This window comes from Balaenoptera physalus (genome assembly GCF_965194825.1).
Source record: "Balaenoptera physalus genome assembly, chromosome: 7".
NCBI lineage: Eukaryota > Metazoa > Chordata > Mammalia > Artiodactyla > Balaenopteridae > Balaenoptera > Balaenoptera physalus.
The window spans coordinates 47,840,285-47,984,463 of NC_138886.1; the positions used below are offsets into that span (position 1 = coordinate 47,840,285).

The following is a 144,179-nucleotide window of genomic DNA, read 5'->3' on the forward strand; positions in this document are numbered from 1 at the left end:
TCTTGATTACTGTAGCTTTGTAGTATAGTCTGAAGTCAGGGAGCCTGATTCCTCCAGTTCTGTTTTTCTTTCTCAAGATTGCTTTGGCTATTCAGGGTCTTTTGTGTTTCCATACAAATTGTGAAATTTTTTGTTCTAGTTCTGTGAAAAATGGCATTTGTAGTTTGATAGGGATTGCATTGAATCTGTAGATTGCTTTGGGTAGTATAGTCATTTTCACAACGTTGATTCTTCCCATCCAAGAACATGGTATATCTCTTCATCTGTTTGTATCATCTTTAATTTCTTTCATCAGTGTCTTATAGTTTTCTGCATACAGGTCTTTTGTCTCCTTAGGTAGGTTTATTCCTAGGTATTTTATTCTTTTTGTTGCAATGGTAAATGGGAGTGTTTCCTTAATTTCTCTTTCAGATTTTTCATCAGTAGTGTATAGGAATGCAAGAGATTTCTGTGTGTTAATTTTGTGTCCTGTGACTTTACCAAATTCATTAATTAGCTCTAGTAGTTTTCTGGTAGCATCTTTAGGATTCTCTATGTATAGTATCATGTCATCTGCAAACAGTGATAGTTTTACTTCTTCTTTTCTGATTTGGATTCCTTTTATTTCTTTTTCTTCTCTGATTACTGAGGCTAAAAATTCCAAAACTATGTTGAATAATAGTGGTGAGAGTGGGCAACCTTGTCTTGTTCCTGATCTTAGAGGAAATGCTTTCAGTTTTTCACCATTGAGAACGATGTTGGCTGTAGGTGTGTCATATATGGCCTTTATTATGTTGAGGTAGATTCCCTCTATGCCTACTTTCTGGAGAGTTTTTATCATAAATGGGTGTTGAATTTTGTCAAAAGCTTTTTCTGCATCGATTGAGATGATCATATGGTTTTTATCCTTCAACTTGTTAATATGGTGTATCACATTGATTGATTTGCGTATATTGAAGAATCCTTGCATTCCTGGGGTAAACCCCACTTGATCATGGTGTATGATCCTTTTAATGTGTGTTGGATTCTGTTTGCTAGTATTTTGTTGAGGATTTTTGTATCTATGTTCATCAGTGATATTGGCCTGTAGTTTTCTTTCTTTGTGACATCTTTGTCTGGTTTTGGTATCAGGATGATGGTGGCCTCGTAGAATGAGTTTGGGAGTGTTCCTCCCTCTGCTATATTTTGGAAGAGTTTGAGAAAGGTAGGTGTTAGCTCTTCTCTAAATGTTTGATAGAATTCCCCTGTGAAACCATCTGGTCCTGGGCTTTTGTTTGTTGGAAGATTTTTAATCACAGTTTCAATTTCATTACTTGTGATTGGTTCATATTTTCTATTTCTTCCTGGTTCAGTCTTGGAAGGTTGTACATTTCTAAGAATTTGTCCATTTCTTCCAGGCTGTCCATTTTATTGGCATATAGTTGCTTATAGTAATCTCTCATGATCCTTTGTATTTCTGCAGTGTCCGTTGTTACTCTTCCTTTTTCATTTCTAATTCTGTTGATTTGAGTCTTCTCCCTTTTTTTTTTTTTTTTTTGATGAGTCTGGCTAATGGTTTATCCATTTTGTTTATCTTCCAGAAACCAGCTTTTAGTTTTATTGATCTTTGCTATCATTTCCTTCATATCTTTTTCACTTATTTCTGATCTGATCTTTATGATTTCTTTCCTTCTGCTAACTTTGGGGTTTTTTCGTTCTTCTTTCTCTAATTGCTTTAGGTGTGAGGTGAGGTTGTTTATTTGAGATTTTTCTTGTTTCTTGAGGTAGGATTGTATTGCTATAAACTTCTCTCTTAGAACTGCTTTTGCTGCATCCCGTAGGTTTTGGGCCATCATGTTTTTATTGTCATTTGTTTCTAGGTATTTTTTGATTTCCTCTTTGGTTCCTTCAGGGATCTCTTGGTTATTTAGTAGCGTATTGTTTAGCTTCCATGTGTTTGTATATTTTACAGCTTTTTTCCTGTAATTGATATCTAGTCTCATAGCATTGTGGTCAGAAAAGATACTTGATACGATTTCAATTTTCTTAAATTTACCAAGGCTTGATTTGTGACCCACATTATGATCTATTCTGGAGAATGTTCCATGAGCACTTGAGAAGAAAGTGTATTCTCTTGTTTTTGGATGGAATGTCCTTTAAATGTCAAATAAGTCCATCTTGTTTAATGTATCATTTAAAGCTTGTGTTTCCTTATTTATTTTCATTTTGGATGACCTGTCCATTGGTGAAAATGGGGTGTTAAAGTCCCGTACTATGATTATGGTACCGTCAATTTCCACTTTGATGGCTGTTAGCATTTGCCTTATGTACTGAGGTGCTCCTATGTTGGGTGCATAAATATTTACAATTGTTATACCTTCTTTTTTTTTAATTAATTAATTAATTAATTTTTAGCTACACTGGGTCTTCATTGCTCTGCATGGGCTTTCTCTAGTTGAGGCGAGTGGGGGCCACTCCTTATTTCAGTGCACGGGCCTCTCCATGTGGTGGCTTCTCTTGTTGCAGAGCACGGGCTCTAGGGCTCACGGGCTTCAGCAGTTGCAGTGCAAGAGCTCAGTAGTTGTGGCTCGTGGGCTCGAGAGCGCAGGCTCAGTAGTTGTGGTGCACAGGCCCAGTTGCTCCGTGGCATGTGGGATCTTCCTGGACCAGGGCTCAAACCCGTGTTCCCTGCATTGGCAGGCAGATTCTTAACCGCTGCGCCACCAGGGAAGCCCTGTTATATCTTCTTCTTGGACTGATCGCTTGATCATTATGTAGTGTCCTTCTTTGTCTCTTGTAATAGTCTTTGTTTTAAAGTCTCTTTTGTCTGATATGAATATTGCTACTCCAGCTTTCTTTTGATTTCCATTTGCATGGAATATCTTTTTCCATCCCCTCACTTTCAGTCTGTATATGTCCCTAGGTCTGACGTGGGTCTCTTGTAGGCAGCATATATACAGGTCTTGTTTTTGTATCTGTTCAGCCATTCTGTGTGTTTTGGCTGGAGCATTTAATCCATTTACGTTTAAGGTAATTATCGATATGTATGTTCCTATTACCATTTTCTTAATTGTTTTGTGTTTGTTTTTGTAGATCTTTTCCTTCTCTTGTGTTTCCTGCCTAGAAAAGTTCCTTTAGCATTTGTTGTAAAGCTGGTTTGGTGGTGCTGGATTCTCTTAACTTTTGCTTATCTGTAAAGTTTTTAATTTCTTCATCGAATCTGAATGAGATCCTTGCTGTGTAGAGTAATCTTGGTTGTAGGTTTTTCCCTTTCATCACTTTAAATATGCCCTGCCACTGCCTTCTGGCCTGCAGAGTTTCTGCTGACAGATTACCTGTTAACCTTATGGGGATTCTGGTGTGTGTTATTTGTTGCTCTTCCCTTGCTCCTTTTAATATTTTTTCTTTCTATTTAATTTTTGATGGTTTGATTAATATGTGTCTTGGCATGTTTCTCCTTGGATTTATCCTATATGGGACTCTCTGGGCTTCCTGGACTTGATTGACTTTTCTTTCCCATGTTAGGGAAGTTTTCAACTATAATCTCTTCAAATATTTTCTCAAACCCTTTCTTTTTCTCTTCTTCTTCTGGGACCCCTATAATTTTAATGTTGGTTTGTTTAGTGTTTTCCCAGAGGTCTCTGAGACTGTCCTCAATTCTTTTCATTCTTTTTTCTTTATTCCGCTCTGCCGCAGTTATTTCCACTATTATATGTTTCAGGTCATTTATCCGTTCTTCTGCCTCAGTTATTCTGCTATTGATTCCTTCTAGAGAATTTTTAATTTCATTTATTGTGTTGCTCATCATTGTTTGTTTGCTCTTCAGTTCTTCTAGGTCCTTGTTAAACATTTCTTGTATTTTCTCCATTCTATTTCCAAGATTTTGGATCATCTTTACTTTCATTACTCTGAATTCTTTTTCAGGGAGATGCCCTATTTCCTATTCATTTGTTTGGTCTGGTGAGTTTTTACCTTGGTCCTTCATCTGCTGCATATTTCTCTGTGTTCTCATTTTGTTTAATTTACTGTGTTTGGGGTCTCCTTTTCACAGGCTGCAGGTTCATAGTTTCTGTTGTTTTTGGTGTCTTCCCCCAGTAGGTGAGGTTGGTTCAGTGGCTTGTGTAGGCTTCCTGGTGGAGGGGACTGGTGCCTGTGTTCTGGTGGGTGGAGCTGGGTCTTGTCCTTCTGGTGGGCAGGGCTGCATCCGGTGGTATGTTTTGAGGTGTCTGTGAACTTAGTATGGCTTTAGGCAGCCTCTCTGCTAATGGGTGGGGTTGTGTTCCTGTCTTGCTAGTTGTTTGGCATGGGGCGTCCAGCATTGGAGCTTACTGGCCGTGGGGTGGAGCTGGGTCTTAGTGTTGAGAAGCAGATCTCTGGGAGAGCTCTTGCCTATTGATATTACGTGGGGCCAGGAGTTGTCTGGTGGACCAATGTCCTGGACTTGGTTCTCCCACATAAGAGGCTCAGGCCTGACACCCGGCTGGAGCACAGAGTCCCTGCCAGCCACATGGCTCGGAAGAAAAGGAAGAAAAAAAAAAAAGAACGGATAGAACCCCAAACCAAATGGTAAAAGCAAAACTAAACAGACAAAGTCACACAAAGAAACATACACACACACACTCATAAAAAGAAAACAAACAAACAAAAAACCAAACAGAACCCTTGGACAAATGGTAAAAGCAAACCTAAACAGACAAAATCACACAAAGAAAGATACACATACACACTCACAAAAAGAGAAAAAAGGAAAAAAATTTTAAATTAAAAATAAATAAATAAATAATAAAAAGGAAGAGAGCAACCAAACCAATAAACAAATCCACCAATGATAACAAGCACTAAAAACTAAACTAAGATAAACATAAAAATCAGAAACAAATCAGATGCAGAATGCAAACCCCAAATCTACAGTTGCTCCCAAAGTCCACTGCCTCAATTTTGGGAGCATTTGTTGTCGAGTCAGGTATTCCACAGATGCAGGGTACATCAAGCTCCTGAGGCTGCACAGAGAAATTTCCCTTTCTCTTCTTTGTTCACACAGCTCCTGGGGTTCAGCTTTGGTTTTGGCCCCACCTCTGCGTGTAGGTCGCCCTCAGGTGTCTGTTCCCCGCCTAGACAGGAGGGGGTTAAAGCAGCGGCTGATTTGGGCTCTCTTGCTCATTCAGGCTGGGGAGAGGGAGGGGTATGGTAGTCATAATTGGAATGTGGGGTGAGCCTGGGGTGGCAGAGGCTGATGTGACATTGCAGCAGCCTGAGGCACACTGTGTGTTCTCCTGGGGAAGTTGTCCCTGGATCTCCAGACCCTGGCAGTGGCAGGCTGCACAGGCTCCTGGAGGGTGTGTGTGTGTGTGTGTGTGTGTGGATAGTGACCTGTGCTTGCACACAGGATTCTTGGTGGCAGCGGCAGCAGCGTTAACGTTTCATGCCCGTCCCTGGGGTCCAAGCTGATAGGCACGGCTTGCGCCCGTCTCTGAAGCTTGCTTAGGCGATGCTCTGCCTTATGTGGGCACACGGGGAAGGAATCCCCTCTCCTCACGCACCCCAAAACAGTGGTCTCTTGCCTCTTAGGCAGGTCCAGACTTTTTCCCTGACTCCCTACCGGCTAGCTGTGGCACACTAGCCCCCTTCAGGCTGTGTTCACACAAGTAACCCCAGTCCTCTTCCTGGGGTCTGACCTCCAAAGCCTGAGTCTCAGCTCCCAGTCCCCACCTGCCCCGGTGGGTGAGCAGACAAGCCTCTCGGGCTGGTGAGTTCTGGTCGGCACCAATCCTCTGTGCGGGAATCTCTCCGCTTTGCCCTCTGCACCCCTGTTGCTGCGCTCTCCTCCGTGGCTGTAAAGCTTCCGCCCCACCCACCCCCTGTCCCCAGCAGTGAAGGGGCTTCCTAGTGTGTGGAAACCTTTCCTCCTTCACAGCTCCCTCCCAGAGTTGCAGGTCCTATTCCTATTCTTTTGTCTCTGTTTTTTCTTTTTTCTTTTGCCCTACCCAGGTACGTGGGGATATTCTTGCCTTTTGGGAAGTCTGCGGTCTTCTGCCTACGTTCAGTAGGTGTTCTGTAAGAGTTGTTCCACATGTAGATGTATTTCTGATATATTTGTGGGGAGGAAGAGGAGGTCTTACTCCTCCTCCATCTTGAAGGTCTCCCTTATTTTCAAATGATTCAGAGAAAATACATTTAACTGTGTAGATAGAGAGATGAGCAAATGTGGGAAAGTGTTAACAATTGATGAACGTAAGTGAGGAATACACAGGAGTTCCTAATATTCTTGCAGCTCCTGTAAGTTTGAAATGATTTCAAAATGAAAAGCAAAAAGCAAAAACAAAAAACAAAAAACTTTAGAGCATCTTTTTTTTTTTTTCTTTTCTGAGAATCTTTTTCACAGTCTTTGTATTGGGCTCCCATTTGTAATCTGGAGTGATGCACGGTGGAATGTGACCAAAGACAGTTATAGCTGTAAAACTGCAGTTAAATGTGAGGTCAGGCCTTTTCCTCCATTTATGTGTCACAAAATTTTTTATACACTGAAAGGGAGCCAAGGAAAAGGTAAAAATACAAAACAATTTTTAAAAAGACAAAGATGTTTACATGTAAAACGAAGAATGAGTCACTGTTTTCCTCAACAGTTTTTCTTTAACTTACTGTGAAAATTTAAGTCCATAGAAAAATAGAATTAGTGAAATAAACACCTATAAATCCATAACCTAGAGTGAACAACTGTCAGTATACTGTCACATATGCTTCATTATTATTTTTTGTTAACTTTTTGAAAGATGTCATGACATTTCATGCCTAATCCTTCAGTGGGAAGCTCTAAAGATAAGAAAAATGTTCTTTATAACTACACCATTAACACGCCTAAGAAAATTAGCAATAAATGTCACCTAATTTCTAGTCCATATTCAAATTTTCCCATTTACTCCCAAATGTGTCTTTCACTGATTCGTTCAAATCAGAATCCAATCAAGGACCACACATTACACTTGCTTATTGTGTATTTTAAGTCTCTTTTAATCTATAACTGTTTCCCTCCTTGCTCTGGGTTGTAACTTTTTTCCTCTTCTGTCCAGCAAATATAATCTTGGTGGGGGGGGTGTTAAATAAGGAGTTTGAATAAGGCTGAGTCTTTGTATACAATCTGGGCTAGTCATACCAAAGTATTGAATTTTAAAAAATATTTATTTATTTTATTATTTATTTAATTAATTTATTTAGGTTGCGCCGGGTCTTAGTTGCGGCATGCGGACTCTCAGTTGCAGCATGCATGCGGGATCTAGTTCCCCCACCAGGGATCAAACCCAGGCCCCCTCCACTGGGAGCATGGAGTCTTACCCACTGGACCACCAGGGAAGTCCCCAGAAGTATTTAATTAAAAAAAAATAGGTGATGTTTTTATTTCTTAGAGACAAACTGAATACTGTTTTGAATAGTATTTACAGGCTCCTTGAACCCCACTTTTCTCATCTATATAATGGGTATGATAATCCTTGTCATGTCTATTCCATAGGTGTGTCATGAGGATCAAACAAGACTGAGTTTGTGAAAGCATTCTTTTCACTAGCATGCACATGTAAGTCAGCATTATTATTATCATTTTCTCCAGCAGAATGGCTTTTTAACTTGAGAGTTAGCATGAGACATAAGTCTAAATGCTGCCACAGGCAGAGGGGAACAAAGGGAGAAAAGTTCTGTTATGACCAATTAATCCTCCTGTTCCCTTATCCCTTCAGAATCCAAACCCCAAACCTAAGTCCATGCAAATAACTTTTCAAACCATAGTTTCAAATATGCCCCCCTCCAAACAGCCTGAGCCTTGTATAAGCAGCCGGCAGACGAGGCCTGGGGCCGGAAGAAAGGCCCGAGGCCCGGGGCAGGCAGAGCTCCATGACCAGCTGAAACGTGTGGGCACAAACCACCTGCCCTCTCACCTACTCTCTTTCCGCCCTGCGTGCGTCATTGCCCCTCAGCACAAGCCGGAACCACAGCGCTGCTGACAGTGTTATTTCCTGTGTGAATGAAAGTGCAAAAGGATGCAAGGATGACTGGTCGTCCTGTCACACGGGTAGCATCTAGGGTCTGGCTTTAGGAAACATCCTTGGTTCACTGTCCTGCCTCGTAAAGCCAAGTGTTTTTTAGGCTTGAGCCAGAGTGATTGAAGTGCTCTTCCGAGCTTGGGAGATAGAGGCTGCCTTTGGCCGCACCACGTGTGGGCGTATACTGCTTCCCGTTTTAAATTTGTCTCTTCTGTCTATCCAGGTTGAATCCCTTTAGCTGTTCACACCGTACTAAGATTAGGAGCTCTTGGGATCTCTGTGCTGGAAGGAACGTCAAGGTCATTGATGCCAGCACCCACTCAGTTAATAGTCAAATGTCCTTCATACTCTTGCTTATGTACACTCAGTGAAGTGGTTAAGAGCAAGACTCCCTGGGTTCAAACTCCTGGCACCTACTAGTTGTATAATCTCACACAAATTACTTAGCTGCTCTGTCTTAGTTCCCTTACCTATAAAGTGTGGATAATAATAGTATTTACCCAGGGTTCTTGTATGAAGATCAGCAGAATGTATCTATATCTATATATCTCTGTCTTCGTATCTATCTATATCTATATCTATATCTATATCTATATCTATATCTATATCTATATCTATATCTATATCTATATCTATATCTATATCTATCCGTAAAACACACACAGCAGTTCCTGGCTCATAGGAAGCATTATATGTGTTGCAATTTTCATGTACCTGTCCAGCCTCTGCATAAACAGCTCCACGGATGGAGAACTCTCTAGCTCATGAAGCAAGCCATTTAATCGTTGGTCTATTCCAACTATCATGTACAAGCTCCTTATATTGTGGGAGGAGGAAGAGAAAGGAAGTGCCAAAAATATACTGGGTCCTATGGTAGATTTTTTGCATATATTGTGTTGTTACCCTGTGGAATTATTTATTCTCATTTTATTGATTAACGTGTGACAAAACTGAAGCACAGAGGATTTGAGAAATTTGCCCAGAGTCAAACAATGATTAAATGATCCTGTCAGAATTTGAACTTGGGCCTCTTAGGCTCCAGTATCTTTAATTATTGGAAGGTAACTGCCCTTTTCCCATTGAGACTTTGGTTTTTCACAGTGGTTGGCACATAGTAAGTTCTCAAATGATAGGGATTATTATTGTTAATTTCTATTAATGCTTTATACGTTTGAACCATTCTTTCCCTCTTTTTTTTTTTTTTTTTTCCTTGCTGAGGTAGGCTGCTTACAACATTCTTCTTCACTAGGTTTTACCTGTATAAAATATCAGTAGCACAGTCTTGCCCCTGGTCACCTGCGTTCACAAAGACAATGACTCACCAGGTAGAGAAATACTTGACAAGAATCCCTTTTCAAGTTACTTTCTCCTGTAGTACAGAAAGTTTTAAGGTCAGAAGTCAGTCCCCTAGTAGTTCTGAGAAGAACTTCTCTTTCTGCATTTTCACTAGGGTCATTTTTCTTCCTGAAGACTCAGCTAGAATAATTAGGTACCAATAGGCATTTATTCTAACTCTCCATCAGCTGCTTAGCTGTAGCCTCTTCTTACACATGGCCAGGATGGAGTGCTCCTGAGGCAGCCTGTTTCATTTTGGATAACTCTTATTATTTAATTCATTTATTTATTCAACAAATATTTATTGAGAGCTGAGAGCTGTTGGCAACCACTGAGCTAGGGACTAGGGATACAATGGAAAGTAAAAACAGCGATTTCTTCATAAGACTGGACTATATTCTGCATCCCTTGACTTTCTACCTATTGATATATCACTTCTGCCCTCTGGAGTAACAGAACAAGGTTAATTTCTGGTCCTCACAATAATCCTTCACATACTTGAAGATGGTTTTCCAGTTGCCTGTGTAACTAAGATTTTTTTCTCCAAGCTTTCTTTGTAAAGATACTACTTTCTTTAATATTGGCAGATGACCTAAAGGTGATGAAAAAAAGTGGGTCTTATTTACTTTCTCCTAGCCTCAGTTTCCTTATTTGTGAAATGAAGATAATATATCCACAACAGGTGACTGAAATTTTTTTTAGTCTTTATTTATTTATTTATTTTTAACATCTTTATTGGAGTATAATTGCTTTACAATGGTGTGTTAGTTTCTGCTGTATAACAAAGTGGATCAGCTATACATATATATACATCCCCATATCTCCTCCCTCTTGCGTCTCCCTCCCACCCTCCCTATCCCACCCTCTAGGTGGTCACAAAACACCGAGCTGATCTCCCTGTGCTATGTGGCTGCTTCCCACTAGCTATCTATTTTACATTTGGTAGTGTATATATGTCCATGCCACTCTCTCACTTCATCCCCGCTTACCCTTCCCCGTCCCCATGTCCTCAAGTCCATTCTCTATGTCTGTGTCTTTATTCCTTTCTTGCCCCTAGGTTCTTCAGAACCATTTTTTTTTTTTAGATTCCATATATACGTGTTAACATACTGTATTTGTTTTTCTCTTTCTGACTTACTACACTCTGTATGACAGCCTCCAGGTCCATCCACCTCATTACAAATAACTCAATTTCGTTTCTTTTTATGGCTGAGTAATAATCCATTGTATATATGTGCCACATCTTCTTTATCCATTCATCTTTCGATGGACACTTAGGTTGTTCCATGTCCTGGATATTGTGAATAGAGCTGCAATGAACATTGTGGTACATGACTCTTTTTGTTTTTTTTTTTAAGTTTTATTTATTTATTTATTTTTGGCTGCATTGGGTCTTTGTTGGTGCATGTGGGCTTTCTCTCTAGTTGTGGCGAGCGGGGGCTACTCTTTGTTGAAGTGCATGGGCTTCTCATTGCGGTGGCTTCTCTTGTTGCGGAGCACAGGCCCTAGGTGCACGGGCTTAAGTAGTTGTGGCACATGGGCTCAGTAGTTGTGGCTCGCGGGCTCTAGAGTGCAGGCTCAGTAGTTGTGGCGCACGGGCTTAGTTGCTCCGTGGCATGTGGGATCTTCCTGGACCAGGGCTCAGATCCGTGTCTCCTGCACTGGCAGGCAGATTCTTAAGCACTGCGCTACCAGAGAAGCCCACGTGACTCTTTTTGAATTATGGTTTTCTCAGGATATATGCCCAGTAGTGGGATTGCTGGATCATATGGTAGCTCTATTTTTAATTTTTTAAGGAACCTCCATACTGTTCTCCATAGTGGCTGTATCAATTTACATTCCTACCAACAGTGCAAGAGGGTTCCCTTTTCTCCACACCCTCTCCAGCATTTATTGTTTGTAGATTTTTTGATGATGGCCATTCTGACTGGTGTGAGGTGATACCTCATTGTAGTTTTGATTTGCATTTCTCTAATGATTAGTGATGTTGAGCATCCTTTCATGCGTTTGTTGGCAATCTGTATGTCTTCTCTGGAGAAATGCAGGTGACTGAAATTTTGAGATATTGTGTTACTTATCTGAAATAGAGTAAGTATGTGTGTGTATTAGTCCATAATAATAGCATTAAATAACTTTAACTGTATGCCTATATGTACCAGGTACTCTTCTAAATGCCTCACATTTATTATCTCATTTACTGTCATAACAGCTCTGTGAGGGGGGGGGTAGGTGATTATTCCTATTTTACAGATAAGGAAACAGGCACAGAGAGCTTAAGTAACTTGTCCAAAGTCAAACAGCAAGTAAGTGATATTGCTAAGGATCTGAAACAGTGTGACTCCAGACCCTTGTTTAAGGGTCCCTGGTTGGTAGCCGTTTTTATATCAGGAGGGACTGAGAGAGGGACAGGAGTTGAATGGTCCAGAAGGTGAAGTGGAGCTGAGACTGAACTTGGAACCTGATTTTTGACCTGTGGTATCATCTGGTATTTTAAATAATTGCCTACAGTTTGAAATTCAGTCTCTCGGGTTCACAGTCTAGCCTCAAAGGAGGCTCCCTTCTTCCCTGATTGCAGCAATCCATCCATTCAGCCCCCTTCTCACGTGTGCTGGTTCCCTCTGTACCCCATTGTGTGGTTCTTGGCAGCAAATGGTACTTTTCTTTCCTCAGCACATCATTTGTTAGTTTCTTGCACTGGTTCAAATTGAAGCTTACAAACGTATTTTTTCACTTAAGTGTGCTTTTTTGGTATAGCTTGGTTTTTAGCTATTTTACCATTCCTAAATCAGTCTGCTAAACTGGGAACCCATAGTTTCAACTAAAAATCACAAACAAAAGGATAATTTCCTTAATACTTATAGAGCTTTTACAAATTAATGAGAATAAGGAAAACAGCCCAGGAGAAAAATGAGCAAAGGATGTGAACAGACAAGTTGCAGAAAAGGAACTACAAATAGCTCTTGTATGTGTGTACTAATCCTTGGTTATTATTAATCCTTGGTTAACATTAAATATATGTTAAAGTTATGACATTTTTCCTATGGTAAAGATGGTACATATTTCTATCTATGTCTATATTTATATCTACATATATCTGGTAATATATATTGCTGGTGAGGTAATAGGAAAATAGGTATTCTCATACATTGCTCTTGGAAAAATACATTGGCATAGCTTCTATGAAAAACTGTTTGACAATTACCTATCAAAATCATAAATGCATGTACCCTTGTTTAGGTCACAGTTTCTCAACTTGGGCATTATTGACATGTTGGGCCAGATAATTCTTACTCTGTGCATTTCAGGATGTTTAGCAGCAGGCCTGGCCTCTACCCACTGGATGCCCTGTAGTACCTCTCCCTCCAGTGTGGCAACCAAAATTGCTTCCAGATGTTGCCAAATATCTATAGGGGACAAAATTCCCCTTAGTCAAGAACCACTGGTTGAGGTTTTTATTTTATTACCGCATAACAACAAACTTAATGGCTTAAAATAACAACTGTTTGATTTGCTCATGATTCTGAAATCTGGATTGGGCTCAGCTGGGCAGTTCCTCTGCTGTTCTTGCCAGTGGTCACTCATATGGCTGCATGTATTTGGTGTGGCAGGTGGGGCTGACCTCAGCTGGGATACTGAGATGGCTGGCTCTTCTCTCTCTAAGATCACCTCTGGTCCTCTTTCCCTACACATGGTCTCTCGGTATAAAGAGAAGGTGAAGGTTCAACACTCTCTCTATGTGGTTTCTCCAGCAGGATAGACAGATTTTTACTTGGCAGCTCAGGGATACCAAGGACACAAAAGTGAAAGCTGCCAGGCCTTCTTAAAACTGTTGCTTATGTTCAGCTAAGCAGTTTTCTACATTTCTATATAAAGTGAAGAATCTGTCCAGAAAATTCTTGGACCTTAATGACTACTTTTGATTTATTTTGTATCTGGATAAGGCCAGTCCAAGGAGAAATTATGCAAAAAGTTTGCCATTGGCCTCTCCTGAGTCCATAATATTCCAAGCCTAGATTCTCTGCTCCGTAAGGTCCTTCCTTTTTCACCATTATAACTCATCTTCCTTCTGAAATGTCTGTTCTTAGGGTTAACATCCTGTAGACCTCAGTTTAACTATCACTTCCTGTGTTCAGTTGACCCTGAACAACTTGGAGGTTACAGGTGCTCACCCTACATGCAGTTGAAAATTCTGGTATAACTTTGCAGTTGACCCTCAGTATGCCAAGGTTCCACATCCGTAGATTCAACCAATCTTGGATCATGTAGTACTGCAGTATGTATTTATTGAAAAAAAAAAATCCACCTATAACTGGATCCACGCAGTTTAAACCTGTGTCGTTCCAAGGTTCATTGTATTCTGTGACCGTATTATCTTAAATACCTCCTCCCCTACCCGACCTCCAACAACTTGTGAAGCGCTTTTGAAGCCTCTTCTAACATCACTTTTCCATTGTTGCGTTGGCCAAAGCAAGTCACATGGCCAAGTTCAGAGTCATCATGCGAGGGGACCTCCAAGGACAAGAATACTGGGAGGTGTGGTTCATTGAGGACTTTCGATGTAACTTCTATACCACTCATTATTCATAATTTTGTTTATCTCCTTTAGAGAGTTTATCATAACCTATATTATCATTTGCTTATTGATTTACTTGTCTGTTTCCTTCTATTAGTGAGAGGAATATGTACTGAAGTGCATTGGTGTCTGATACCTTGTTCACTTCCAGAATCTGTCAGTGTTTGGCACATAGGCCAATAATAAGTATTTGTTGAATAAATAACTGAGCTCTGAGTTTTCTAAGCTATGTTCAGCTCATTTTACAAAAGACCCTGTGGTGATGTGACCAGGGAGTGGGTTGAAATTCCTTCTTCCATTTTTAAGCACCTTGTACATTTTAACAGTGGTTTTCTGAAGACAATTCCTCAGTTTAAAGGTGTGGTAAATTCTTACATCTGAATGGAACATAAAATCAGATTTTTCTACTTCTGTCATTTTCGTCATTCTTCCATTGTACTCTTAGAAACTTGGGGTATATTTGATGACTTTTGTTAGTTTATACTATTTCAAGTAATCTTTTTAAATTAATTAATTAATTTATTTTTGGCTGCATTAGGTCTTCGTTTCTGCATGCAGGCTTTTCTTTAGTTGCGTCATGCGGGGACTACTCTTCCTTGCGGTGGCTTCTCTTGTTGTGGAGCATGGGCTCTAGGTGCGCGGGGTTCAGTAGTTGTGGCACGTGGGCTCAGTAGTTGTGGCTTGTGGGCTCTAGAGTGCAGGCTCAGTAGTTGTGGCGCACGGGCTTAGTTGCTCCTCAGCATGTGGGATCTTCCCGGACCAGGGCTTAAACCCGTGTCCCCTGCATTGGCAGGCGGATTCTTAACCACTGCGCCACCAGGGAAGCCCTCAAGTAATCTTGATTATTTCGAAATAGTCTCATTCATTTCTTTAGCGAGGAATGTAGAAATGTTACAAAAGGGATTTGTGGAATTGAGCTGGACTGATGGTAACTTCTGGCAAGTTGTTAACTGTGAATTTTCAAATCACTGGTGATTTCAAGTTTCCTGAAGAGGTCTTTTGTCCTCCAGGTGGCCCTGAGACTACAGGGATTTTTTTTTTTCTTGTAGTTTACTTAGTCTTTTTTTTTCTTTTTTTTAAAATTAATTTATTTATTTATGGCTGTGTTGGGTCTTCATTTCTGTGCGAGGGCTTTCTCTAGTTGCGGCGAGCGGGGGCCACTCTTCATCGCGGCGCACGGGCCTCTCACTATTGCGGCCTCTCTTGTTGCGGAGAACAGGCTCCAGACGCGCAGGCTCAGCAATTGTGGCTCACGGGCCCAGTTGCTCCGCGGCATGTGGGATCTTCCCAGACCAGGGCTCGAACACGTGTCCCCTGCATTGGCAGGCAGATTCTCAACCACTGCGCCACCAGGGAAGCCCTACTTAGTCTTTAATAATAACTATGGAAAATGCAGAGAGCTTTTATGCAATATACTTTGGGGAATTTGACAGCTATAAATTTATGCAGATAAGGTGCTCCTAATCTTGCTTTTTCTTTCTAATTATGCTCCTTTGAAGAGTTCACAGGATTCTTAATCTTTCAAAATAGAGTGGGTTTATGCTTCTTTGCTGGTTGCCTGGGAGGAAGGAACAGGAAAGAAGGGATAAAACCCAGGAGATAATGCATGATTTCAGGATACTGGCATTATTTCAAATTAAAATCTATGTACATAACCAGCTTTCTCAATTCTTATACAAATTCACTCTTTAAAATCTATCAGTACACATCTATGTGTGAATATAATTAAAAGATGCTACATTTCTCATATGTGTTTTTTCAGTTTACATATATCTTGCAATCCCCATACAGCAAACATAAGATAGTGGTGGCAATATTGTATATATCTTAGGCATCATAGAAGAAAATCTTAATCAAAACCAACAGTGGCAACTCTTGCAGTAGCAACTTCTTTCTAGCTGAGTGACCTCAGGCTGCTCATTTCTCTTCTTAGGAACATTAGGAAGTGTCCTCAATTGTGAAATAAGACGACTGGGGAAATGTCCCTTCTAGTTCTTGGGTTTGGGTGCCAGCAGCAGGCAATATCACTTATATAAAGATGCCTGGGGCTTCCCTGGTGGCGCAGTGGTTGAGAATCTGCCTGCCAATGCAGGGGACACGGGTTCGAGCCCTGGTCTGGGAAGATCCCACATGCCGTGGAACGACTAGGCCCGTGAGCCACAATTGCTGAGCCTGCGCGTCTGGAGCCTGTGCTCCCCAACAAGAGAGGCTGCGATAGTGAGAGGCCCGCGCACCGCGATGAAGAGTGGACCCCACTTGCCACAACTAGAGGAAGCCCTCGCACAGAAACGAAGACCCAACACAACCATAAATTAATTAATTAATTAATTAAAAAAAAAAAAAGAATAAAGAGACTTTATTTAAAAAAAATACTAGCTCCCTCCTTCTAAAAAAAAAAAAAAAAAGATGCCTGTAAAGGTCCTTAAAACAGAAAAATACTAAGGGTATGTAACTTAAGAGGGTTTTGTACAAAATTTGAAGGTAGAAATCAGGATGGGATATCACTTTTTTCAGAGTAAAATGTCAAGTTATTTAACAGGAAAAAGAAAAGACAGTGAATTCCTACTTAATTAACAGAATTTAGAGGCTTAAAATAAAATAAATAATTTTTTTCCTTTCTCTGAAATGACTGTGTCAGAATTTTAGCTATATCAGAATTGCTTACATCATACTTTAAAGCAAGTATCCAGAGAGTTGAACTGGAAATATGTACAGTCCTCATAACAAGCTGATGAAGTGTGAGAATGAGGTTAGCTGGATGGAAGGACACAAAGAAAGAAAAGATGGTTTTGTAGACACTCAGCTGTACCACAGCAGAGAAAGTTCACACTAACATTCTGTAATGTTATTGCACTGGGTCACTGGGGGGAAAGTTCCTCTAAGACTTTTAATTAATGTGAGGATGGCAAACAGCATATCAACACCTTCCTAGTGAAGCATTAATCACCTGGAGAATCATTTCCACACCCTCCACCAAATGTAACCGGGAGCAAGTATGAATAGAAAAACATGATTTAAAAACGATCTGTTCAGGGCTTCCTTGGTGGCGCAGTTGTTGAGAATCTGCCTGCCAATGCAGGGGACACGGGTTCGAGCCCTGGTCTGGGAGGATTCCCACATGCTGTGGAGCGACTTGGCACGTGAGCCACAATTGCTGAGCCTGCGCGTCTGGAGCCTGTGCTCCGCAACAAGAGAGGCCGCGATAGTGAGAGGCCCGCGCACCGCGATGAAGAGTGGCCCCCACTTGCCGCAAACAGAGAAAGCCCTCGCACAGAAACGAAGACTCAACACAGCCATAAATAAATAATAAATAAATAAATAAATAAAAATTTAAAAAAAAGAGCCTCCTGAATCATAAAGGAAAATTTCAGGTGAAACAAATTTAAAAAAATAAAAAATAAAAACGATCTGTTCAGACCCTCATAGAATGAAACACCATAGGAATTACTTTCTACAGCCTGGGGGAAAACAGAAGGGAAAGAGTCAAGTGAGGTTCTGTCTTAAAAGGGGGAGCTGGAAAACGCAAAGCAAGCAGAGGCACTAAAATGCTGAGCACGGAGGTGCACAAACTCTTTCCAAATCATGGTATTTTGTCCTCTGCCCTCTCTCGAAGGGCTCTGTGAACTCCTTTGTCATCCAGTCAGTAAGCAGTGTCACTTGACAACAGTGCTAGGCCCTGAGGATTTAAAAATGAATGAAGTTCACTTTTAATGAATGAATCTCTGAATCTTCAGGTCCCCAATTCACCAGCTGTGAGGGAGTGGGCAGGATGGAAATAGCTGGGTGTAAGACCTGTTTAATAATCACAGTGCAGTGTGGTAATGGTTGTAGTAGATGTGTGTGCAGAGCCATTGAAGCTGAGGAGAAGCCCCAAATGGTGACCCTAGAACGTTCACAGAGAGGGTGACATTTGATACAGCTCAGGGGATGAAAAGGACAGTGGCAAGTGTGGTAAAGGGTTGGGCCAGCCAAGGTACAGAATGGGAGAACTGGCATTTCAGAGAGATGGGGAAAGGGAAGCACATACAGAGCCAGAGAGGTTTGCAAGAATAAGACATGTTTGGAGTCTGGCTGTTGTTTCTCACCATTAAAAAGAAAATTTTAGTTTCCTTTAGGTAATGCTCATTGTATGTATCTCATGGCCTTCACCTCCAGCCTGGATCCAAAGAGCATTCAGTTTCCTATCCCCAGGTTGTGAGTGTAACCTGATATATTTTCCAATTTAGCGAATTACGGAGGGCTAAAGAAGAGATGACCTGAGGCACCCATAACGCAACTTGCTGAACATTTATGAGGTGTGCAGCTAAGGCCTTTAGAGCAGCGGTCCCCAACGTTTTTGGCATCAGGGACCGGTTTCATGGAAGATGATTTTTCCAGGGGAGGGGGGTGGAGTGGAGTGGGGTGGGGGGTGGTGGTGGGGATGATTCAGGCGGTAAGGCGAGGGATCGGGAGCGATGAAGCTTCGCTCGCTAGCCCGCCGCTCACCTCCTGCTATGCGGCCCGGTTCCTACCAGGCCGTGGACGTGGGGTTGGGGACCCCTACCTTACAGCATTACCGTATTTAATTCTTATAGTGACTCTGTGGGCTAAGTACTATTATTTTTCCCATTTTTAAATAAAGCAGCTGAGGCTTAGAGGCATCTTGTTCAAAGTTATATGGCAAGTGAGCTATGCACCCTGCTTCTAACCCAGGCAATCTGACAGAAGGGACTCAGGTCTTAGTCAGTGTGCTATCCTGCCTCAAAAATGTGAGCACTGCCACCACCAGGAATCAAAAAATATCCTATGAGCATCCCACCCAGCCTGGGGCTTTCCCTCCTCATATGGAAAAGACAGCACAATGGTGAGGGTGAGGGTGTCACCTACCGTGTGAGTGGGTGACGTGGAGTTCGCCAGCCAGATCTGCCTTCAAGGGAGGACATGCTGCTCAGCTCTGAGTGCTGTCGACAGCTGGCCCTCTCAGGGACTGCCTCAGTTGCTGAGTCACCTTCCCAAGGTCGTACTACTTCCCAGGATGTACCACATCCAATGACTAATTCAGGAAGCGATATAAAGGTCCAGCCACGTAGGCCCAAAACTCTGATGGGTCAGGCTAGCTGCAGGGCCTCTAGGGGAGGTCTGCGGAGCCTGTTGTTGGGTTTACACTGAAGCTCCACTTCTCCTTCTGTCCCATCCTACTTCCTGTCCCTCCCTCCACAGGTGTCAACCCCATGGGCATTCCTTAATGACCATCCCACCACTCTGTCTCAGAGCCTGCTTCCCTGGGGACCCAATTGGTGACAACATCAATTCCATTCTGTGACCTCTCACTTTGTCTCCTTTGTAACTTCCTTTCATGTTAGTTTCAAAACCATGCGCCTTTTTTTTTTTTTAAAGGACCTTTGATTTTCCATGTTCCAGACAAATATCTAAGAACAAAAGTTTTAAAATTCTCAAAGGTAGCTTACACAAAGATTCAGTCTCCCCCCCCCACTTTTTTGTTGTTATTGTTGTTGTTGTTAATAGAATTTATTTAGAGCTGTGTTAGGTTCACAACAAAAAGCAGAAGGTGCAGAGAGTTCCCCTATATCCCCTGCCCTTCTCCCACATGCACAGTCTCCCCTACTAGCAACATCCATTTGCTTTGGTTTTGGCAATAGATATAGGTTATGGAAGGAAGACCTCTTTCAAACCACAACTTTCATTAAAATAGTTTATGTGAACTTTTCATTGTTATTTTTGATGTTTGAGTTGTTGGCTGACTTTATTCCAATAGGCTCTTGCTGTGTGAACTTGGCAGGCTCCTTAAACTTTGAGTCCCAGTATCCTCATCTCTAAAATTGGAATAGTAATTATTGGGAGGATTAAATGAGATGTCCCAACTCTAATCAAAGTGCCTGGCACATAAAAAAGCTTCAGAAAATGGGCATTTTAACATAAAGTTGGCACTGCACAGGTCACAGGGTATATTTGTTTCCTCTGGCTGTTCTAACACATTACCACAGACTTGGTGGCTTAAGACAGGAGAAATTTATTCTCTGAGGCTCCTGGAGGCCAGAAGTCTGAAATCAAGGTGTGAGCAGGACTGCTGTCTCTCTGGAGGCTCTAGGGGAGAATCCTTTCTTGCCTCTTCCAGCTTCTGGTGGCTGCTGGCATTCCTTGACTGCATCACTCCAATCCCTGCCTTCCTGGACACATTGCCTTTTCCTCTCTGCCTTCCTTTTATAAGGGTACATGTGATTGCAGCTAGGGCCACCCTGAAAACCCAGGAAAATCTCCTCAACTCAAGATCCTTAATTTAATCTGCATAGGCCCTGTTTCTCTGTAAGGGGACATTTCCAGGTTCTAGTGATTAAGATCTGATATCTTAGGGGGACTATTTTTTAGCCTACCACACAGGGTCACACAGTTCCTGTCCTGTCCTTACAAGGCATGGTCCTGGACATCTCACCTTTAGATTACTAAAATAGTCCTTTGTTCCCCCCAGTTTGTGGTTCAAAACCATCTGCCTTATTTTAAGAACCTTCCTCCCTCTCCCAGAGGGGACAGTGGCTCCCAGAGTTGGGTGGTTTCTTTAAGGTCTCAGCACTAGACCGTGTTGCTATTTTAGAGGCATCTTTCCAAGGTTCTATTTAATTCCGGGATGCACTCTAGCACTGTTTCTCAAACTTGCATATTCCCAGCACCTCTAATTCCGTAGGTGGTGCGAGGTTTGGGAATCTAAAATTTTCAAAGTGCCCCAGAGGAATTTTATCAGCCAAGATTTAGAAACACTGACTCCAGCAAAGTCCTGAACCAAAACCCTCGAAACAGAGAATTCCCCTTCCCGCCTGCTGGGTGTGTCATGGTTACAGGACTGAGTTTTTATGAAAAGGGTGGAGAAAAAAGAAAAGAGCAACCCTGAAAACTGAACAATCTGTACAGTATTCCCTGAAAGAGCTCTCTAGCGGGAAAACTTCCAATTCCGGATTAAGTGGCGGATGGCGACAGCCTGGATTTGGCAGTCCTGCTGCTGTCACTAGCCCGGGACCTCGTAGGCCTGAGTGATAAAACCCCGGCCGCGCCCTCAGCGGGAGCCAAGCTTTGCCTCGGTGAGAGCAGCTCCAGCTGTGGTGGCGGCCAGGCTATTCCAGCCCTAGTGTGGGTGTCCATGGAGAGGTACAACGGAGTTGGGGTGGGCGGGGGAGTGGCCTGCAGCGCCACTCCTGCAAGTGGCAGCCACTCCAGAGTGGCGCGGGCAGGGGGCGTGGGGAGACGTAGGTATATTTATTCTGGCTTGAGAGCAGGATGCTGGGACCGCTCTACGCTGCCGGAGGAGCTGTCCTGAGTCGAGAGCAGGCTGTTCTCCCGGAAAGGCTAAGAAACCAGCGCCGGTGATTGGCCAGGTGGGGGCAGCCGTGATGCGGTGGCCGAACGCACAGGAAAATTTCGGGAGTTGTGGAAGTCCCTTTGGGGATGCTGGGGCACAGTTTGGCTCAGCCAGGAGCGATGAAGGGGCATGTCCAGCTCAGCCGTGAGATGTTGGGGCGCAAAGTCAGGCTCCCCCGGGAGGTGATAGGGGTATAATGTCCAGGTCAGCCTTGGAGTGATGGGGGGCGCAGTGTCAGGCTCAGCCGGGAAGTGATGAAGGTACAGAGTCAAGCTCAGCTGGGAGGTTATGGGGGCTCAGGGTTAGGCTCAACCTGGAGTTGATGGGTGCCGCAGCGTGGGGCGCTGCTTGGGGGGCCTGCTCCGGCAACCGGGCAGTCAGGTGCTGTTCCTGGGCGCCGCAGCGAGAGGCGCTGAGCGCCGGCGTTCGCAGCTCGCACTGAGCTGGGGCAGCGGGAGGAGCCCTGCGCGGTCACCGCCTCCTCCGGCCGCAGGCTCCTCCTCTCCCCCCGCCTTCTTCGTCTCGCCTGCCCGAGCGCCCAATCAGCAGCCCTCGGCCCCGCAGAGCCGGGTTGCTTGTCTGGGCGGCGGAGGCTGAGCGCGACCCAAGCGAGCCGCGGCGCCCGCCGACCAGGGACAGGCGGGACTCCCGGAACCCCGCTTTGCCCCGCGCGGCCGCCCCCTCTTCATTGTCGCGCGGACGCTTCGGCCCGAGCCGCCCGGGCCACGATTCTCCTCCTCTTCCTCTCGGAGGGGAAGGAACGGAGACGGCGGAGCAGCTGCTCCGGAGAGAGCGAGCCGAGGCCCTTGCCCCTGAGGCTCGGGACTGGAGGAGGAGGAGGCGGAGGCGGAGGGAAGTGCGCGTCATTCCCGGGAGGAGAGTTTCACCTCCAGGCAGAGGCTGCGGCTGCCAGTTGCGTAAAAGCGGCAGCGGCGGCGGGCCGGGGCTGGAGGGGCTCCCTGACCATGGAGGGACGATCCAGACCAGGGGACGCCAGGAGCTCGGCTCTGTCTCTTTGGACTGCTGTGTAGGCACCTGAATTAGCCGACGCTAAGCGGGGGAGGGGAAGGTAAGAAGCAACGGGGTCACCAGCACCCCCACCCCTCCGCCCTGCCTCTCTTGCTGCCCGCTGGGGGCCACTGCCAGGACGCGGACCATGGTCCTCCGCTCCTTCCCGGCTCCCGGCAGTCAGACATTGGGGCATTTCTATTGAAACGGCAGAATCCTCCCGCCTCCCACAGCACCCTCCCGCCCTCCCCCCAAGCGCCGCCTTTCTCCTCTTTGGATTAGGAGTAACAAGACTCCCCCGAGTAAGTCCTGTCCATAAGAAAGGGTCTTTGGGAACCACATCTTGATTTCTTTCTCTTCCTCGCTCTTTTCATTGCTTTTACGGGGAAGCAAACAATGGACCTTTGAAAGTCGGCGTGAACAGTCTGAAACTTTCTGGAGAGGGCTGGCTTGGGGGAATAAACCCCACAGGAAGCCGACTACAGTGAAAGGTTGGTGGAATGTGCATTGCAGTTTCGGCTTCAGTGAGCGCGCGCGTACGCGTTTGGGGTGATCTTTGTCTCTTTATTACCCTGGGTTGGTGCTCCCCCCCCGCGTCTCCCACCCCAGTTTCTTTTAGTTAAGGTAAGGCGACTCTTTAAGATCTCTTGCAGCTTTCTTTAAAGCTGGGGAAAGGCTTAGCACTGGCCCCCACTTCCAGCTTTCCTCTGCAAAGTTGGGAGGTCTTGGCAAAGCAAGGGGGTCCGGCTCTGTGAGGACCCCTAAGTGCTGCGGTTAATGCTGGTTGCTACACCCCTTGTAATAAAACCAAGGTTCTGGCGTTCCTGGATGCTCCCTGCTGAGGGTTGATTTGTGTCCCCAGATTCCCCGTGGAGCGGAAGCCGCTCACTTAAATTCTCCGCATTAGGTTAGGGAAACAGACTTTGATATATGTCTCCTTTCATCAGCAGTAAGGGTTAAGGATAGAGTGCTTAATAATTTTAAGAACTTTCATTCCGCACAGGAGCCACTCACTGGCTTGTGTTCACTCCCCTTGTTTCAGTGTGACTGTGATGCGATGTTGCATAATTGCACGTGTTGAGGGTGTGCAGATACTATCTTCGTGAGCTCTTCCCAGTACAAAGTGAGAAGAATTTAGAGGAAGGGGGATGTAGGGAGGTTTCACCTGAGCTGAGTGTGAACTGAGTCCTCAAAGCAGCCAGGCTTACCTGTTGGAAATGTCTCTGTTTTAAAAACAAATACATTTAGGTTCTGATGAACCTAGGGGCAGGGCAGGAATAAAGACGCAGAGGTAGAGAATGCACTTGAGGACACCAGCAGGGGGAAGGGTAAGCTGGGACGAAGTGAGAAAGTAGAATTAACATATATACACTACCAAATGTAAAATAGCCGTTGCCTCGCACTGGGAGATCAGCTCCGTGCTTTGTGACCACCTAGAGGGGTGGGATAGGGAGGGAGGGAGGGAGACACAAGAGGGAGGAGATATGAGGATATATGTACATGTATAGCTGATTCACTTTGTTGTACAGCAGAAACTAACACAACATTGTAAAGCAATTATACTCCAATAAAGATGTTAAAAAAATAAAATAAAAACAAATACATTTAAAATATTTAGCCTTATGGTTCTTTGGTTGTCTAGAAAAGAGCTATTAATGTTTGTTTGACCCTTGAAGGAAACTTGCTATTTTCAAAATTGGTCTGGGCATCATACTTTGGTTGTGTCTTTGATTAGCTATGCAAAGGGTTCTTTTGAGTTTGCATTTCTGGGCAAAGCAGAAGATAGTGCACTTCCTCTGCTTAGTAAACATTGGGTAGCACATTTTGGTGCTTTATCCTTTACATTAAAACCACTCCTCAATTTTCTGTGTACCTGCACTACAGGATCTGTGTGTGTGTGTGTGTGTGTGTGTAACTGGAAGTCTTGTCTTGTGGTTTTCAGTTCAGTCCACCTGATGCTGTCTTATCTGAATGTGTTTACAGGCCCAGAAAAGTAAGGTTAGAAGTGAATTCTGAGTCATCACCTGTTTCCCTTTTACAGTCTGAATGAGCAAGCAAGGTGAGGACTGGGAACTGTGTGTGTGTGTGTGTGGACAGGAAAATTGAATCAGTAAATTCTTACATGGTACTTGTTTAGATTTCCTTTGTCACAGCTAATTGTCTGAGTAAAAGTCTCTTTTCTTTTTTTTTTTTTTAAAGGATTATTGGGTTTTTGTTTGTTTGTTTATTTATTTATTAATTTGGGCTGCATTGGGTCTTGGTTGCTGCACACGGACTTTCTCTAGTTGGGGCGAGGGGGTCTAGGCGAGTGGGGGCTATTCTTCGTTATGGTGTGTGGGCTTCTCATTGCGGTGGCTTCTCTTGCTGCGGAGCATGGGCTGTAGGTGCTCAGGCTTCAGTAGTTGTAGCACGTGGGCTCAGTAGTTGTGGCTTGTGGGCTCTAGAGCACAGGCTCAGTAGTTGTGGTGCATGGGCTTAGTTGCTCTGCGGCTTGTGGGATCTTCCTGGACCGGGGCTCGAACCCGTGTCCCCTGCATTGGCAGGCAGATTCTTAACCACTGCGCCACCAGGGAAGTCCCATAAAGTCTCTTTTCTTGATTTGGCCTATAACCCCTTAAATTTTCAAAAGTCAGGAAACTTTCACAACAGGAAACCAGAATGGGGCAACACCTCATTCATGTTCTAATAGACATATCAAGCCTGTTCTCAAACAGCTATCTTGGAAATGAAGAGGAAACAAAGCAGAGAGTAAGGTAGTCTTGTGGGCCGTTTCTGAGTTTGAAAAGTTACTACTTACTAGCTATGTGCCTCTGGGCAAGTTTCTGAAATTGAGAATGATGAACCATATGTCAGAAAGAGAAATTTTAAATTATCATTGTCAAATTAACAGTTTTAGACTCACATGGGATGCTGTATATAAATGTGTACCTTGTAAAGTGCTGTAAAATATTTATGAGTATTGCATCGTCCACCCACCCACCATCCCTTCAGCTAACAATTATCAATCACCTATTGTGTGTCAGGCTTTCTGGAAGCAATCTGATTGCCCACTCTCTTTGTGGAGTGTTCTTTTTGGTAGGGAGAGGGAGTTGGATGAAGTGGTTGAAATTCGAGAGGTCACAAGGAGCAAAGATAGGGACTTCCCTGGGGGTCCAGTGGTTAAGACCCTTGCTGCCAATGCTGGGGGCGCGGGTTCGATCCTTGGTCAGGGAACTAAGGTCCCATATGCCTCGAGGCCAAAAAAAAGACCCCACAAAATACAAGGAGCAAAGATAACCTGGTGGCTTCCATGTATAAAGAAAGATAAAACAATCTCTGCTGTTGAAGAAATGAGTCTATTCAGGTACAAAAGGAAATGAACAATTAGAAAGCCCAGTAAGTGTTTGGAGAATTATGCATAGAATGCTTTAAGAACCCAGAGGAGGATCAGATTGGGAATGGGAGGGGGAAGCAATTTAGTGAAAAATAAAATTTACTAAATCAGACATAATAGTAGGGGCTGAAAACTGGTGTTAGAGGTACCATTTTGAAATGTAAAGATTGGAAGACTTGGGGCTTCCCTGGTGGCGCAGTGGTTGAGAGTGTGCCTGCCAATGCAGGGGACACGGGTTCGAGCCCTGGTCCGGGAGGATCCCACATGTCGCCGAGCGACTGGGCCCGTGGGCCACAGCTGCTGAGCCTGCGCGTCTGGAGCCTGTGCTCCGCAACAAGAGGGGCCGCGATGGTGGGAGGCCCGCGCACCGCGATGAAGAGTGTCCCCCGCTTGCCGCAACTAGAGAAAGCCCTCGGACAGAAACGAAGACCCAACACAGCCAAAAATAAATAAATAAATAAATTTAAAGATTGGAGGACTTGAAGTCAGAATTGAGTTTAAAACAGAGCTCTGACAATTGTTAACCATTTGCTTATTGGGCAGATCCCAAATTCTTCACATATTGTTTCTTCATCTGTAAAATAACTTTATGGAATTCTTTGAGGATTAACTTTGATTTAATTTACCATTGTAATTTACCATTACAAGCTAATGCTGTTTGGTACTTTCAAAAATATGTTCTTTTTAAAAGCTGTAAATAGATACAGTTTATAACTTAGTCTAAGTGGTCTCAGTCACAGATTTCTCTTTTATTGGCCCTTTCCTGAGTGTGCTGGATCCCATCTCGAGTGCAAGTCTTCAGCTGTTGTCATATGGTGAGTCTCACTTGTTCAGGCATCTTCATCTCAGCCATAGGAAGTCTTTCCATCGCGTTTGGGTTGTGAACACTAATTAGAAGGATGGGCTGTCTAGTACAGTACCTCAATTGAGAGGGGCTTGTCTGGGTCTGTACTGTAACTTCCGCACTCTCCTCCCTCCCTCCCAAGTCAGGCTAGTCCTTCTGTTTGTCTTGATCCTAACAAAATGAATATAGGAAAGGGAGAAGAAAGGACAAGAAAAACTATACATCTACATTTTTGAGACCATGAAAATCACCCCTAATAGTTTTCTCCATTTGTATAGAGGTGTAATTTTCAACTATACTATTTATATAAAGAAAGGCTGTGCTCTCAATAGCAACAGCTGCTGTCTAGGTGAAACTTGAATCTGTAAGCAGTACTTGCTTTATTTAATACACTTGCCTTAATTCTCCACTTGAAATGGACTTAAGCTCATCTGACATTTTAATAAATTGCCTTTGATAGAAATCCATACTCAGATATTTAAAACTGCCGTGTTAAATGTGACTTTTTGGGGGAAGGGTGGTATGACTATAAATCAGTTCGCAGGACAGTTACACATGCTGAATCTTAGCATGCAGTTTGAATGGGCCTCAAAAATAATATTAAAATGAGGAAGTTGAGACCCAGAGAGGCTAACTAATTAGGTAAGGTCATGTAGTAAAGTAATGGCTGAGCAGGGACAAGAACCCCTTTGTCCCTATTTCCAGCCAGCATTTTTTTTTTTCTCCAGTATACTCTAATTTGTTACTCTTTGGTTTTATTAGCAATTTAGTTATTTTAATGTTTTAATAGTGAAATAATTTGCATTCGGGCTTAGAAACCCACTGCGCCCAAGTTTAAGGCAGACACTATACCTTCTGTTTTGTTTGGGAGAATCTAGATATGATATGGTGCACAGAGTGGGGTGAAGCTACTTGTAATAAATTTATCAGATAAGGAACTAAGTGTAAAAGTAATGTTAACTTTACTTGCATTTTCTATAGATAGTCTACTAATTTAAAATATTGTCGAAGTGCACATTTTTTAAAAGAAGCAAGTTCTTCTGAGTAAGAAACATTACTCAGATTTGTGCTGTGAAACATATGGTAAAAGCATATTAGAAATAGGTTTGCATGTTCTTTTGTTTTTCCTGTACTTGCTTTGGGAAGCCTTTAGTGATGGTTGTTAGAAACTATGCCCAGCAAATATTTTGTTACATTCCCAACATGTACAAGGCACTGTGCAAGTTGCTGTGAATGATACAAAGATGTGTGAGGCATAGGGTCTTTATTAAAATGTCTCTTTACAAAAAGTGAAACAGACTCAAAGCTGTGTATGACTTAAAACTCAGAATTGCTATCTCCCGGCAAATCAGTCCTTTGATCTAGTAGGCAAATCTGCTGTGACATTGTTATTATTAGACTAACCAGACTTGTAACAAGATATTTATTTTCATTACATGGTGACAAGTGATAAACCTTTCACTTCATTTACTTGATCAGGGCTTCATCTTAGTTTGGACAATAAGTAAAACTTTGGCAGCGTTCGATGAGATTCTATATTATGAAAAGTTTGCCTAGGAGAGCTTGTGGCGGTCTTAGCTTTAATGTATTTTAAAAATGACTTTAACATTGCACAGAAGTGCGACTGGAACATTGTTTTTGCCTGAAAATGTTGCAGTTTAAGACAATCCATATTGAGCAACTGAGAAAAGAATTGTCCTCATTGACTCTGAGTTTGATGTTAGTATCTTAAAACATATGCATATTCACCACAAACTAGGTGTCGTGTCTGATTACTAAGTCTCTCCAAAGAGTGAAATTATTATTGACTTGGGGGCTCTTGCCTAATTACTGGCTTGTGCTTGGAGACTACAAGCCTTCTCTTATCATAATGGTCTCTGCTAGTGGTGACTCACTTCCCTGAAGAATGAGTGAGGTTTTTTGTTTGTTTGTTTTTTTGTTTTTTAACACACAATGAGGTTGGAAAATTCATTATTAACATTTAAGGGATTGGAAAGATTAAGTTTAGCACAAGGACAAATGTCTGATTCCAGTTACAGAAGAAATGAGAAAAATGAGTCATTTTTTAAAAATTGTGGCTAAAAAAAACCCCCCACACATACCATTGTTTTTTTTTTTGTTTGTTTGTTTGTTTAATTAATAGACTTTTACTTTTTTTTTTAAGTATTTGGTTTTTTTTTTTTATTTTTTACTTATGGCTGTGTTGGGTCTTCGTTTCTGTGCGAGGGCTTTCTCTAGTTGTGGCAAGCGGGGACCACTCTTCATCGCGGTGCGCGGGCCTCTCACTATCGCGGCCTCTCCTTGCGGAGCACAGGCTCCAGACGCGCAGGCTCAGTAATTGTGGCTCGCGGGCGCAGCTGCTCCGCGGCACGTGGGATCTTCCCAGACCAGGGCTCGAACCCGTGTCCTCTGCATTGGGAGGCAGACTCTCAACCACTGCGCCACCAGGGAAGCCCCATACCATTGTTTTTAATACCGCCAGTGCCACCACTATAAAGTCAACGTTGTATGAGGATTTAAAAAATATTATACTTCATTAATGCAAAAGATATGGCTTTAATTGTTCAATAGGTACTTGGTGATAGCCATTCCCCAACCATCCAATGCCATGTACTCAGACAGAATGAAGTGCTAGTAATGTTGAGAAGCTAGCAATTTGGTAGCAAGTGGGCTGTGTATGAAGGTATAGGTGAAAAGGCCAAATGAGAGATAAATCGTCTTATCCGCATGATTAATGACATCTTTTGATGGATATTAGTTTCTGCTTGCCCAAGTGCCTGTCCTTACCATATGGCCCCCCTTCACAGTATATGGTCAGTTCATGGATAACCTTCCCCAGCTGCCTGGTTACCATGTCGTCTGAACTTGGCTTTAGCCTTAAAGCATTTCTTCTTGCTCCCTGTTTGTGCTTGTCCTCATCACTTGAGCTCATTACTCAGCCCCTGTTTACCTGTCCTGCTCCTGCTGGCAGTATTCTATCCCTGTTCAGCCATGCAAAGTCCAGCCTCTGCTCCGGTGCTGAGTAATTGCTCGTTCACTGGGGGTCCTGCCTTTTGACTCTCTGGTACCCCTGAATTTGACAAATGTCAAGGAGACTGTGGAAGGCGTGTAATATGGTCCCTATGGTAGGCCTAGGTTTCACAAGCCCTAGGAGGACAGGGACTGTTTTTTTTTGTATTTTGGCCAGGAACTCAGGAACTCAGCTGCAGGTGACACCTGCCAGCCAGCCTTCTGGAGCCTACGAAAGACATCATGAGTTTGTTGTTTTCTCCCTATATTGGTTATTGTTGGGCAGTGTGTTGTCATTTTAGGGGCAGAGTTCAGTGGTAGATTTTAGTTCACACATGCAAAGGAAGGTATTAGTAGTAGTCTGATGGTATACATTTGGGTAAGTAAGTTTGGGATTTAATAAAATCAGGCTATCACCTCTTTAGACACCCCAGCCCAGTGTCTTTGCCTCAACATATATTGTAATTACTTGTTTACCTGTGTCATCGTCTGACACCCCCCCCCCCAACGCTAGGCTATGCACTTCTTGAAGGTAGAGATCATGTATATTTTTTGCACCACTGGGTCCCAATCATCTAGCAAAATCCTTGTCTCATAAGCAATCCCCAAACCTGAATGCATTCCCTGTTTGGTAAGGCTTTTCTCTTAAATATATTGTATGAAAAATAGACTATGTGTTGTAGGTTAAAAAATATATATACATTTGGATTCTGCTCCTGCCCCTGCCATTAATAGAAACTTTGCTTTGATGTTGGATTGAGTAGCCTGGATCACTTCAGTCTGGGCATCTCATTATTCATCTGGGATGTTTCTTAGTTTGAAAGGCATGTCAAAACATACTTGGTATATGTTTTCTACTGTCACTGCATTTTGATGTCTGTATATCACTGGATCATAAACTTTTGGTACACCTATACTTATTTATCAAACACATCTCTGTTGTCTTTTCTGTTTTCCCCACCTTTCAACATTCTACCAACATGACTTTCTTAAATTTTTCTTCTGGAGAAGCATCTTAAAGCTTTGTCCCTGGCACTCGGCAGAGAATGCAGCCCACAGGCAGCTCTGCCCTTTGCTATGACCTTAATTAAATCAGCCTCCCTCAGGTCAGACTTAGGCTTTGGTTCTTTCTTTCGAAGGCCAGCTGCAAGGCTGATGACATGCCTGCGTCCGCCATTGTGTGCCTCTGCACAGCCATCCGTCACTGTCAGCAGGTTGGGAGTCTCTCTGCTGTGTCCTCCCAGCCAGTGGGGAAAAAGGGCGAAGGGGGATGGTCTAAAGACCCTTGAGAGGGAGGGGAGAAAAAAGAACAGCTTTCAGTAGAAAGAATTAAGGAGAAAAAGGAATCTGAGGAATAATAGTCGGAAGAAAGGAAACAGACGTGAAGAGCAGAGAACTGGTAGGTAACATGACCCTCTTCTTCTCTCTCCAATTTTCCAAGTTGAAGAACAATCATCCTCTAGTTTTGCTTATCCTTTAGTTCTTTACTTCTACCCAGAGGCCTACGTACTTTGCTCTTTTTTAAAAATTTTGTTTTTGATTGGGCGAGGAATGTGAGATATTGTTCAGTTGTCACCCTTTCTACCCGCCTTGGTCTGTAAATCTGTATTTTTGCCCCTTTTGTTTCTCTTTTGTTTCCCGGGATAATGTTCTCCAGTCTTTTCGCTCTATCAGCCATCTTGGCTTTAGGGTCAAGCATTGCTTTTCACGGACAGGCTAACAGATATGAAAAAAGACAGGATTAATGAGTATATTTGGTGGCAGAAAAATCAGACATCTGCCTCCTATACCTTGCATAAATGAGAGGGGTAAAATAATGAATTAAACTATTTCTTAAAGGTCACTTACTTTAAAGTGCGAAAGTGTTCACTGGGTTTACTTTGGGCATTAGATATAAATAAAGACTCTGTTTTGAGGGACCATATTTTAACAGGAGATTCCAATAGAATCTGCCAAGGATATAAACACTTCAGTGAAATTGTAGCTAATTTGCTAATCTGAAATCCTTAAATACAGACCCATGAGCATATATTGTTTCGTTGTTTTCCACGAAAGCAAACTCTTGGTATTTGTAGTTAATTTTTGTTTTCCAGGGATTTACTGTTTCCTGACTATAGTTTTCTAGCAAAGAGAGTATAGATTAGATGAAAAGTGAATTTCTAAGCAGGGAAAAAAATGTCTTCTAACTTTAAATAATAATTATTCCAACTCAAATGCTTAGTGGGAAAAATTTTCTTTTTAGTAAATTTAGTCTTTTTAGGACTATATGTTTGAAATATTCCTTGTGATTTCTCGGTATTGTGGTTTAACAGAGTTAGTGTGTATTGAGAGAGTTATTTCCTTTTGAGGGGGGAGATAATGTGAACAATATATGGTACCAAACTGGAAGTCAGGTGCATATTGGTGTTTATATATAGTAGTAGGTTAACTTTTGAGCATATCATTCATCATATGTGTCTAAATTGACCAAGTGGAGAAAAGAAGGTAGAAGATTAGAATTAAAGTGTCTCAGTACCTTATCCTTTCACTTCATAGGGAGCTGTTTATGATTCAGGGTTGGTGCATTCCCCTTGTATTTCTGAGCATTGGCCTCGGTGTGATCAGCTTAGTAAAATGAGCAGAAATCAATGCAGGTAAACTAACTCTGCAAAGTGTCTTATTTCTTGGGAATGTGCCAGACAGTTGCAGGTGCTAGTGACTCATCCTGATTTGGAGAGTTGAAGGACAGAGACAGAAGGGCTATGACAAGTGCTGGGTAATAATGGAGAATGTGTGAATGTGACAGTGTGAAGGCACTGTCCTGTTTAGAAGTCTCAGAGTATTCATTTCTTTGGGAGTCTGGTTACACAAAACCAAGCAGATCTCTGAATGAAAGTGAACTTATTTTTTTTCCCACCATCTGTCTATTTTCTCTCAAATAGCTATAGGAATAGACCTAGCATTTATGCTGAATTCCTTTGCAGTCATTGTTGTAGAAAAATGTGTTTTATCTTGTTTGGTCTGGGAATAGAATATGTAATAAAGTATATTCTGCTAAACTATGTATAAGAGAATTCCCCCTTTCCGAAACTCTCTTTGTTTTATCCTTTGCATTTGAAAATCTTTATATGAGAATATTGATCACACTTAAATATTTGACAGTTTGTGAAATTAAAGATCCTAAAAGTCAACTTTGCTAAGTTTGTTTCTTACTGAATAGTTTTGAATGATTGAATTGTTGAGCTCATTGTTTATCAACTACAGACATACTCTGAATCTAAAACAAAACTAGATGAAACATCCTACCTCCTACTCCCCCGCCCCACACACACAAAAAACCCAAACCTGAAAATCACCTTGATGTTATTCTCTCTTGTCCTTCTCTTAAAAATAGGAGATTGGAAGTTAGAACCGTTAATTGAAAGTTCAAGGCCATTAGGAGCTGGTTAAGAATTTTGTTAGGTCATGATTACTAGTAATTATAAACAAAATTATCATTTGTGTTCATGATAATTCACAAACACCTCTCTTTCCTGACATAATTTACTTTTATTTTTGCTGTGACTGAGCATACCAGTCAGTGTGTTACAAAGACCTACTAAGATCTTAATAAAAGGAAAAGTTTCCTTAGCCAGGTTTTGGCCAGTTGTACTGAAACTCTCAGAAAGGAGACTAATCTGTGGAACTGACCTTTAGGTTGGATACTGTTTCAAGAATTATGTCCTTCATCAAAGAAAGATAAACTTGAGGAGATCATGCCAGTTTCTTGACTGTTCCTACAAGCCTGAATTTTCCATTCAAAAATAAGTTTTTATACCAAGTGTAGGCAGGATTTAAAAGAACTTAAATGAGTCAAAAGTATTGCATTTTCATTAGGTGTTCAGTATGATGGGGCCAATATGCCTGGCACAGCAGTGGGCTGTGGGCACCCCTACGTTGGGTTGGAGGGGCTGGATGATTTTGCACTGTAGGGCAAGTGTCCTCAACCACTGTGTAAGTGATAAGCACTTGTGGTAGGCAACTGGCCTTCTGTATTAGTAGCTCAGCAGTAGAAAGAAAATGAAAACTCAGCCCTTTTAAAGAGTTCTTAGGAGTTTTGAATTAATTGCCGCTCTCTCTGTATTGGGAAGACTTTTCCTTTGATCATAGCATTTATTTGCTGTCAGCATAACAATATAAAGTGGAATGGAACATTTCCTTTTTCCTAAGTACCTACTGCATTTCATAATGTGTGGTTAAAACTTACAAATATTGTGAAAAGTTGAACTTGTCTAGATGGTTTGATGTTCTTTATCTTTAGAATTTCTATTTGCAGTTGTTAATAATACCCTTTTAGTCACCCACTAGATTGCATATTGGCATTTTGTAAAAATTAATGCGTTGACCTTTTTGCTTGAAGTAGTAAATGTTCTCAATTTTTCCCAAATTAGGGCAACTAATATGGAAATTAGACAAATTTCCCAGAGCCTCAAGGATGTTGAAAAAGGAGTAAATGGGAAATTCCAATCTGTGTGTGTGTGTGTGTGTGTGTGTGTGTGTGTGTGTGTGTGTGTGTGTGTGTGTGTGTGTGTGAGAGAGAGAGAGACAGAGAGAGAGAGAGAGAGAGAGAGAGAGAGGAAAACAGTAAGTTCTAAGTTCAGTAAGCACTTACTGAGTTCCTACTGGGTGTAAGTTCCTGTGAGAATACCAAGAAGAGTAAGGTGTTGTCCCTGCTCTCAAGAGGCTTTTGGTCAACTGCAGGAGATGGACACATACTTACATTAACTGAAACATAAGGCAGAAAGCAAGGTGATTCAATAAGAGTTTTAAATGGAGTACAGGGAAGAACAGGCAGGGAACTTATTGTGGAATCCTGAGAAGCCTTCATGGATGAAATAGCACAGTATTTGAAAACTTTATAGGAGACTATCTCAGTTTTCTTAAAATCATGCCCCTTTTTAATAGGTCAGAAAACCCCAACTATGATCTCCTTTAATGTTGTTGAAATTTCAAAATAAATTACTTTCTGTGATTATTGTAATTTATAATCAAATTAATTAATTGAATACTCTTACCAACTGTAAGCCCCTCCCACAGTTACTGTTTGAGTTTATACACTCTTTTTATCCAAGAGAAGAATTTTATTTAAAATAACCGCAAATTTTTAAGGTATTTTTTTTTGTGAGGGCAACTGAGAATTTGACAAAAGTACTAGGTTTTGAACGCTACCCCTTTTTTCAGCATTTGCATATCTTTAAGTTGATGTGATTTTTTCGTACTTTTAGTAATTTCTTTCATTATCTACTTTAAATTTTGCCTAAATTCCTGGTGCAAATTTTTAATTGCGTGATTTTATTTTTAAATTAATTATTACCAAGGCTTTTGGGCTACTAGGTTTTTAATCATCCAGGAAATAAATACTCACAAGATAATTCTTCTAAGGAACATCTAAAAAATTATGCTCCAAAAGCTTTGTAGAGTGTATTTCCAAATTTGATATGAATGACTTGGGTTATTCCTCATTTTGGATTGTTTGTCTGTGTTTAGGGCACAGTCCAAAATAACTCTTAAAATATATCTTAAAATACTGGTGTGTTCCTTCTGTATACTATGTGCTTTCCACTAGAAATACAGCCCTTTTAAAAATGACAGGTGATATAAACAAATTAACAGTATATTAAGTAAAAACTTCCATCTGTAGTAAAAATTTTAAAATGACACCTAATGCTAGCGTTGAATAAAGCTTGCAAGCCAGGGGAAACTCTTCATCCTCTTTCCTCTATTAGGTTTCTCCGTTGTTCTTGGGAACATAAACTAATGTTCAAACTAATGCTACCAGTAATAACAACCTTATGGACTGAGCAGCCTGGAAACCTATCACAGTATTTCATGATATTTCCTTGGTCAATTTCACTCTTCCTTCAAGCAAGTGATTTAAAATTGAATTTAGGACTCTGTGTAATATTGTTTAACTTTTTATACTATTTCATTGACACAAATACTGTTAAAATAAATACTTGGAATAATTAAAAATAAATAAATAATAAAATTGAATTTAGGAATTGCATTTCTTGGGGATGCTGTATATCTTTTATCTTTTTCCCCCATAGTCCCTACCACAATTCTCTAATGACAGTAAGAGCTCGCAATTGCTTATTGAATGAGTGAAATGACAATTTTTCCCCATGAATAATTGAAATCTAGCTAGCAATCAATATATTTTAAAGTAATTGATTTATAATACTACTAAAGCAAGCTCATAAATGTAAAGTGAAATCCTAAAGCAATGTATTTGTGTCTTACTAAAAAATTGTAATAAATTGCGAGGAAAATCTGCATATTATTATTTTCTTGTAAATTTATTCTAACATAGTTTCAATAATGTGTTACTTAGGAAAATAGTGATTGTATTTGTTGCTTATGTATTTACATGTTTTTCAGTAAAATAGAGCTAATGGACTCATAATATATGGAAAAATATATATACAGTTTTGCAGAAGGGTCCTGGGAAAAACATACCATGATTATTTTTGATTTATTGATCATGTTAGTTTGTGGCAGACACCATCTGAATTTTCATGTTAGGATACCATTTTGTGAATGTGAAGAGAAATATTTTTCCCAGTGGGATGGTGACTTCATTTAGGCTCTCACTGCCTTTTTTTCTGTTGTTTTGGGTACATCTGGAGACATTATCTCCCACAAAAGGGGCCTCCAGGCTGTTAAGTAATAACAACCTTTCTCACCCTGAAACAATCAAGTATCAAGTGATTTCAGCTTCAAACAAAAGATTTCCACTCCCTTTCAGAGGAGATTATAGTCTGATTCCCCTCTCACCCTGGTGAGCCTGGCACTCAAGAGTATCTAGTTTAGTCCTTTCTTCGTTAATAGATGATCATAAAGGGGTCTTTGTCATACTCTCTCATTTGTTCCAGCAGGATGTATCTATTATTTTGGTCTGCTGCTTGACACATACAGCAGTTTCTTTAACAGCACCTTCGATCATGTTGTTCTCCCTTTGTCATAGAGCTTAAGCTTCATCTAAATAATTACTTTTGTTCAGAAATCAAACCCCACAAAGCAAGTGTTTTTGACAGACACACTCTGAGAATGTTCTTTGCCCCATGTAAAATCAGCATCAATTCCTGATTAGATTCCCTTTCTGTCCCCATTAATTTCCAGGTCGTTTGGGTCCTGGGAACACTTATTTGTGGCTTCTTTAATGGCCACATTTTGTGTTTAATGGATTTGCTGTAGTTTAGAGTAGTTTGGAAGTACCCTTTTTTGTTGTTTTGGCAGAAGGTGAGGGGGATTAATTATAAGAGTATTGAATGAAGTCAGGTGACTCTGAGATGCTGCAGTTGTTAAGGAAGGGAAGTAATGAACATCATGTTTCTTATTTATCCACAGTTGCTGAAATAAGAACATTAAATGACAGCGCTTCTTTCCCTCCCTCCCTCCTTCCCTCCCTCCCTCCCTCCCTCTCTTCCTCCCTTCCTTCCTTCTTTCCTTCCCTCCTTCCATTCTTTCTCTTTTTCTCTCTCCCTACCTCCTAGCCTCCCTCTCTTTCTTTAACTTGGCAAAGTTACAGAGTAAGGTTTCATTCAAAACTTATTCTTTTATTTGAAAACTGGTAAATGCTTACTATAAAGAATATAGGAAGTAAAAAGGACTGCCATTTTGTGTGTATGTCAGCTTCTCTTAGATAAGAAAGAATCATGTAGAGTCTGGTAAACTTCTGCATGAAGAAGTTCTGAGAATATTAAGGTGCCCTTTCAGACTCAACACAGTTCTAGTTATACCCTTGCAGAACTGATTCTTTGAAATTATTGCCTCTCAATTGTTTTGGAAGACACATGAGTGTAACTGTTAAGAGCCTGAACTCTAGATTCAGAATTCTAGGGTTCAGGTCCTGGTTCTCTGTAAACTAGCGAATCAACTTTTGTAGTCCTCAGTTTTCTCATATGTAAAGTGGGGATAACGGCACCTACTCATAGATCTGTCGTGTTAGATGAATACGACAAATTAAATGTATTAGATGAGTTAACACACGTAAGGTGTTTAGAACAGGGCCTGGCAGTAAGTGCTCTATGAATGTTAGCTATTTTTAAAAATCATCTTAACCATAATCTTTGAATGCTACTATTTTTTAAACAAAATTTGGGGATTTAAAGAAATAATATAGACTTTCTCATTAAATGAATTCACAGTCTGTTAAATGATAACATGGTTAAAAATAGTTCAGTTGCTTTACAAGGAGATAAATTTTGGGGAAAAATTAGACACCTAAACATGCATGCTTGCCTACTGGAACTTGTTAGGGCCACCTATGGTCCTCATATGACACATGGACTGTAACATCAATTTGAAGAGATTTACAGTAATGATACTCAAGGTGTAACCGCCTGCTTCAGTGTCACCAAGGTACATTTTAAAAATGTGAACTCCAGGGCACTCTTTCCACCAAGTGAGCCAGAATCACTGGGGTGGAGAGCCTGGGAATCTACATTTTTAACAAGATTCCCTGGTGATTCTTATGCACAATTGAGAACAGTTGCCACAGAACAGTGGCTCTCAGCCTAGATGCTCATTAGCGTCACTTGGGGAGCATTTAAAAGATACAGATGCTTGGCTCCTGACTTAATTTTGGGAGTGTGGCACTGGGCATTAACGTTAGCGGGTGATTATAATGTGCAGGGTGGAAGAGCCATGGCATTAGAAGACGATTAGTGAAGGTGATTGTTGACATAGTTTATTATACCAGGATATAAGCTGACTTGATATTTTCAAAAAGTCATTACAGTGGTTACCAGGGACTGGGGAGAAGGGGGGAATGTTATTGCTTAATGGCTATAGAGTTTCTGTTTGGGATGGTGCAAATGTTGTGGAAATGGATGGTTGTAATGGTTGTACAACATTGTGAATGTGCTTAATGCCACTGATTTTACGTTTAAAAATGGTTAAAATGGTAAGCTTCATGTTATGTATATTTTACCACAATACTAAAAAAAAGCCATTACAATTCTCACATTTCTGAGCCTTAATTTTCTTTTCTTTTCACAGTGACAGTATATCATGCATGCCACTAATTCCAGGGGCCACTCCCCTGCTTTCCTGCAACCTCAGAATGGAAACAGCCATCGCTCATCTGGCTATGTTCCAGGGAAGGTTGTCCCACTGCGTCCCCCTCCTCCTCCAAAGAGCCAAGCTTCAGCCAAATTTACCTCTACCAGACCGGAAGCCCGGGCCACCTTTGCTTTCTCATCTGAGGAACAACAAGCCCAGAGAGAAAGCCGAAAGCAGAAGAGGCACAAAAATACTTTCATTTGCTTTGCTATTACTAGTTTTTCATTTTTTGTTGCACTTGCAGTCATTTTAGGAATATCCTCAAAATATGCTCCAGATGGTAAGTGCGTATGTGTGCATGTGTGCATACAGAACCCATTCTAGGAGAAGAAAGAAGGGAAGGAAATAGTAGAATAAATTCTGAAAAATCTTTTGTTATTTTAACTTGGCTCTAGCTTACTAATATATAATTAGATAATATGAGGTGTATCTTCTTATGAATGAGAGCAATTGTTAAAGGAATCCACTGGAAATGATAAAATTAAAGGATTGCTCTTCCTTTCCATTTTCCCACTTTGTCCCAGGACTCAAGACTTTCTTGGAGCATTTCTTTTCAAAATAGTAATTTTAAGAGTCTTTATTGAAATCCTGTGGTAGCACAATTTCATCTTTTGTGGTAGGTATGATTTTCAGACTGGCACAAGTTTTTAGTAATAAAAATTACTAAATGCAGTGATAAAGTATATTTAATTGAAAAAAAAGTGAAAGTGATAAGATTTGTGTTCTGCCATTTGAAACCAGTTGGGGAGACAGTTCCAAAAGAGAAGCTTCCAATATTTTTGAGGAACAAGGTATATTCTTAAAGAAAAACATCCATTAGTAGGTATAAGTTCTGATACACTTGTCTTCATAGTTAAACATCATTTAGGGAGATTTTAATTTCTTAAATGGCCTTTGCTTTTCAAGTTGGTAATATAGCAGTACTTTGAATGATTTTGAAAAGTTTATTGTCAGTCAGCCTCAATATAGTACCAATGAAGAATGGCCTCATAATATACCCTATCCGTCTCTCTGAAAATCAAAGGGCTCAGCACTGTGGAAAAAGCAGACCAGGCCACTGGATTGGCACCATACTGGTCTGCATTTTTTTTTATAGTCTGCAACAGATTTTTGTTGAATTAGTGCCTCCTTAAATGGGTATAATGTTTGAGAAGCATTTTACCAGTTATAAGACTTAGAAATATTAGTTTATTTAGTTTTCATGGGTGATTTGGGGTCTTATAGCCTTTAAGGTTTTGAGGGGGAGGTAATGTCAGTACTTCTAAGAAAATAGACCTAAAGTAAGAGAGATGTTCATTCAACATCTTTGCTGGCCAAGCCAGTAGACCACATAAAGAACTTGCAACATTGCTTTCCATTATTGCACATAGCATTGACTTTCTCTCCCCTTTTCTCCAGAGGAATAACCAAATTCACTGCTGTTGATTCATTCTTTCCAAGTAATCTACAGTAAAGGGATGCTAGATTATGGAAAATCAGAGCTGAAATCTGTGGCTTTAATTGATGTTTTCATATTCCAGCTAAGACATTGAATTGCTGATGTGGTTCCTTGAATCAACATCGTTTAGTTTCACATTTTGGCAGTATAAGGCCAGAATATCAGTGGAAAGATCTGGTATGCTGAAATATTTCAGGATCAGCCTCACTGTGGTTATTGCTGTTACATAACTTTGATAATGCATCCACTACTCAACAAATGGGTAGCTGATAAGGTGGGGCTAGCTAAGCTATTTTTTTGATGCTTTCTGCAGACTATATATTTTCTCATTCAGTGTACTTTACTGGAAAAAAACAGACTGGAATTTTTGGTGATAAAAAATTTCTAATGAAGCATGCTTTCCTGGGGAATAATTATAAACAATTAAGAGGAATTATATAACTATTATAGTAGGCTCTAGATCTTTTGAGACTTAGATTCCTTCGGGATTTCCTTCTGTAGCTGGGTACAGTGCTTGTTACCTGGGGTCTACATTTGCTTATGATATCATGGAGCATTCCAGCTAAATGTTTTATGGGTAGAGAGGGAAGCAGAAGAAAAGCTCAAGAAATCCTCAGTATTAAGTCAGAACGAAGTCAAGACATGTTTTGTTTCTTCGATGGGAATAAAAGTTTAAGAATTATTCTTAGTATAATAGTGATGATCATTGATTTATCAGAATTAAATATCAATGATTATGAAACTGCTAGGAGAAAAACTAATTCCATGAAATAATTGCCAAGGTCTTAACTAGTGGGACTAATTTTAACTGTAGTGGTTATTATCACCTCAGAGAAAGCGTGAGCCAACATGAATGCTTAGAAATAGATGCTTGCATTAGTGGTGTGCAAGTTCAAAATGAGGAATCACAATTTTCTTCCTATAGAAAATTATATCTTTGTGATGTACCCAGTGTCTCTACTTTTTCTCATATTATCCCCCAACATATACCTTCCACCTTCATATGATTTGCAAGCATATCCTGTCCATTCTTATCTTTGCTTAGTTTAAATGTAGGCTATATCTTGGTATTCTAAATGAGCAACCAAATGGACTTGGATAGTAAGGGATATTTGTATCACTGGTATTCTTATCTCCCCTTCATGCTCCTCTTATTTAAATACTGTCCACCCTTTGGGGATCTATGTCTAGTGTCATCTGCTCCATTGAAGCTGCATCAGTTACTCTAGCCCCACCCCTCCTTTCTGTGAGCTCTTTTGCATCTAAAGTAGCTACCACATTGTTCAGTATTATTTCATACATGGCGGCTTTTTCTCCCAAGCTAGGTTATATGCTCTGAGGGCTGTGAGCTCATTCTAAATTTTATAAATTATATACTTTATAAATTTTACACTATCTAGTCCAGAGTGGACAAATTGATCCTCAATAACTACCTGGTCATTAGTTGGTCAAAATTGGTGTGATTTTTTTTCCTCTCTTTTCTTCCAAATTATAGCAGAAACTAAATGTCTCATGCATTAAATAGCTGTGGCAATGCAAAATACTTTTATGTTTTCTTCATCATCTATTCAAGAGGCAAATTCTTTTTTTTTAAACACTCCATTTATTTTTTATTTTATTTTTAAAAATTAATTAATTAATTTATTTTTGGCTGCGTTGGGTCTTCGTTGCTGAGCGCGGACTTTCTCTAGTTGTGGCGAGTGGGGGGCCGCTCTTCGTTGTGGTGCGCGGGCTTCTCATTGCGGTGGCTTCTCTTGTTGTGGAGCCCGGGCTCTAGGCCCGCAGGCTTCAGTAGTTGCGGCACACGAGCTTCAGTAGTTGTGGTGCATGGGCTCAGTAGTTGTGGCTCACAGGCTCTAGAGCGCAGGCTCAGTAGTTGTGGCGCACGGGCTTAGTTGCTCCGCGGCACGTGGGATCTTCCCGGACCACGGCTCGAACCCATGTCCCCTACATTGGCAGGTGGATTCTTAACCACTGCGCCACCAGGGAAGTCAATTTCTTTTTTTTTAACATTTCTTACACGTTACTAACATACTATGTACACTATACACATCTATTTTTTTTCAAGAAATATTTATTTATTTATTTATTTATTTCAGCTGCACCAGGTCTTAGTTGTGTGCGGACTTCTTAGTTGCAGCATTGCGGCCTCTGGACTCTTAGTTGCGGCATGCATGTGAGATCTAGTTCCCCTACCAGGGATCGAACCCGGTCCCCCTGCATTGGGAGCACGAAGTGTTACCCACTATACCACCAGGGAAGTCCCTCAAGAGGAAAATTCTAATTCTAGTAAAGAAATGCTACAAGGAAAGTAAACCTCATTTCTTAAAGGGGAACTTCCATATCACTCAACTTGCTGAGTAATCTAGGGTTTGGCTTCTCTAATCTGCCGTTTCCTCATCTCTGAAAATGAGAAGTCATTCTTTGGCCATTTGACTCTTGCAGCTTTGCTGGGAAAATGTACATGTCTGAAGATAGTGATGTTTATCAGCAGCTGCCTTTGGAATGAAAGAAGTGCTATTATCACCTACTTTATGATTCACTGTGCATAGGAAGGAACCTGGGAAGACCTAATATACATATTGCTTAGCAATTTCCATTTTTTATTTACCAGTGTGTTGTGAACATATTTTCTTTTCTAAAACGGCTTTCTAGAGTGGGTCCAAGAACAATTCAGAGTTTTGCCTCTTACTGTTGATTTATTTCCAGAGTAGATAGTTCAGGCGAACTCTGTTTTCACCTTGTGGACTCTGACCCAAACTAGAGGATGGCAACTTGGTTTTGTGGTGAAACCTTTTTTATATGTTGAGGAAGTAAAGGATTTGACACATCTCTGCTTGGTGGGATGGCTGGGACTTCCATCCTTATGGAAGGAAATTAAAATATATCAGCCCATTACTTGCAGGTTGCAATAAATGATGGTAGTACTTGGATTTGGCTAAAGGTATTTTTGCATATTGTTGGTTAATGGGATATCGATGTTGCATTGTTTTATAGAGAATTGCCCAGATCAAAACCCCCGTCTCAGGAACTGGGATCCAGGACAAGATTCTGCAAAACAAGTTGTTATCAAGGAGGGAGATATGTTCCGCCTGACCTCAGATGCCACAGTGAATTCTATAGTCATTAAGGATGGAGGTAAGTAGTGGTCCCTGTCTATGGGAACAGCAAGGTTGCTCTTTACTACAGGGCAACGTTTGATGTTCTGTATGTAGAAAACTATTCTTAGCTTTTAGGATGTGGTGTCACTCTAACCATGGAGACAGGAAAAGTTCCTAAGGTAGAACAGTAGAATTCAAGAGCTGGAAGGGCCTTAGAAATCACTCAAGTCAAGACCCTTGATTTATAGAAAAGGGAATAGTTCCAGAAGGTCACCTCTCATAGCTAAATCTTTGTTACAACTATGGACAGTGATGAGAGAGTTAATATACGTGAAAGTGAGATTCAGATTGGTAGAGTCTTAGATATTTTTCTAGAAATGGTTTACTTTTAAAGTGAATGGATTGAAATTCATACACATGGGCATTTTTAGGGTGTTGAGATATGAACTCTCCATTTCTTTGTTTAATATGTTTTGAAAACAGGTTCAATTTTCTAAGCAGACTTCTAGTAAATTCTTTTTCCCAACTTAACTGCGGAAGTGCTTTTTTCCCCTCTTAAGATGAAATTTATTTCTCTGTACCTCAGAAAGATGTTTCAGAAGTTGGCTTACTTAGTGTTATTCCCTGCAGGACTGCTTGTATTTGGGGACGATAAAGATGGATCCAGAAATATTACTTTGAGGACTCGTTACATCCTGATCAAGGATGGTGGGGCGCTTCATATTGGAGCAGAAAATTGCCGCTATAAATCCAAAGCGACAATTGCCTTGTATGGCAAGTCAGATGAAGGTGAAAGTATGCCAACATTTGGCAAAAAATTTATTGGTGTGGAAGCCGGCGGGACACTGGAATTACATGGGGCACAGAAGGCATCGTGGACGCTGTTGGTGAGAACTCTGAATTCCTCAGGCTTGACCTTTGGCTCCCATGCCTTTGAAAAGGACTTTTCCAGGGGCCTCAATGTGAGGGTCATTGACCCAGACACAGCCAAAATTTTGGAAATTGAGAGGTTTGATACCCACGAATACCACAATGAAAGTAGGCGACTTCAGAAATTCCTGAGAGACCAGGATCCAGGACGGATTGTTGCCATAGCTGTTGGAGATTCAGCAGTCAAAAGCCTCTTACAAGGAACCATACAAATGATCCAGGACCGGCTGGGAAGTAAGCTGATCCAAGGACTGGGCTACAGGTGGGCATACATATCTCTTTACCTTCCTTCCTGCTATGTATTAGCATCTGTGTCTGTGTGAGAGGAGAGCGGGATGGAGAAAGAAACAAAACACTTCACAGTCTGACTTCAGGGGCCAGAATGGCCACTACCATTTGGAAATCTGGTTGCCTCTTGCTTTGAACTGGAGGACAGAAGACTGTTTACAAAGTTCTTTTCTTGGCTTTGGTTTATGAAGCACTTTGTGAACCTTAGCATTGGGCTTGTGAAAAATTAAGAACAGAAATGTACTGAAAAGCAATCAGGCAGTTTAAGGAGATTAACTTCCTTCTTTTATTATCTTCTGAAGATCATATGAAACTCAGGCTAATTGAGGCACCTTATGAGTTGAAAGGTTAGGGCGCAATTCCGTGCTAAGGTGTAAAAGTTGTCTGAAAAGATTGAGGAGGGGTGGAACATGCACAGTTTTCTTTTTCTTTTTCTTTCTTTCTTTTTTTTGAATCCTTTAATTTGAGTCTGCTTGTTTGATTGGCACAGACCTCTGGGGCCCTGGCACATGTGAGGAAGCACAAGTTGGAGGGCTATGAGGTTCATCCAGATAGTAGGATTCATTCCTACAATTTATTCTTGTGTTCTTATGCCATAGTCTAGTTAATCATGATTTCCTAATGCAGTTCTGGGTTCTGGGGAAGCAGCTGGCTCAACAATTAATTCAAAAAAACAGAAGTTTTAATTCTGCTTACTGTTCACAATAAAGTCAGGGAATATCTGCAGTGAAAAGCAAGAGGACTTCAAAACTCCCATGTTGAAATGATCTAGTTATTATTTTTTTCCTTTGATGGTTGGTTGATCTAGTTATTATTTTTTCTTTGGTCAGTGTTGGAATGGAATATTATCTATAGATATTGTAGAGAAAGTTAAGAAGACAAAAATTAGTGAAGAAAAAGCATCTGTAATGTTCTTAAAATGCTTTTTACTCACCCAGGGCATATTTAGGGGATTCTAAGCGCCGGGTACCCATAGATGCTTAGATGAAAGGACACTGTCTCAGAGTCCTCTTTTAATCTGGTGGATAAACAGAGACCTAAGTAGAAGGGGATCATACAATGAGACACTTAGTGCAGCTACAGGGTATGATGGGAGTGCAAATAGAAGGAGCCTTGGGGAATCAGTAGCAGCTTCCCAAAGGTGAGAAGCCCGAGGGAAGTTAAGGAGTATACTGTGTAGGCTGTAGAGAAGGAGGGCTTAGAGGTGGTTTTTTTGGGGGGGGGGGTGATTTAATTAAATATTATACATATACAGAAAAGTGTTAAAAACAAGAATGTAGAGTTTAATGACTTATCACCATGTGATATCGGGGTAGCTACCACCCAGATCAAGAAAGAGAACGTTGCCAGTGTCCTGGAAGCCCCCATCCTATCCCATCCTGTTCACTAACCACTCCCTCTGTTCACCAAAGGTAAACCACTCCCCTGAATTTGTGGAGAACACTCAAGTTCAGGTTTGCCTGTCTTTGAACTTCATATAAATGGAAGCAGACAATATGTTATATTTTGTGTCTGGCTTATGTGCTCAGCCTCGTTATTGAGTGTCGTTTATGTTGGTGCATGCAGGGTGGCTTATTTTCATTGTTGTTTATTTTCTGTTGTATGACTATAGCACAGTGTATTTACTGCTGGACATCTGGGTGGTTGTCCAGTTCGGACCTCTCTTATAAAGTGTGCTTCTCTGAGTGTTCTTTTATCCATCTCTTCATGCTTATGTACACATATTTCTATAATTTATAGACCTATGAATGGAAGTGTGGTCTGTTCAAAGTCAGACACCTACTTTGTTTCACTATCCAGTAATACCGGAGATTACAACTTTTGTTTCTTTATGTCATTATTGTTCTAGGTTTGTGTGTTCATTAGCTGTGAATATTTTGTTTGACTTTTTTTGGGTTCCTCTCCCTACTGTTTCTAAATTCCCTTTAGAATTTAGAAATATTGCTGCTGATTTGATGGAGGAATTAGAGTTGTGATCCTTTGCCAACATTCCATTGCACTGACATTATCTCCAGGGTACATAAACATGCCCCTTTGAAGATAATGTTCTGGCATGCTGAAATTTTCCTCAAGTGGAGGAGGGAAGTAGGAGTGTTTTGGAGATAATATCAATAGACTAGAACATTGTTTTATAGTTGCTGAGGCAGTTCTGGTAAATAAAGGAAGCCTCTGATATTCTTCCTCTTCCCTCTCACACAGGAGATAATAAATTGAGACATTCTTCGTTTGATTCTTTCTGCTGTATCAAGGAATATAAATAGAGGTATAAAGCACAGTCGGCCAAAGAGTAGCTAATCCACGCAGGGGTGGGTGTAGAATCTGTAAGGTTGTAGGCATGCTTTGGTTAACTTTCATCCGTGACTATCCAGCCATCTGTCTAGCATAGATTACATTTGGCTTTTTTTTTTTTTCTACAGTAGGCAGTTGACATTTTTCTTCTCATGTTTTTTTTTTTTAAATTTATTTATTTATTTATTTATTTATGACTGCGTTGGGTCTTCGCCTCTGTGCAAAGGCCCCCTCTAGCTGCGGCAAGTGGGGGCCACTCCTCATCGCGGTGCGCGGGCCTCTCACCATCGCGGCCTCTCTTGTTACAGAGCACAGGCTCCAGATGCGCAGGCTCAGTAATTGTGGCTCACGGGCCTAGTTGCTCCGCGGCACGTGGGATCCTCCCAGACCAGGGCTCGAACCCGTGTCCCCTGCATTGACAGGCAGACTCTCAACCACTGCGCCACCAGGGAAGCCCCACTTCTCATGTTTTAAACCAGGAGTCTTAAGGCAAATTTTCTGACTTTTTAATCTTTGTTCTTTCTTTTTTTTTTTGATTGATTTTGCCACAAACTTGAGCAAAGTCCCTGGGATGTTTATCACAGTATCACAGAAATAAAATGGTGTTTTTCAAACATACTGCTTTCAGCAAATAGATATAAAGCATGTAAAATTTTATATCTATTGGATAGTGATTCTACAGTTTTAATTTAAGAATATTAAGAAACCAATAATTGAGTGGTGCTCAGCCTTGTTTGCATACATGAGATCTTAAAAAAAAATCCCACTCCCAGGGCCCACCCTACATCATTTACCTCAGGATCTCTGAAGGCTAGGACACACCCCCCTGCAATTTGTGCAGTTAAGGTTGATACCTAAGGCTCTAACCTCTGACCTGTGACTCAGAGGTTCTCAGTGTGGTTCCCAGACCAGCAGCATCAGCATCACTTGGGAACTTGTCATAAATGCAAATTCTATGGCCCCGCCTCAAACAATCAGAAGGTGGGACCCAGCAATCTGATTTAACAAGCCCTCCAGGTGATCCTGATGCCTACAGAGTTTGAGAACCACTGCTCTAACTTGGTGGTTCTCCAGTGTGGCTGCACAATCGTGGCATCTGGGGAACTTTAAAAACAGACTAATGCCAGGCCCCACCTGTAGAGATGTTGTTTGCATCAGCGTGGGCTGGGTCTAAGCATGGGTATATTCCTAAAGCTCCATGTGATTCTATTATGCAGCTAGATTTGAGAACATAGCAGAGAGGAGAGTGGAAAAGAGAGCAGGTAATAATCATTTAAAAAGAAATGGGTTTGTGCCCAGAATGATATAGGAATGAAATGGGTATGCATTGAGGAAGGAAGTCAATGATTAATTGAAGTCATAGTCATCAGTGTGTCACCTGTTACAGAGCTGGACAAACAAGGATTTAAAATTCAGGTGCATTTTCTTCTGTGATGTCAGTTATTTCAGTCAAGTTTGGACTTGCAACCACACATGGAAAAGGAGGTGGAGGGGTTGACAAAAATGAAATAGAATTAACAGCACCTGTCATAACATCTGTGTTGGGGATTTGGGTCAGTACCATGACAAATAATCAAATGCACCTGCTTATTTTCATTCTAGGCAAGCTTGGGCTTTGGTTGGTGTCATTGATGGTGGAAGTACTTCTTGCAATGAATCTGTGAGAAACTATGAGAATCATAGTAGTGGAGGAAAGGCTCTTGCCCAAAGAGAATTTTATACTGTGGATGGTCAGAAGTTCTCTGTGACAGCTTATAGTGAATGGATTGAAGGTAGGCGAGTACAGTTTATACTCTTGTAAGACATTGGTAAGTATTGTGACAGATTTTTTTTTTAAAGTGGTATTATATTCAAATGACAGTCTGTTTAGATTTCTCAACTGGTTAAAGATGAAACCTATAGTTTCCCTACTGTACATAATCTTTTAGACTCAAGAGTTTTTTCTGGACTAGAAAATGATCTAGTTTAGGCACCCCCCAATTGGACTTTTGTTCTTCATTCTTGAGTCATATGGTGTAGTTAATGGATTTGCTTCCTGGATTTGGTACCAGTTGAACCAATCTGGATGTGATCGGGTGAGCTGTCTTTGGTTATGTTCTGTGGCAGTGTAATGATCTTGTACCTTAGATTTTCTCGTTATATAGACGTGTCGGCAAATATTACCTTTGAACACATGCTGTATAAACAAATTACTCATTTTCTTAGCAATTTTTCCTTGATAATCCAGCTACTACATTTATCTGATGGACAAATTGGAAAACACAGAAAAGTACAAAGTTAAAATTAATGTTTAACCCTATCATTCAGAGTTAATTAGCACTCTTCAATTTATGTTGCCTCCCCTAGTGTTCATTTTGTTTTAACCTGCTTTCCTCTCCTTAAATAATGTATTGTAAAGTTACCTTAGGTCTTTACTTTTTCTTCAGCATATTTTAAAAATAATAATCCACCTTTTAGAAGAACTATCACGTCTAGCACTGATGCTCTGATTTTTTCTCTTAAGGATGTTCACTGCAGAATTTCTGTACTTACCGACTTTGCTGCTAGATTTTTTTGGCTCCAGGCAGATAGGCAGCCTTCTGTCTGTGCTTGCCCACCAGCTTTTTTTTCCAACCAAAATTAATGTGAAATGAGTCATTAAAAAGTGCTTTATTACATCTGTAATTAGCCAGAAAGGTTTATTTTAGACTGAGCTTATAACTCTGTTTTGAGCAGCACTGTAGCAAAGTATTCACTGAAATGGATTTCTGGAGACAGAATGCCTGGGTTCATATCCCAGCTCTTTTACTTACTATATGATGATGGGCATGTGACCTTAACTTCCTAACCCTCAGTTTCCTCATCTGAAAAATGGGAATAATTATGGAAACTACCACATAGAGCTGCTGTGAGTATCAAATGTGAAGAATATGAAGTTTTTTAGCACAGTGTATATAGTAAGCACTAAATAAAGGTTAGCTATTTTAACAATAATGCAAACATGACCTGGGTGTATTTTGTGTCCTTGTAATTAAAGAGAGAAAGTCTTTTGCTTTAAAACAGAGTTCCTGGCATGTAACAGGGACTTTTCACATGTTCCATCTAAGCAGCCTTCTGAGTCTGAGGTGAGGAGATGGTTTCTATTATGGATAAGGAACCTGGAATTAAGCCTTAGCTTTCTGCCCCCAAGACTACTGCTCTTTTGACCACGTCATGGTTGCCTCTGGCAAAAAACATAGGTAGATGAGAAGTATTTCTAAGCAGGAATTTGGACCTGCATGAAGAGTTTAGTGGAACTGCTTCCAGGGAGACTCCAGGCAGAGGATAACACTGACAAACCTTGAGTCAACATTTCCTTTGTGGGAAATTTTGCTTTCATTTCCACATTGCCAATGACTCCTCTCTTCTGGAAGAGGGTACATTCTAGCTATCTACTGTAGGATATTGTTTGTATTCTATGTTCTCAGTGGCTCCTATTTTCTGGATGAGGTAGAAATTCTCTCCAGGAAGCAAGGAGGATAAAACTTATGTCCTTTCATACTTCCAATTCAGTAGTGCTAATAGGAGATATCTCAGGTAGGATTTTCTTCTACAGCCAGAAAAAAATGAGGAATAATCGAACAATACAGATTTTTTCCATGTAACATAGCTTTTTTTTTTCTCTTTAAACAGAAACAAATTCTGATGATCTTTTAAGCCAAAACTTATTTATCTAGAAATCTTTTTTTAAAGCATTATTGAAATTTTATATGAAAAAATTAATGTTTCTTAGTTCTTTTTTTAGATAATTCTTTTTGGTAAAATCTGAAATTTGGGGTAGTGATTGTCATTGCTACCATGAGGTTTTTGTTTACCTTTGCTTTTAACCTGCCTGTTTTGATTCTTGGGAAGGCAGAATGATATAGAGTTTAGGAAATTGGACTCTGGAATTAAATTAGCATTCATTTGTGGGCTCTATCATTTTTCAGCTGTCAGTCAGACTCCTTGGCCTTTGCGTTCTTTATCTTTAATGCATATAATAGTTCCTATATCTCAAAGTTGTTTTGATGAAAAGTTATTATGTATGTGAAATCCCACAACTGTTAGCTATCGTTATTGTTTGAGTTATTATTATTATTTAGACAGAATTCCATTATAGGCTTTAGTATTTATATGCAAGAAACATATAAAAAAAGAAAACACTTTACATTTATTAGGTTCTTTTTTTTTTCTTGTTTTTTTTTTTTTTTTTTGGTGCTTTGTAGAAACAGGAAAACATGGTGGATCAGAGTCTAAAGGAGCAGAATTCAAGACTTGCTCAGGTTAGGTTTTATCAGGATGTCCTCAAGACTGTAAGGATATTTGTGTTACTCTTTGTGCCTTGCCTAAATTTCCCTCTTTTTTATTCCCCTAACTTGAGTAAATGAGTTTTTTTTTACTCCTATCATCGACTTTTAGAGTCAGTATCTTAAAGTAGCCCCAGAGTAGTTTGCCAGTTAATTAGAAGGATGATAGTGAAGTACAGTTAGTAAACAGATATCTTTGAAATGTGGTGTTTTCCCACATTTCCATATTTTCCATAGCTTCCATCTATTCCATATTCATTTGCATTAAATCACTTTTTGAACCATGACAGATTATATCATGGACAGTTTAGAAGCACGAAACACTTCTACACTTGGTTGCATGTTAAAGAGTATAAGTTATGGAGATGCTGGATCAACTTTTCAGTTTTCATTTGCCTAGTTGGGAACCAACTCTGAATTTCAAAAGGAGGTATTGGGAGAGATCAATAATTAGTAGTCCCTGGATTGCAAGCCTGACGTTATCCCAGGAAAGGAGCTGAGCTGGACTGGGGCACTATCATGTGGCCTTTAGGTCACATTGCAGATAATAGTGGGAATACTCATCCCTTCAGTAGACATTTATGAGTCTGCACTATGAGACAGAGCAGTGAATACACAGATGCATGTACTTTGCTGCCTTTACTGATGTAGCTTCCAGGGAGGTGAGCTGTCTTCCCATTGGAATGATATGAATCATACCAAAGAGAATATCAGAATGAGAGTACCGGAGATAAAGGTTACTTCCAGCAAGGATGTTTGGGAAGTACTTAAAAGTTCGCCTGAATTTTATCAGATGAATAGTATCTTGGTTGATGAATTAAGAGTGGAAGGACACTATAGATAAAGACTAAAGGATGAAAAAAGGCACAGAAATGAGAGATTGCCTAAGGCAAGCTGTTATTCTTAATATTAAGATTATGTGTGTGCTAATGTCCTGTCTCATCCTGTGCATGGATCAAATTGAAGCATTGCTGACTTGTGTTTATTTTAACTTTTGATTTGTGAGTCAGTGAGGGGGTTGATTTTAGAAAAAAAAAAAATCACTTTCTTTCTTGCTTTTTGGTTTAGGTGTTTCTCTTTCAGGTTTCCGGGTAGAGGTCGTGGATGGAGTGAAACTTCATCTGCTGGATGACGTTAGTAGCTGGAAACCCGGAGATCAGATTGTGGTCGCAAGCACGGACTATTCCATGTACCAAGCAGAGGAGTTCACCCTTCTCCCCTGTCCCAAGTGCAACCGCTTCCAGGTCAAAGTCAAAGGTATCAGACTGCTCAGAAGGCTCTTGGGAAACACTCTTTTTGAGATATGACTCCTGGAAGTCTTTGTTCTTCCTTCAGTCGTCATCATCATCATCATCTTCATCTTCATCAATATTGAAGTTCTTAGCAGTGGGGTGCTTTGAACACTAGAGTCCCAGAGGATGTTAGATAAAAGTAGTCATTGAGCAATAATGTTGCTGTTAATGATGTGTTATAGGCAAATCAGTGTTTTTGTGCCAGTTTCTATGTTAAAAAAAAAAAAGATGCAGACTAGATGGATTGATTTTTTCAAGATCCTTTCCAACTACTTTCTTATTAATTTTCCACTATTAAATAATAGTAAACCAGATTCATTTTTTAATAGAAGTCTTTCTTTTTTTAATTAAAAAAAATGAAACTCATGGTTTTTGAGTGTCTACTTTCTTGGCAAAAAGTAGATCTCACTAATATATTTAAAATGAAACCAAAAAGGTATTTTCATAAAACTACATTTCCTATCATAATCTTGAATAATATATTTTTTGAGAGAGAGCAATGTACAGTAAGATTCTTACTGTAAGCTGTGTTTATAAAGGATGACTGACATTTGCCAGGTACTTACTTTGAGCCTGGTAATAGACAAAGCTTCTTCCTTCATTGCCTCAATTATGGGATTCATTGTGCATTTCACTCATTATAGTTCCTTGCTTCTGTAATAAAAATTATACATTTTTGATACAAAACAAAATAAAAACAAAACAAAATAATTTATAGTAACTATTTAATAAGTACTCAATGGGTAATTTAGAGCTTTGAAGGTTAAAGGAAAATTTTTTGCTTTAGAAAAAAATGGGATCGGCCCACTTAGCAGTTTTTTCTTGTTTCATTCAGTTTTGTACTTTTCTTTCTTGACAATACAGGGCATAAGCAGAAAACAAAAAGCTAAAAAACCATGATACGATCTGGCATTAATTTCAGTTGGAAATTCCCACTCTTGTTAACAAGTCTACATGATAATGAGTCTCCATAATCTCAACTCCTTGATTTATTTGTATTTTTCCTTCCTGAGTTTATATAGTAAAGATCAGATAAAAGCTCCTTCTTAAAGTGTTTCTAAGCTTCCAATAAAGGTGGGAATTTAAAAGTGCATAATAATATTACAATAAGAAGTGGGAAAGGAAAGATGGTTATTTCTGTACTGTTAATGTCCAAATGCAGATTACTTTAGCTTTGAAGTAGAAACAAAAACAACCTGACACTCTGTTATCAACATGTACAAAACCATTCGTTTTCCTAGATCCAACATGCATCTGGGTCTTCATCTGTCCTCAAGGGAGTAGAACAAGAGCACATGGACAGGAAGCAGAGAGAGAGAGACAGCATGGATTCTTAGTTAGATTCTGGATTATTGGTGCTGTTCAAGAGAGGACTGAACTACTTCAGGGAGGAGTAAGCTCTCTGTGTGTGGGTTTGATAGTTGGTAGTGAGGGTTAAGGCATTGAGTAGGGAATTAGACTAGATAATCCTTAAAATCTTTACTTCCTGGGATTCTGTGGTTCTGAGGTATTGAAGAATGGAAGAAAACAATACATTTTAATAATGTCTTGGAGTTACAGAATAAAGAGGACTATCTTTTTGACATAAGTTTTATGTTTTCATTGTTCTAATGTTATTTTTGCTTTGCTCTCATCAACCAGAAACGCCTCAGTTCCTGCACATGGGTGAGATTATAGATGGTGTAGACATGAGAGCTGAGGTTGGAATTCTTACCCAGAATATTGTAATCCGAGGAGAAATGGAAGACTCATGCTACGCTGAAAACCAGTGCCAATTCTTTGATTATGATACCTTTGGGGGACATGTCATGGTAGGCAAAAGGATTTAATGAACTCTTTGAAACCCTGGCTGCTAAGTGCATGTGGAAAAAACTTTCAAGTTTTGGAATGAGATCTGTATGGCTATTGAAATCATATTTTATTTCTTTATCCAATAACAATGAGATTTTAGATGATTAAAAGATAAGGTTATATCTTTATTTAGTTGATCTGGACCTATAGTTAAACCATTTAAGAATTGTCCCATGAAGGATTAAATCAATTTACATTGGGAAGAACCAATTATACAGACAAAAAAACAAATAATCTCAGTATCATGCGTGCAATCTCTGAAAGAATCAGTTTTTTTTGGTTTTTTTAAAAATTTTTATTTATTTATTTATGGCTGTGTTGGGTCTTTGTTTTGTTTTTTTTTTTAAGGAATTCCTTTATTTTTATTATTTTTATTATTTATTTATTTTTAGCTACGTTGGGTCTTCGTTTCTGCCCAAGGGCTTTCTCTAGTTGCGGCAAGCGGGGGTGCCTCTTCATCGCGGTGCGCGGGCCTCTCACTATCGCGGCCTCTCTTGTTGCGGAGCACAGGCTCCAGATGCGCAGGCTCAGTAGTTGTGGCTCACGGGCCCAGTTGCTCCACGGCATGTGGGATCCTCCCAGACCAGGGCTCGAACCCGTGTCCCCTGCATTGGCAGGCAGACTCTCAACCACTGCGCCACCAGGGAAGCCCGGGTCTTCGTTTTTGTGCGAGGGCTTTCTCTAGTTGTGGCAAGTGGAGGCCACTCTTCATCGCGGTGCGCGGGCCTCTCACTATCGCGGCCTCTCTTGTTGCAGAGCACAGGCTCAGCAATTGTGGCTCACGGGCCTAGTTGCTCCGCGGCATGTGGGATCTTCCCAGACCAGGGCTCGAACCCGTGTCCCCTGCATTGGCAGGCAGATTCTCAACCACTGCGCCACCAGGGAAGCCCCGAATCATTTTTTTTTAAAAAAACATATTATGAAACGGTAAGCAGTACACATTCAAAATATGTTTCTGTAAAGATATTTTTTGTATGCAGATTTTTATTCTGTAAAAGTACTGAACACTTACTGTGTGCTAAGCATTGCTCTATGTACTAATGTATTCGACTCCTGGGCTGCATTTTGGCTACATGTGTCTTAAAATCAGTTTTTGTGCATTGAGTAGGCTATTATTGTTGGCTACGTTTCTGTTGCACTGATTTCTAAAATGTTGGTCAGTGTCATTTCTTTGTTTTTAGTAGTGTAATAAAAAATCCAGTGTTTGTAAATATTGAGATCGCTCAAGTGGTGGATCAACAGTGGCGTTTTTAAAAAGGACTCAAGTAAACAACAGTATGTGCTAATTAAACATTGAGGGAGGATTTAGAAATAATTATTTATCAAACTCTGGTGGAGATTATAGAAATGAAAGAATAAGACAAGACTGGAAATGGCCAAAATATTTGAACAAACCCAAACATATATACAGAAACCATTTCTGTAGTTTTCCTTGTTACATTTCCTTTATTCCTAATGAGAGGCTATTTTTATTGCTCTTTAAAGCATTCACTTATGTAAGGAAGCATTTGCTAAATTACGATCCAGGAAAACAGTCTAGTCTAGTCTCCTTCAGATATTTTCTATTAAAACAATATTTTTTGCTACTTTGCTATTCTGAGCTACTTTGCTGAAGCTACTTTGCTTACGTATTAGTTTGATTTTGGTTATCTTGTCTTACAGATAAAGAAAAATTTTACTTCAGTCCATCTTTCTCATGTGGAATTGAAACACATGGGTCAGCAGCACCCGGGGCGGTATCCTGTTCATTTTCACCTGTGTGGAGACGTGGATTATAAAGGAGGGTACAGACATGCAACATTTGTGGACGGCCTATCTATTCATCACAGCTTCTCAAGGTGTATCACTGTGCATGGGACAAATGGCTTGCTGGTAAGTAGCCTCACATTATGTTGATGCATATTATGGAAACAGTTAACTCTCCTTCATTCTCATGACTTCTCAATTTTATATAAGTAAGCTGTTATACCACATGTCTTACTCTATCCTCCTTTACTGAGAGTTCTGCTGTTTTTCTCTGTTCTTTTAAGAGATCAATGAACCCTGACATTTGACTTTGCCCCATCAGCTAAGATGAAAACTTCTTTTTGCTTTTGTACTGAGCATGCCTCATGAATAGCACTTGTCGCTTAAACTGCAGTCAATCTTGTTACCAATGACATCATACACTTGTATTTCTGCAGATAAAAGACACCATCGGATTTGACACACTAGGTCATTGTTTCTTTTTGGAAGATGGCATTGAACAGAGAAACACTTTGTTCCACAATCTGGGACTCCTCACCAAACCAGGCACCCTACTTCCCACTGATAGGAATAACTCCATGTGTACCACCATGCGGGAAAAAGTGTTTGGAAATTACATCCCTGTGCCTGCCACTGACTGTATGTGAGTAATTGGCGGAGTGAAAAACTCACTTGTGATGGTCAAGGGCTGTTGGCTTTTGGGGAAGATGTTTTGGGGGAGGTTTTTAATAGGTGGGATTTTTCCTGATGAATGTTTAAATCACCTTAATAAATGCCTTTCAGGGCTGTTTCAACTTTCTGGATTGCTCATCCCAACAATAATCTGATTAATAATGCAGCTGCAGGCTCACAGGTAAATAATATTAAAGTGCTTCAGTTTTTTTGTATTCAAGTTTGTAAGTATTCTGGTTTATATATATGCAGTGTAGTTTGTGGTACTCTAACTCAAGCACCTTGCTTTCTGGTGCAGCTTATTTCATTGAGAACAGGCTATGGTTGAGATGGTTCTTCTATTTCTTCTAAATCATTTGTGCCAGTTAGTATTTATGAGTGTAGTAAGACAGGTGCTAAATGCCAGAAAAGAGGTGGGCTCATATCTAGGGTTATCATGTCATCTCCAGAGTGTATTTTTAGTGTATTATGTACGATCTTTCTGGCTTCCCTATTTCGGTCATATATTAATGAGCAAAGAAAGCCTTATGAGAGTGGATTATTCTGTAGAATATTATGACAATGGTCATTCTGGTCAAAGGGGCACATCCTTTTGTTAAATACAGGGATTGTATACACTTAGGAATTTCATCTCCTTGGTAAAGCAAGGACTCAATTGTGTGCCTTAAATTAACTATGTGCCTTAAATTGTTTCACATACACATACACAGGGATAACTTAAGAGTATAAATGAACTGTTTTTGGATGACAGAAATGTCTCCAGGATAAGCTTGGGGAAATTTACATTTGTAAGTGTGTTTTTAGAGCTGCTAATTTATAACATAAAAATGAATCTTTAAGACATGATACTATTATGAGTATATCTGTGCTGAAAACTATAGCACAGAAATATGAGCTTTGCAGCAAAACCTGAATATTCATATATATACATCATGGCTATTAACATTTTAAAAAGGAAAGAAATACCTAGCATTGTTTTCCAGGATGAAATAAAAAATTAGGGAGTATTTCTTCAAGATAACCAGAAAACAGGTATCACTGGGTGATGGTGGAATTCACATCTGTGATTTTTCTTAAAAACATAAAACATAAAACAAAATTCTCATTTGACAGAGCAGAGACCTGGACATTCAATCATTTCAGGCTTCTATTCATTCATTTTTCATCAAATATTTGTTGAGCCCATATAGGATTTGTGTTGAGAGTTTCTGATTGGAAGATGAGATTTTGGGTAAAGGTGACCAAGGGTTTGATGTGCAGTCTTACCCCAGGATCATCTTCTGACCTGTTACATTACAAATGAACAGTCAGAGCAGAGATTCCTTTCAGCTGTTTTCAGAAGTCATGGGTTGAAGATCAAAGCAAATTGCAAATAGTCCATGAAAAATGTAAGGTGAGGTTGCCAGACATCCTTACTAGGCCTCATGTGAGAAAAGAAGAAAGCAGGTTTCTATCTTTTCCATCTCCTGTATGCTCTTCTTCCTGTTCATTCTGTGAGTTCTTTTTTTCTCTCTAGAAAAATTGTTCCGGTAAAGCTCATGTTTTGGCAAGGGTTTTCCTCCCAAAGTAAATCAAACCCTTTCTTCTTGGTACCTTTCCACTGCCTTTTACAAAGCTCCCTTTACCTGTTTTGACACCACAGAGTTTTAACAGGAAACAGCTGCTACCTCCTTATCCCCCTTTTTCTATCCCCCAACCTGAAACTCCATTGCATCTTGGTAGGGTTTACTCTGCCCTCAGTTTATAGGGCTATGGTATGGAGCCTTCCTCACAGCCCTCCAAGTCTGTTTAGTGCCCAAAAGAATAGAGGTGGCAAACACGTTTTTCAGAGTAGTTTGTTTTACTAAGACCCATCTGTAAAGTTTTATCATGGAAAAATGCCACATACTGCATTCGTTTTGGTGATATGTTTTCCACAATTCATCTCTCTATGTTCCTAAAGGACTTCGTTACAACTAATACAGTACTTATTACATATATTATATTTTAGTTCTCTCTGTATTTCCCATTAGAGTATGAATTCTTTGAGACCTGGCACTAAATAAATGTTTGCTAAATTTGAATTGATACCATACTTTTGGACTATATATTTGAGTTTTAACAATCTGTTTAATCAAAGTTCCTTAATGTGAAGTTGTCCTTCACATTGGGCTGATTTGTAATTAAATCGTAAAATAAAAAATTGTCACAGAGATTAAGAACATTTCATTTCGATTTTTATATCTTATTTTGAGTGTCAGAAATTTTCAAACTGTTCTGCTGCTTTCGTTAAGGTAAGTAACACTGAAGTTGAACAGACAGGACCCAGCCTGAGACAGCATCCTGATTCATGCATGTGGTGGTTTTTTCTGTTTGGCAAAAATTGCCTCAGGACAGGAAGGGCACTGGAGTTGTTTGAAAGAAGTCAGTGATCTCTGCATGTTGGTGGATAGTTGTTTAATAGGTATGACTCATCTATTGATCAGGTTTGGAGGTAAACGGAAAAAAACCCATATTGCTAAAAGGCTATGCTGTCCTGGTCACATGGAAGGGAAGGGGAGGATTGTTTGGTTCTAGTTCTGTATGACTTTTTTTTTTTTCCCCCCCAGCTGTTATTTAATACTTTGATTTAAAAAAATTTTTTATTGGAGTATAGTTGATTTATAGTGTTGTGTTAATTTCAGGTGAATCAGTTATACATGTACATATAACCACTCTTTTTTTTTTAGATTTTTTCCCCATATAGGCCATTACAGAGAACTGAGTACAGTTCCCTGTGCTATACAGCAGGTTCTTATTAGTTATCTATTTTATATATAGTTGTGTGTATATATCAGTCCCAATCTCCCAGTTTATCCCTCCTTCCCCCCCACCCCCCTTTATCCCCTGGTAACCAAAAGTTTCTTTTCTGTTGGATTGGCCAAATGAACTTTTTGGCCAACCAAATACATCCGTGATTCTACTTCAGTTTTGTAAATAAGTTCATTTGTACCCTTTTTTTTAGGTTCCACATATAAGTGATATCATATGATATTTGTCTTTCTGTGTCTGACTTACATCACTTAGTATAACAATCTCTAGGTCCATCCATGTTGCTACAAATGGCATTATTTTGTTCTTTTTCATTGCGAGTAACATTCCATTGTGTGTGTGTATGTATGTATGCGTATATATATATATACCACATCTTCTTTATCCATTCCTCTGTTGATGGACATTTAGGTTACTTCCATGTCCTGGCTGCATGAGTTTTTAAAGTAGATAATGATGGGAAAGTTACTTCGAAAATAAATTTTGGTATCAGCTAATTCTATCTTTCGTCCCATCAGTTTTTTTTTTAAATTAATTAATTTATTTAATTTTGGCTGCATTGGGCCTTCGTTGCTGCGCACGGGCCTTCTCTAGTTGCAGCAAGCGGGGGCCACTCTTCATTGCGGTGCACGGGCCTCTCATTGTGGTGGCCTCTCCTGGTGCAGAGCACGGGCTCTAGGCGCGCGGGCTCTAGAGCGCAGGCTCAGCAGTTGTGGCGCATGGGCCCAGCTGCTCCGCGACATGTGGGATCCTCCCAGACCAAGGCTTGAACCCGTGTCCCCTGCACTGGCAGGCAGACTCCCAACCACTGCACCACCAAGGAAGCCCTTTCGTCCCATCTTACAAGCAAAATTAAATTTGCTTTTTTTTTTTAAAGCCTGATATACTGCTTTGAGGGTGGTAGATGAGTGCACAACTCTTTAGAGTCAGTTCTGAACCTGAACCAATGAATAATTAGTGTTAAAAAGATGAAACTTGTTTGTGAAATGCTTAGGTTATGTGAGAGTGTTTCATAGAGTGGCTTTATAAAAGGAGGCTTTTTAATAATCTTGCCCTTTTAATTATAGGATGCTGGAATATGGTATTTATTCCACAAGGAACCTACAGGGGAATCCAGTGGATTGCAGCTCTTAGCGAAACCAGAACTCACTCCATTGGGAATATTTTATAACAACAGGGTCCATTCAAGTTTTAAGGTAGGTTCCTAAATTTTAACAATCAGTACATACGATTTGCAGGGTAAAGGATGGACTACTGTGATTAGAACTGAGAAATGTTAATATTAGGTAGAACTTGTCATCAGAGAAAGTGATTTGTGATTAAATAAGCAGACTCCTAACCTTGCCACATTCAGGATGTATAGACAGCTTTCTGTTTATACACACATAGGAATATATGCTACGGCACACATGTACATGCAATCTGAATAATTATAATAATGGACTTGACCTATGAATCCTCATCCTCTTCCTTCCCTCCCCTTGCCTTCTTTTCAATCTTTAATAGCATTACATGTTTCTAAGGCTGTACACATTAGTGTATTATATGCTTCTGGAGCTTAAAAAGCATATTTTCTCTCTTCCCTCAGTGCTAATAGGGTGTCCTATTGGACATTTAATACTAGTTATGTAAATAGTGAAATATTGTTTAAGAATATTTGACCTAATTTAAAACGATATATAGGTCAAGGAGACAAAAGGCCATTTAAGAACTCTAACTTTCATGATATTTGGCACTTGTCCCCACCTCCCTGGTGATAAATGCATCTGGTTCATTTTATGCTCACAAGGCATCTTGATATTTTCATCATGTGATACAATGCCCAGATTCTTTACTCTGATGTGCCCATCAAAGTTGAATTAATACTTTCCATTTATGATACTCAGAGGATCCTTTAAAAACCTAAGTGTGATATAATTTGAAGAGCTTAGAATCACTTGATGAAGACTTGAGAGAGGAAAAAACTTAGAAAGAATTGTGGTTTTTATGAATTGAATAGTTGATTAAGGCTAGTTATTGTTGAAAGCAGCACTTCAAAGCAGAAATCCTCAAAATTTTCTTATTATAAGTGGTATTACAAAAAACACCTTATTCTAATTAATTTTTTTAATGTCATATACCATGAGGACATGTAGTAATCTACTGTATCAATTTAAAATAAAAGATACTAGATCTAAATAATGAGTGGATTATTAGGTTTTAACTTGTTAAATTTGGGAATGACTATCCAGAGTGATATCAGACATCCAGCCTGCTAGACGTCTCAGGGACACATAAATAAAATGTGTTCAACACGAAAATCCTTATTTTTGTCCCCAGACCCATTTCTGTATCTCCGTTTCAGTGAATGAAACCATTAGCCACTTAATTGCCCAGACTAGAAATATATGAACCTTGATTGTTTGTTTCCTTTCCCTTATCCTTAGACATTTTATTAATTACTAAATGGTATCAATTCTACCTAGTAAAGAATTCTCACTCTATTTTACCTGTTACTACTGTCACAAGTCTAGATCACCTTTATTTCTCTTCTGGATTACTGTAGTCAGCTCCTATTTTTTCTCTTATCTCTCTTTTTGCCCCTTTCTAATTCATTATCCATCTTGTAGCTACAGTATTCTTTCTTAAAATGCACTTGATTACATTGCCTTTATTAAAAGTCCCATTGTCTTGATTCTTTAGTGTATCAACTCTGCACCATCTGGCATTTGCTTCTCTTTAGTCTTCTTCCTTACCTTTCCTCCCTCCATACATTTCCTGTTAGTCCAGCTAAGATTTTTTTCCCTCAGATGTGCCATGCTTTCTCTCATCCCCAGATGTTTTGTACAAATGATTCCCTTGAGTACTTTCTGCTGGGTTCTTCAGCTGTTTCCCACCCACTCCCTGCCCTTCATCCCTGACCTGTTCTGTGTGGTTAGTTCCTTCAAGTTTCAGCTTTAGGATGTCACTTCTTTTTGGAGACATTCCCTGAATTCTCTCTCTCTTACCTTCACAAAAGGTCTTATCTTGGTGCTTTTCTTATGTGCTGCCAAAGCATCATCTACTTCCTTTGTTATATGCTTATCATATTGGATGGTAATTGTTTATTTAATTGTATGTCTTCCTGCTAGTTTATGTGTCAGTAACAGCAAAGACCATAGTTTTCTGGTTGACGTATAATGCTTGGTGCCTACCCTAAGGTGGGCACTAAATAAATGTTTGCTGAATGACCAAATGAGTAAAAGTATTAAAAAAATACAGTAAAGTAGCTCTTTTCGTAATACCTTTGCTTTGCTGTTTATTCCCTTCTCCCTCCTTTTTTGGTAGATGTGATAAGCTAAAACTTATTTCATGAATCATTATATATATAGTTATAACTTGGGATTCATATTCATTTCAGTCCATTATTATATTTTCCAGGCTGGCTTATTTATTGACAAAGGTGTCAAAACAACCAATGCTAGTGCTGCTGACCCAAGGGAGTACCTCTGTTTGGATAACAGTGCAAGGTAGAACTGGTCCTTTTAAATCACACTCAAGCCGTATCTTGCCAAAGTAAAACTTTCTGAGTTAAGCTGTTGTGCTCTTTCTCCAGTAACATATTTAAACTGAAGTTTTCAGGGTTTGTAGGAGGGTCTTGGAAAAACATTTATTTTGCTGTTCTAGGTCCTGTGGCTGGGCTTTTCATCTTATTGAGATGCCAAAGAAATTGATGCTTTTTCTCTTTTTGACAGTTGTAAATTGATGTTAGAGAGAGTTGTAGAAGGAGAGAAAAAGAAGAGAGATATGTTGAAAAAGGGTTCAAAATTTTGCCAAAAGTAGAATATGATTCATTGAAAAACAGGTTAAGCTAAGATGTTTTAATATAATCCCTGAAAACCAAGGCATATATAATTTATTGTTAGTGGTCAAAATGGAATGTTGCGTTGAATCTATTTCAAAGGGAAAAGTCTCAAACTTGATGATTAAGCTAGTTCTGGTTCAGTTGTTCGTAGTCTCAGATTCATATCATAGCTGGGCTATGTGTTACTCTCCTTTATAACCACAAAATGTGGTTGGGATATGGATCAGGATTTCAACAAAGTTTTTTTTTTTTCATGCTGTATATGAGCCAAAATAAATAAAATGTCTCCAATGGAAACAAAATTTTCTGGAAAAGATGGCAACTTAAGGTCATATTCAGTAGAAGCTGTGTACATGTTATTTTTCTATACTTCAAGTTGATTGACCAACTAAAGGATCTGAAAGGGTGCTAGATTTAATAGGCTCTGTTGACAGTTATTTAAGAAAAGGATGACAGGCACTATTGTTCACAAGGGAATAAAGTAGGAGTTACACTGGAGGTTGGTAAAGCAGAATCCTTGTGACACAGTAATAAAGGTCAGGAGAAAACTGGGCAAATAAGTTAGTAAAATTAATCATTGTTAAAGGTCAAGTTGAGCCTGAAATATATTAAAACAATGATCAGAAAACATTTGAGAAGTGGAGAAATTGTGGGCATTGTTTAAATAAAACACAAGGAAGGTACTGGACACCTAATAGCTGAGCAAGATATGACATGGAAAAAGAGGAGATAAACTTGAGATGAAAAAGGAGCATACAGATGACAACAAATTATGAACCAAAAAGAGAATATTAACTGACAAAACAAAGAAATCTTTGCTAGAAGATTGCTGCTGCTTTTTAAAAGAGTTTGTTACAACCGGTAGAACTAATAATGTGTACTTTGCTAAGTTAGTATTAACAGAAAAATCTTTATACACAGCACAACTGACTCTCTTATCTGCCTTAAAAAATTACATGTGTGTGTATAAATGGATGGATGAGAAAATATATTTCAGAATCTATTGATATTTTCATTATACTTGACAATAAAACAACTTGTTCATAGTGGCCTAAGAAGTTCTTTACCGTGTGTGAGTGTATGATATTATGATAATGGTATTCTTTCCTCTGCTCTCTATTACTTTTATTACTAGTTTATAAATACGTACATATTGGTAAGGAATTAGACTCCATTTGGAAGTTGTTATTGAAAAGAACTGATTATAGGAGAGGAGAAACAAGACATTTGGCAGCTAGTATATACATTTAATTTTGTATAAACTAATGTATAAGATATGCCCTCATGCATTCATGCAGTTCAGACGTGAGTAAAAATGATAAAACTCAAACACAAATGAGTAATAAGCCAGCCCATGAATTAAACATCAGGCTCATGGGATCCAGAAGATATTTAGTCTGTTCATCAAAGGGGAAGTTGACCTAATAGTTAATCAGATGAGCCTTTCCTTGTGTCTTCAAGATATGAAATTACAGGAATGCAAAGATGGGATATTTTAAATCCAGAAAGCTCCCAGTTTAAGGTTGGGAAATTTCATCTAAAAGGGTAAAAGAGCATGAGAACCAACTAGTGCATTTAAAGCAGAAGACAGTTAAGGGAGAGTTGGGAAGTGGGCTGAAGGCTTATACATGAAGGTGATAGAAAATTAACTGCATTTTCTACATACCAAATGGGAAAGAGGTTGAAAAATAAAGGTTATCCGAGCAAGTGGTCAGTGATTTATATCGATAGAAATTTCAGAAAAAATGAGATGACTACAGCAGAAAATCAGATGTTGCTTTACTGTACTTTTTTTTTTTTTCTTTTTGGCTTTCTTTTAGAACATTGTGTAGTTTCCTTACCAGAACTCTTCCATCTGCTTGATATTATGTGATGACTGCAAAGCTGTTTGGCAGCAACTACAATGCCAGAAGAGTGGGTGATGGCTCAGAGTCAGACTTTTTACCCCTTAGGTCAGAGCCATTTAGTGTAAGGGGTTATGTTCACAATCTAAGGGTGGATGTAGCGCTTTCTAGATTGGTCTTACCATCCGTTCTCCATTATCCTTTCACCAAGTAGCAGCTAATGACCAGTTAAAAAGTGAAATCTGGTTATATCACTGCCCTGACTCCATGTTTCTGATGACTTTCCATCACACTTATTTATTTATCCACCTGCTTTATTGAGATATGATTGACATTTAAAAAGCTGTGCATATATAATGTATAGAACTCGGTAAGTTTGGAGATAAGTACACACCCATGAACTGTCAAGGGCAAAGACTTATCCATCACCTGCCAAAGTTTCCTTCTACCTCCTTTATGGTCGTTATTTTCTTTATTAAAAAAAATTCAATTTTTTGGGGAAAGATCACTTACCTGTAGATCTACTCTCTTAGCAAATTTTAAGTATACAATGCAGTATTTTTAGCTATAGGCACTGTGCTGTAGAGTAGATCTCTAGAATTTATTTATCTTACATAACTAGAGCTTTTGTGCCCTTTGACTATCACTTCCCCATTTCCTCCTCCCTCCAGCCCCTGGCAACCACCATTCTACTTTTACCTTTGCATTTAGAATAAAGAACCACACCCTTGCCTGGCACATGCCTTCCTGTCTATCCTCTCCCTCTCGGTTCTTACTTACCAGCCAATCTGCTTATTGTTCCTTGAATATGCCAAGCTCACTCATGCCTAAGGACCTTTGCACTTGCTGTTTTCTGGGCATAGCTGCTTCTCAAATCATACATATTTGATGAGCACCTACCATGTGCTAGCAACTTTCATAGTGACATTTGTGCAAATGATGTTTCTTTAACGTGTGATTGAAAATCTCAACCTGCTGAATTGGTTTTTGTAAAGCTGTGTAGTTTTTCTCTCCCCACCTGCCCAGCTTTGTAAGATTATGATGGAAATGATCTTTTTTTAAATTAGGTGGCCTTATGGAATTATTTGAGTTGTTACAGTTGACAGGGTTTTTTTTTTGTTTTTTTTTGGGGGGGTGCCATGCTGCATGGCATGTGGGATCTTACTTCCTGGACCAGGGATCAAACCCATGCCCCTTGCCGTGGAAGTGCAGAGTGCTAACCACTGAACTGCCAGGGAATTCCCAGTAAACAGGTTTTGTTTTGTTTTTTTTTAAGAAAAAAATTTCTTTTGAATTTTTGAATTTTATTTTATTTATTTTTTTAGACAGCAGGTTCTTATTAGTTATCCATTTTATACACATCAGTGTATATATGTCAATCCCAATCTCCCAATTCATCACACCACCACCACCCACCACCCCTGCTTTCCCCCCTTGGTGTCGATACGTTTATTCTCTACATCTGTGTCTCTATTTCTGCCCTGCAAACCGGTTCATCTGTACCATTTTTCTAGGTTCCACATGTATGCGTTAATATACGATACTTGTTTTTCTCTTTCTGACTTCACTCTGTATGACAGTCTCTAGATGCATCCACCTCTCTAAAAATGATCCAATTTCGTTCATTTTTATGGCTGAGTAATATTCCATTGTATATGTGTACGACATCTTCTTTATCCATTCGTCTGTCGATGGGCCTTCAGGTTGCTTCCACGTCCTGGCTATTGTAAATAGTGCTGTGATGAACATTGTGGTGCATGTGTCTTTTTGAATTATGGTTTTCTCTGGGTATATGTCCAGTAGCGGGATTGCTGGGTCATATGGTAACTATTTTTAGTTTTTTCAGGAACCTCCATACTGTTCTCCGTAGTGGCAGTATCAATTTACATTCCCACCAACAGTACAAGAGGGTTCCCTTTTCTCCACACCCTCTCCAGCATTTGTTGTTTGTAGATTTTCTGATGATGCCCATTCTAACTGGTGTGAGGTGATACCGCATTGTAGTTTTGATCTGCATTTCTCTAATAGTGATGTTGAGCAGTTTTTCATGTGCTTCTTGGCCATCTGTGTGTCTTTGGAGAAATGTCTATTTACGTCTTCTGCCCATTTCTTGCTTGGGTTGTTTGTTTTTTAATATTGAGCTGTATGAGCTGTTTATATATTTTGGAGATTAATCCTTTGGAGATTCGTTTGCAAATATTTTCTCCCATTCTGAGGGTTGTCTTTTCGTCTTGTTTGTAGTTTCCTTTGCTTTGCAAATGCTTTTAAGTTTCATTAGGTCCCATTTGTTTATTTTTGTTTTTATTTCCATTACTCTAGGAGGTGGATCAAAAAAGATATTGCTGTGATTTATGTCAAAGAGTGTTCTTCCTACGTTTTCCTCTAAGAGTTTTATAGTGTTCGGTCTTACATTTAGGTCTCTAATGCATTTTGAGTTTATTTTTGTGTATGGTGTTAGGGAGTATTCTAATTTCATTCTTTTACTTGTAGCTGTCCAATTTTCCCAGCACCACTTATTGAAGACACTGTCTTTTCTCCATTGTATATCCTTGCCTCCTTTGTCATAGATTAGTTGACCATAGGTGCGTGGGTTTATCTCTGGGCTTTCTGTCCTGTTCCATTGATCTATATTTCTGTTTTTGTGCCAGTACCATATTGTCTTGATTACTGTAGCTTTGTAGTATAGTCTGAAATCAGGGAGTCTGATTCTTCCAGCTCCGTTTTTTTCCCTCAAGACTGCTTTGGCTATTCAGGGTCTTTTGTGTCTCCATACAAATTTTAAGATTTTTTGTTCTAGTTCTGTAAAAAATGCCATTGGTAATTTGATAGGGATTACATTGAATCTGTAGATTGCTTTGGGTAGTATAGTCATTTTCACAACGTTGATTCTTCCAATTCAAGAACATGGTATATCTCTTCATCTGTTTGTATCATCTTTAATTTTTTTCATCAGTGTCTTATAGTTTTCTGCATACGGGTCTTTTGTCTCCCTAGGTAGGTTTATTCCTAGGTATTTTATTCTTTTTGTTGCATTGGTAAATGGGAGTGTTTGCTTAATTTCTCTTTCAGATTTTTCTTCATTAGTGTATAGGAATGCAAGAGATTTCTGCATTAATTTTGTATCCTGCTACTTTACCAAATTCATTGATTAGCTCTAGTAGTTTTCTGGTAGCATCTTTAGGATTCTCTATGTATAGTATCATGTAATCTGCAAACAGTGACAGTTTTACTTCTTCTTTTCCAATTTGTATTCCTTTTATTTCTTTTTCTTCTCTGATTACCTTGCTGTGTTGAATAATAGTGGTGAGAGTGGACATTCTTGTCTTGTTCCTGATCTTAGAGGAGATGCTTTCAGTTTTTCACCATTGAGAATGATGTTTGCTGTGGGTTTGTCATATTTGGCCTTTATTATGTTGAGGTAGGTTCCCTCTATGCCCACTTTCTGGAGAGTTTTTATCATAAATGGGTGTTGAATTTTGTCAAAAGCTTTTTCTGTATCTATTGAGATGATCATATGGTTTTTCTTCTTCAATTTGTTAATACGGTGTATCACATTGATTGACTTGCGTATATTGAAGAATCGTTGCATCCCTGGGATAAATCCCAGTTGATCATGGTGCATGATCCTTTTAATGTGTTATTGGATTCTGTTTGCTAGTATTTTGTTGAGGATTTTTGCATCTATATTCATCAGTGGTATTGGTCTGTCATTTTCTTTTGTTGTAGTATCTTTGTCTGGTTTTGGTATCACGGTGATGGTGGCCTCATAGAATGAGTTTGGGAGTGCTGCTTCCTCTGCAGTTTTTTGGAAGAGTTTGAGAAGAATGGGTGTTATCTCTTCTCTAAATGTTTGATAGAATTCACCTGTGAAGCCATCTGGTCCTGGACTTTTGTTGGAAGATTTTGTTGTTGTTGTTGTTGGCAGTTTTTTAATCACAGTTTCAATTTCATTACTTGTGATTGGTCTGTTCATATTTTCTATTTCTTCCTGGTTCAGTCTTGGAAGGTTATACTTTTCTAAGAATTTGTCCATTTCTTCCAGGTTGTCCATTTTATTGGCATAGAGTTGCTTGTAGTAGTCTCTTAGGATGCTTTGTATTTCTGTGATGTCTGTTGTAACTTCTCCTTTTTCATTTCTAATTTTATTGACTTGAGCCCTCTCCCTCTTTTTCTTGATGAGTCTGGCTAATGGTTTATCAATTTTGTTTATCTTCTCAAAGAACCAGCTTTTAGTTTTATTGATCCTTGCTATTGTTTTCTTTTTTTCTACTTCATTTATTTCTGCTCTGATCTTTATGATTTCTTTCCTTCTACAAACTTTGGGTTTTGTTTGTTCTTCTCTCTCTAGTTCCTTTAGGTGTAAGGTTAGATGTTTATTTGAGATTTTTCTTGTTTCTTGAGGTAGGCTTGTATTGCTATAAACTTCCCTCTTAGAACTGCTTTTGCTGCATCCCATAAGTTTTGGATCGTCGTGTTTTCATTGTAGTTTGTCTCTAGGTATTTTTTGATTTCCTCTTTGATTTCTTCCGTGATCTTTTGGTTATTTAGTAACATATTGTTTAGCCTCCATGTGTTTGTGTTCTGTACATTTTTTTCCCTGTAATTGATTTCTAATCTCATAGCATTGTGGTCAGAAAAGGTGCTTGATATGATTTCAGTTTTCTTAAATTTACTGAGGCTTGATTTGTGACCCAAGGTGTGATCTATCCTGGAGAATGTTCCATGCGCACTTGAAAAGAAAGTGTAATCTGCTGTTTTTGGATGGAATGTCGTATAAATATCAATTAAATCTATCTGGTCTATTGTGTCATTTAAAGCTTGTGTTTCCTTATTAATTTTCTGTTTGGATGATCTGTCCATTGGTGTAAGTGAGGTGTTAATGTCCCCCACTATTGCTGTGTTACTGTTGATTTCCTCTTTTATAGCTGTTAGCAGTTGCCTTATGTATTGAGGAGCTCCTATGTTGGGTGCATATATATTTATAATTGTTATATCTTCTTGGATTGATCCCTTGATCATTATGTAGTGACCTTCCTTGTCTCTTGTAACATTCTTTATTTTAAAGTCTATTTTATCTGATATGAGTACTGCTACTCCAGGTTTCTTTTGATTTCCATTTGCATGGAATATCTTTTTCCATCCCCTCACTTTCAGTCTGTATGTGTCCCTAGGTCTGAAGTGAGTCTCTTGTAGACAGCCTATATATGGGTCTTGTTTTTGTATCCATTCAGCGAGCCTGTGTCTTTTGGTTGGAACATTTAATCCATTCACGTTTAAGGTAATTATCGATATGTGTGTTCCTATTAGCATTTTCTTAATTGTTTTGGGTTTGTTTTTGTAGGTCCTTTTCTTCTTTTGTGTTTCCCACTTAGAGAAGTTTCTTTAACATTTGTTGTAGAGCTGGTTTGGTGTTGCTGAATTCTCTTAGCTTTTGCTTTTCTGTAAAGCTTTTGATTTCTCCGTCAAATCTGAATGAGATCCTTGCCGGGTAGAGTAATCTGGGTTGTAGTTTCTTCCCTTTTATCACTTTAAATATATCATGCCACTCCCTTCTGACTTGTTGAGTTTCTGCTGTGAAATCAGCTGTTAACCTTATGGGAGTTCCCTTGTATGTTATTTGTTGTTTTTCCCTTGTTGCTTTCAGTAATTTTTCTTTGTCTTTAATTTTTGTGAATTTGATTACTATGCGTCTCAGTGTGTTTCTCCTTGGGTTTATCCTGCCTGGGGTTCTCTGCGCTTCCTGGACTTGGGTGGCTATTTCCTTTCCCATGTTAGGGAAGTTTTCGACTATAATCTCTTCAAATATTTTCTTGCGTCCTTTCTCTCTGTCTTCTCCTTTTGGGACCCGTATTATGTGAATGTTGTTGTGTTTAATGTTTTCCCAGAGGTCTCTTAGACTGTCTTCATTTCTTTTCATTCTTTTTTCTTTATTCTGTTCTGTGGCAGTGAATTCCACCTTTCTGTCTTCCGGGTCACTTATACGTTCTTCTGCCTCAGTTATTCTGCTATTGATTCCTTCTAGTGTATTTTTCATTTCAGTTATTGTATTGTTCATCTCTGTTTGTTTGTTCTTTAATTCTTCTAGGTGTTTGTTCTTTAATTCTTCTAGGTCTTTGTTAAACATTTCTTGCATCTTCTCGATCTTTGCCTCCATTCTTTTTCCAAGGTCCTGGATCATCTTCACTATCATTATTCTGAATTCTTTTTCTGGAAGGTTGCCTATCTCCACTTCATTTAGTTGTTTTCTGGGGTTTTATCTTGTTCCTTCATCTGGTACACAGTCCTCTGCCTTTTCATTTTGTCTGTGTTTCTGTGAATGTGGTTTTCCTTCCACAGGCTGCAGAATTGTAGTTCTTGTTGCTTCTGCTGTCTGCCCTCTGGTGGATGAGGCTATCTAAGAGGCTTGTGCAAGTTTCCTCATGCTAGGGACTGGTGGTAGGTAGAGCTGCATATTGCTTTGGTGGGCAGAGCTCAGTAAAACTTTAATCTGCTTGTCTGCTGATGAGTGGAGCTGGGTTCCCTCCCTGTTCGTTGTTTGGCCTGAGGCGACCCAACACTGAAGCCTACCTGGCCTTTGGTGGGGCTAATGGCAGACTGTGGGAGGGCTTACGCTAAGGAGTACTTCCCAGAACTTTTGCTGCCAGTGTCCTTGTCCTCATGGTGAGACAGAGCCACCTCCCGCCTCTGCAGGTGACCCTCCAGTCCTAGCAGGTAGATCTGGTTCAGTCTCCTATGGGGTCACTGCTCCTTCCCCTGGGTCCTGATGCGCACACTACTTTGTGTGTGCCCGCCAAGAGTGCAGTTTCTGTTTCCCCCAGTCCTGTCGAAGTCCTGCAGTCAAATCCCACTAGCCTTCAAAATCTGATTCTCTAGGAATTCCTCCTCCCGTTGCCAGCCCCCCAGATTGGGAAGCATGACATGGGGCTCAGAACCTTCACTCCAGTGGGTGATCTTCTGTGGTATAAGTGTACTCCAGTTTTTGAGTCACCCACCCAGCAGTTATAGGATTTGATTTTTTTGTGATTGAGCCCCTCCTACCGTCTCATTGTGGCCTCTCGTTTGTCTTTGGATGTGGGGTGTCTTTTTTGGTGAGTTCCATTGTCTTCCTGTCATTCATTGTTCAGCAGTTAGTTGTGATTCCGTTGCTCTCGCAGGAGGGAGTGAGCGCACGTCCTTCTACTCCGCCATCTTGAACCAATCTCCCTGGTTAACAGTTTTTGATACTAATTTTTTTTGACGTTTTCATTAAGGTCCTTGTAAATGTTTTACAAGGACGAGAAAGAAAAAGTAACATTCAGTCTTTATAATTAATAAGTCAATGAAATGCAATCTTTTTTTAAGTGCTGATACTTTTTTTCTTTATATTTTTTATTATAGTAGATTTACAATATTAGTTTCAGGTATACAACATAGTGATTCAATATTTTTATAGGTTATACTCCATTTAAAGTTATTATAAAAGAATGGCTAGATTTCCCTGTGCTGTACAATATATCCTTGTTGCTTATTTATTTCATACATAGTAGTTTGTATGTCTTAATCCCATACCCTTATGTTGCCCCCCCATCTACTCTCTCCTCACTGGTAACTACTAGTTTGTTCCCTGTGTCTGTGAGTCTCTTTCTGTTTTGTTATATTCATTTGTTTGTTTTATTTTTTAGGTTACACTTATAAGTGATAATATAGAGTATTTGTCTTTCTCTGTCTGACTTATTTCACTAAGTAGAATACCCTTTAGGTCCATCCACGTTGCAAATGGCAGAATTTCATTCTTTTTTATGGCTGAGTAATATTCCATAAATATAATCTATTTTAAATTTAGGCTTTTTAAAGATATTGAATCCAATTTTCTCTCTACCTAAAACATTTCACCAGCACACAACTCAAATAATGCTCTGGTTCACGTATATGTATGTTGAAATATATGATTAATTTACTCAGTAAGTTTATATTAATATCATGTAGCTTGAGAATTTGTGAAAACATACTATATTTCCTGGTCTGAGGTTTTTTTGTTTATCTTTGAAATGGTTTCAGTGCTTAGAGTGTTCTGTAATGTCCCTTTTATAATATAAATTGATTAAAAATAAACTATGAAATATGAAAGCAGTTCTCTGCAAATTTATATTTTTTTTCAATATTTGAAATGCAAATAATTAAGTTGTGTCTTAAGGAGTTTTTTTTTTAGATTTGTTTTGTTCAAAGTTAAATTCTGCTTTTTGACACTTAAGCTTATAATCATAAATAGCTTATTTACATTGCCTTTTCATTACTCTTTTTAAAAGTCCTTTTTTTTTTTTTTTTTTCTCCTAACCCCAAGGTTTCGGCCTCATCAGGATGCAGACCCTGAAAAGCCACGTGTTGCTGCTTTAATTGACAGGCTCATTGCTTTTAAAAATAATGATAACGGAGCTTGGGTCAGAGGGGGAGACATTGTCGTTCAGAATTCAGCGTGGGTATTCTCTATGAAATTATTATCTGATGACACTGATGTATTTATTTTTTAAGGCTATTTTTAAAAACCCAGTAGACTGAAAGTACAGTGGTGGTTTCTGGAATCATAGTATCATTACTAATAGAACAAGCTCTGAGGAAATATGCTAGCATTAACTGACTGCAAATGTTTGGAATCGTCTCATTCTGCTGCTTTTATTGGAACTGAACTTGTCTGGTGACATGAGAGCTTTTTGATGAGATTGAACAGAAACTGGGACTTTTAACTTTATGTAACAAACATGGTCTATGTCAGAGAGCTAAATAAAGATTTTGAAACTACCTGCATTTTTTTCCTTCCTTTGGAAACTCAGTTTCCTGATGTTCTTCCACTGCCATTCAAAACAAAAGTTTTGAATTTTCCCTTAATAAGTCTGTTGACTTATGTCTTAACATGACTTGAGGCAGTAAGCATCTTACTTTTCCATTTGTATAATTTTAGGAGAAGTCTGATGTATGTTGAGGTAAGATTTGGTGTTCAGGAGTCTAGAAAAATGTTTTTTTCTGACTGGTACTGACATTAGCTGCTTGGCATTTTACCATCATCTCTGACTTTTATCATGCAAAAAAAATGGATATTGTATAAAATCTGTAGAAATAGCTTGGGTATTAATGTTGAAAAGTTTTGAAGAGAATACCATGATCTAATTGTTAAGAATTAGTCGTTCCTTGATATCCGTGGGGGATTGGTTCCAGGACTCCCCATGGGTACCAAAATCCTGATGCTCGAGTTCCTTATGTAAAATGGCATAGTATTTGCACATAACCTACACACATCCTCCTGTATACTTTAAATCATCTCTATAACTTTTTATATCCAAGACAATGTAAATGCTATCTAAATAGTTGTAAATGCAATGTAAACGCTATGTAAATAGTTGTCAGCACTGGACAAATTTAAGTTTTGCTTTTTGGAGTTTTCCAGAATTTTTTTTTTAATATTTCTGATCCACAGTTGGTTGAATCTGTGGGTGCAGAACCCACAGATATGGGGGCCAAGTATAATGATAAAAATTATAATTATAGCTAACACTTACTTACCTGCTGCTTACTCTGTGCCAGACACTGTTCTAAATAGTTGACACTAATTAGCATTTGAATGCTTTCAAGTATCCTATGAGGAAGCTTATATTATTATTTCAACCTTTAGGTGAGAAAACTGAGGGACAAACAGGTTGAATAACTTGCCACACAGCTAGTAATTGGCAAAGCTGAGATTGGAACCAGGTGCCTTCACTGTGGAGCCTATGCTTTTCATTATTGGAAAGTGAAATTTTTATGTGGTCTTGGACAGTAAACATTACTGGAACTTCCTGGATTTTATGACAATTAAATATTTTGAGAGAATTACCTCTTCTTATATGATGTGATAAATTAAAATGTTCCCTCATTCTCTTTTTTCTTATAGATTTGCAGATAATGGAATAGGACTGACCTTTGCCAGGTTTGTAATTACTTTTAAAAATACTTATCTGATTATTTTAAAGCTGTAAGGTAAAATAACCTTGATATATACTTTCTGATAACACAGGAATGTTATATCATTTATTAACATTAAAAAAATTAGCACTCACTTCCTGATGCCACTTGAGGGCCAAAAATACACTTTTATTGATTAATTGAATTTATACCAAAGTAGGAGATGAATCTAGCTGGAATTACACAGAAGAGTAGGCCCACCATATTTTTTGCTTAAAAGAAAACACTTGAGCTTTAGATGAAAGATCTTAAAAAGTAGGGGAATAAAGAGGAAGGGATTAAAAGTTGGGAGCAGATTAAATATTTTCTTTCTTAGGAGTTGGTCTAATTTCACAGTGGTCTTTAAGAACTAAACTTTTTATGTTATATATTTTTCTCCAGATAGCAGTTATTCTCATTGCCGTCTTAAACATGCTTGTCCACTAATTATTGTCCAGGGCAAGTTTATTCTCCTCATTTGCAGTATTGTTGCTTGGGACTGAAATAATTAGTTATTGCTGCTAAATTAAATCTCGTTTGTTTAAATCTAATTTGCCAAGCACATATTAATTTATAAGAGGTATGTTCAATTTTGAGGCACCTTTTGATGACTCACTAATATGTATCAGAAAAAGCTACTGGCTACTTTGAAAATTTTTAGGTTTTTAAAGTTATAGCTTGCCTTCATTTGAGGGTCAGTTTAAATTTCCTAGAGATGTGTGGTTAATGATTATTCTCATTTTAACAGTGACGGAAGCTTCCCAAGTGATGAAGGTTCCAGCCAAGAGGTATCTGAATCTCTCTTTGTTGGGGAGAGCAGGAATTACGGATTTCAGGGTGGTCAGAACAAGTATGTAGGCACTGGAGGAATAGACCAGAAGCCTCGGACGTTACCCAGGAACAGGTAAGCATTGCTTTATCAGAGGAGTGTTAAATTTAAACAATAAATGAAAACCTAACCCTTACAAAAGTTTCTGTAATAAGTCTGTATCGATTGGTTCTCACTGTGACACTTTTCCCACCTTATCTTATTATTATTAAAACTATTATTCTTGTTGTTATTATTGCTATTACTATTGTGTGTATTATCCTCTGGAATTCTGGAGCATTAACTATTAAACACTTTATAGATTTCATTATCAGTTTTATGATGAAGGAACCTATCTTGTTTATCCTTCCTGTATAAGACCTTATATAAGCTGGTAATCGTTTTTTTTTTTTCCTTCTTGAGAAAATTGCCAAACCATGAACTATGGACATTGAGTCAGTTTTCCCTCAATATGTGATGTTAGTTTTCAGAAATAGCCACTGGAAAAAGGAAATTACCTATTGAAAAGAGTCCTAGAAAATGAGGTGATAGATGCCAAAGCTGACTCAAAACCTAACCACAGCTGTATAATTAACAATGTTTCAGATGTTGAAAGGGTATGGGGGTAGACTTTGGGCATGTTTTATGCCAAAATAATCATAGTCATTAAAATAGTACTTAGTACTAGAAAGATTCTTCAGAACTTTTAGGGAACTATTACGTAATTAATCTGTACCTCAGTTCTGAGACACAGTTTGGAGTTGTCATTTTACTCGTAAGAAAACCAGGTAGAGAAATACTAGTGTTCTAAAGACCTTACATTGGAGCTAATGTCAGAATTCATCAAACATCAGTTCCCTTAAAGCTATACACTGTGTCTGGATATTGGGCTAGGACAGGTCAGGGGGATGGGGCAAACAGATAGTTGGCTTTGGGGGACAGGTAATGAGTGTTGGCCGAAGGGCTTAACTAGCTTCTGGCAAAGGGCAGCCTATGCTTGGCTCCTCTCGCCTGTGTTTGTTGTTGGGAAATATTGAACGTCTTTACTATATGCTACGCTATGTGTAGAACTCCTGTTAGTCAGACCGTGGAAGCCACTAGGAAAGGATCTTCATGGATTTTTTTTTTAAATATTTTTATTTTATTTGTTTATTTATTTGTTTATTTTTGGCTGTGTTGGGTCTTCGTTTCTGTGCGAGGGCTTTCTCTAGCCGCGGCAAGCGGGGGCCACTCTTCATCGCGGTGCACGGGCCTCTCACTATCGCGGCCTTGCTTGTTGCGGAGCGCAGGCTCCAGACGCGCAGGCTCAGTAATTGTGGCTCACGGGCCCAGTTGCTCCGCGGCATATGGGATCCTCCCAGACCAGGGCTCGAACCCGTGTCCCCTGCATTGGCAGGCAGATTCTCAACCACTGCGCCACCAGGGAAGCCCTCATGGATTTTTAATGGCTAACATTTATTAAATGCTTATGATGTATCAGGCCCTGTTCTAAAATACTTTATTATTCAGTTAATCCTTGCAAAGCCCAGTGAAGTAGGTGCTGTCATCATCCTGCTTTATAAGTGAGTAACTTACTAAAAATAGCTAAGGTGGGACTCGAACACTGTTAGTTTGGCTTCAGTGCTCTGCTCTTTACAATTAGGCTAAAGCTGCCTCTTCTAATATGTAAATTAAAGAAAAAAAGCTGTATTAGTTGGGTATGGGCTGCAGTAAAAATGGTGGCCAATTCAATTCCATTATTTTTATTTTACACTGGCCTTTAGTTTTATTTCGAAATGCTATTGCTTCTTTGCTAAGGAGGAATTTTCGAAATGAAGGTTCCTAGTTGGTCAATGGATCCAGTTTTTATTTTACTGTATCTTTACAACCTTTTCTATGGCAGATGACCGTTTTGTAATGTATCCTTGGAAACACATCAAGAGGCATAGATTTTTAACTAGGCTATTTGATTTGCTTGCTAGCATCTATGTTTTTATTGTAAAACACCACCAAGTTGTAAACTAATTAGTTGCTATAGAGGTCCTCTGCAATGCCATTAAGAACGTGATAGGGGAAAAACCTAAGGGATCCAGAATATTATGGGTTTTGTACATTAATTATGGTTAATAATATATGATTAGTAGGTTAAGGAGTTTGTGTTGGAACAGAAAGGAGTAAAATGAATAAAACAAATTTCTCAATCTAGCCATCCCCTTTGACATAGTAAGCCTTGCAGACTTACAGTTTTGTACTTTTAAGCATATCATTTCTCCTTATTACTATCATTTAGTGGCTTGAAAGGAGGTTCTCTCTGTTTAAGCACAGATTTGTCTTTTGTTCTCATCCTAGAGATTTTGGAACTAAAGCTAAAGTATATGAGTTATCAAAGAAAAGATCTTAACTGAGTTGATTCAAGGAAGCCAAGTCACCTTTTCAGACAAGCCTCCATTCTATCCAAAATAGCATCTCTCTTCTACCCAGTCTATCATATTACTATGTCTTTACTTTCTTTAAGTACTTATTATCTGAAATTGTCCATTGTTTTTCTGTTTGCCTTTCTCACTGCAGTGTAGGTTTCATTTGATTGGAGATCTTGCTTGGTTACCACTGTATCCTAGAATTGTGCTTAGTGTATATGGGATATTCAACAGTATTTATAAAACAAGTACACAAGTGAAGTGCTGTTAAAGGGACGGTCCCATATGCATTAAACAAAATCTTGTATTTCAACAGGACATTTCCAATTAGAGGCTTTCAGATCTATGATGGGCCCATTCATGTCACCAGGTGCACTTTCAAACAATATGTGCCAACTCCAGATAGGCATACCAGTGCTATTGGCTTCCTCATGAAGAATTCTTGGCAGATAACCCCCAGGAATAACATCTCCCTTGTGAAGTTTGGTCCACATGTAAGTATGTTCTTATGGTTCCTACACAGTGAGTATGGTGGGAAGAGGAGGGATGGCACATTTCCAAAGACGAAAACACAAACGAAGGGTTCGTACTGAGTTTTTACGATTGGGAGGAGAAATTTATGCAAGAGCAACTCCTAATTCTATGTACTCTGTCCTGCTGAGTTCAAGGTGAGAACAGAAGTGCCATGTGACCTGGGGTATTTCTGATATTTTGGTGATATCTTCAAAGGGAAAATGACTTAAAGTGATGACACGGGGATGGGAATTGTAGAATTTCATAGGAACAAGAGGACATATAATTTGGTGAAATATAGTATAATCATGAAGAGATTTGGGTTTTACCTGGTATTTTACTTTTCTGGGGTCTATTCTTCTGGGGAACTAGAGGATAAAAGATTGGGAAAGAAGAGGAATAGTGGGGTGATATGAAACAAATTAGGTTATTTCTTATGTGAACTATTGGAAGGTTTTTATAAAGATTGCAAAGAAGACTTAGAAATAATTGTTTACAATGCCGCAGGCCACAGAAATAGTTTTCTTAGTAGTTTCGTCAGTACCCTCTTAACCATTAATACACAGGACAATCTGATTATATACTCCCGGCCTCTCCCCATCTTTCCACTTCTAAGATGACAGTGGTGTAGAGATTGAGTCGCAGACCGTATTGCTTTCTGCTCCCACAGGCAGCCACAATTGGAAAGTGGCTCATAGTTCTCTCATTCACGTCCACAGGCAAACTCTGTGGTTGCCCAGTTTAAAGAGAACTTAAGATAGTTTACCAAAGTCTATATCTGGTTTTCATGAATAGCTGAGGCATGGAACAGAGGCACATGTGCAAACTGGGCTGTCAGCTTGGTTGACTGGTTCTCTTCTAGGCCACATAACTCCAGGGGAAGAGGAAGAGCTACACTGTGGATAGGGTCCCATGTAAATAAATAGGGTGGGTCTTGGATTACCTCTCCAGTGTAGAGGTTAGATGTTCGCTTAGTGCCCACATGGCTCTCCCCATGCACAGGGTTTGGTGATCACTGACATGGTCATACTGAAAAAACAGTTTTTAGATGTTTCGTTTGTTGCAGAGTTCTAGAGTTCTGACAGCCTAAGAGAATCCATGCTGTTTAAGTTTGGTGTTTCATCAGCCTGGAATTCTCTAAGGTGGCAATGCTCTGAAACCATTCATAAAGGGAATGGTCTGTCATATTTGTTATTCCTAAAAAGGTGGACAATATGCCCTAGACTTCTTTTAGATTAACCATAGGAGGTATAAGGAAAAAGAGAAAAGAGCCTAGAACTAAGAATTTAGAGCCACTTGTCCCACACATCACTGATTTTCCATTGAGCCGCTTATCATTTAGATGTTCAGCTGATTTTAAAACTTCCCGATAAAAGCATTGTAGAGGTGTATCTGCATGGCTTGAATAACATTAGTAACTTACCACTAATAAGAAGCAGCTAAAGATTATAAAGCATGTAACCTGCAGCCTGCTTTGCAGCTGTGTACTATGTGTTCGATAAGGGCATTGAATTAACATTACCCGACATGAAAATTACTGAGCTGGACTTGGTCTATGTCGAGGAGAGAGAAGATAACACACACTTTTCAACAAGTTGTAGTGAGTCCAGTGGTCATGCAACCATACCAAGGCAACACTTAGATCGTGTTTTAGTTTGGAACTGTACTTATTTTTTGGTGGGAGGGGTCATTAACAAGCTAACTAAAGCATTTGGAGTGAAATAAAATGATTAGCTCAGGAGATAGAACTTATAATAGATTTTTATTTAATTGAGGTATGGTTTGCTTACAGGGAAACGCAGAGATCTTAAGTATAAAGTTCATAAGTTTTAACAAATACATATGACTGCATAGTTCCCCTTCCCACAACTATTCTAGTTTCTCTTACCATGGATTAGTTTTATCTGGGGAACAGGTAATAGTTTTTAAGTTGAAATAAGGGAAAATACCAAAGATGAAGTTGAACGCTTGCTGCTTGAACTCTACAAGGCTTTGGGAAATTTTTTTCCCCGTGCATGTCATAATTAATCAAAAATGTTGGTTGACAACTATGCTGTGACTCAGAACTGCTTTAACCTTAAAGTAATTGTAATGGATATGAAGTTGGGTCCTTGCAGGGAATGCTGGCTAACATGGCAGGAGCCCTCATTTTATGATGTCCTTGTTTTTCATTGCTTTCAGGTGTCTCTCAATGTCTTCTTTGGAAAGCCTGGTCCCTGGTTTGAAGACTGTGAGCTAGACGGTGATAAGAACTCCATATTCCATGACATTGATGGCTCTGTGACAGGATACAAGGATGCTTACGTGGGAAGAATTGACAACTACCTGATCCGCCATCCAAGCTGTGTAAATGTTACCAAATGGAATGCAGTGGTGTGCAGTGGGAACTATGCCCAGGTAGGCCAGAACGCATTGTGATGCCTGATTCCTTACCAGCTCCTGACAACACTGCTTCTGTGAGGAGTACTCTTCAGCTCTTTGGGATGATTGATACTTTCCAAAGCATGGGTGTTTTTTGTTTTTTTTTTTTAGGGAAAAAAAAAGAAAAAAATTCATTAGGAATCATAGACTCACAGAATTTTATTTAAAGTTCCCCCACTCCAAACCAATTTAAAAGTGAAAAAGTGAGCCCAAGAGAAGTAAGATAACTTGCCCTTGGTTAAATACGGTTGGGATGTCGTTGGGGTGAGAACCCATATTTCCTGAGTTCCTAGGCCGGGTTTTTTTGCTGTGCTACAGCTGTGTCCCCTGAGAGGGCGTTTCACTCTTCGCTTTCAGGGTTATTATCTCTATTTTTATCTCTAAATTAGGGACTCTGACTTGTGAGGCAGAATATCAGTAGGTCACACGGAAAGTGAGATGTTCTCAGAAACAGAGCTAGGAATTGGAATGAGTGGACAAGGAAGGAATCCAAGGAAATTCTGCAAATTACATTATGATATAATGTCTATGAAAATATGAAGGGGATGATATAGACTGGGAAACACTTCCTTGAAAACATTAAGCTAGTGTGCATTTATTAACTGGATGCCCAGTATAAGAGGATGGAATAATTAAGGAGGTAGTATGTTAAGAGCACAGATGCCGGAACCAGGTTGCATGGGTTTGAATTCTGGCTTTGTTATTTCCTTAAATATGAGATGGGTAAGTTAATTAACTGCTCTGTGCCTCTGCTCAGTGAGGATAATATTAGATCCTCTCGTATATGGCTGTTGTGAGGATAGAATGCGCGAGTATTGGTAAAGCATTTCACCCGTGGCCTAGCACATAGTGAAGTGCTTGCTGCAATTAGTATTATTTGAAGAGCAGGGCTCTAAGTTGCAAAGATGATTTTAATAGTGGTATTTGATGGATGAAAGATTGCAGAATGGAGGTATCAGTTGCCCAGAATTTTGAAGAGAGCAGAATTTTATTTCCATATTTTAGACAATTACATGGTCATATTTAATAATAGATGTTAAGAGAAATAATAGAGGAAAACGATAATGGGAGCATAGAGAGGAGAATTAGAGGAAGAGCAAAGTATCTTCCAAGGCAGACTGGGCTCTGATAGCCTGAAAGGCAGGAAAGAAGCCTCCCTTGTTAATGTGCTGCTGAGTGCTCTTATTTGCAGGGTAGGTTCTTCCTGGGGAAGGACCAGTTCTGTGACAGAGCCCCTCCACTGAGCTCTGGCTACTTTGCCCATCAAGGGTGTGTTTGTGGCTCCTGCTTTTCAACTTCTTGAGCCCCCTGAGTTGTATGTGGTTTCTACCATCTAAGCTTTCTGTAGTGGGAGCTTCTTGGAGCAGAATTCTTTATTACTCTTCAGACTTTGAATCATGACTGTTAAAGAATGCTATGATTCTTAAATTAAAAAAAAAAAAACTTTAAAAAGATTCTCATTTATAGACAAGACAAAGGGCTTAAGAGGGGTAAAGATTAGAGAACTTTTTCTGGTTTATTTTAATGGAGTATTAGCTTCTTTGTTGTGGGATTTCTAATCCCCATGGGAGCAAGAGGAGTCATACTTGCCTAAGTTCTGGGAAGGACAAGGAAAGGATGGAGAAATAATTATAGTAAAATAAAGAAGAAAAGAATGTGGTTGAAAATGTGATTTCTTCTTCCATTCGTTTTATTGTTAACCAGAATTGCCCTCTAAAATTAAGTTGACTCATTAATGCCTAAGAAGATATAGAAATTCTAGAATTAAAATAAAGCAAAGATAAAAAGCTTTTAATTCTTTAGTAGCTACAGTTTTAGTTAAATTGGTAGCCATGTGTATTCCAAGGTACATGTATTTGTCTGTCTTAAAGTGGTATGTATGTGCTCACTCATGAAAACTTTATATTTTATTATAAATGTCTCTATATAGTCTTTGGATTTTCTAAGGTATTTGAGAATGTGAACCTGATAACTTCTATCTTAAAAAGCAAAGTAGTAATTCTATTTATATTTGAAGATGAAGAAAGAAAAAAGTGTCTAATACTGCCCAGGGGGCTCTGGGAATGGTAGGACAGAAATTTTCTCCTGAGAATTTGGAATTTGGGCTGGGAGCCCAGATATGTAGCCATTTGTTTTCTTGGATGATGTATAATACTGTATTTTTTTAGCAAAAGATAGAAGCAACTGGATCTCAAGATAGAATAATCATTCTTTAGCTATTTGTAAATATATTTTAATGGGATGTCTGCTCTTTGCTGACCCAAGGGTAAAGGTGCTCGGGAAGAAAGGTGGTAACATAAGGAGAATGTGCCACCTCAAATCCTTCTTGGATTTGGAAGAAGGCAGGATATATATATGTGTGTGTTTGGCGGGGGTGTATTCTATTATATTTTAACCTATTATATAATGAAATATAGATCAAATGTAAACATTTAAATATAGAATAAATAAATATAATATATTAAACATATATATTTAAATGTAGTCTCAAAATATATATTTCCTATCTGTATTTTAATCTTTAAGTGGTGTCAGTAGAGAAGAGTACTATAGTCAAACATGAATGAGAGTTAAGAAGACTTTCTGGCTCAAAGAATTTATAATTGAGGAATCAATATGGATAAAACTGCAGAAATCAGGGAAAGAGAAAACATAGAGAAGTAGCGTGGATTAAATGCAACATTCTGCAAATGTTTTAATACTTCTGGGGAATTCTGTTACAGGATACTGATTTGTTTTAGGAAATTGTTCTGAGGTTTGTTCTTTGGAGGATGCATTTGGGGAAGATTTTGTTTTGGCACAGTTTGGGGCTCAAATGCCACTGGAATAAATTCAGGGCTTTCAAGTTTGCCTCAGTTTAATATGTTTTTCCAGTTTTTGCAGAACTCTTTATAACTTTTTTTTTTAATGGGTGGAAAATGACTTCTTGGGCTGATGTAGGTCATGGAAAATAGAAAGCCAAAGCTCTGAGATATTTTAAATTTCCATCTCTTATTTCAGAGGAAAGTCTTTCAGATTTGACTAGAGGGTATCAGTTTTCACATTAATTTACTAATTTTTTGTATGTGTGTACTTCAGATTGAGGGATTCCTTTGACAAGCTATGTAAACCACAAAGGTTTTATATTCTAACAAATAAGCTGGCCTGTTGTGGAAGAGATGATGAAGATCTTGGCTAGCAGAACACATGGTCTGTTTTTACTATTTCAGTTTAAGCATGCTTCATTGTAAGTGGAGCTTAGGATGAAGTTGGCTACTACTCAGTCTGGCACGGATCATAGAATCTCTCTTTTGAAAGTAGAGACATTTGACTTTGTGCTAGATATGTTTTCTTTAGCTACTTAAATTTTCATTATTTATTTATTAATAATGATCCTTAATTATTTTTTGAAGGTCTATGTGCAGACATGGAGCACTCAGAATCTGACTATGACCATCACACGAGATGAGTATCCAGCCTACCCTATGGTGCTCCGGGGAATTAACCAGAAGGCAACCTTTCCACAGTACCAGCCTGTGATCATGCTGGAGAAGGGCTACACCATCCATTGGAATGGGCCAGCACCGAAGACTGCTTTTCTATACCTCATAAACTTCAACAAGTATGCTTCTATTACTGTTATTTTAAATACTTGGGCAAGTAGTAATTTAGCGGAGAAAAACAATAACCTATCTCCTTTGTAGCAAGTAAAGAACTCCAACTTTATGTACTTTGTTCCTCCTGTGGGGAGGCTATATATGTTATATTGATGGAATTAAGAGATTGTATAAATTGAATTCTGTCCTATTAAAAGCATGTCTTTTTCTCTATGGTCAAGGAATTGTGGGCAGAAAGCCATTTATCGGTAGGTTTTAATACCGCCTGCTGAATACTTTAATTCTCCGTAGCTGGGATGGGAATAAATTTTATCTGGTGTTCCAGCTGAGCACTTGGTTACCTAGAAAGTAAAAAGATTTTTGAGGCCAAGTTTAGATTTGACAGAAGAGAGTAGTATGACTGATTAGTCATGTCAGCAATGGGCAAGAAGTGGAAGAACTGTGGCATGGATAATGCCAGGTATTTGCCATCCCTGCCAGAATGTGAAAGCATCTTTCTATCCCTTCTTGATTTCTCAGTTGTCTGCTCTAATAATGTTACTTTCAATCAAGGGCTCTATTTTTACATTAATTTATTTAAGCGTTTACTGTGTGCCAGTTGATATAAAGATGACTGAGAGAAGTACTTGCCCTTCAGGAGCTCGCAGTATACAGGTGGAACAAAATTTAAGTAAATAAACCAGTACTGTTTTTTAAAGGACAAAATATAAGAGCAATTATTCTGCCTAAGGGAGTTGGGCCAGGCTGCACTGAGAAGTGATAGCAAGTGATCAGTTTTGTTACAAAAGCAGCAGAGTTGGGAAAGGGCTAGTTCTGCTCAGGAACTGATGGATTGAGTGTGATGGGAGCGTAGGTCGGGGAAGTGACAGAAGATGAGACTAGAAACAAGAGCTGGGACTATCTAGATGTGTGATGGTTAACCCATGGGACTCCATGAAACTGCTCAGATATCTACCTGAAAAATTGGTTTGTTCACGTGACTGGTCATAAAGGTTGACTCGTCAGAACTCTCTTAAAATACCCAATTGGAATGAACAGAGATAGACATAGAACATGTAGGAATTCCCCTCTAAGGATGGCTGAACATCATGGTAGATGCTCTTATTCTGAGATGATAGGCCTCTGGCACATGCTCTAAACTGAACCATTACTATTTTCCTGTAACACTGGCTACTGCTTCTCTATGCCCTTGCTGGACAATTGCACCTTCACTTACTGAGTCAACCAAGCCAAAAAAATCTCAGGACTCATCCTTGCCTCTTTCTTTTCTCTCATTTCTCCATCCTATCAGTGGCCAAGCCCTGTTGATCCTGTCTGCTTAATTAATGTTTTCAAATCTCTCCACTTCTTTCCACCATCACTGCTTGTGACTGAGTTTAGGTCATTATCCTCTCTTGCCTGGATCCCTGCAGCAGCCTCCTACTCGGTCTCCCCACCTCCCTCCACCTTCAATCCTTGGTCCACATTGTGTCCAGGGTGCGGGTTCTAAAAGCCAATCTGATATTGTCACCCCCATCAGTGAGCTGCCTAGAAGTCAATGAAGGAACAAACGATTGTCAGAGAGGGTGGAGGAGATATGTGGAAGAGTGATCCGCAATCCAAAAAGTTGTATCTGGCAGGTTGTGAATCTGAGGTGAGGTATTATAATCAAATGGTATGCAGGGTTCTGCACATACAAGGCATAACTTTTGAATAAATACTAAGAAAGTAAAAAGATTTTAAAGTGAAAAAAAGGATGAGCCCAGAAGTTTCAAAACTCCATTTGGGCTTGAAATTCAGTCCAACTTTCCTTGTTTAATTATCTAAAAGTTTGTAAAAGTTACATCATGGGCAGAGGCAAGAGGAGGAGATGGATAATTTTTTTTCCAAATTTAATATAATTATAGAGAGGTCATGGATTTTGTCATAGTGGCACTTTTGAAAATAACAGTTTAAAAGTTATAAAAGCTGTACTTATTCATTAAACAAAATAAGGAAATACAGAAAAACATTAAAAAATTGCAATAACCTGTAATTCTTCTAATCAAATTGAGGCATTATAAACATTTATAGGGTTCTCGTGTCTCTCCACCCTCAAGTGTTCTCTGAGCATATAAATACGCCAAAATTTATTTAACTACTCCATTCCCCTATGAACATTTAGATTGTTTTTCTCCTGCCCCTCTCCCCCTTTTGGTATTACAAATGGTACTGGATAGAACATCTTTTCTTATACATTTTTGGTCTGTATTTCTAATTTCTTAGTGGGATTACTGGATGAAATCTGTGTGAACAATTTTAAGGCATTGTTACATATTGTTTTAAAATTGTTTTGGATGATTAAAAAGTTCTGGAAATGGATAGTGGTGATGGTTGTACAACCTTGTGAATGTACTTAATGTCACTAAACCGTAGAGTGAAAAAAGGTCTAAAATGGTAAATTTTATATGCTACCACATGTATATTTTGCCACAACTTAAAGAATGCCAAAAAAAGAAATGATAAAAAAGGGGAAAATATTCTTAATGGTTTTCAAAAAGTATTAATTTTATATCTTAGGACATTAGGTAAGAAAAAACACTATGGCAATTTGGTAATATTCATCAAAGACTTTAAAAATGCATATACGTTTATCTCTAACAAATTTACCACTAAGAATTTATCCTAACGTAATTATAAAAGATAAAAATATATTTATGAATAAAAAAATTCTTTGGAAAGACTTTACCGGTGTACACTTCCACTATCAAGCTATTAGTGTTTCTTCCATTTTAGTATACCCATACCCAACTGTCTCAATTTTATTATCTGCTTTCAGTATCTAAGTACATTTTATCCAGCTTCTATTCACATTCCCTGAAGTCCTGTTGAAACCAAGAATTTTTTATAAGCCATATCATTGTTGTACATATATTGAGGAGAGAAATTTGGGTAACATGTAAAAGTTGATGATTCATTAGTGTGTTAGGATTCAGGACTTTCATTGTTAGTGGCTCCATACACAGCAGAAATTTAAGGAGGAGAAGACCATGGCTAAAATTTATATATGCTGTAATACTCAAAATGTACTGGCTCAAATGTGAATTCATGTTTTTATTGTCTCTCCTTTATAGGAATGACTGGATTCGAGTTGGGCTCTGCTATCCGTCAAACACAAGTTTTCAGGTTACCTTTGGCTTTCTACAGCGGCATAATGGCTCATTATCCAAAATGGAAGAGTATGAGCCCTTGCATTCGCTGGAGGAATTGCAGAGGAAACAGTCTGAGAGGAAATTCTATTTTGACTCCAGCACAGGGTAATTCGGGGCAACCAGTGAATGAGAATTATTGCTGTTTTTCTTTAGTGGTGAAATTACTAGTTCTTCAGTGTAACTAAGAATAGATTGTGATGTGACGGCTGCTTAGAAAAGCAGCTGATGTGGGTAATTCTATGCTCATCACCATTAGAGGTTTAGAAGAGAACTAGAATGACTCGTAATTACAGTTGGCAGTAGGAATCGAGTGAGATGTTTGCTGTTTACCTATTAAGGCGATTTAGAAAGAGAAATTATCCTTGTCAATAAAGAACCAGTAGGCCCAACTGAAAATTAAAATAATGTTTTCCATAACGACTCTAAAGATGATTATTTCCATATGATATAGTTCATATTTTAGTGAAAGCTCATTTTTCTCTTCCTTTAAGACTATCTCTCAAGTTGACCTTGGGTTTTAAAAAAATCACCGTGTAACCATGGCATAATTGCTTTCAACTTTCTCTAGGCTGCATCTTTACACTTTTTAGTTCTAATTCTGTTCAGCTGGGGTCCTGTTGGCTTTGTCTGCTTTTATCCAGTTACAGTCTCTCAGCCTTTGGGTTATGGTAGGCTCTCTCTCCTGTACTCTTCCAGAAAGTAGCATGCTCCTTCAATATCCATCCCTTAAGCTGGCATTTCTACTCTATGCCATTGTCTAGGTACTATAAAGATACTAATGTAAATAAGGCACATTTCTTCTGCAAATTCACTGTCCATTGAAGGATGTGGGCATGTAAAGCAAGTAATCAGAGGGCGAAAGGTTTAAATGCTGCAAGTGCTATAGTGTGCCTTTTGAGATAACCCAGAGGTTCAGCCTTGGGTGGCCAGTGACAACCCAAGAAGATAACACTGGGGCTGACTCTTGAGGAGTGACTAGGAGGAGACGAGGAAGGTGTTCCAAGGACAGTGTGGATAAGTGCATGGAGGCATGAAGAACATGGCATGGCACGTTTGGGGAAAGACAAAATTTCCTACTGGAGAGAAGGGTGGCAAGACTGACTGCGGGGGGAATGAGGTTAGGGTTCAGTCAAGTGTCTTGTTAGCCTTTGAATAAGATGCAACTCATTTGCCCTTCAGGGCTGGTGCAGCAGCCAGTGTTATCAGCTTAAATCTTTTTTTTATCATCATTATCTCTGATTTCAACTTCAACAACCTAGTTGGGCTTTTATTCTATAGATGATAGAACTGCCACATTCTCAGTTGATTTTCCACAAAAATAAATGGAACGCCCAAATTTGTAAGGACAGTCTGGTGATCACGAATTAATGATTGATATGTAAAAAGATGGGAAGTATTTCTTCATCTGGATATTTCTGGAGTCCTTCAGCTTTTGAGGTTCAAATTCTTTTTTAATTCTATTCATTTTGATGATTTAAATTATATATCAAAAGTCCCATGCCTAATCAAGTCCCTGTCATTCCTCATATATATGTTAAAATTACTGGATGTTGGAACAGTGGCTGATTTTCACCTCATCACAACTTTGTGTTGTTCAATGACCTCATGTTAAAATGTGAACTCTTGAACTCCAGTAATCAATCGCATTTGATCAAGTCCTTTTTAGAATCTTGACTTCCTTTGGTTTAGAAGGCCTAGGTTTGCTGACAGACATTGGACTACTGCCTGGAAGTTGCTTTTCCATTCATCTTGGCAGTAGGAGGAGAATTCAGAATGGGTAGGACTGTTCATTTCACTTGATTTTGGCCAAAGTACAGACAGAAGGACCCCAGGCCCATCTGCTCTTAGTAAACATCACAGGAATTGATTTGAGACCATATCTTGGCCTTAACCAAACAAGTCTCACAGTTGCTGTTTTAATTATTCTAGTTTTGTGCCTTAAACCAAAACAATTTGTAAACCAAAAGAAAAAAAAAGAATAAACCACACTAATTTACCAAATCCTAAACTCAACACAAGTGTAAAGTTTTCCAAGGAATTTTTGAGCCAAGCCAAATTCCATCCTCCTAAATTACCTATTGAACTAATTCAAACCAGAAATCGACTTTGATACTGCCCATAACTACTGAATCAGGTTATCAAAATATTTTCTAAAGTGGTATTGCATTTGACTTAGAACCCTAGGAGGGTAGAAAGGAAAGGGAAACAACTTTATTGGTTTTGTAGTTTATTTTTCTTTAAAAAAAAAATTAATTTATTGGAGGAATATCCCTTCTGGCCATGAGTTTATTTGAGGAATTTTTGTAAGTTTTTGAAAGTTAATCTAACACCCATTGGACTGGTTTCTGTCTTGTGCAGGTTGCTGTTTTTGTATCTAAAAGCCAAAAGCCACAGGGATGGTCACAGTTACTGTTCATCTCAGGGATGCGAAAGAGTCAAGATCCAGGCAGCAACAGACTCAAAAGACATCAGTAACTGCATGGCCAAAGCGTATCCCCAGTATTACAGAAAGCCATCAGCACTCAAGCCGATGCCATCCATGCTCAAGGGACTCTGTCAAGGCTGCGGAACCCGTCAGGTAAACAGGGAATAAAAGTGGTCTGTGGTCCAGGAGAAAAAGTCAAAAGGTTCTGTGCAATCAGCACATTTTTTTTTTGAAACATCTGTGCTGCCAATTTATAAATATTGCATGGTTTCTCCTGAATTTTGGCCCATTCTAGAATGTGATGCTCATGAGAAGCAAACCAGTCCAAATTTATAATAAAACTACCTTCCCCCTGTGATATATCAGTTTGCCCTGGATGATTGTGGATTTATTGATTGTCATCTTTTCTTTCTCAGATGTGATTCCATTACAGTATCGCTATTACGTTTGCATGTCAGTGTTATCAAAAAATAATTTGTTTTCTTGGAAGTGTGAAATTTATCTTCAGAAAAGGCACTCGTATGAAAATTGTTTCCTTCAAGATGAAAAGCCATTAATTTGAAGCATGTGCTATTATGTTTACCTGTAATTAAAAGTACAAGCTGACTTTGGCTAGAAGTGAAATGCTTCTTGTGACATATTCTTAATGAGATGGTCTCCTTCTAGATCTTGAGAAAACATGGCAATGAAAGTAAATCCAAAGTATGAGCTAAAATCAGGCATGGGGTTTCTGAAGGAAGTTAGACTAATTCCAGGTGAAAAAGAAATACAGAATTAATATTGCCCTAATTGATCTTTAACCTTTATATAAACAAACATGGGTCAAGAAGAATGGTTCTCAACTTGTGGTCCCCAGGCCAGCAGCATCAGCATCACCTGGGAACTTATGAAAAATTCTAAATCTTGGGTCCTACCCAGTCACCCAGTTCTACTGTATCAGAAACTTCAGGGGTGGGGCTTAGCAGCCTGTGCTTTAACAAGCCCTGGAGGTGATTCTGATACATGTTCACATTTTAGTTTCACTGGCCTAGAGGAGTTTTTAGAAAGTCCTTATTGCCACAGAAATGCTTACTATTAATATGGAGAAAACCTCTAAATCTTTATATTTATTTCTTATCATTATAAGTGATTTGAGAAAACAAAAATTCTTCCATTGCACAGGTTCTTTATTTCTAATTTTTCTTGTTTCTGTCCATTGGAAGCAGTAAGAACAGGGAAAGGAAGGGGGATTTATGCTTCCTATCGTGATATATGATAAGTATTTTTCTGATGACAACTCACTGTCATAGTCTTGTTGCTCACACCCTTGAGCCACCTCTATTCTCCAATTCAGCTAAACCAACCAACCAACGAACAGACAAAAAATAAACCAGGTACATGAAGAAGTTTATATGAATCCTTGCCTGTCCTATGTAATGTTTTGACCGTTAAAGTGAAATTTTCAGATAGTCTTTGTGGGGAAGTAAATTTTCCAGCCTAATTCTTAAGTTGAATTTGTTAAGAAAGTCCTTCATTACTGAAAATACTTCAAATAATTTATAATTATTATAAGAAATACTACAATTTATAAAATAATTTAATCATCTTCAGAACTATTCTGGGCCTATCTTGTTAAATGGTTCCATGCATTGACGTTTAGCATTCTTTATTCTTTGGGCTTAAAACATTGATCAGAATTCATTTCTTAAAACTGTATTGATTAGTGACCTGGCAGTTGAGAATTATTTGATGCATCTGGGGACATCACTTTTACTTGGAAATTTGAGGGGAATTTTTGTTTTGAATGTCAAAAACACATGTGTATTAGGAATAAGTAGGAAATTTTTTGACTTCAGACCTGAAACTTCAAAGCAATGTCCAGCTTCTGGATGCTTAATATCATGATTATCTGCTCTTGCCATGATTATTTGCTCTTGTTGGCATTGATTTATAAGGACATACACTTTTTTTTTTTTTTGGCCACGCTGCGTGACCTGCGGGATCTTAGTTCCCTGACCAGGGATTGAACCTGGGCCATGGTAATGAAAACGCTGGACCTAACCACTGGACCACCAGGGAATTCCCCAGGACATATACTTTTAAGTGCTAAATTGTGTGAAGAGTTAAGAGTGCTTTTGAATGAAAAGACAGCCTTTAGGGAGGAGGTGGGTGGTGGGATTTGGAGACTGGAAGTGATTTGGAGTAGAAGGAAAAAGGGAAGGGCGTTCTTGGGAGGGGAACAGCATCTGAAAAGGCAGGGTAGCAGAAGAGGAGGTAAAGCGCTTGTGGGAAAGTGAGGGAACTGCCCTGCATGTTGAATGTGATAGAATAGTGGGAAATAAGGTCGTGGCTCTATTTGTGGAACATTTTGCAGGTCTGGTGGAGGAATTTAGACCTGGTGATGTACAGTCCCCTAAAAGTTTTTAAATAGGGTAGTCCTTGTCATCTACACTTCTTTCCTCAGTCCTGGAGTGACTGAGTCCCAATTCAGGATAACTGGTCTGAAAAGGACCTTTGAAAAGATTTGTGACTGTTTTTGCATGAAATGTTTACAAAGATTTAGATATAAAGCATATTTATGTAGTCATTTGTAGAACTGATTTTATTAACAAGATTACAATGATTTGAAACTGGGATTGCTCCGGAAAGTTAGGAACATACACTTCTCGTATAAAGCCTGTATCAAAAGATAGAATTCCAGGTCATGAAATATGTACAGAAAGTTCAGAGAAAACAAAAATAAAAACAAAAACCCACTCACTGGCTTTGGTATAGTTGAGTTTATTTTGAAGGATCTTTTTGGAGGAAGATGCAGTTGGCATAGATATGGAACTTCTTCCCTGTCTAGGTGGTGTTTACAAGTGATCCTCATAAAAGCTACCTCCCTGTGCAATTCCAGTCACCCAGTCAAGCAGAGACTCAGCGTGGAGACCTGTCTGTTATTTCTGTGAGTACCATCTGGTGTGTACATTGCCTCAGCTTCTCGGTTTTACATTTTATCCTGGTAACATGAATTATCTCTGGCAACATTCACTTGTTTATAATCACATTTTGATTATTAGTGGAGAGTAATACAGTAGAGGTGTAAATACCTCCTAAACATTTGCATTTTAAATAAATAAAATAAATTTATTAAAATTTTTTTCTCAGTCAGTTATGTTTATTGATTACTTTTAGGTGAATGTTAAAATTATTCAGGTAATTATTCAGATTTCTTTTCTGTTGGAGACAAGGCGTTTTTGGTTTAAAAAAATTGTCATAGATAATCAATATGCAGAAATTTTAACCTTGGATTTGAAACTTAAAAGAAGCTCCCCAGTTATTTGTTTAAAATATGGGAAGTGAAGGTTTTAAAATTTCCTCGGCATTTTATTTTGAAGTTGCCTGGTTCCCATTTTTTTCAGATGAAGAAAGTGAAGATGCAAAGTGTTAGTTGTCTTTTTTAAGTAGGTTAATGGGAGTTAAAAGCCTTAGCCTCATATCAATACTGGAATTTGGGCTAAGAGCCAAGCTAGCCCGCAAGGTAACCAGCTCTAGGCATGTGGCCTGTCCAAAATCGAGTTGACCTGAGTGCATCTATATAAACAGCTCTTTGGGTAGGAGGTATCTAGCCATCCAGCTAATACCCAGCTAGGGTCTGGGCTCAGTCTCATGTGGTCTCCTTAGGAGCTCGGTTTTTTTTTTTAAGTGGTGGACAACACATTCACAAATCCACATATATGTGAGCAAAATTAAATCTTACTCTTTTTTTTCTTTCCCAGTCTCTTGTATTGTGTTAAAATACACATAACATAAAATTCACCATCCTAACCATTTTTAAGTATATAGTTCAGTGGTATGAAATACATTTATGTTGTTGTGCAACCATCACCATTATCCATCCATCTCTAGAACTTAACTCTGAATTAAGAACTTTTTAACAGCCCTGAATTAAAAATACTGCTACTTAAGGGGGGGGGGTGAAATGGGAAGTTATTAATCAACAGGCATAAAGTTTCAGTTGAGTAAAATGCATAAACTCTGAAAATCTGCTGTACAACATTGTCCCTGTAGTCAGTAATAATATATTGTTCACTTAAAATGTTTGACGATGGATCTCACGTTAGTGTTCTTACCACAATTAGAAAGAAAGAAAGAGTGAAAGACCCCTATGTAACTCAAAGATTTCTCAAGTATATATACCTATTGCCCTACATTAGCATTTCTTCATTTTGTAGTATGTTCATGATGTAATTTTATTGGTATGAAGTTTGTTAGCTCAACATCTCAATGCAGTCAGCTGCATGAAGAACCCATCCCAGCCTACTTGCGTGGAATCTGGTGGGTGTCAGTTGCAAAGAGAAGCAAGTTGGTGCTGAGTCTCTCTGCTCTACTAGCTCACTAGATAATTAAAGAAGATATTGTTTTGCCCAGACAATCTCAGGTAGGGTATTCCTCTGGGTCTGTAGACATTGTTTGACTCCATTGCTGCACACTGGGTGCCTGGGACCCTAAAAGAGATCACAGAGGACTGTGTTTTGTCACATTTACCTCCAATACTTTTCACATGCATTACCTGAAGAGTCTTTGCTGGACATGGCCTTGCTTTAGTTTTTACGGAAAATTTTGTGTTTCCTTTAAGTAACAGGTTTTTGGGGGGGTACTTTTCAAGGGGACAGTTTGGGTGTGTTAAGGATCATTATGTATATTTTTTATCAAATGTGTCTCAGTTCTAAGTATTCCGATTTTTAAAAATAACTGAGTCACTTTCAGTCTTTCTAAATATAAAATGGCACTTTATGTCAAGCACTTCTAGAATTATTCTCTAGACTAGGGCTATTTAAATACAGGCAAAAAGCCATTTTGGATTCCTATGAGATCATTAGTGATTAGAAATAAAATTTAAGTATCACTTCTCCAAGCAAGGACAGGTGTAGTGAAGAGAGCATCTCTCCTTTGTTAGCTTTTAACATAGTTTATAATTTCACACATTTTAAAGAGAAACAGTGCCTATGACTTAAATTAGTGTTAAATCATTTTTCAGTCTAGTAAGTTTTTTTCCCTTCCTTTTTGGTTGAGGAATTAATGAGATTTGGATGTATCTGGAATTCCTTTTTCTTGAAAAGGTCTCCAACCATTAATTTAAAGAGGACAACTGGAAATTTCAGTTCATAGTAATGGTGAACAAGATATAGTAATACGCTGTGGCTTAAATCCTGGTAAAATTACCATTTTTCCATTTTGATTTTAAAGGAGAGCTATATATGGAACAAAGGAGATGAAGCAATCTGGCTTCTCTGATGTTCTAAATCTAAACTATAATGGGGGGGTTTATGCGGGTTAAAGCATGCTATCTATGTATCTATCTATCTGACTAGGTATCTATTTCATATAGATACATGTATTTTTCCTGAACCAATGCAGTATAGAGGCTGCCACCCGATCACTGAGTTGGAAAGCTCTGACCCCAATGAGAGAGTACGTGTGTAAGATTGAAGGCCCTGAGCCTGCAGAGAGAGTCACCCTGCTCAGCTGAGTGTGGGCTGCCATGCCTTGCTTGTAGCAACTTAGCCAGTCAGAAAAGACCAGTCAAGGCAAAAGTCCATGAGAACACAGGCTCAATTTCAAATGTTGGCAGAGGAAGAGTAGTGGAATATGCAGTTTGAGTTTGGGAATTATTATTTGATTCATGGGTTTAGAAGACAGAGGGAAAGGGGCTGGAAAGACGAGTCATCCTGGAAATGCTGAAATGGTGACGACCGCAGATGTTTTTGTATTCTCAGATCAACGGCACTGACTTTACCTTCCGAAGTGAGGGCGTCCTCCTCCTGATTGTGGATGCCTGCAGCGTTCCCTTCCGGTTGACGGAAAAAAAGGTTTTCTCTTTTGCTGATGTCAGTCTCATGGAAGAGTATTTAAAAACAAGCATCCCTCCAAGGTAGGTGAAGCTTGCTCTGTGTGAGGGATAAGGTACCTTAAAGATGACATCCGGTTAACTCTGAGCTTTGGTTTGTCTACCTGCCCTTTTACCCATTTAGGGTATTTAGGATTCTTGAAAGATAGTGATTCCTTCCTAGTCTCAGGTTGATGCCTGTGTGATCCAAGTTGCTTGTCATTGATAAGTGAGGACTTGGATGTTAGAAGAGTTTGCAAATGATGGGAAGGCTCTTGGAAGGAGAAAGGCTCAACATTTTGGATCATTCCTATCCCACTTTTTAGTATTAAGTTAGTCTACATGGTACCCAACGCACTCAGAAGGCTCATTATCATTTTAAAACAATTTTGTAGATAATTTTATAGACAATTTTACCTTTGCAGCCATCTGTCCCACTGATGAACCCTCGGACAGCATTGTGCTATGACTGTGGTATAGGAAGTTGTCACCTGGGTCACTTGGAAGTGACTGGAAAGGAGTAAATGGATTTTTTTTTTTTTTTTAATTTGGCTGCACCACGTGGCTTGCGGGATCTTATTTCCCTGACCAGGGATTGAACCCTCGCCTTCAGCAGTGAAAGTGTGGAGTCCTAACCACTGGACCGCCGGGGAATTCCCCAGGAGTAAATTGAGTTTTAAGTGAATGAGTGTGTAGTCTCTCTTTTAAGAGCCCTAGTCTGATTCATTTTTCTTTGTTAGTCTCTGAACAAAGGTACACAGGAGAAAAATCTTTCTTTTTTTGTGTTGGGCAGACACAAAAGGTATTAAAATAAGCCGTAAAGCCATAGTAATTAAGCCGGTGTAGTAGTGGCAGAGGATAGAGAGATCAGAAGAGAGAATCCACAAAAAGATCTGAATGTGTGTGTTGATATACTCACAATAAAAGTAGCAATTTAAACCAAACCATGGAGAACAGATTTTATTTCATTTTTTTTTAGAATTGGCATTTATCCATTTACTTAGTAAATAGATAACAGAACGTAAGTAGGTATATAGAGCATCTGAAACTAACAAAACTAACCTCCTCTGTTAAAATAGTTTGTTCCATGACGGAGCTGTGTCCCAAGCCATCCACTAGGTCAACTGACCTAAATGACTTTTGCTTTCCCTACATTTACAGACCCCTTGTAATAGCAACATAAGTTCTAGGTGGGGCATTGAAGGGGACACTTGTAATAGCAAGGATGAAAAGGCATGTGGGGTGTTTTTGTGTTTGTTTTTTGAGTTCTGCTTTTATCTAGTATTTCTATACTGTATTTAGTTCAGAACAGTACTCAATAAATACATGCTGAATTACTGAAATTTGCTCTGATTTTCTAACTTTTACAGGTCAATTGTCCTGTTGAGCACAAGAGGAGAGATAAAGCGGTTGAATATTTCAGATTCGTTAGTATCTCTGGGATTAGCCAAACCAGCCAATCTTTATAACAAAGGTTTGTATTTGTATTCTTCTGTGAAGTTCTTAGGAGGCCAGCAACATATGCATTTTTATGGTGGAGTATAGCTACCAGACTGTTTTCATGAGCTTGTTTGGCTGGGGTGGGTATCATGAAGATAATTTCTAAATCAGGAGACAGTGTTAGAGGAAGTGTGTTGGGACGTGGCTTGTTATTTGGGGCAAGAGGTGGGTGGTAAGAGTTCATTCTCTGACGTAAGGAAGTACAGTTCTTTTTGTTTTTGTTTCACAGCCATCTTTGTTTTGCTCACCTCCGCTTCACCTCCCACATTATCTTGCATGGAACTAGTAGAGGTACAAATTGAACTTTTTCTTTTTCTTTTTTTTAAGGGAGTACCATATTTTTGGGATTCAGTGGAAACTTTAAACCATCATGGACTAAGCTGTTTACTAGTCCTGCTAGAGAGGGCCTTGGGCTGCTTGAACAATTCGTACCTTTGCAGCTGGATGGATATGGTTGTCCCAGAGCTGGCACGGTCCGCCGAAGAGACTTGGAGCTGTTGAAGCAAACTTCAAAAGCACATTAGAGACTAACTGTAACTTAGCTGGGGGAAAAAAAATGTGAACTAACTTATTTAATTTATGGCATTTTAAAATGACACTGTTAACCCAACGGAACTATTTTCCTGTTTGATACAGAAAGGGGAGAAAAGAAAGAATTTAAAGTGATTGCTTGAATACGGGCTCACGCACCTTCTAGTTGTACAAAATGTTAAAGAATTTATTTGTATTTGTTAGGCTGGTATATTTCAGAGATCAGTTCTCTTATTCCTCACCTCCCACTCCTGTGTTTTGTAGTGACCATAAGCAGTGCTTCACCTTTTGTACAATGGGACATCTTGGGGGAGGGAGGGGGCTTCTGAGAGTCAGCCTGAGTCCTTGAGAGGACCAGCTCTTGTAGCACCTTGGATACTTGAAGTCTAATGCTCAGTTGTGTTGTTGACTTTGGATCAGCAGTTGACCTGCGTGGCTGGCATGTTCAGGAATGCCTTGGGCCCTGGTTCCAGGCAGCCTTTGAGGATTTGGTATGATACTGAATGGTAGAGTTTTAAGTGGCAACTCAGGCCCAGCTCATGCCCTTTTTTGCCTGGACGTGTGCTATTTTTATTCATTTGTGTATTGATTCCTTCTAAGGGTTCAACTTTCAAACAAGAAGTATGGAATATATTGGGACAAAGGGCTTTTAGGGGTTAGACATCCCTTTAATCTGTGACCATTGGGCAAAAATTTGACCTGCACCATTGTCTGATGTTGGTGGGACCATTTTTGCAGCTTTAATCCTTAGCCTGTTTTGACTGTATATTTGTATTTAAAATGCAGAGCTGAGCTAAATATTTACATTTTTTTAAAAAAGAAGCAGGCCATTTTCCTGAACTATAAACTTGGGTTGTTTCAACTTGCACAAAGGAAGTCTGTTCTTGGAGTTTCTCCTGCACCCAGTTTTTTGTTGTTTTTGTGTGTGGATTTTTTTTTAAGCTTTACTGCCCACCAACCTGGCAGGACAATTGCAGAAAGCGTAATGATACCCCCAAAATATTGTACTCAGGGGGAGAAAAAAGGGAGAACCTTTTAAGGGCCAGAATCATGGAGGGAATATTCAGAAACCTCTTTTTAGCCTTATAGGAATCCGTTACTCTTAATTAAATTGTTAGAGCCAATTTAAAAAAAGGCACTGTGATGCCATATTTTTCTTCCCCCTAGGTGCATGCATCTCCTGCCAGTGAGCACTGCATGTAGCAAAAGATTGGTGCCACAGCCTGGGATGTCACCACACCAAGAGGAAAGAAGCATTGTAATGCCTTTACCTTTTCCTAAACCCACAATGCATGAAGTGTAGTGGAGGGATGGCCATGGCAAGACGGGAGGGAATATGTTCAGGTTGACTTTGGCAGTGAGTACAGACAAATTCACTTTTCTCTACCAAGAGCAACGGCTGATGGCCTGTCCTTTTATGTCCAAGAGAAACTGCAGAGCAGCTCTGTGACTTCTATTACTTTATAAAATATGCTACCTCAAAGTGCTACCGATAAACCTTTCTAACTGTAAGTGCTCTTGCTAAGGGCACATGTCTTAATCAAAGTTTAGGTTTTGGGGTGTTTTTTTTTTTTGTATATCAATGAATGAAATCTTACCTATTAAATATATTATTGGATCATTGTTCCTCAAGGTGATTAAAGTTTGTTTGTGTGTGTGTGCGTGTGTGTGTTTTATGACCAATATCTTTTACGTGTGATTTTTAGAGTTTGGCTCTTTAAAGATTTGGAGAGGATATGTACGTTCTAAGGCACTCAGTTTTTCTGATTTATATGCTAATGATCAGGGCCTAAGTTAAATAAATAAAAATATGTGTGCATGTATATTTTTTTATATGTGTGTGTGACTCTATTTATCTAGGAAGCAGTCAATCAGTCCATCTGTCATTTTTTATTCCCTATCCCAGCTGTAAAGAACCTATGGGCAGACATAAGGAAAGGAAATTGTCCTCCACTAAGGAGATTTTGTAAAACTAAGTAATCTTCATAAGGCCAATGCAGAGGTTCTCAATGTTGGCTGCACATTGGAGTCACCTGCGGAGCTTTAAAAACTGTGAAGTCCTGGGCCCCACCCCCCAGCTCCTACATTCAGATTTAATTGGTTTGGGGTGCAGCCTGGGCATTGGAATTTTCTTTAAAGCTCTCTGGGTGATGCTAATAACATGTAGCCAGGTTTAAGAACCACTGCACTAATATAATAGGCCCACTGTTTAACTTCAGTCTATAATTTTTTTGTGAGGAAAACAAAATTAAGATTATCTGTTATTTTTATTTGCAGTTCCTATACTACTTACAGAATTCCCAGCCCTAAACAAAGCATTTCGCTATGGTCTCCTTTCAATCGAACTTTCAAATAGAGTTTTTAGTCCTTAATTGTCTCAAATTGTTAAATTGGTTATCGAAGCTGATATACACATTTCAGCAGTTGGGAGCTAGCAATCTGTTTTATTTCTACTGAGAAAATGTGTTCAAAGATGATTTATAAGTTCGTAAGCATTTTCCATCAGGGGAGGCAATTGGTTGAGCTCCAGAAATGTGGCCGTGCACAAATCAGCCAGCTGATGAGAAACGCAGGGTCTTCTCATGTCGACAGACCTGGGTTTTAAGTCTTTCCTGTGAGATTTCTGCCTCTCCACCTGAATCAGTGTGCTATATATTATCTTCAGAGGCTGGAAGAGAGTGCTTGTGAGAAGATGAAAGGCAGGCTCATAGTCTTGTAGACTATGACTCCAAAGCAGCCGCTAAACTGATGTTTAGACCTGGGTGTGGGGAGGAGGTATTTATGACTTCTCTGTTCTCTGGCTCCATCAGAAGGGAACATATCCTCATGCTATTAAATGGAGTATTTGGTTTGGGAGGAGGGGTGGGCAATGAAGTGATGGATAGAGGCTTGAATACTTCAGGTAACTAAGTTTTCATTCCTTAAGGGATGAAGTAATGTTTGGATAAGTCCAGTTGAAAGGCATTTCAATAAGCAGGAATGTGCTTAATTTGTGTTTTTTTGTTTGTTTGTTTCATTTGGTCCTAATAGGTAAGTACTTAGATTCCATTGTGACAATGTTTGTTGATTTCATGATGCAGAGTTGGAGTTTACCCTCCAGAATTCTTGTTTGGCTTTCAGATACTTATGAAATCATGTTTAGTAACTTGAGAAATTCCCCTAGAAGTGAAGACCATGAATGGGAGTAATTGGGTAACAGATTTGTATCACTATAGTTAGTCTTAACTTGGTAATAACCCAGTCTTTTAGAAATATGAGCACACACTGGATTGGAGCTCATTTTCAACAAAAATTCAGGGAGGAAAAAAAATCAAGAAAAGGCATCTCCAGTCCCTTGCTCACAAATAACAAAATGCTGTTCACATCTTGCTGGACTTTTGGCATCATTTGGAAGATTGAGGGTCTTTTACTCATATTTATCCTCAGTATGAGAGAGAAGCTGAAAAAAGGATGCTAATTAGGCACTGGTGTAGGGAAGGGCACACACCACTTTATTTTTAAGTGATAAAATTAGAGAATGACTGATTGAACTATGATGATTTCTAAATGAGGAACTGTGCCCCACAGGGCATCCAAAAATATCAGCCATAGCAAGATGTGAAAATGTTATATCTGAAAATCCAACAAGTAGTGGGTCAGAAGGCAACTTCATAGATACATTTTAAAAAATTTTCTAAGGTGGACATTGTGATTAGTCTGGATATGAAAAGCAGTAACAGATTTAAAATTCATCCTCAGAAAAGCTTAGACTTTACAATCAAAATTGATAAGTCAGGAATTGGCAAACTGACCTGTAGGACAAACCTGTCCCCCAGACTGGTTTTGTACTAATTTTGAGCTAAGAGTGGTTTCACATCTTCAAATACAACACATTGGAAAAAGTCAAAAGAAGAGTAATACGTTATGATGAGAAAATTATGTAAAGTTTAAATTTCAGTGTCCATTAATAAAGTCTTGTTGGAGGACAGTCATGCTCATTTGCTTACATATTGACTACGGCTTGCATATGGCAATGGCAGGTTTAAGTAGTTGCCACAGAGACTATATGGCCTACAAAGCTGAAAATATTTACAGGCGTACCTTGTTTTATTGTGCTTCACTTTATTGCATTTCCCAGATATGGTGTTTTTTACAAATGGAAGGTTTGGGGCAGTACTGCGTGGAGCAAGTCTATCGGTGCCATTCTTCGAGTAACATTTACTCACTTTGTGTCTCACATTTTGGTAACTTGCAATATTTCTAACTTTTTCATTATTATATTTGTTATCATGATCTGTGATCAATGATCTTTGATGTTACCACTGCAAAAGGATTACTCACCGAAGGCTCAGATGTGGATTAGCATTTTTTTAGCAATAAAGTTTTTAAATTAAGGAATGTACATTGTTTTTTTAGACAATGCTATTGCACACTTAATAGACTACAGTATAGTGTAAACATAATATGTACTGGGAAACCAAAAATTTATGTGACTTGCTTCACTGTGATATTTGCTTTATGACAGTGGTCTGGAACCAGACCTGAAGTATCTCTGACATATGCCTGATCAGTGTTCCTTTACTGAAAGAGTTTGCTGACCCTTGATCTTGGTGAAGGATATACTGGTGTTCATTGTACTGTTCTTGGAAACTTCCTAAGGCTTGAGAATTTTTAAAATAAAGTTAAGGGAAAAACCTCCATCGGAATCACCTGAGGTACTTGATGAAAATGCAGAATCCCAAGCCCCAACTCAGACCAGATAATTGGCATCTCTGGGAATTGCAGCTGGGAATATAATTGTATAACAAGCTCCCCAGGTGTTTCTTATGAGCAGTAACATTTGAGAACCCCATAGCAGGTAGTAAGCCCCTGTTATCTCTCTCCCTCTTTAACACAATACATCTGAACAAATGTGAATGTTATTTTGTTTAACTCGAACAGCTCCATCTACACTGTCTTCCCCACAACTTTTGGTCACTAATGCAGGGCGGATCTGGTGCACAACACAGTACCTGGCTGTTTCTGGGGCAAAAGTTTGGATCCTGTGATAAAGTCTCTCCACTGTCTGAAATTCTTACTGTTTGAATTATTCCTTTGGCTACAATTATTCCTACAGTGAAATCCCATCCATCCTTGTGAGTTCTTTTTATTATTTTAAGGAGTTTAAAGGAAAATGTACAATAAGCCACAATCAGGCTGCACAGACTAACAACATAAGTTTCTTTGCTTTTGGGTGGAACTGCATTCACCCTAGTTATTTCACATTTATCGAAGTACTGCTTGGCAATTGCAGGTCTTTTTTTTTTTTTAAGGTAGAATGAATTATTTTATATAAGCAATTTGCTTTGTACACAAAAGCCTTTTAATACATGAGCTTCTTGGAGGGGGTGGGAGGGGGTTGGGTGGATTTTAGGGGGTTAATGAAGTTGGTCCTTGCCAGGAAGGAGGGTGGTACACTCTGGGAGGGCATGGGAGGTTTATCTTTTTCCACTTTCTCCCACCAGCTTACACTGATCAGAACACCTAGTTCCTGAGGGAGGAAGGCTTTGGTCAGATAGGTTTCTTTTCTTTCTTTTTTTTTTTTTCCAGATAGGTTTCTGACGTGGGAGAATGTCGGCTCTACCAACTCAGGAGGCAAGGAACATCATTAGCTCCAATATGGGTGGGAGGAGGAGGGAGTTCTCACAGGGGAAAGACCATGCCAGAACTTGTTGCTTCCTTCAAAAATGTGCATGTCAACAGTCTTCTTCTAAGGAAAATGGCTCAGTGAGTAGTTAGGAGATTCCAGACAGATTTAAGTGTCTAATGCAGTTCGTTGCTGAAGGTATGGTGGGTGTTTTGTCTGATGCCACCTAAGGCTCTTTACTAGCAGTGTTACTTCGACCAGTTTCCTACTCCTGATCCTCAGTTTTCTCATATATAAAATGGGACTACTAATACTTTCGTAAAATTACAAAAGGGATCAAATGAGAGTAGCCAACAAACCTGGGTGCTTTGTTTACAAAGAAAATCAGTTTTCCATGCAATTTGTTACTCGAAGACTGGATTTGCCTCTTGCTGGGTGTTGAGCTAAAAGACACAACCAAGCCAAAGATGGGGAGAAGGAAGCTTTATTACTTGAGTCAAGTAAGGAGAACACTGGGGATCTTTCCCAAAGCAGTGTCTCCTCCAACAGCAAAATTGGGGAAGTTTTAAGCTAAGGGTACATGTATATTCATGAAGAGGCTTGGGCGGCTGACAGAGTCCCCAGCTTTAATTGATTGAAGTCACAAAGGTCAGAGAAGGTCAACATCATCGTCCTGTAGGTTCCAGTTGACCTAGGTCGAGTGCCTGAGAGGGGTTTAATTCCTGCAAAACAACTCAAGAAAGTGCTTCAGGCTAGTCTTCACCATTGAAACAAATCTGGGAGTTTTTACAACTGATTTGTTATCTTTGCTGTTGTTACTTCTCTTGCCTGATAACAGTTCTTTTGTTCCCTTAAGTTGATTATTTTGAGACCTGTTCAAGGGCAAGCTTTGTGGACAGGCTCAGATCACAAAATGACAGGCCCAAAATGGCTTCTCTTATATCTAGAAAGCCATGCCTGGTTCTCTTTTTCCTAGGACCTCCTACCTTATCTGCTTACACCATGTATTCTAATTTAGTCTTTTTTTTTTTTTTTTTTTTTTTGAGGGCTAAGGATTAGGGAATCTGTATTTTTTAAATTAATTTCTATTGGAGTACAGTTAATTTACAATTTTGTGTTAGTTTCTGCTGTAGGGAATCTGTATCTTTTAAACAAACTTCAGAGATAGTGCAAGATTTGGGAACCACTGAGAATGCCCTATGGAAGCCCCTGCCCTAGTTTTAACACACTTCCCATACTAAGTTGTTTGTATCTAGAAAAGAGGCCCTCAGGCCAGGCAGTGCTTGTTTAGTGAATTGGTTTGAGCATCCAGAATGAGGTTTGCATTTAGGCCCTTCCTTGCACTAGCACCGTAACTCAGCAAACAGCTGTGTACGGACTCAAGCTATGAAATGTGGAAAGACAACTATGAAGTGAAAACATGTGGCTGCACCCTGTTCCGCAGCTGGTGTGTGCAGTTTCCTGCTCTCCATTCTCGTGAGGGAAAACTGCAGTTCATGGTTTGCCTCTTCCAATCCCTTTTGGCGTAAACTAACATGGAATGCAAACAACTCATTTCTGGTTTTCTCTCAGTACTTTACCCACATTTCGTTCTTCCTTCTTACCAAGTAGGAAAAATGCTAACATGCAATGAAATGGTTCAGAGTGAAGGTTTATATGATGAGCTGAAGCTGAGTTAGAGGACTTGGAAAATGAGTGCCTTTGGCAACAAATCTTCCTATGTTTCTGCACCCCGTTTCTTTCTAGTCACACCCCCACCTCCTCGTCACTGCCCAGGGTCCACTGCTGCAGCCTTGTCACACTGGGCAAGACCATGTTCCCAGCCCTCTTTGTACCTTTCATTCCCCGTCATTGCTCACGTGTTCCATGTCCAATCCTCGGCATCCTTAGCTAGCCCTTTGTAAACTAATTCAAAGTCAGATTGGTCCTCGTGTCTGAAACATATTCCCTCTCAGGCAGCAAGGCCATTTTAATATCTGCCCACAGTGCCCATAATGCTAAAAGTAATATGGTGCTGGAAGTTTTGTTTATCTGATCTGGTTAGTTTTTAAGGCAATTTTGCCCTCCTACATACTTCACCTGCGTATGAGGCTGATTCCATTGAAGCCTGGAGGAAGTTACGAATCTGGAAAATTAACAAACTGGATAATCATTCCCTGGGTAATGGAGTCACTACCATCTAGTAGTGGTAGATATGGATATGAAGTGGATATGAATACTTGTATTTGAATAGAGTCCCTTTTGACCATCTTCAGGAAGGTTATGGATAATACTGTGATTTTCCTCCTGCTTAAGCAATGTTCTCAGAACATGGAGACTAGATGAGTAACTCTACCTGGCTCTGAAACATATAATCCATTTGGATTCCAGGCCCAGGGTCTTGGCCGCAAAAAAGTGTGTTTGTTCCAGCATCTTCCTGGAAGCTGTGCTGTGTGAGCACTGGAAAATCCCTTTTGCTTATGGTGTCCTGCATTTCTGTAAATCACCTTATTTCAATAGCTGAAAGGAAGAGATTTGGTAATTATAGCTTTCCTTTGTTGCAGCTTTATATTGAAAACATGTGCCAGCAAGTTTAAGTAAGAAGCCAAGTGGATAGATGATATATAAACAAGATTAGGAATCATGAGGATTGGGGGCTTCCTGTGCAGTTTTATCCAGAGGAAAAAGGTCAATTACAAACCCCAAATTATTTTTTTTGCTGGTGGGAGTATGATTTTATTATAATGATGATCTATACTTTCTGTGTCTTATTTCCAATTCCTTGCAATGAGTTAATTTGTTGATTTCAGTTATAAATTTTTAATGTGACATCTAAAATATTATATTTAAAATCTATTGACAAGTATAATTGTTGGGTATTTTGGACAGTCAACTTCTAATTTATCAACTTAATACCTACATGGCTGCTACCTATTTGATTGAAATAACCTGAGAGTTCCTTTAAATTTTATTTGGTCCTTTATTTTATCTGTTTACAGAAGGTAAATGATGAATATGAAGCATAAGGGTAACCAATGAAAGACTTAAAAATTAGTAACTTTGGAAGTAAAGGATGAGGAGGGAGAAGAATGACTCCACCCTGGCCTTCTTTAACTTTTTACATTAACTATTTACATACTTAAGTTAGCAAGTCAGAGCCAGTAGAATCTATCTAGTCATTGAATTTCTGAGTTTGCTTAGTGAGATAATACTATTTTAAACAAATCCTGCCCTCCTTGTTAGTGTGTGTGTGTGTGTGTGTGTGTTGCTCTCATGTCTGAAAGTTTATTCATTGTACCAATATCATTATTTTGGTGAGGGCTAGCTACAAAGAGAATATTACACTTGTGAGTGTGGTGTTAAAGAAGAAATATTCAGGACACTTGTTAAAGATGGTAAGGCAGACTTTATTCAAGGGGGCTGTTATAATGGAGTTTTGTAGTAGGGGAGTGAGATGGAGTGCAACTCCAAATACACCAAGGAAAAGTGACGAGTTATACCCAAGGAGTAGGGTGGGGATTGGTGGATGTAAAGTGACTAAGAAAACAACAGGGGTAGGGGGATGCTGGCTTGACGGGAGTTTTGCAGCAGGTGGGCCAGGGTAATAAGATAACTGAGAACAGGGAGGGGGGATGAGAAATTTGATTAGATATCAAGGATGGGGAGTTTTCACTAAACTGGAGTTTTGTGAAAACTGAATTAAAAAGGCCAAGGACTGAGCCCAAGGTCAGGGGCCTCGTCAGAAAAAGGACCCAAAGGAGCCTGATTCAAGCTTGGTCAAGGACAGAGCCTTTGTCAGTGGTTCAAGGGTTAAGGTAAGTCTACTGTTAATTACCATGGGGAAATTAGCTATTTAGATACACTCACCTGCTTGGTATTAAGTTTAGAGCTAGGGAAAGAGGGTTTAACCTTTCCCTCTGATTAGACTTCTGTGAGTCAAATTGCTTTGAAATGGGCTGTTGAATTATGAAAAGATTTCAGATACCACATAGAAAATGAACAGATTTTAAAGAGGAAGGAATCAGGACTTCCCTGGTGGCGCAGTGGTTAAGAATCCGCCTGCCAATGCAGGGGACACAGGTTCGAGCCCTGGTCCGGGAAGATACCACATGCCGCGGAGCAACTAAGCCCCTGTGCCACAACTACTGAGCCTGTGTTCTGGAGCCCGTGAGCCACGACTACTGAGCTTGTGTGCTGCAATACTGAAGCCCGCGTGGCCTAGAGCCCGTGCTCCGCAACAAGAGAAGCAACCGTGCTGGGTAGCCCGCGCACCCCAACGAAAAGTAGCCCCCGCTCGCTGCAACTAGAGAAAGCCCGCGGGCAGCAACGAAGACCCAACACAACCAAAAAAAATATATAAATTAATTAATTAATTAAAAAATAAATAAATAAAGAGGAAGGAATCTCTGTCCTGGATTCTGCCATTCTCTATTGTTTCCCAAAGTACAGGATTATCCTTCTTCAAATGCATTTTGTGGGCCGTTTCCATCAGAACCATGGGGTTTACTGTTAAAACTGTGGATTCATGGGTTCCATTCTGGATGGGTTGAATTAGAATCTTTGCTTAAAACCCAGAAGTCTGCATTTAAATAAGCGACATAACCAGTGGAATGTATCACAGAACCCAGAAATAGATTTGTAACAAAGATGGCATTACAATCAATGAGTAAAGAATAAACTATTTAATAAATAATGTGAGAAAAGTTGATTTTCCACGTAGAAAAAAATGCAGTTAGATCCCTACCTTATACCATGAAGAAAAATAGAGTCCATGTAGATTGAATATTTAAATGTGGAAAATAGTACTGTTAAAACTTTTAGAGAGTGGGAATTCCCTGGCGGTCCAGTGGTTGAGACTCAGCGCTTTCACTGTCATGGGCCGGGGTTCGATTCCGCAAGTCGTGTGGCGTGGCCAAAAAATAAATAAATAAATAAAACTTTTAGATAAAATATAGAAGAATATAATTTTGACGTTGGAATGACCTTAAATACATGAAAAACACAAATCATTAAAAAAAAAGAATTCTACTAGATTACAATTTACTAATTTTGTGTGACAAAAAATACCATAAGCAGTCAAGAGACACACCACGAACTTGGATAGAATATTTCTAACAAGTATAACCAGCAAAGAATTAGTATCACAAACCTAAGAACTTCTCTAAATCATTTAAGAAAAATAAAAGCAAACCAAGGGGAAAATGGGCAGTTTTTAATCATATCCAACTCATAGAACAGGAAATCTGAGGCAAATACATGTATGAAAAGATGTCTAACTGTATTATTATTTAAGGGGAATTCAACTAAAAAGTGAAATACTATTCAAAGGGTTCATGAATATGCAGACAAATGAAGCTTTTGGACACATTGGCTGGATGTAAACAGGCACAAACACTCTGGAGAGCAAATTGGCAGTATCTAATAGCTTTGTGTGTATGCTATACTAATTATATATATGCCTATGAATCTCTTGTTCATATGTGCAAGGAGGCGTGCAGAGATATTTATTGCTGTGCTTATATGGGTGAAAAATTGGGAAGAACGTGAACGCTCATCATTGAGGGACTGCATAAATACATTATAGTATACTCATACATGGGACTACCATACTCCAGTCAAAATGAATGAATTGTGTCTTAGTGTATCAGTATAGGTACATCTAATGCTGGGTAGACAAGGTACAAATTGATACATATGAAACAATAACATAATATTTATGGATACAAACATATTGTTGAAGTTGCATGATCCAATTTCCTATCTCTAACAAGAGGTTTTCTTTCTATTCTTGCTAACCTTGGAGATTTATTATTTTATATTTTGATATCAGAATATTCAGGCTAAAATTGCTTTATCATTCATACTTTATTATTTCATCCAAGCTTTTCCTTTTTTATTGGTTTTTAAAAATCTTTTAAAATGAACTTTTAATTTTAGAATAGTTTTAGATTTATAGAAAATTTGTGAAGAGAGTTCCCATATACCCCACATCTAGTTTCCCCTATTATTAACATCTTACATTATGAGTATGGTATATCTGCTATAATTACTGAACTAATATGTTAAATAAAGTTCATATTTTATTCAGATTATCTTAGTTTTTAACTAATTCCTTTATCTGTTCTAGAATCCCATCTAGGATACTACATTAAATTTATTAGTCATGTCTCCTTAGGCTCCTCCAGGTTGTAGCAGTTTCTCAGACTTTTTTTGGTATGACTTTGACAGTTTTGAGTTGCTGGTCAGGTATTTTGTAGAATGTCCCTCATTGGAGTCTGATATTTTTCTCATGATTAGATTCGGTTTTGGAGAAGAAGACCATAGAGGTAAAGTACCATTCTCATCACGCTGTATCAAGAGTGCCTATTATTAACATTACTTATCACCTTTGATGGTAACCTTGATCACCTGGTAGAAATAGTATTTGTCAGGTTTTTCAGCTGTAAAGTTATCCCTTTGTCCCCTCTTTCCATGCTGTACTCTTTGGAAGGAAGTCATGATGTGCAGCTCATACCAATCTCCTTTTTAAAAAGAGAAACTGAAGCTGAGAATGATAAAGTAATTTGCCCTAGGTCATACAGTTAATCATACCTAGTCCAAGGTATGATTTGGGCCACAGTAAGAGGATCACTTAATGTATAGCAATTTAATTTAATTTTAAAATTAATCAATGTGATTCAATTAATTTTACTTCACTTAAATTTTACACTTAATTTACATGTTAAAATTAAGGTTAAGGAAGTGCACTTAGCACTTGCAAAGTCCAGCGTCCCCTCGCCCTCAACAATCCTTCTATTCAAAATATATAGATTTATTAAGTAACATATTTTTCATACACCCCTCCCCCCCCCCCCCCACACACAGCTGAGCTCAAAATGAATACTGGAAAACTTAAACATATTGGAAACTGGAAAGGAACTAGTAACAAAGAGCAGGAGCTAAAGTTCCATGGGGACTAGAAACTTAGACCAAAAGTCTGCCCCTAACATTTGCCACCCCGGCAGGAAATTCCAGCATCCTGAATCTTTGGAAAATGGTCCAGAAGTAAACAAGAGGTACATGCCCAGATGGGTATATCTTCTTCGGCTCCTGGATTCCTTAGTTCTTAAAGATGGGCACACTGGATGGAGGGCCAGAGGGACCCTTTAAAGTGCTAGGTCAGACATCAGGGCCATATACCCAGGTCTGAGGGTGGTACTCTAAATAGCCATGTGGACTATACTTCAGGAAAAAGAAAAATGATTGCAGAGTGAAGCTATGGGGTAAAAGAACTGATGATAAACAAAGGAAGCAGTAAAACATAGAATATAATTCTAAAAAATACTTTCCATAAAGTAACAAGCATAACCGTATTTGTGTTTGTGTTTGAAAACAGACTAGAAATAAAATACCACATAATAACTTGGAAGTTATGAGGCAGAGGAAGTTATTATGTGCTAAGGTCCTTGTCTTTTTCAGTAGAGAAAAGAGATACTGATTGGCTTTGTCATCATATTATAAATGCTTGCTAAAAAAAACAAGCACAAAATGCATAACTTCAAAACTGGAAAGCAAAAAGAAAGAAGTTTGAGAAATCTGTTTAATGAAAGATAGCAAAAAAGAGAAAAGCAGTACAAATAAATAGCAAAAAATAAGATATAGGGACTTCTCTGGTGGTCCAGTGGCTAAGACTCCATGCTCCCAATGCAGGGGGCCTGGGTTCGATCCCTGGTCAGGGAACTAGATCACACATGCCGCAACTAAGAGTTCGCATGCCTCAACTAAAGATACCACATGCACCAACAAAGATCCCACATGCCGCAACTAAGGCCCGGTGCAGCCAAATTAAAAAATATATACATATAGAGTAAGATGGTAGAAATCCAAATATATCAATAATTACAGTAAATAGCCTCAGATTAAACTCACTTTTCTAATACTGGATTAAAAAATCTGGTTAAAAAAATAAAATATAAGCTGTTTATAGGCATGCCTTACACAAAATGATATGGAATGATTAAAAGTGAAAAGAGAAAATTATATACTAAATTATATACAAAAAAGTTGATGTAACAATATTAATATTGAATAATATTAATAGAATACTACTAAAATACTAAGCAAGAAAATGCATAGCGAAAAAAGAAGGAAACATAATGGTAGGAGGTAGCATTAAGGGACAAAGAGAAATATCTCTCTTAGAAAAACTGATAGGCCAGGGAAGCTAAATTAAGGAACCAATCCCCATGTTGAATCACAAAAGTAGGAAATAGGCACTCACTTGTTCTCCAATTCAGGAACTGTGGTTCAGTCTTCAATTTGCTTTACAGTGTATGCCACATATTTCCCCTGTATTTTTTAAGTACATATTTTCAGTTCTCCAAACTCACCACGTGTTCTCTCTTCTTGAGCTTCATACAGGCTTTTCTCTCTACCCAGATCTTTCTCCTCCCCACTCCTTTTCTTGGCTAACTATAATACCTCTGATCTCATTTTAACCATCCTATCCTCTGGGAAACTGCCACTGTGCCAGGGGTTCCCATAGCACCTCATACTTCTCCTAGAGTGGCATGTACAAATTTGAGTTATAATTGCCTGTTACTTTTCTTTCTCCCCCACTACATGATAACTGTTCCAGGACTGGAGCTATGCACTTTTCTCTTATTGCAGCACAGTGCCTGGCACATGATTTGCTTCTTGAGTAAATAAATCAGTGAAGGAATGAGATAAGTAAAAATGAAATGTGTTCGCATATGGAGGGATTAATTCTACCTAAGGAGACAGCTTCAAAGAGGAAGACACCTTTAAGAAAAAACTTGGAGAATGAATTAAGGCAAAGGTTCTTCCAGGTAAAGGGAACAGTGTGAACAAATGCCTGGAGGCTAGAGAGAGCATGGCATGGCAAGGAATTGTGAGTAGTCAAATTTAGTGTAGCTGGAGCATATATATGTGGCAGTGAAGGAGGGGGAAATGAGGCTGAAAATTGAGATTGGGATCCCTCTACAGAGCCTGGAATGCCACGCTAAAGAGTGTAAACTTGAGCTGGTAGGTGAGATAAATCCATTAAAAGTATTTAAACGGTAGAATGATTATGGTAGTTATTTGAGCTATTCACCAAATATTTTCAGTTCTTCCCACTTCTAAGCCTATATTAGGATTATACTTCCCCATCTGCCTTTGAATCTAGGCATGGCCACATAACTTACTTTGACCAATGCTAATGTATGCCACATCTGTGCGGAAACTTTAAGAGACACTATCTGATTTGCCATTGAGTCTTTTCCTGCCTTAGGTCTTATGGAAGCATGAACCTTGGTCCTTGAGGGAGAATGACATAAAGAAAACCCTCAGCTATTTGTCACAGACATGAATAAGATACAAATCTTTGTTGTTATAAGACGCTGAGATACAGTGGTTATTGCAGCATAATCTTGCCTGTTTCTTCTATTATAGGGTTTCTTTGTTTTGCTTCGTTTTGTTTCAGATCTGACAGATCAGTTAGACTTGAGGCTGGGAGAAAAATTAGGAGACCATTCTAATAGGCCATTGGCAGTAGGGAAGGTGAAGAATGAGGACAGGGACTGAATTGATTTTATTCATTTATGGATCTCTGATACCTGACACAGTTCCTGGAATAAAAGAGAGGTAGGGGGAGAATCCTTGTTCTCATGCTTTCATAAGGATTGTTTAGTATTCCCCCAAAAGATCTGTCCGAGTCTTTGTGAATGTGTACCTGTGAATGTGATCTTATTTTGAAATAGGATCTTTGCAGATGTAATTAAATTAAAGATCTTGGGATGCGATTATCTAAGATTTAGGATAGGCTATGAATCCAATGACTGGTATCCTTGTAAGAGAAAGGGGAGGGAGGTTTGGCACAGGGTTACAGGGGGAAGCCATGTGAAGATGCAGGCAGGGACTAGAGTTATGTAATTACAAGTTGAGGAATGCCAAGGATTGCCATCAACCATGAAAAAAGTAGAAAAGAGGTAAAGAATGGGTTCTCTCTCAGAGCCTCCAGAAGGTACCAATGCTGCTGACACCTTGATTTTGGACTTCTGGCCTCTAGAACTTTCAAAGTACATTTCTGTTTGTTGTTGTTGTTTTGTTTGTTTTAGGTAAAACTTGTAAGTTTATTCGGTGGAGGACTCAGAGTCAGGACTCCTGGTTGCGGAGTCATCCTCATTCTCCCGTTAGCAGCCTTGGGCCTGGCCTCTGCCTCGCGGTCCTCGCAGCAGCGGGTCTGGTGTTAAGAGCTCAAAGCCTCCTCCTGCGCCTGCGCCTGCGCTTGCGCCTGCGCGTTGGTCTTCACGCAGCGCTCACCGCCCGCGTGACGGGCGCTTTCGTGCCGCCGCGCTCCGCGTCCGCCTTGGTCCTAGGAAGTGCTTCGGGATGATTCAGCCTCTGTGGTCCGGCTCCTTGCCTTTGCTCTCTTTCCACTTCCTGCACATCATGACGGCTGGTGAGGAGGCGTCGGGTTGTTGAGGAGGGAGGTGACGCGCAGGAGGGTGGTCCTGAGGCTCAGTTGGGGTTCCGACGTTTCGAGGGCAGCTGCCCGCCCGGGGCTCCTCACCCGGCACGGTGTGTGGAGCCTGGAGACACGCATGTCAGCATCTTGTAGATGTCGCTGTAGATGTCACCTTGGTCAGGAAACGAAAGTCCGGTGGTGGTTGGGGGAGTTAGGTAGTAGTCGGGAAACTTGAGGCGCGCCTTGAAGTAGCTGCCCTCGTGGTAGGTGTTAGGCCCGAAAATGGCCACCTCCCAGTTGTACAGGTCCCCCCGTCCACCAGGGTCACCCAGCAGCCCTCCCCTGTCCCCTCCTGCGACCCTTTGAGCTGGGCACCGCTGGCCGGGCCTTGGTGTGATGCAAGGGCCCCGGGTCTGGGCGCGCGGGAGACCTGAGCCAGAGCTGGACATGGCTTCCTCCTCCTCGCTGCCCTCCGGGCCTGAGCGCGCCACTTGCTCTGGCGCTGCGCCACTTGCTCGCCTCTGTCCGGCCCACGCTGCCAGATTACTGTTGTTTTAAGACGCTAAACTGGTGGTAATTTTTAATAGTAGTACTAGAAAATTAATAGCAGACTTGTGCTCCACTTCTCAAGAGGGAACAGCATTAGAATAATATTTCCAGTTACGCCACTCTCTGCACAGGAGTAAGAGTGATTAATCTGATTTGTGAGGTTGGGGAATTCACTTGTAGCACCTGATACTCTTCCAGGCTGACTTTTAGGCTATGCTATGGGGTGGATATGTTCTCCTACTCATCTCTTCCATTAAGTAAGTAAACCTGACTGATGACTTGAACCTGTTTTCTAGAAGCTCTCTAGGCCTGAGGCATGAAAGGCAACACACAATTCCCCATGTAGCTGGCTAGGCACAGATATGCCTTGCAGACTGTCCCTTCAGGTGGTTTGCAAGATTGGACCTGTGTGTTATGGCTCTGAGGGTTTGTAGGCCTGGAGGTCTTGAAGAAGAGGAAGAGATTCTGTGCGTGAGTCATAAGTACAGTACAACATATTACTTCAAACTCTTATCAAGGTTTACTTGATACTCAGCCATAATGAAGATATATTTCATCAACTTTAGGATTCCATCAGTTGCAAGACTCACCATTATTTTATGTACTACTAAAAAAGAAAGGAACAACTCCATATGAATTGGTTCAGAAGCCAATTATTGCTTTGAAATGTCTCAGCTTTTCTGAGTGTTTGGCAATTTCTTCTGCTTCCAGTGGTATTCGCTGACTTGTGATAGTCCTTTGCACACATCTCCGTAATGAAATACAACATTATCTACTTGTAAACATCTTTTTTCTTAGTTCCTATAAAGCAGTCAGTTATTCCTTTATAAGAAAATATGGAAGCGTGGTCATTCTTCCTACAAGGAATATTTTCTGCTCAGTTTCCATGTCTTTCTGCATATACAATAGACTGTTTGTTTCACTCATGTCAAATTTATATTCCTCTGCTGTGTTTCTGTGCCTTTCTGCATCCTCCAAACATTTTGTTTAAATGCTGAATCGTAGTGAAAGATTTTTGAAAACGTTTAGACAGCAGTTAAATTCAGCAGTGTAGTGCCAGATTGCATATAACGCAACAGAGGTGATGACATTCATATGAACAACTGTGACCAATGGGGCATATGCCAGCAATGACAGCTCAGTTGTGACGGTGCCTGGCTGGCAGGGATCGTGAATGCAACTCCTTGGATTGTAAGAAAATCCAAGTTCAATGTATTAAATTTGAAAAAAAAGAAGTGTACCTTAGAATTGCTGAAATATGCAAATTAAAAGTTTTACAGAAATAGGTAATCAAAATTTTCAAATAAACCTCAAACTTAATTATAACTGCTCTTTCTTCTGTAATAGGGAGCCGGAAGTAGATAAACCTATATTGATTAATCAATGTTTCAGTATTTTTATCTTATTTGAAAATGACCTAGAGAGTCAGTGAATTTCCATCACTTAACTTGGTGAAACGCTAAGCTTCCAAGTTACCAAAAGACTTTAGAAACTATTTTTAAGTAGACATATTTTATAAAATCTCATCACTGTTGAAAAGTTTTATAAACTTTTACTCCACTTACATCTATTTGATTTACACGTTTGTAACAATCATGTTTACATAAGTCAAGAAAATTCTACCAGATGTTAAAGAGCTAACCGTCATCTTTTTAAAAGTTGTGTTCTTGCTGGCAAATTTTGTAACAGAGATAACTTATTTGACTAGTAAATCCAGGGAGAATAAAAGTTGCATGTCTGCATTAAATTTAATGCTGGTAATTCTGAAGACATGCTTGTTTTAATTAAAGCAGCAAACTGAAACTAGCTTTTATTTACTGAAGATTATCCTAGATCACATGCACTTGAAAAACGTTTGGGTTAGTGTTTATAGATCTGAGAGCATACTTAATTTACATAGCATTTGTTTGACCTTTAGCCAATTAAATAAGTTGCAGGAAGGGGGACCCCTTCCATGGCCCGAGAGTAGGCACTTGTCTAACACTTGGAAATGAATTGTCCGAGGAGACACACATACTGACAAAGCAAAAGGCTTTATCGGGAAGGGGTGCCTGGGCAGAGAGCAGTAGGGTAAGGGAACCCAGGAGAACTGCTCTGCCACATGGCTCGCAGTCTCAGGTTTTATGGTAATGGGGTTAGTTTCTGGGTTGTCTCTGGCCAGTCATCTTGTCTTTGGTTTGACTGAAGGGTCCTTCCTGGTGGCACGTGCTTCTCTCAGCCAAGATGGATTCTAGTGTGAGGGTTTCTAGAAGGTTGGCAGGACATATTATGGGCTGGTGTCTCCTGCCTCCTTTTGGTCCCTCATGAATTCTCCTGGTTAGTTTTCGGTGGCAGCACTGTGTTCCTTATTGGGACCTCCTGTTGTGAGACAACTCTTGCCAGTGGTTATTATCATACCTGGCTGAGACAGGTGGTTTCATTCGATGGTTCCCTAACAAATAGAGCTCTTCAAAAATTAACAGAAACAGACTCACAGACTTAGAGAATGAACTTATGGTTACCAGTGGGGAAGGGTTGGGGGGAGGGATAGATTGGAAGTTTGGAATTGACATGTACACACTGCTATATTTAAAATAGATAACCAACAAGGACCTACTGTATAGCACAGGGAACTCTGCTCAGTATTCTGTAATAACCTAGATGGGAAAAGAACTTGAAAAGAATAGATACATGTATAACTGAATCACTTTGCTGTACACCTGAAACTAATACAACATTGTTAATCAACTATACTCCAATATAAAACAAAAATTAAAAAAACAAAAATTAAAAAAACAAAAACAGTAAATTAGTTTTCGCAATACCATCCAGAGGTAGAAAAATATAACACATCCATAACATGTGTACACAGACACACACAAATATACAGACAGATGAAAACAGATCTTTCAGCTTTTGTTAAGATTTTTCATTTGTCTAGTTTTCAAATAGTCTTTCCCCATTTTTTCTTTTTCTTCCCTTCTGATAAGGATTACCTCTTGAAATTTGCATGTCAAAAAGATGTTCCACAGCTCCTAGAGAAGACTGGATAGAACATTTACATCTCAAAGGCACAGGGAAAGAATGCAGGTTCCTCCAAGAAGGACTTTTGTTTCCTAAATCCAGAATTTTGGGGTACCTACAAGAATTTTGAAGTGAATAGGGGAGGTTTTGGGATTAGTAAAAAGGTTAGGTGGGCAATTTATGTTCTTGGAAAGACTTGATTTGTAAGGCAAGTACAGTTTTTAATTCCTCGAAGAATTGAATTGCAACCTGAATGATAGCAAGGCTGACTGATTCATTCAACTACAACATTTTTAATTTGTTTTTTTATATAAGGGAGAGCTTCAACTAAGATGGAAATCAAAAGATTCCTATGTTCTAGATTTAGAACTGTTTGTCTTTGGAATGTTTTTCTTTCTCTCTGGGTACATAGTTTCATTTAGTTTAGGGGAGAAGGCCTAAAAAAGAACTTCCTATCAGGCTCTGAATATCAGTTTCCAATCTGGCTAACTTTTGCTATAGAGCTACTTAAAAAAAAAAATCTTTTTGAGTATCTTGTCAGACTTCAGCCAGGACAAACAATAAATATACCTGGGAGTATTGAACAACCTCATGAATGAAAGAGGCATTTCCCAAAGAAGTACTGGAGATACTATCCTCGAAATATTACAGGAAGGGGGACCCCTTCCAGGGCCCGAGAGTGGCCTCTTGTCTAACACTCAGAAATGAATTGTCTGAGGAGACCCACGTGCTGACAAAGCAAGAGACTTTATTGGGAAGGGGCACCCGGGCGGAGAGCACGAGGGTAAGGGAACCCAGGAGGACTGCTCCGCCACATAGCTTGCAGTCTCGGGTTTTATGGTGATGGGGTTAGTTTCCGGGTTGTCTCTGGCCAATCATTCTGACTCAGGGTCCTTTCTGGTGGCGTGTAAAACCACTCAGCCAAGATGGATTCCAGTGAGGAGGATTCTGGGAGGTTGCTAGGACAAGTGGACCGGCGTCTCCTCTCTCTTTTTGACCTTTCCTGTATTCTTCTGGTTGGTGGTGGCTTGTTAGTTCTGTGTTCCTTACCAGGAGCTCCTGTCGTAAAATAACTCATGCAAATTGTTACTGTCTTTGCCTGGCCAGGGTGGGCAGTTTCAGTCAGTGTTTCCCCTAACACCAAGACCAAGAGCCACTCCCGTTACTGAACTGAACTTGGGTCTGCTCGTTAGATGTGCAACAAAGTCAATCTACTGACACTGGGTTATAGTGAAGGAAAGTACAGCATTTATTGCAGGTTGCCAAGCAAGGGAAGTGGGCATCTCATGCTCAAAAGACCCGAACTCCCTGATGACTTTCAGGCAAGGGTTTTTAAAGGTAACATTAGGGGTAAGGGTTGCAGGGTGTGTGATCAGCTCATGGACATTCTTTTGGTTGCTTGTTGGTGAGGTAACAGGTGATGTTTCAGGAATCTTAATCATCAACCTTCTGGTTCCAACTAGTCTGGGGGTCTATGTGCTTGTGGTCAGCATGTAGTCACCATCCTCCACCTGGATGGGGATCTTAGTTTTTGCAGAGCTACTCAAAGATATGGGTCAGACTGTTATGTATATCCCTTGAGGATGAACTAGGTGTCCTGTGACTCTGTTTTATTGCTGAACTGTTGTTTAAGCTATCATTAGTTTCTTGCTCGACTCCTTTTCCTTTGTTTCTGTGTTCCCTCACTTCTTGGGAAAGCCAAATAAGAAGCTGGGGACATGGAGGGACTTGTCCTTGGGAGGGCCCTGCAGAGTCCTGCTAGGTTCCAGCCTGACCCCAGACTCAGCCTGATTTCTCAGTCAGACCCAGTTCAGAAAAGGAAACTGTCAAATAAAGTTCGAAAGCTCATAATGCAAAAAGCGTGGCGTTAGGATCCAAAAGGGACTTACCCACCACCTCCAGAGGCAGCAAGAAAGCAGCAAGCTGAAGGGGTATCTCCGCCTCATTGCCCATTGCTCCCTAGACACTGTGGGGTGGGGGAGCTTCTTCAGTCCCCTCTTCTGACATCAGAACTGTTAAAAGATAAACTGAGGCATATTAAAAATTTTAAGAGTTTATTTGAGCAAATAATTATTTAAATCAAGCAGTGCCAAACCAGAAGTGGTTAGAAGTGCTCCACTGACAGGAACTGGGAGGGGCTTTCATAGAGAAAACATGGAAGCAAAGTAAGGAAATTACTGATTGGCTATAGCTTAAAGCCTAGTTGGCCATTTGTGATTGGTTGTCCTTAGCATTTTGATTTTGTAACCTTGAGGCAAATATAGGCTTAGATTTGGTTTGCTTCTGTAGGCCACCAGAGCATTAGAACCGTCTTGGCCTAATGGTCTCCTTGTTCAAGGCATGGTTCTAAAAGCTGGTCAGGCATTCTTTACTGTCTATTACACATTTCCAAGAACAAGCCCTCTCCCTTGTCTCTGTATTCTGCCTTCCTTTAGTCACACCTGTCTCTTGTCATTTCGTTTTGCTTTGCTTTGTTTTTGTCCCTTGTTGGGTCAAGGTAGGTTTGTTTTATGGAAATAATTAATGCCTGATTTCCCACTCTTCAGAGCTCTGGTGTGAGTTAAATCTACAGATGTTTATGAGTGGTGACAATCCCTGTAGGCAATGTAGTAGCAGTACATTTATTTGGGAACAGCTATACTGAGTGATGCCAGCTGAAAGGGAATCCCAGAAATTTGCTTTCATGTAGATCAGACATTTGAACCCAGTGAAGAATGGCCCCCACTTTTTCTAGCTCTTATAAGTCCTGTAAGGCCCAAATTTCACTTGTGCAATCTGAGAACATTTTTTGCTTTCATCTGGTGTGACTGGGGGTGGGGGAGTGGAAGTCATTTGTTCAAAAGGAGGTTCTTTGTTCATCCTGACTCTCAAATCTGTTTCATAGGAAAATTTCCATAGAGAACCTAGGAAGAGAAACAAATGGCTTAGGCAGAGAGCAACATTTGCTCTATTAAACATTCCAGTGGCTGGGTCTGTGGCCAGCAGGGCAGCCAAACCTAAGGAATTTCAAGGAGCATAGCTCTTTTTAAAATTGGAGTCCTATATCTGGACATAATGCTCATTGTTTCACATCAGCAACTTGATATATAGTGCTCTGGGGACATCAGTGTTTTCTTTTGTCAAATACAGGCTAGCATTTATTCAAAAAGGTTACAATTAGAAAAGATTGTGGAACAGAGCTTGAGAAAGTGATCATGGGCGCCAATCTCTCTTTTCACTATAAACTGCTTCCTCTTCCTTGCTTCTGTAGTTGTCAGATGCTAAATGCTTGAATTTTCTTGGGTTCTCTTTTCCTAGGAAGGGCAGAGTGTAACCAGGGGAAGCAGATATTTGAATGCTGTAGTCCAAACAGCTGGCATGGGAAACAGGCATGGACGTGGAGGCTGCTGGTGATTTGAACAAAGCCCAAACACGACTGAAGTTAACTTGATTTACAGGAGTCAACAGAGGAAAAGAACCAAGCTGTGAAGCCTTTGTTTGGAAAGTTTTGCAGGCTAGCCAGATCTAAATAAAGCTTTTCTATCAGGATTTCAAAACAAAACATTGAAAAAAACAGAGGGTGCCTCTGTCTTTCCTTGCTTCTGGCCAGGTTTTGAATTCAGTTAGAGGAGTAGTGAGTTGGATGTGGCAAAAGATGCAGTCAGTTTCTTTGAGCAGTTCAAGAATCTATCCCATCCTGGAACATACAACACTGCAGGGTTGGATTGATTTCCACTGCCTGAGGAAAAAGCTAATTAATATTTCATGTTTTTATTGTGGTTCAGTAGTTGCAGGACTTACACTATAAGTTGGGGTCAATGTCAAGTTGACACAGGAAGCATAAATGACTTAGAAATGCCATACTGAGGGTATGCCTATACACCTACCATTCCTAGATGCCATCTCTGGCTCAGCCACCAAAAGAAGTTTTCAGTGTCCTCCTCTGTGCAATGGTGATACTAAAAATACTGATTAAAAAAAAAAGTCAAGTGAAAAATCACATGTAAATGTAAACTATGAAGGTTCCAGGACTCTGTAGTCTCTGTGCCCTAAACACTATGGCATCCAACAATATTTATGGACCTAGAACACACATGGTAGGCACTCAGTATTTGTTGAATGAAGGAATGTTTTGTGGCAAAGCATCTTCATTTTCCTCTACAGTAGGGGTTGGCAAACCATAGCCAAAGGCCTCATTTTCAAAATGAAGTTTTATTGGAATACAGCTACAGTCAATGTTGAGCATGGCTGCTTTTTTGCTACTACAGCAGAGGTGATTGGTTGTGACAGAGACCATCTGGCCTGCGAAGTCCCAAATATTTACTATCTGGCATTTTACAGCGAAAATTTGCCGATCCCTTCTCTACCGCTAAACTTTTCTACCTTCCCCTAAACAGTGTGTCCATGAATATTCCTGGAGCCCTATTTCTCAAAGTATGTTTCAGGGAACACTAATTCTATGAGCTGTTCCTGGTTTAGGAAGTTCAGAAAATAGAAATTTATAATGTATAGTGTTAAGTCTGACAAAAAAAAAAAACTTGTATAATTTTGATTCAGTATTTTAAAATTCATTTGACCTTATTATTCTCACAAGTTAATGTTTTATAGAAGGAAGTTGCCCATAAACACCTTAAGAAATGTTGGTGAACAGAATTCATTTTGCATGCTAACTCCAGGAAGTTGGAAGTGACTGCCCAGTGCATTGCATTGAGAATGGTCATGAGGTACTGCCGAGGCACAGTGGGGAAGAGTACAGCAATTAATTACCTAGGTCAGCCATGGTGTGTATGCTGAGCATTTGCCGACACTTGTTTACACCTTATGCAAACTACTTTACACTTAACGGTCTTTGCAGTTTTCTGTATTGGTCCCTGCGGCATGAGATGTGACTTCAAGGATGCTTTTCTTGGGTGGCTTATAACTTAGTTATGAAGAAATTTCACAAAGAATTACAGTGAGAGTACTTGTCTTATCTTCCAAGAGAACTGCTTAGAAGATGAAATTTGATTGGTCATATAGATGCAAACTTGATTATTATACATTATTCTGCTTCTGATATTCCCATTCCACTTGTGTTACTTTTTGTAGTTGTTCTGCAGTCCTTGGATATTATTATTTTTTTTCTGGTCTTTATTCTCTTTGCTTCATATTTTGAAGTTCCTATTGACATATGCTCAGGCTTAGAGATTTTTTTTCCTCAGCCATGTCCAGTCAACTAATGAGCTTATTGGAGGCATTCTCCATTTCTGTTACAGTGTTTATGATTGCTAGCATTTATTTTTGATTCTTTCTTAGAAACAAATCTCTCTGCGTATGTTACTCATCTATTCTTGCATGTTGTCAATTTTTTCCATTAGAGTCCTTAGTATATTAATCATAATTTTTAAAAAATTCCTGGTCTCATAATAATGAGTCAAATAATAGGTCTCATTCCTGCCATATCTGAGTCTGGTTCTGATGCTTGCTCTTCAAACTGATTTTTGCCTTTTAGTATGGTTTGTGCTTTTTTTGTTGCTGTTGAAAGTCAGTCATGATGTATTGGGTAAAAGAAACTCCAGGAAATAGGACTTTAGTGATATAGTGGTAAAGTGTTGGGGGAGGGGGAAGTGTTTTATAGTCCCATGATTAAGTCTCAGTCTTTTAGTGAGCTTGTGCCTCTGGACTGTGAACTTCACAAGTGCTTCTCAGTTCCCCAACTCTATCCCATAGGTGGGACAGGACAGCCAGAGTAGGCTGGAGTTGGATATTTCCCTTCTCCCAATTTGTTAGGCTCTGGTCAAATAGTTTCTCTTGAGGGCAGACCTTGTTAAGAAAAGAATAGAGTATTTCAGAATGGCTCCCTTTCCCCTCCCTGGAAGCATGAGAGAATTTTTCTCCAATTTTCACTATGAGAACCTGGTAGGTAGAACTCACAGAAGTGTCAGGCCCTCCTGATGACTGGGTCCCCTTGGAGGTTTAACTTTCAGACTTGTCCAGACTGAGCCTCCAGCAATTTTTCAATTACAGCTTAGGTTTTCCTACCCTGGTATTGGTTCCTGTGGGGTTTTTGCTCTGGTTAAGTTGTGATTTCTTTGCATCTACCTGTCTGTCTCTCCAATTTGGGGGCAGTGGTTTGCCCTGTGACCTCACTTCTCTGATAAGTATAAGAATTGTCAATTTTAATTTTATTTTAGCATTTTACTTGTTGTTAGGATGGTATGGCAACTTTCAAACTCTTTACATGCTGGACCAGAGACTTTTAAGTCCACATCATTCTGTATACTTTCCTGGGTCTTAAAAAGATAACAAAGCAGATTCCTTGTCAGATCTTGTGTGTCAAGGAGCCATTATAATTTACTTTTTGAAGTTCCACCTTTGATTGAAACATATAGCAGTTTAAAAAGAGAAAATGAAAGTAATAGATATACTAATAAAAAAGAATAACATTTCCCTGTACCAGAAGCACAACAGAACAACAAAGCTATCATTGTGGGTTAGTGCTGGACCATGCTGAGAGGTATGTCTGAAAGCAGGCAGAAGCTTCTTTAAACTAGGGCCTTGAGTGGGGTTCTCCTGGTTAAGAAAGGAGGCTGGAGAGCTCCTTAGGGCTGTCACTTCTGTGAACTTAGTGCCCAGGAAAGAAAGATACTTTGTACACATTCACAACCTGAAAATGAGGCAAGCCCCACACAATGGCAAATCTTTAATATCTGCAATACCATCAAGGACATAGGGGAAGAGAAGCAGTTGCTGGTTGCCGCTATACCTGGGAGTGGCTGGAAAGGAAGGAAAAAAAAGACATTTTACCAAAATGAGCTTGAACTACAAACTCTAAAACATATGAAGAAATCTAGTCTTAGAAGGACAGCCAACAATTTGAGACATTCATTTTAGGTACAATTAAAATAATAGATTAATATGAAAAAGTCTTTTAGTACATGTGTTTAGGATCATCAGAGTGGTAAATGAAAGAAAAACGTTCATACAGGCAGAAATGAAACAAAAAGATGCATATGAAATAAAAATCTTGTACATGACAAATGTAGGCAGTGGAATAAGAGACACAATATATTCTAGGCTGCCACAGTTGAAGAAAATATAGTGCTCTGGACAGTTGTATTAGCAGTTCCACAAGAATGCAGCACAAAGAGAATAAGAGAAAAAATATGGAAAAGCAGGGAAGAGACCTGGAAGATATAGATTGAGGGTGTCAGCATACATCCAACAGGAAGTTCAAAAGAAAAAAGGGATGGTGAAAAAAATATTCAGAGGAGAGTGAAGACATTTCAGAGTTTAAAGAAATTCACAAATCTTCACATTTTAAAGAGCACAAAGAATAATGAAAAGGAAAAATAGAAATAAGTTCACATGTAGATCCAAGATGGTAATATTGCAGAACTCCAAGCATAAAGAGAAGAGTCTTAAAAGCCACAAGAGAGAAAAACAGAATTCCTGTTAATGAATACCCATAGATGAACAGCAGACTCTTCATCTGCAACAGATGCCAGATTACAACAGATGTTTTCAAGGTGCTGATAGCAAATAACTGCAAACATTGAATTCTAAATACAGTTAAACTATGACTCAAAAATAAGGACCTTATAAAGACAGTTTCAGACATCATTAGAAAAATTTACCACTTAAGATCCTCAGTGAAAGAACCATGAACACATATGCAAGGATCAAGATGCAAAAAACAAGAGAAACTGATATTCTTAAAATGCTGTTATGTTTAATTAACCATTGACATTGTTCACACACACACACACTCAAAATTCTAGATAAGAATACCAAGAAAGAGGGTGGAGGCAGAAGTGGGAGTCAAGGTCTTTTCATTGGGTAGAAAAAGAAGACTTGGGTTGTTTAGGCGGTGGATAGAGATGTTAAGTAATTCTAGGCCAGTGTTTCTCAAACTGTGGCATCTGTCAGAATCGCTTGGTGCACACAGGTTGTAGGTCCCATCCCCAGAGTTTCTGATTCATTAGGTCTGTGAGACCTGAGAATTTGCATTTCTTATAATTACCAGAGGATGCCTATGCTGCTGGCCTGGGGTCCACACTTTTAGAACCAGTCCTCCAGACTTGATTAGAAAAATATCGTAGCTGACTCTGTGGATCAAAAAATTAAGGGTGACCGATAATAGAATAGAAACTATGTATAACTTTAAAACCATAGGTTAAAAAATTACTGTACAGTACAACAGAAGGCAGGTTAGGAGAAAACATAAGAGAATAAGGAGGAAAAAGATTGCTAAGCAAAAGTTAAAATGGTAGAACTAAACCCATAGACAGAAAGACAGTCTTTGCAACACATAAAACTGAAAAAGAATTTATGTCCAGACTATATTAAGAACTTTTGCAAACATCTAAAACAAAAAGACAAAACCTGAGAACATTTGCAAAGGATATGAAGGCAATTCACAAAAAAGAAAAGCAGTATGCCCAAGTAAGCATATGAAAAGTGCTTAGTCTCACCACTAACCAGGGGAATACAAAATTAAGACATGGATTCATACCCAACAGATAGGTGAAAACTTAAAAGTCTCATAATTCTAAATGTGAATGGGGAAAGTGAAGAAACAAGACAGAAGTTTCACACATAGGTGGTGAGAGAGTGCATTGATACAATCCTTAGAGAACAATTTGACTGTATTTAGTAAGGATATAATCCTCATGTTATATCAAAGTAAAGATGCACATTCTCTGTGACCCAGCAGTTCTGCTTACGAGGAACCCAGAGGAACTCTTGCATGTATGTGTGTACAGAGGTGTGTGCATAAATGTTCTGGAAGCATTGCTTATGATAATGAAAAGCTGGATATAACCTAATTCTTTCACTAGGGAGTGATAAAAATGTAGGCTCTTCTTCATAAAATGGAGTACTCTGAAGAATTAGAATTAATTGGTACTATGCGGAGGTAAATTCTACCTACAGATTCTTTAATGTTATATATTATATAACATTATTAACCCCAAATACCTTGAATCAGCATCAGTTAATACTACAGTAGAAACTATAATGTTTCAGTGATAAATAAGAAACTTCAATGAAGTGTATTGACGTAAGTGATTTTGAGAATCCAAAGCACTGGGTTAACCATTATTCTTTGTGAAGATTAGAATGATAACACAGAAGGCTGAATAATATTTACATTCCAGTAGTCATATTTTAAAATTAATCTACACTTGTTTTGTATTTTGTTATCAGAGAATTGTCTCTACATAAGTCTGTTTACTTAAAAGGGAAAAACTTTCCTATAATATGCAAAAGTTTATTTAATAGTTAGTGTCCAAAGACTGTTGACTTGTAAACTTGAGACAATGTCTGTATGTTTTAAGAAACTACATTTGTTCAAATATTTGTAATAGAGAATTACATTTATTACTGAAAGAAATAAACTATGTTAGGCATTCTGTTCTTGTTTTAATTAATACAACCAGTATATAAAAACTGCTCAGTTAAATTAGGAAAGTGTAATTAAAACCTTCCTCCCTGCAAAAAGATTTTTTTCAAGTAAGATAAATTAGTGCTTCTAACATTAACTTAAAACTCTAATGCTGAATCTAATTTTCCAGTTACATGTATTAACATGGTAAATCTCAAAAACAATAAAGTGAAAAAAGCAAATTGGTGAATATGTACAGTAAGATGACACTTATTTAAACAAAACACTCAAAACAGTGCTATATGTATTCCATATGTTTTTTTTACCAGAAACTGTGGTATCAAGTAAATATCAATATTACTTATAGATAACATGCCATGGTGATAAATTATGAAAACATGGAGGGTAGTCAAAGAATCTGGTGATTTCTGGGGAGAGAGGAAGTGAGAGGTACCAAGAGTCTTCAATGATATCTGTCATATTTCTTACTTTCATTTTTAGCTTTATTGAAATATAGTTGATATATAACATTATGTAAGTTTAAGGTGTACATGTGTATTTTGATTTGACTTATATTTTGCAAAATGATTACCACCTTAGCATTAGCTAACACCTGCATCCTGTCACATAATTACCTTTTTTTTTTTGTGGTGGAACCATTTAAGATCTATTCTCATAGCAACTTTCAAGGTCATAATACAGTATTATTAGCTATAATCACCATGCTGTATATTAACAAGATCCCCAGAACTTGTTAATTTTATAACTGGAAGTTTTTACCCTTTGACCAGTATCTCCCCATTTCCCCTACTCCCCAGCCCCTGGTAACCACCACATCATGTTTATTTCTTAAAACAAATGGTGAAAATATGGCAAAAATAACTTTTGTTCAATATAGGTGGTAAGTACTTGGATATTTGGATACTTGGATTTTAAAAAGATAATCTTTCATGTATTTTTATTTAGGTTATAGAACATGGGTAAAAAATATGTGAGAAAAATGTGTTCTTTCCCTCATATACATAATTCTCATAAACCAGTTACACACGGAAGATTCTTCCCCATTCCCCCCATCCCCCAAAATTAACTCTTTTATTCATATAGATGCTGTGCAAACATGAAGAACTCCAGGAACAGGAGCCCATAGGTAGTAGTCAGCTGTTAGCAGCTTCAGGCCAGCAGTATCTTTTACATACAAATGTCCAGTAATGTTTCTGCACATTTCCAATTAGCAACCTCTGGCTTGTCCACAATAACTGCCCAAACCTTCACCAGTATCCAGCCTTCCTCAGCAGCACCCAAACTCTCAGCAGATGATACCATCCAGCATTTAATCAGGGAAAAAGAGGTCAGTAGGCATTCCTCCCTGAGCTTCTCCCCATCTTTCTCCTGACCCACAGATCTGAATCTGAAGCCTTTATTCTCTGTATTCCCCTTAGTTTCTGTGAGAACAATGGCCTTTCTTCTACTTTAATTCATCCATCCGTGTAGTGGACCTCCTTTCCTTTTACTTTCTCAGAATATCACTTTATCATAGGTGCCTCTGGCGCCTGTGTCTTTATTCTCTCCTATGTGTTTTTGTTTCCTTTTGGTGTGTAATTATGCTTAACTATCTTCTTACTTAAAAAAAAAAATTCCCCCTTGACCCTTTCATTTCCACTACGTCTACTCCTCCCTCAACAACTTCAATTCATTTTTGAAAACTTTATTGCTAAGTGAAGAGCCATTATGGTGAAAATCCTTTCCTGACCATCTATTACATGAGGTAACATGATGCTTCACTGTCACACTTCTTGAAGGAGAGATCTACTTTTCCTTTCCCTACTGTCTCAACCCACTTCCGTGGTTGTTTTGTTGTTGCCCCTCTTAGTCCACTAAGTTCTCTTGCCAAGAATTTGCCAACTGATATCTTGTTTGTAAGTATAATGTTTTGAGTTGGCTTCTTGGAAGTAGTTCATAGAGTTGATTATTTCCTCTTATTTGAACGTCTTTCTGCCCTTGACTTAAATTGTGTTGAACGTGCATTTATTGATGGACCAGTTACAATGTGCCAGAAGCCACCCTGGGTACTAGAGGTGTGGAGATGAGTAGGACCTGGACCTGCCCTTGAGGGCTTCAGAGGCTGGAGCTTGGGTGGGGGGAGACAGGTAAATGCTGCTTCATTAGAATGTCATGGGGTCTGGGCTATGACTCTGCTTAAGAGCAAAAAGGAAAAGAAGTTAGTGTGCTGAGGTGGGGACATGATGCTGAAAACATGGCCTCTGTGCACTGGTGCCAAATCGAATCTCAGAGACAGAGTTTTGGGTGAAGTATAGAAAAGAATAGCTTTATCGCTTTGCCGGCCAAAGGGAGACACAGCAGGCTCCTGCCCTCAAAAACTGTGTGTTCCATCCCAGGAGGATTTGGTGAGGAGTTTTATACCAATAGTTCAAGGGTGGGGTTGCTGATAAGATTAAGGTGTGTGCAGGGCTTGCACTCCTTTAATCTGGTCTCAGGTAATCTCTTGATAAGCTTCTGTGGTTCCTTTAATCTGGCCTCAGGTGGTCTTCTCTGGAATGAAGAATGCTATATTGTCCATTCGGAGGTTTTAGTTCTATAAAGATCTTAAAGATGTTGTTATGCGTATCCCTTGAGGTGGAACCAGGACCCTGCCCCAAGGCTGCACTGTTGTTTCTTGGCTGCTCCTCCCTTGTCTCTGCATCCCCTCCCTTCCCTGATTAGCAACTGTTTAAACCTGCCCTTTTGGGACTCAGGGAAGTTCATGGAGGTTGGAGTCTGTTCCCTACAAACAAGAAACGGGGGACACAGAAAGGCTTCTGTGCCCAAGAGCCCCACAGGGTCCTGCTCAGTTTCAGAGAGACCAAGAGAAAGCCTTTCTGCAGAAGGTGGTACCTGAACTGAGTCTTAAAACTTGAGTATTAATGTGGTTTCCAACTCTTCTTATTTCCTGCCTATCTCTTTGGCTTTTTCTTTTCACCTCTCCTTTTTTGATGTTGTGTTCCCCAGTCCTCCTTCCGTGGCCCTTTATTCTCTTCTCATTCTACTCACTCTCTGTATATGTCTGTGTTCTTGACTACCAGCTGTATCCTGCCTAGATCTGTCTCTTAAACTTCAAGATAGATATATTGCATACCCTTATTCCCCCCCAGCTTTATTGAGATATTATTGACATGTAACATTGTGTAAGTTTAAGGTGTACAGTGCGATGATATGATACACATATATATTGAGAAATGTTTACTGTACCATTCTTAAACACTTCTGTCTGGTCTGGAAATTTTACAGACAATTCAACCTAAGACACTTAAAATGGATAATTTTTTTAACTCCTTAAATATATCCTTCCTCTAATGCTTCCTATCAGTGAATGCCACTATAATCTGTCTAGATGCCTAAGCCAAGCATTTAAGAGTTCATTCTACTATGTCTGTTTGTTCACCAAGAGTTACTGATTTTGCTACTTCATATCTCTTATAGCTATCAACTTCTCAACAGCAATTCCATTGCTGTTGCCTTAGCTTAGACCCTCCTCATTCTCTGCCTGTTGCATTCTCCTACTAACAGGTCTCTCCATCTTCAGGCTTTTTTCTGTTTAAAGACTTAAAGACTTGTCTTTCAGTCTTTTCCTTATCACTACCACAGTGACCTCTCAAAGCACAAAGCTGGCCTCTTCACTCCTCTGATTAAGGTCCTTTGATCACTCGCCATGGACATCAGGATGCAATATAAACTGGTTGACCTGGCTCATGGGAGAGGCATCATCTCTGGAATTTCCTCTCCTTGTTCCTAATTTCCAACAAATCAAGCTACATATGGTTCCCTGAGCGAACCAATCTCTCTCATGTTTTGGTGCTTATGCATATGTTGTTCCCTCTGCCTGGAACTTCTTTGTCCCCTTTCTTAACTGACTGTAGCTCAGTCATCTAGTTATTACTTTAAAACTGCAAAAATTCTTCCCTGTCTCCTCCTTTCCCAATTTAGCTTACTCTGACCCACAGGCTCTGTAGCATCATAGAATTTTTGGATCTAGCATTTATCACACCATACATTTATTACCAGTTGGCCTGTCTGTATCCCTACTTAATCTCTGGGGTCCCTAAGCCAGGGACTGTGTTTCTGTTCTCTGTGGCCTCAGATCCTAGGGTCGTTCCTCGCACATAGGCATAAGACATGTACTCAAGAGATGTGTATGGAATGAATAAATGGATCTAGCCTTCCCAAAGAACTTTCCCCATGGCCGTCATGGTGCTGGTTGCTTCTCAGTCTTCATTATAAAACTAAAGAAAAGAGGGAAATAATAGAAATAAGATAAAAAGATTTCTCAAAGAAGCTAGAAGTGAATGTTGAACAAATCTTGAATAGGGTTTTTAAAACAGTCAAAACTGACATGTAAAGGAAAGACAGAAAAATTCCTATCAGGCAAAATGGCATAAAGGATCATGGAATACTTTTTTGGATAAATTAAAAAGTAGCAACATAGTGAAACAAGTCCTGAAACAGCAAGTTTGAAATTTACTTAAGGGCACATGTTTTAAGAAAGTCATAGGCAGAACTTCTCGAAGATTGGAAAGATATCCTTAATAATAAGAAGCTACACTTAATCATAATTTTAGCTAACATTTATGAGCATTAGGGGCACCCGGTATTATACTGAGTATTTTACATTCATGCTCTCAATTAATGTTTATAGAACACTATGAAGTCTATACAATTATTATGCCCAGGTTACTGATGAGAAAAACCAAGCCCTTTTTAAAAGCCAGATCTGCTGGATCCAAACCTAGTGCTTTCTGCCTTCCAGGAAGGAGGTTTATTGCCTCGAGGGACAGAGCTTGGCTCTCTAGGTAATGCACAGACAGGGCTTGTCCTCCATTGGGCCACAACAGCCAAGATACATTTCCCTCCTGTCGTCTTGGTTGCCTTTTGCAGATTTCCCTATTAGGGAGTTTTTGAGGAAAAGGATTCACAAGGTCACATATAATAATGGACCAGAGGCTATGGAGGGAGGTAAACATTTTTACTTAATACCACCTACCATGGAAAGTTTCTCTGTGAGGTCTGTGGGTATGAGTGCTGAGAATGAGCTTCCCCTTCCACATGGGGTAGTGGTAGGGCCAAGAGCCAGAATAACTTGTCCAAAGTCCCCAAGGAAGTCAGCACTAAAAGCTGAGTTTCTACCACTGGACATTCAGGTGGCTTAAACTGGATATTTATGTGTATGAGAAAGAGGGCCCAAGAGAAGGAAATGCACCCTCGCCACTGAGTTATTATAGAGATTGAGTGCAGAAACCTGTCTTCAGTTGTTATGAGGCTTCTCAAAATGTCTGGTTCAGAGCTCAGCTCACAATAGACCCCCAATGTATGTGCTTGATGAATTAGGAAGATTTTATGGACTAAACATTTTCTGATTTAACCTTCACAAATTCCCATCAGTTAAATATCATTGATCCTTTAATAAAGATAAAAGTATGGAGACTTTGAACAAGACCAAATAACTTGTTCAAGGCCACTCGGAAAATAAGGACTGGAGCTTGGGTTCGGGAGCAGCAGCCCTCGTGGTCACAGGTTGAAAGGTTTGTCTTTTCCTGTTTTGTATTGGCTCACAAGAGCCCATTGTTAAATATTCAGGACTTTCCAAGCTGATTATTAAGTTGTTAGTAGTTTGAAATTGCATGGTGTAAGTACTTTTATCACAGGAATTTGCAAACACTGTAAGTGAGGGCTCCTTCCACCTGTGGAGAGCCAGTTTACAGAACTGGTTTAGTGTGTCTGACCTGTCATTGCTCCCATTGATTATCCCAAATAACAAAGTTTCAATTAAATGTTACATCACAACTCACTTAAGAGCAGCCTCACTTAAAGCTTCAGTGCATCCAACCAAAGGAACTGCCTTTAATGTGCTCTTTGTAGGGCTAGATCCCTATGAATGATAGATCCAGGGAGTAACAGAGGTTAAAATTAGTGAGAGGATTCTAAAGAAATGCTATTTTCTCTGCATTTTATTTCTGTTGAAATATTTAGAAACTTTCCTGTTTACGTATTTATTTAATGTCTGTCTCCCTCCACTAGAATGTGAGCTCCATGAATACAGACACTTCATTTTTGGTGCTCCCTGGTAGGACCGTAGTGTGAAAGAGGATCACAAAAATCTGTCTCTCAAACAGCAAATATAGTTGAAACCAGCAATAAGTTCACCAGCAGTGATCAAACAAGGAAATAGTTACAGTCTCACTCTCTAACTGTGAAAACCTGGTAGCCAAAGAAAATCAGAAGATTCTAGCATGGCTAGGCTTAGCAGTAGGCAGCTTTGAAAAAAGTCAAGAGAAACCCTTAACTATCATTACAGGGTTTCAGTAGAGAAAAGAAGGGCTTCCAGAGCTTTACATTTAACAGGGCTTCAAATAAATTGAGCAATAATCTGAAGACTCTGGGCACCCTTGACCCATGGGAATATTTTTAGAGGAATGGCACCCACAACTATGTGATGTGAATTCTCAGATAAGATATTAAGAGACTCTCTGAAGAACTAGAACTCACTCAATAGCCCGTGAGTTCTGGGCTATTGCCCAGAGCCCCAGCAGAGCTTCCCCCTTCCCCTTGCACCACAGACTATAGAAAAACGAATCTAATACAATAATCTCTCTTTAACCTGTAGCTCAGAGGAGAAAACCATGCAGGTTCAGATGAGCTGCAAATAGTGTCACCAAGAATTGATTTGCGTTCTGTCAGAGCAAAGAGAGGTTTGGTTAGAGTTGTCTACCTTAAGCTTGTGTAAAAAAAAAAAAAAATCCGCGGTATTAAATAGATTGATAATAGGGAAAGAAAGAAGGAAAGGGGAAGAAAGGAAGAGAGGAGGGAGGGAAGGAAGGGGAAGGAGGAAGGGCAGGAAAAAGCAAGTGAGGGGGGGACGGAAGGAAAAGGCAGACTAGAAGAAAAGGAAGGAAAGAAGAGGGTGAAGGAGGGAAGGAAGTGGGAACATACTGGGCAAAACACAGATGAATAGTTCAGTCCATATTTCTATGAGTGGTGTGGGTCATAAAAGAATTATGAACAGGAATTCCATATTAAGAACAGGGTTATAAGAAATGAGAATTCAAGGATAGAATGGTACAAAACAACAGCCTGAAGTGCGGAAGATTTCAGAGCTAAGGGAACAAATTAAGAACCGAAACAACGTCATTACCAAACTTATACATAAATTAGACACAACAAAGAACAGAGTACACACAGCTGAAAATCAGATTACTTACACAGAGAAAAAGCTGGAGGAAATCATGGTGAGCACAGAGGAAAAATGCAAGAGTTGAAAGCAATTAGAACAAAGAGTCTCACCGCCACTGGTCCTCTGCTCATGCTCATGTTCACACTCTACGAATTCTACCTCATTGGGATCCCCGGTCCATTGATCCTACCACTTCTCATTATTCGTCAAGCTGTCTAGCCTTATTTCCTCTTTATCCAGCTTAGATTTACTTAAAAACACATTCCTTGAAAATCTGAATAATGTTTTTTATTTTGTTTTTTGGCAAATTCCCACTGGAATGACAGCCCTTCTGTTATGGATGGTGCTTGGTTTAGAGCAAAAGATTTCACATATTGAAAGCTTTGATGCTATGGTGTGTTGCTGCAGTCAGCCCCTGGGAAACCAGGAGTTTAACTCCCTTTCCCCTCTTCTCCCTTCATTATATTCATTTGGCAAAACGAATAAACAAACAAAAATTAAAAGTCAAAACAAAAACCCTGCATGATTAAACCCAACTATCTTCTACTCTGAGCACTTGAATGGTGTTGGAATTACTAATACAAATGGAATGACTAGTCGCACTATAAATTTGTGCTCATAATTTTCAAAAGAGCACTTGATACTTCCTGGCTTTTCTTGTGTGTTCTTTTTACTCTCTGATTCTTCAAAATAACCTTTACACATTTTCTCTCCTCCAACCTTTAGTATCGCTCTCTTTCTGCACTCTTAGCTGATGTTTTCTCTTTACATGACTGATAAAAGCAAACAGATGGTGACTTGACTTCCTCCATATTTACGCAGTCCTTATCTTTCTCAATGTCTCAGCAGCAGAGTGGCCTCTCCATCCTTCATGAAACACTTTCTATTCTAGGGCTTTGCTAGTTCTCCTCATCCCTCCCTGCTACTCTCTCTCAGTCTTCTTTACTGGATTCTCCTCCTTCCACTTCAGATGTGAGTGTGTTCAAAGGCTTGGTCCTGGGTCCACTTCTCTACCTACACTGATGCCACATCCCATCCTCACATATGCTGATTTATTTGGGGGTGGGGAACTGGGCACAAGTATTTCTTAAAGCATCTCAGGTGGTTTTGTTGCAGAGTGAGGACTAAGGACCACTGTCTACCCAAGGTGATTTCCCCCTTGGTATTAATTCCATCCATATGTTGACTATTCCTAAATTTTTCTCTCTGCTGAACTCTAGACTAGATATAGATAGCTCTGTCTACTGGATTTCTAACAGATATCTCAAATGAGACATTCCTAAACTCCTGTTCCCAATTCAACCTATTCTCCAGCCTCTCCCCCCTCTCAGTAAGTGGCACTATTGACATATAGACACTACCAAATGTAAAATAGATGGCTAGTGGAAAGCAACCGCATAGCACAGGGAGATCAGCTCGGTGCTTTGTGACCACATAGAGGGGTGGGATAGGGAGGGTGGGAGGGAGACGCAAGAGGGAGGGAATATGGGGATATATGTATACGTATAGCTGATTCACTTTGTTATACAGCAGAAACTAACACAACATTGTAAAGCAATTATACTCCAATAAAGATGCTAAAAAAAAAAAATAAGTGGCACTAATTTTAACTTATTGCTCGACTAAAACAAAACCAACCAACCAACCAAATGAGCAAACACACACTAGAATTTGTCCTTGGTTCCAGTTTTCTCATTCCTCCACCTCAAATTCCATCTCACTGGGAAGTCCCTTCTTCTCTACTTGTAACGTGTATCCCAAATCTGCTACTCTTCTATGTCTTCGCTGTTATTGCTCTAGTCCAAGCCATCATCATCTCTTGCCTGGCTTACTACAGTAATTTCCTAACTGGACTTCCTACTTCTACTTTTTCACTCCACCATCTCTTTCAATTCATTCTCTACACAGGAATCAAAATTTGGTCTTCTAAAAATGTAAACTAGTTCATGTCCTTCTCTCCTCCTCTTGCTTATACCTTCTAAAGTCTTTACATTATATTTTGAATGAAGTCTCAATCTCATATGTTGGCCTAAAATTCCCTGTGTGAAATGACTCTGTCTACCTCTTCAACCGTATACTCTCCTCTCCTGATCTCCAGTAAACTCTAGCCACATTGGCCTTCTTTCTGGTACTCAAACATGCTACACTTATTTTTGCCTGAGGCATCTTCTGTTCCTCCTATGCAGAATGTTTCCCCTTAAAGAAGTTTTCTGACTGACTTTTTTTAATCATTCAAGGACTCAGCTCATATGTCACATCTAAAGAGAGGTCTTTCTTGGCTAAAATAGCCTTTTCCCCACTTATTTACCATGTGTCCTTATGTACATAGCACCAATCGCACACAATCTGAAAACTATCGTGGGCTTTTTTCTTACGTGTTTTGTTTATTTTTTCTCTCCTCCTTTAGGAGGTAAGCTCCATGAGTGTAAGAATCTTACCTGTTTTTCAGTCTTATCTCCCCAGTGTCTAGATGCCTCAAATATATTTGTTGAATATACTCAGGAATGGAAAACCTATGGTAAAAATGATCAGTGTTGAGGATCAAATACATTTAAATAGAAAACTAAGGGTAAACACTTGGAGGATTATAATTACAAAACAAATTTTAAGTATTAAAAATCTTGACAGCATTAAAACCACAATATAACTCATAAAACTAAGAATGTGAAGGGAATTATAAAAGGCTAACTTCCTTATTGTTCAAAGTATAGAGTCAATCTTTTCAGTTCATGCACTCTAAACATTTCTTCTGTTAAATTCAAAAACAATTAAATTTTACTTAAAAAACAGCATTTACAATACAATTCTATCTTACATTCTTTTCCCCCTATCTATCCACCCTCTTGTTGGTATATAGTAATAGAAAAAATGTTATAAAGAGAAAAGAGATGATTATTTTGGGGTTGTGAGAGTTCTGGTGATTTTATTTTTTCCCCCTGTTGCTCACATTAGAAAAAATCATGGAAAATGAAGTCATTCTGAAAAATAATGAGTGGGAGATGGAAAAGTACATACTACATGAGTAGAGAACACGCTCTCCCAAGAAGCTAACTATGAAGGTGAGAATTGAAATAGAATGCAACCAGGGAGGTTTTCTCTAAAACTTTGCTAGTTTGCTTATTGTTTAACAAGAGAGGTACTAGAATATATCTGAATGTAGATGAAATGGATTTAGAAGCAAGGATGTGTGCATGTGGCATATTTAGGGAGATGATCTATGGATCATCTTGATCTATGGATCAAGAGAAGAGTAGAGTTAATAAGTTTCACAGCCCATTTGGAACTAGCCTTTATTAGGAGGTAGGCGATTTATTGTAAAAGGGGGAAAAAGGAGAAGGTGGGTGCAGGTAGATGCAGGATGGTATGTATATTTAGAATCAGTGATAGGAAGTTGAGGGGTTTGATAGCTAATTACTTTTATTATCTCAGGGAAGTTGGAGACAAGTCATCACTTGAGAATGGGTATGGGAGTTTGAGGAAATTGAAAAGGTATAAAATAGAAAAGCTACTACTAGAGAAAAATAATAAGATTAATGGGCACTGTTGAGGGCTCAGTTGATGTTGCTGATTATAAATGTAAAGTGATAGCAATCTATAAAGCTGAATGATTTTTCTCTAGCTTTGCTCAGCTGTTTGGGTGCAGGAATGGGGCAAGTGAGTGGTTGAACTCACTCAGGGTGGGTACTTTGAGACAAGGGTCCTAGGGAAGTCCAGGAATTTACAGGAGAAGGATTGTAGTGGAATCTGAGATGGATGAGGAGAGAAGTGAGGAGCCTCTGATGGGTAAGGAGAAATTGGTTTGGCCTGTGGGTTGAAAGATGATGACCAGTTTGAAGGAATGTTGTCCCTGGGCATTTGAGCTGCATGTCTTCTTTTCATACACAATGAAAATACACTAGACGGAACATTCATACTAAGGTTTTAGTCCTGGTCACTCTGATGTACATCTGTGTGGTTTGGCACAAGCTACTTACTTGAGACTCAGTTTCTTTATCTGTAAATAAAAGGGTTGAACTAGATCAATGCATCTCAAACTTTAGCATGCACATGAATTACTTGAGTATCTTGTTAAAAGGCAGATTCTGGTTTAGCAGGTCTTCGGTGGGGTCTGAGGTGTTGCCTTTGTAATAAGCAACCATGTGATTCTGATGTTGCTCATCCATGGATCATATCTGAGTAGCAAGGAAGAGATAAATTCTATAGGCTTAAAAATTCTGATTATAAAATCTCGAACCTTGAAATATATTTCCTCCTCCTTCTCACCTTCCTTTTCTGAGCTTTGTCAATTCATTTTGAAACCAAGTTTTGGACACTTCTATAGTTTTCCCTTAACTGAGCAGGAAGTAAATAGAGAAAGATGCAAACCCTGCAGAATAACCCACGCCCAGCAACGGAAACAGAGAGGGTTGATGACGTCTTACAGCTTGTGCTTGCTGGGTGGGGGTAAGTGATACTGCCTTTTCCCAGGCATGGTGTGTCAAACAGGAATGTACTATCACTCAGGAAATGGCTCCAATACAAACAGGGACACCAGAGATGAGGGTTGGATGAGAGACTGATCACAGCAAATGGCACGTTACAGACAAGACACTCAGATCAATTTCCTTCCTTTGTCATGTGAAAAGGTTTCACTGTGTCAAGGTTCTTTTCCTTAAAAACATATGTTCCCAATCTAATATATATACACAAAGCCCACCACCACAAGTCCTCCTTTACTCAGCCAAGGACTGAGTAAAGGTTTCATTTTGTTTTAAAGCTAAAGACTACGGGAAGCTCATCTGGTACCGACTTAGAGAAACCCACTTAAACTGTTCCCATATTGTATATTTCCCATATGACTTTGCATTTCAAAAGGTTCCAGTTACAGGGATGTGTTTTTCTGGATTGAACATGTTTTTCACAGGCAATTAATTCATGTTTCAATTATTAAAAAAATAATAAGGGCTTTAGCAGATTGAATCTGATATTTTAGCTCTAAAGAGAAAATTTGTTACAAGGAGAAATAGATGAAAGAATGGAACATAAAATTTTTGTAACAGCCATAACTGAGGACAGCTCCCATTTAATGAGATGGGTGTTAGTGATGGTAGGAAATGAAATGCTGAATATGAATAATTGAGGGAACAGTCAGAGTTAACGTTTCCTTTTGGGATCTGTTTCAATGGAGGAGGAAATCATCCTGAGAAGTACTTTTTGGCTTTTATTGCAAATGAAACTGCCCATAGGCCAAATTTAGAAAGGATTGGGAAAGACACAATCAGGATCTAAATGTCAGCTTCTAGCCTTTCATCCTGTGGGGCAGCCTGTCACCCTTGAGATTGAAGAAGAGGCTGACGTTATCACAAGGCTTCTTCTTGATTTCTGGAGGTGGGTTTGCCCTGCATTTGAGGATGGCAAAAAATAAAAGAGGAAGAGCCATCTTACGTAAGGTCTGTCTGTTAGGTTTTCTTTAAATATCCTGACTCCATTCAAGAAATGTCTTGGAATATGTTTTACATTGTGCTGAAATCTAAGCCATCTTTATCTCCGGAAATGGTGGTTGGGTCTCATAAATGAAAGTAAGGGTGTTTATTGGTAGCAGTCATTTGCAGTAGAGCAAGCAGTCTGATGAACTATGAAAAGAACAGTCACAAAACCCCATTTCCACAGGAGAAGAACATTGTATGCAGTAAACACAAATAAACTCCCTGCTGCCTTTCTTCCCCACACCTCTTAACACGTCTTCATACGTATTGTTGAATCCACAGGCTATGGAATAGATGACAGCATTGACTAATTAAGCTGAAGTGTTGTAAGGGGTCACTTTAATTATAAAGCCAGAGCTCATCAGTGGATTGAAATGAGGGAGAAAGAACTGGAATAACCTTGCTTGAACTGCATTAAGTTACCATTTTGCAAAGCCAAGAAACTCCTAGGGGTTTCAACAACAGGCATTGTGGAGACTTTTTTTTCCAAGGTGCTGGGTCGGGGGTGTGAGTGGATTTTAAGAGATTGCAAATTACTTTGAATAAAGAAGAGTTTTTTTTTTTTTGTTTTTTTCATGGAAGGAGTTTCTATTACATGTAGCAAATTGAATTCTAGATGTTCAGCACTACAAAATCTCTACCAGATATCCAAACTGGCTGGAGATGTTTATTGCAAGTAAGGTATTCAACACCTGTCCAAAGAGACCTCCCGGCCCCCTTACCTTTTCATGTGCTGTAGCATGTTAATCATGCAGGAGTGACAAATTATTTAGTCTCACAACATAATAAAAGAGGCTACGAAAATTTCTAAAATTGTTAATTACTTTAAATGCCAGTTAAGTAAATGACTATAGAGCTCCTCCTGGGATATTTTTGAAGATTTATTAATCACACTGTTTCAAAATATGAGATCCACTTTAGCAAGTTAATTCAGAGTAGAAAAAGGACTTCAGACCAAATAATCCAACCCAAAGGAAAGATATTGACATGTAGCAGCCCCTGTTGCTGCTATAAGGTAACTCATTTGCTGAAGAGTCACTTATTGTAGATTTTCTACTTTTATAAGGCACAGGATTGCCCCTTCTTTTCTGTTACATGGATGTTGTATCCTTAGCACATGCCAATCACTGGGGCCAGGCACTTCCAGGTTGTTGGAGGTGGGTCCTTAAGTCACTTTTCTTTTAGTGTCACATTTTAATCTGAATGTTGGTTTGAGTTCTACAGTTTGAGATGTATGTTAAAAATAAAAGTTAAGATTATAATCCTTGTGACTTTGGAGCGAATGCTTCCATTTCTACTAAATGAATTGGAATTTAAACCACATGTAATGATGGTCATTATCTCTGGGACTTGCTGCTTTGTAGGGAGGTTGGGCAAGAGGAAAGAAGTAAGGTGGCTTGCTTCGAAGCTCATACTACCATACATTCCATTACACACATCCTCTCTCCCTATCTACAGCCCCTTTATATGGCAAGACAGATTACCTCTTTTGCCTTCTGAGACCTGCCTTTAGAATGAATTTAGCCAGAATTAATTTTTTAATAGATTTTCTTTTAGAGCAATATTCACAACAAAATTTAGCAGAAAACACAGAGTTCCCATGTACATACCCCTAGGCCCACTGCCACGTAGCCTCCTCCCTGACTGTCAACATCCTGCACTGGAGTGGTACGTTTGTTACAGTCAGTGAACCTACATTGACACATCATTATCACCCAGAGTCTGTAGTTTACACTAAGGTTCACTATTGGTGTTGTACATTCTATGGGTTTGGACAAATGTATCCATCATTATAGTGTCACACAGAGTAGTGTTCACTGCCCTAAAATTTCTCTGTGTTCCACCTATTCATCTCTCCCTCTCCCCCAACCCCTGGCAACCACTGACCTTTTTACTATCTCCATGATTTTACCTTTTTCAGAATGTAAAATGGTATGTAGCCTTTTCACATTGGCTTCTTTTACTTAGTAATTTGAAGTTAAGTTTCCTTCATGTCTTTCCTGGCTGAATTTCTTTTTATTCATGTAAACATTTCTTTTTGTTTGTGTTGGGGTGGGGAGAATGAAAACACATGGTAGCTTGCCAGGAGTTGGGCCTCCAGTGTTGTGGTCATTCTGTGAAAACACCCTAGGCTAACACACCTTGGATTTTGATAACCCACCAGTCAATCTGGAAAGTTTTTATATTCCTGTTTGCCTGTCTGTTTTTGCCATTGGGATGTTCAGAACTGTTTGATGTTGTTTGATTCTCTTTTATTGCCTCCCAACTCAATAAACATAAGAATCCAACAAGGCTCAAGATGGATTATTGTTAGGAGAGGAAGGTATTTATTCATTTCTTCAAATAAAAGGGTATGGAGAGTGTTTTTACATAGACTAACTCAGAATAGTTTGTCTTCTAATTCCAGCTTTCTGTTTCAGCAGAGGGCACTCTGACCTTACCTAGAGCCCAGTGTTTTTTTCATTTGCCCAGTTTTGGAAAAGAGCTAGCTTATCATATCCATTCTTCAGTTTAACAGTCAGCAGTGAGTATATTGTCAAAGTAGAAACCAGATGCATCAAACTAGGGCTCAGTCCTATCCTGTATGATGTTGAAGTCCTTTGTTCATCTCTCACCTAAAGCTCCTACTGTTCTGTAGTGAAATCCATGTATTTGCATGTAGCTTTTCTGACCAGTCTGTGAAGTTCTTGGGGCTGGGACCCATATATTTCATCCTTGGGATGTAGCACAATACCTAGCACAGACTACACACTCAATAAATATCTATTGAGTAAATGAAAAAAAAAAAAAAAGAGTCTGACCAGACTGTAACAAACAACAGGACAATTGTGCATGTATTTGATGTTTCTCTAGAAGACATCATTTTGCTTTGTGGATTCTATAGTGTTCCTTCTTGAGGTCATACTCATGCTCCATGTTGCTATGTGTCAAGAGGCAAAAAGTAGCATCTGCCTTAGATCCAGACTGGAAGATCCCACTGTGTCACCCCATTCAGCATGGCATTATTTGATGCCCATAATGGCCTGGTCATGGCAAGTCATGTAGGTAAATAAAATAAATACTAGTTCTTTCAGCAAATTTTGAGATGGCAAAAGCCCAAGACAAATCTAACTTGCTAATTTGAATGTACCCTTCCTTGGTCCTAAAATACCCTCCTCTTCATCTCTGAATCTTGAAATCCTACCAAGTATCTAACCACCAGTTCAGATTCTACCTTTTTCATAAAGTTCTATTTCAGGCCATCAGGAACTTCTCCATCTGGCCTCCTATAGATGTTGAACCTTTGAACAACCCTCATGGCTCTTACCCATTTTTCTCTTATCTTATAATTTTTCATATATATATATTTCATCTTTTCTTCTAGAGGTTTAGCTCTTGTTGTAAGGAACTTGATGTTTTCTGAGTGCTAGCTGCGTGTGCTATTTCATTTAATCCTTAAAACGTTTCCGTAAAAAATATGAACATTGTCATCTTGCTGATGAAGAGACTGGAGCTCAGAGAAGTGAACTATCTTGACTGTTATCTCCCAGGTAGCAAATGATGGAGACAGATTTTAAAGCCAGTTTGGTCTGATGCTAAAGTCCATGTTCTTTCTATTACATTGTGCAGCGTAAGAACAGGAACAGGAACTACTCATGCCCCGTAGAGGGTTGAGCTGTAACAAGTTGGGGGAGGTTGTGCCTCTTCACTTCACCCTGTTTGAAGGCCTCAAAAGTTGTTGTGGTTTAACTTTAACTACTTTAACTACTCCTGACAACCTGCTCATAGAAGAGAATCTGTGGACCCATCATTCATATTATCTATGTTTTTAAATTAAGAAAATTGATACATAATCTACATGCAGTAAAATGCCAAAATCTTAAATGTACAGCTTGGCGGTTTTTTCCTACATATTGTGCAGTAAAGAGTTAACATAGCAGGCCTGAATTCTATCCTTAGAAAGCCCTGCTTGTAAGGTTGGCCCTCATCTGGCATCTAGGAACTTCAATTTCAGGAGGGTTTGTGTTGTTTCCCTGATGAGAATGGTTCACTGTGTGTGTATGCGAACAATAAGATTTATGCTGAACACTTGACTTTTTTTCTGCAAGTGTGAAGTTTTAGTACATGCTCTGCAGAAGCTGCCTCTGTGACTAGCTCCCAGTAAAAACCCTGGCACTGAGTCTCTAATGGGTTTCCCTGGGCGACAACATAGCCTATGAAATGAATTTCATAGTTCATTGCTGCAGGAATGAACATCCTGTGTGACATTACTGGGAGAGGACTCTTAGAAGCTTGCTCCTGGTTTACTCTGAACTTTGCTTCATGTGCTTTTTCTCTGCTTTTACTTTTCATCTTTTTTTTCTGTGATAAATGACAGGCATGAGTCTAACTTTATGCTGAGTCCTCTGAGTCCTCCTGGCAAATCATTGAACTGAGAGTGGTCTTGTGGTCCCCTGACTCACATATGTTTACACCTGTGTAACTATCAATCAGA

At 39.3% G+C, this 144,179-nt stretch overlaps 1 protein-coding gene and 1 long non-coding RNA gene across 7 annotated transcripts; one reads left to right on the forward strand and one right to left on the reverse strand.

Annotated features, from left to right (window-relative positions):
* Positions 1–14,956: 14,956 nt before the first annotated feature.
* Positions 14,957–18,217, reverse strand: LOC309665018. Its single transcript, XR_014266160.1, has 2 exons — positions 16,307–18,217; positions 14,957–15,938 (listed from the first exon to the last, which is right to left on the reverse strand). It is a non-coding gene; the product is annotated as an uncharacterized lncRNA (long non-coding RNA).
* A 2,945-nt stretch (positions 18,218–21,162) lies between these two features.
* Positions 21,163–99,915, forward strand: CEMIP2 (cell migration inducing hyaluronidase 2). 6 transcript variants are annotated; one of them, XM_082470835.1, is made up of 25 exons: positions 21,794–22,313; positions 24,236–24,311; positions 38,500–38,842; positions 42,998–43,138; positions 43,732–44,293; positions 48,211–48,380; positions 51,981–52,169; positions 53,846–54,015; positions 55,718–55,927; positions 56,239–56,444; positions 56,585–56,654; positions 60,331–60,459; positions 62,663–62,751; positions 73,251–73,382; positions 74,832–74,867; positions 75,630–75,785; positions 78,402–78,579; positions 80,780–80,995; positions 84,412–84,620; positions 87,708–87,890; positions 90,144–90,363; positions 93,038–93,136; positions 95,952–96,106; positions 97,432–97,535; positions 97,889–99,915. In XM_082470835.1, the coding sequence occupies exons 3-25, from the start codon at positions 38,512–38,514 to the stop codon at positions 98,083–98,085; spliced, it is 4,152 nt and encodes a 1,383-aa protein (XP_082326961.1). In that variant the 5' UTR covers positions 21,794–22,313; positions 24,236–24,311; positions 38,500–38,511; the 3' UTR covers positions 98,086–99,915. The 6 variants fall into 6 exon arrangements, with proteins under 6 accessions (XP_082326962.1, XP_082326961.1, XP_082326960.1 ...); XM_082470836.1 differs by lacking the exons at positions 21,794–22,313; positions 24,236–24,311 and adding an exon at positions 21,163–21,260; XM_082470834.1 differs by lacking the exon at positions 24,236–24,311.
* The last annotated feature ends 44,264 nt before the right edge of the window (positions 99,916–144,179 follow it).

Bases quoted from the DNA above. Each gene is read 5' to 3' on its own strand.
- CEMIP2 (XM_082470836.1), top strand. From the start codon at position 38,512: ATGCATGCCACTAATTCCAGGGGCCACTCCCCTGCTTTCCTGCAACCT. The intron at 54,016-55,717 runs GTAGGCAAAAGG...CTTGTCTTACAG, and splicing joins CCTTTGGGGGACATGTCATG to ATAAAGAAAAATTTTACTTC. The intron at 78,580-80,779 runs GTAAGTATGTTC...CATTGCTTTCAG, and splicing joins TTGTGAAGTTTGGTCCACAT to GTGTCTCTCAATGTCTTCTT.